A 127,709-nucleotide genomic window follows, 5' to 3' on the forward strand; every position below is an offset into this window, starting at 1 on the left:
AATCAGTATAGGAGGTCATGCGGGACTTGAAGATGCACGCCAGGTAACTGCACAGATCACCCAATTGATTAATCTAAGAGCTTTAGCTATGGGTCGTATCGATGTACGTATAATCCCACCACAAAGCACGGAATATGTACTAAATGGACCATGTCGCTAATTTGACAACAAATCCTAATCGAATTCCTTAACAGTCAGCTGATAAAAAGCCATCAGTAGGGCCATATATATGAATAAAGGGAGGCAGTTACTAAGTAGGTAGTTGTGATGTGAGCGTCCAACGCTCTGCCCGGCCTGCGGGATAGTTTCTTCATGGACCAACGGAATACAAGGTCTAAATAAGCTTAAGTGCCCGGAAACTTTCTAGGCACATTATCCAGGTAGAGCTTTGGGTCAGGCCACTCGGATTACCTTAACGGGCTGTGGACCCTGTCGAGAATTATACTCTCGGATTATTCTAAAGATAAGAGCGATGAACAACCCCGACTCCTGCTCCGCATCATCCATCGGCTATCTGCAGCACAATGATGGAATCCATGTGTGAATCACATGCTCGTGCACGATATATCATCCATTGACTCGTCTGGAGCTCGACACTTTATCCATGAAAAGTTGAGAAGCTACATAATATAGAAGCTAAATTGCCAGGAAACACCTGACCCAAGCTGCCATCCGGACGTCTTTGGTTTACTGTCGAATCGGTATACCCCACGTTTCGTCGTCTTCTATATGTATCCCGTCGTTTAATTCCCTACGAGCCTTCGTCAGTGGGCCCCAATGGATACGAGGTCCCCATTCACAACGCTAAACGTCTAGCCTCCCTCCACTTTATCGCTTTGACATGCTCATCAACCACTCGGGACCTTTTCCAAATTCCGTTCAAGAGGTTTTCTTGGCGTCCAATCCTTATACTTCAATTGACAGTTTAAACAATCTTCTATATGACGTATGTCTCAGAATGCGCGATATAGTTTGAAGTCGAGAAAATTGTTGTGCAGTATGAAGGATGGGGGGCCTTCTTCCTCAGGGCGAGTGGGATCTGCGCAGGGAAGCTGGTCCCGGTGTAGCGGTGCTGTCGTAAGCCAAAAATAGAGCGTGGGATGGCCAATGCCCTTACGTGATGTGATAGGACATTTTGATACCACTAGTAACTCTGATGCCGCAATTTATTCGAACCTTGGATCGCATAGTGGCCGCGCGTGGGTGAGCCAACTTTGTGTGACCCTGCACGGAAATGCAGTTTAGATAGGTGGTGGATTGTCGGCATTTTGGTGCCCAAATGAAATTTGCCTCAAATACGAGGGCGAAGTATGCAGAGAAAATAACATCCAGGAAACCTCTGGGATATGAAAATTCTCATTCTATAAATCTTCAGGTATCAAAACCCGAGATTGACTTTTGTGAATCGGACTTTGGTGGCGAGCGTTGACGCCTGGTGGGTCCACGTTTGTTGGGAACGGGAAGATATCGGGAGATAGTGCTATCGTATTGGCGCTGTGCTATTTTCGGTCAGCGCAAAACTTCTCGCGACACCAGATACTCTTTCTGGTTGCCATTTTGCCAGCTTGCGTTCGGAGAATTGAAGAGTCCTTCAAAGTCGTACAGAATTATTGCAGATCGAGCGAGAATGCCTTTTTTTCTGAAAAGTAAGGGATCCTGCAGAAACGAGAGAATTCTATGTCCTTCGGGACCAAAACTTGATATTGGCTGTAAATGACGCAGCTGAAGGAGAAATACTGTTGGATATTTTGAACGAAGTGTGTTGACCCCCGCGGGATATATCAACAGCTATAGCTACCATATGATACTTACTTCCTACTTGGGAGTTATCGATATTCTGGATTGAAATAGGTAGGGCTGATATGAACGCAATCGGCAAGATGGCGAATGATGAAGAGGAAAAGCGATCAAGATGACAAACCATCCGCACTGAAGTGATGTAGAAAAGAAGTGAAAATGAACACCAAGTTTCCAAATATCCGCACCATCCCACACCCCGGGACTGGGTGGCTACCACGATCTAGATCATCATCGATTATGGCACTTGCCGATGACTTAAAGGACGCAATTTCCAAGATCCTAGCTCACTTTCAAAGAAAATACGAGGATTCTTGCTAGGCTGAGCCGCATGTTGCATACGAGCTGTAAGATAGAATCTCATTTTCTCAAGGACAGCGCGCTCAGAGTCCCAAGCCAAGGGGGCATGAATCAGTGCACCGAGGCTTTTTAGAACCCCGCATATATATAGATTGCATTCAAGCTCGTCTAGGCACCACGGGCCCATGACACTTATGTAAGTATTATTTTGTATATCTCGCATGCGCAAGAGTCTTCGAGCCAGCAACACGGGACTCGGCAAGCCGGGACGCCTTCCGGCTAATATGGCTGATATCGATGACCCAGACACCACGGAATCAGTCGAAATGTGCGTATAACTCCAAGCGCTTGCGGCTTCATCGATGTTTCCTCGATAGCTAGTCAAGCATGCGCGATCCAGCGGGCAATAAATTGACATTGTTCTTACTGGATGGGTCTTCAGCTCCGGAGCTCGTAATCTTGCACGGAGGACCTCAGGGCATAAGAGTTCCTTTTTTTTTTTGGCGAACGTGGGAGTTCAGAGCAAGGTTTCTAAAAAGGCTCGAGGTAAGGGTGTCTACAGAATGCGGGGTCGGCATAGCGCAGCTGAGGGATTTAACCTCCGCTGATGTGGGCGCAATTGACTGCAACAAAGCAATAGGATGCAGGATGAAGGGGGGTCAGCAAAGCAGTATGGGGCTCTTCAAATGGGGTCACGAACTCCTCCGCAGCGTAATGCGAAAGTTGTAGATTAATCCTATAACAAGAATCGGCTAGGCAGGCATAGAAGGGCCGGGCTGAAGAGCAAGCAAAGCTTGGATGGTCGTGCGTCGGGGTATCCCACGAGGAGATCTTATATGCATGTGGATAAAATTATGATACTTAGAGTACAATCGGTGAGGGTATAATACGCAAATGAGAAAAGAGACCACGTCGATCAATATAATCAGGTTTGTGCACCCGGTTCCTGTCTGAAAAGAATTATTTCAGATTGTTTGAAGTATCGACGGGCATCTGCGAGCGATTTGCACATGTCAGCATCTGTAAGTCTCGAGGGAAACGAGGGCCGATGGGGATCACGGGAAGCCCAAACACCCATGGGGGTGTTAATTGCCAGTGGGTACCAAGGAAGCGTAAAAGAAGGTGAAACAAACAGGTTGGCAATGCGGAGTGGCCAATGTAAAATAGCTTACCTTCGTCGATGAGAACCAAGCTAAGGTAGTATCTTGTGGAATATTTTTTGTTAACCTCCCGGAATGTGGGGGTTAAATCAAAGCCACCTAAGAACAACCTTATCGGTATCGTCTCGCCTGTGTCAATATTAGTATATGGGTCCGTTTTAGCCAAGTATGTGGGTCTCAATAGAGTCGCGAGGAGACTACGATCCCCATGCTGAAGAGGGCTTCAGGTGACTGTTCTTACCTCGAGATGGTGAGCCGTCCATGATCTAAGCGGAACCCGCGGGTCAGTTATTTTCCCCCAACTGGTGCACACGGAATTACAACTTTATGCACTACATACCTCGAATCTGACCAATGTTTCGCTTTCGTTATATTGGTTTGGAGGCGTTCCGGTTGTCTCCCGTCGAATTATGGAGAGCTCCATATGCTTGATCTTCAACCTAACCAGGAGGAAGTATATTCTTCCGACAATGACATCTTTCAAGTGGTATTTGTTTTTCGAATATTCAAATTCAATATGCAAGCAATCCTCTATGCCGACGTCCATTTTGATAGAACTGTTGATATCCGGGGGTTGTCTGTATGAATAAACCCAGATGTCTTTTTCTCGAATGACGTCTGCCAGCCGTCTGGAAACCGTAACCCGGATGAAATAGCGTAGCTTGACATTTATGCCGTTGTAAGATTCATATTGTTTCTCAACATTCTTGAATTCAAAGTCATATGTTTGGGGGTGCTGAAGATCCCCGGGAGCCGCAAGCTCCTGACCTAGGGAGAGGAACTCATAATGGTTACCTCGATCGAAGAACATCTCTGGGAGGAAACGAGTCAGTATGGATCGAACGGAAAGGTCTACCGTCACATACCAATCGTCCCAATGAACTGAACCTTGATGCCCGTGTGCTCGAGCCTCTTTCCGTCCTTCGGCCTGATCGTGACCGCTCCCTTTACAGACTCTCCATCTTTGTACAGGGGACATTTCTCGCGGCGAGTTTTGTCAAGTTTGACATCGACCATTTGCCTGTCATCTTCAGAGTCCTCCAGGCGGATATCGATATCGAGAGGGGTTGAGAAAAAGTAGGACATGGTTGTGCGATGGAGCTGTGGTAACTCAGTTGGCTAGATTGTTACTGAGGATATCGGACCGCAAGCTGTCTCGGGAGCTTCGGACCCACCGGATAGATAGCAACTAGGTGGATGCGATCGTAAATCCGCGATGCCGATGAATGTTTTCGAGAAGAAAGGGTAAGGTTTGTAGCTGCTATGTTGGGGGTGTCGTGGTGGATTGCGTAGCTTCCAAGGGGAAGACTGCCTAATGCGGAGGGGGGCGTTGTGGCTGGTGTGTGGTGGATATATCACGTGACAGATAGACGACACGAGCAACGCGACAACACATATGTCATCAGCCACAGCGCACCTACCATCCAGAGGGCCTACGATGTATAGAATCGAATCGATTCTACCTCCCCAACCCCGTCTCCGTTCTCCGCGACCAGTCTTCCCAGAACCGGCCAAAGATAGCAGGTCGACGATGGCGGAATGCTGGCACTTTCCCCGCATTTTCCAGGCAGCTGGTAATGCCGGCACTTCATCGGCCTATTATTACCGTCTGAACTATAGCGGTTGAAAACTGCTGGCCGGGTACTTCGTCAGTGTACATGTACATGTCCACGTTCCATTGCAGCACAGCTACCGTCCACTCCTTGCCCGGTTCTCCCATGCGCACAAGCCTGTATGCGTCGTGTGACACAGTCGGTACTGCTGAAGATGTCGGATATTCGTATCTTCCGTACAGGGTGTCTGTACACCGGTACCTGGTGAAGTACTTACATGCAAGCAGGCTCAAGCAGGCTCAAGCAGTTTGCTCAAAGGCCCAACGCGCAACGACACTTCGCATACATCACGATTGCTCATTGCATTTGCATCGTTGACATCATCTTTCGGGGGTGGTGGTATTCCCAAGCAGTCCTCCGTTTTCATCAGAAGATATCATGACGACACGTCGAGTTCGTTAATGTTCCGGATCTTGTTCCAGCCCTCCAAGGGGTGAGTCGTTAGTCGATATTTTGGGTCGAGCTTTCGTGGGTTTTCCACCCCTCCGAGCCTTAGGATTTATCATGCTTCTTCCCCCGTCCAATCAAGAAAGAGACTAACGTAACCATCAAGCCTCCAAAATCCTTAGTGTCTTCGGATGATCCGCATCTACGGCTCGCAAACGGAAACCATGATCATCCTGGCAGCTGGCTTCCTTTGGAGGCGGGGTGCAGATTGGATGCTGTAAGACGGTCTGCACCATCGTGGTCAGTCACGAGGAAGTTTCGTACTTCTCCTCGGATCCACACTAAAGTGAGTTTTGTTGTTGCAGGTTCAACTCCAGACTTGGCCCGTTGCAGTTTTATTACCCCGGATTTTGCTAATGCTCTTCCCCCCAGCCGCTCTGTACAAGGTTGTTCGCTGATGAGTTGTCAGACTCCTGCTCTGCCATCTTGATTAATCCTCGAAACCACAGAAGATTTTACGAATCATAATATGCATCTTGCATTTCGAACACGAATGGGATTCCAAGAAGTCTTTCTCAAAAATCCCTCGTAAGAAAAACGAAGTCAGGCGATCTAGCCTTTACATCTGCGTGCATTGATTGTGCAGCAAACGAGGTGCAAGATGTTGTCTACCAAAAATGTTACCATGACTGCATACATTTTTTTACTACAATACCAGCAAGCGCTCGGAGAAGGCCAGAGAAGATTATCTTGGCTCCGCCTGTGGTGTCCTTTTTCCCTCGCTCCCTGGCTTCGCATGCTGCTTTGACCCAGGTCTTTTTGCAGCCCAAGAATAGGATACTTCGCGGGGTACATATTGTGGAGGAAGCAAGGTTCAACGACATAGTATTTTGGCCCTAAATCCCTCATAAGATCGATCAGGGCTTGCTCTGCTCGTTCCTGCTGCAGGCCGGAGCCCGCCCGTGCTGCCGTGGCACGATGGTCTATTGATGGGGGGAGGGGATGGGGGGGAATTTCTAGGACGATTGATAGGCACGGTCAAGAATCAACAATAAAGACGATATGATGTCTGAACCTGAGCTTCGTGGTGTTGCACGGGCGATCCCCAAAATTTCTAATTTCTTGATCGGCGAGCCAGCGAGATTTGCTGGGTGGGAGAAGCGAAGGGAGTTCGCCACAACTTGCTTAGCTCCCCCGTTTCGCATTACCAACCAAACTAACGAGAAAATAGGCTGCGGGTGGGGGTTTCCAGCAATTGCCAGCTGAATCATGGGACCAGGGAGGATACGCTAATGAAAGCGTGGGGAAACGAGTAATTCTTTTTTTTAAAAGTTTTTTACTTTTTCTAGACATGCAGGCCAATGCATGCATAGAGCAGCAGAGGGAGTGCGCTCATCAGGTCTAAAAAAAAAAAAAACGAGTAGAAGGATGACGGCGGCTTTGGTAAATCTCCCAAGAGATCACCAAAATTATTATAAGAAGCCAGCTTACCCCAATCCTTCAACAGGTATAAAAAGACCTCCTCCCCTCTAGTTTCAGACTTTTGTTTCACTAGTCATCATCGTCAACCACCATCGACAGATATATCGACACTGACAAACTCACCCGCATCCGCCACCTTTGTGCTGCACATTGTGACAGAGTTCCCACCCATTACAGCTTACTTTTTCTATACCACACGAGTTTCTTCCCTTTAGTTCTCAACATGCACCGATATACTCTAAGATCCTCCGTTCAGGTCCCGCTCCCAAAGCCGGATACCTTGAGCTTGGACCTTGATGCGGCACTTGCTCGCCGCACCTCCATTCCAAAGCCAGTTGCTAAGCAAACTGAACATCTCCGCCACATTTGGGTCGTCACCGGCCCCGCTGGTTGCGGAAAGAGCTCTGTTGCTGCCTTTTTAGCCCAAGCCCTCGAACTTCCATACATCGAAGGAGATGATTACCATCCACCAGAGAACGTCAAGAAGATGTCAGATGGAGTCCCACTCACCGACGAAGATCGTTGGGGATGGCTCGATACCCTCCGACACAAGGCTAGCGAGGAACTGGAATCCGGAGCCATGGGGTGTGTAGTTACATGCTCAGCTCTCAAGCGCCGATACCGAGATTTTATTCGCCAAGTTGGTCAGGCCGAAGTCGGAATCGTCGTCCGCTTCGTGTATCTCCGCGCCGACGTCGAACTCCTTATCCAAAGGGTCAAAGCTCGCAAGAACCATTTTATGAAGGATGATATGGTTCGAAGCCAATTCATCGCATTGGAAGAGCCAGATTCCAGCGAGCCAGATGTTATCTCCGTTGACGTCTCCGGATCACTCGCCGAAGTTCAACAAGACGCTCTTCGAGAGGTCGAGGCCAGGATGTTCGAATAGGTCTACGAATGAACACTTGCCCTACACTACACCTCGATATGACACTTCTTTCCTCGACGAAGACAACAAAAGCATTGACATCGGCGTTTCATTGATTCGAAGCATTGGGATAATCACTTCTTCTTCTTCTTTTTTCCCTCTTTTCTTTCCTTATGGAGCTCAACTTAGCGATGGAGTTCCAAAATACCACATGGGCATTGTTTGGGGTTAGGTTTTCTGAGAGTTATTTCTCCTTTTTTTCATTGTTCAGGAAGCATTTCTGGGGTGTTCTTTCTTTATTATTCTTGTATTCAAGAGAATCCAAGGTCAACCTGTAAATTAGCCACTATTCGACCTCCCTGATTCTTCTATGGATGATAACAGTCTTTAATGGAATTTTCCACACTCATTTCTTTACAATTTCCACCTGAAGAAAAGTGATCCGTAAAATCAAAAGTTCATACTTTCGTACTATGTATTATCATACATATACGAAGGAATTTCTAGACGCACGTGCCCCAAAACTTGACTAACATATTCCATAGCTCTGGTACTTTTACTTCTGGTACTTTCATGCGCGGTCGGAGACATTCCTGACGGGGACAAAAAGGAAAGACTTTACAAAATTCCCGTGCATGCGCCGTTGCAGTTGGTACCCTCGTGACATGTTCTTTTTTCGTGGCCTCGAATTCCGCCAGTTACCGGCAGCTTGGTTCCAAGGCATATGTCCTCGGTTCTTCATGCCTAATGACGTGATGTACCAAACCGCGGGCCAGTGAAGCTATGAGGTACATGTCCACGTCCATACTTATGTCCCTCTGATTTTTTTATTTTTTTTATTTTTATTTTATTTCTTCGATTCTGTTCTGTTCTGTGCTGGTCTATCCAATAGGAATGAATAAGCTGCTGCAGGTGAGAAGATGACCAGACGCCGGACTGGCCCCCCTCGGCATCGCCATTGCATCGCTCTTCGCTCGATGTTTGCAGCGATGAGTCTTCCTTCCTTCAACCAATTGCGGAGACCTCTCCTTTCCTCCACGGTTTCAGTTCTCGTACATCCTACATACAAGTATCTTTTTTGCAAGTTGCATCCCACTTGATTGCTTTTTCTCTCTTTTCTTTTCTTTTCTTTTCTTTGCACACCCAAAGAAAGAAAGAAAAAACGTGGAGGTTTGTGCTAACTAATAGTTAGCAGCCTGGTTTGCTTTTCTTTCCGAGATTTCGTTCACGTAACAAATGGGCCTCAGCCTTTTTTCCGCACACGAACGCCTATTGTCCCACGCTGAAGGAGTAAGCCGAAGACGAACTACGCTGATTGGACAATTGCCTAAAGCTTTAACCCTTGAGAGCGAGAGAGAAAAAAAGGGAGGTTTTCGTTCAAGGGCCAAAAGAAAGGAACAAAAGAAAAAAGAAACGAAGAACGTGGGAGACAGCCACATTTTCCCTCCCATCGATCGAATCGATGGATCCAGGTCGTTGGAACCCCTTCCTATTGGCTGGTGGAATAAACTGCAACTAAAACAACAGCTCTAAATTTCGAAGAAGATGATTCGAAAAGATGGCTCGTCCGTCAAATATCCCCTTTTTTCGAAGACGCTTTGGCAAATCTCCTTCCTAATCTAACTTCTTAGACGTTAGCCATCAGAGCGTTTGGCTCCTTCGAGAATACTGGACCTTCAGAAACATAAAACATAGGCTTTCTTGAAGCTAATTTAGCACCGTCTACCCGAGACCCGCGAAATATGGAAAACCATCCCCCCTTCCAGGCAGGAAAGTCTGAGCCATCTTGTTAGTGTGGGGGATACCAGGCGGTCTAGAGGCGAATTCCAGATAATCGAGTAAGAGGAATAATACAACCCCGAAGCGTTTAGCGGTCACTAAAAATTCTCCTTTGTTGGGTCGCAAGCCTTGTCAATCCGCAGCCTTGTCGGATTGATTTTTGATCTCGTGGACCTTGTCTTTCGCATACACTTTGCTAGGAAAGTCTCGACTAACTACCTAGCTGGGGGGCTAATGCATTTCTGCAGACAGACGAAAACCCCCAACTATTACTTTATTGTTTTGGAACAAAAAAGTTTGAACCTGCAAGGGGTAATTAGAAGGTCGAGATTAGGGATTAGATGTCCTCGTTATTCTGTTTTGCTATCACTGTTTTTTTCGCTCGCTCGCTTGGGTCAATTGCGAAAACCAGAAGTTGGGGATGTGTCAAAGGATGGCTGTTTCGTCGGAAATAGATACGGGTTTTTCCAAGGAGGCAATCGATTAAACGTAATCTTCACCCCAGTCTTTGTACATAATCTTAACCAGAACGATGTCTCGACCCACCTCGACTGCGATCCCCAATATTAACCCAACATGGCTGACTGTGTACACGACTACTACGTACTGAACAGTATACTGCTACGTACAATGTACAAAAGGGCTCCACAGTGCGAACCTGTCGGCGACATTGTGGTCCCTTGCTCCACCAACATCAGAAAGAAGAAAAAGTCAAACCACCATCAGCAGCCTACACAATATCCGATCGCTCAATTGCCGATGTGTACCAAATAGGAATTATTATTTGGGATTGGAAGCTTTTGGGTGAAATTTGTGGGGTGTGTGTGGGACTGTTTAGTAACAGAACCCGGAGAAGCATGGAAGGTTGTTGCATTGGCGGTACCAGCTTTTGGCAAGGGGGCCCACTTTCCGATATTTGGGATTACCATATCTGTTGCAAATCTGGACCAAGTTCTGAAAAAACTCTGAGTCCGACGTGCTTTTTTTTCCTTTTCGTGGGGAAAAAAGCGTGATCAGATACCTTAAAAGGTTTTTTTTTTCTCTTCCCCAGGAATGGTGGTTTTTTTACATATCTCGTATAAAACATACAGGCAGCTATTCCCTTCAAGACGATTACCATGCATGTTTCTTCTATAGCTATATCAGAATGCTACCATATGTAATATAGTCCTACGCCATACGAGATGAAGAAAGTAATATCGGATTCCCCCTTGCATAATGTCAACGGTAAGTATTCCGTCGCTGTTATAACTAGCGTACGGTCATGTGAGTATGTAAAAGATACATACTATGTAGTGGAATGTTGTACAGAAAAAGTACAAGTCTGGCTAAAGTACAAAGAATGTAAAAAAACTACAGATGGCCACTAAACAAAAACGTGACCTATCTGAGTTTGGATATCAAAACTTCAGGCTCCTCGCAATAACGCTTGACGAGGCTTGCCATTCGTGCCATCGTGCTACCATCTACAACGCGATGGTCCGCAGACTATCCGAAATCACACCCGTTAGTATCACAAGTTGCACGACGGGGACGAAAGAGAGGGGAATTGCCACGAGTCAGTGAGGGGGGGGAAGTGCATGCAAAAAAACTTACCCATGAAAAGTTGACAACAGTCTTCGGGACAACGGCCCCATTCTCGTCAAAAGCTGGTACGACCTTGGTTCTGCCGATACCCATAATCGCCACCTCACTCGTGACAACCACGGGAGCAACATATGTGCCGCCAACATTCCCAATGTTACTCAACGTGATGGTACCACCTTTGAGGTCGGCTGAGGTGAGCTTTCCCGCGCTCCCCGCCGCTTGGAGCCGGGCCAACTCCGAAGCGATCTCAAGAATACTAAGCTGCTGAACGTTTTTGATGTTTGGAACCAAAAGACCCGTTGGTGTATCCATTGCAACACCAATGTTGTGCTGTGGGCGCATGACAAGCTTTGGTTTGGCCTCGTCGGCAAGATCGACCCTGCAATTGATCAAAGGGTACTCTTCGAGCGCAGCTGAGACAGCCTTGAGGAAGAAAGGCATGTATGAGATTTTTTTGAGGGACGGGTCGCCGGACCTGGCCAGATTCTTATTGATGGTATGACGCAAGGCGACCAATCGGTCAATGTAAGCCTCGTCGGCGTACAAAAAGTGGGGTATCGAGAGTGATCGGGTCATTGTCTTGAACATTGTGCTCTGGATTGGCGTCAAGGGAACCGTCTGTTCTTCTAGAGACACTGTCTGTGCTATTTTCGGACGGGCAGATGGTGATGTTGATGTTGATGTTGATGATGATGATGATGACGATGATTCTGTGGGCTCCTCGACATATCTCTCGACATCCTCCTTCAGAACACGGCCGTCCTTGCCGGTGCCGTTAATCATCGTGATATCCAGTCCACGTTCCTTTATGATTCTGCGGACAGCAGGTGTGGCTAGTGTCCTATACTTGCCGCTGTTGCTTCCGTTGATCTTGGCAACGGCTTCTTGGGCATTCTCAACAGGCAACCTGGTTGTTGGTGAGGAAGCAGCGGCTGGTGCTTCAGCCGCTGAAGATTTGTCTGTAGCGGCTGCAGCATTTGAAGTGGCTGGTTCGGACGCATCCTCTGGTAGATCAGTCATATCTATATCAACCAGAGGCTTTCCAACAATAGCCATATCGCCCGCTTCATAGTACAGCTTCTTGATAACCCCATCATATCTCGACGATATCTATTCATCCCAAGCCCATCCATGAGATCAGTATATCTTCCTATCGATGTCGAGCTCCACGGCCAGACCCCATCTCTTTTAGAAGGGGGAAAGCGAAGGGGAGGAAGGAGGAAAGGTGGTACTCACCTCTACCGAAGCCTTATCCGATTGGACTTCACAGATGTTATCGAACTGTTCGACCTTGGCTCCGGGTTGCACGAACCACTGTATGATTTCGCACTCCCGTATTCCCTCGCCGATGTCCGCTAACAGGAAAGGCTTCACGACGAATGCCGGCCGTGAATAGTGGAGATGCGCCCGTTGAGGTTCCGTCCGCCATGCCATCCGGCTGGTACTCCCCACCCGGCTCAGTAACGACCGACGCCACATCCTTTCGTTTCTTTTCCGTGGGAGATGCTAGAAGAGAGGATGGGGGAGGAGAGTTGAGATGTGTCGAGCTTGTGTCGATTTAATCGATTTCAGGTTCAGCTGTAACTATAACAATAGCGGCCAGCACAAACAGAACAGCAAACGGAACCAGCGGATGGGTGAGCAGAGGGAGCGGAAGATAATTGACAATTACAACGACAGAAAAGGGAATCGGCAAGAAAGAAATTAAAAACTCCAAAGATAGCCGGCAATGGGCTCGGAGAAGTGATGTGGGAGCTCGCAGCTTGGTGTTTTTCCGGGGAAGCCTGGGAATCCGCTTAACATCGGCATTGTAGTGTCGAGATGCTGTTTTTTGGAGCTCTAGCCATGGTTCATCCCGCCCAGCCGCCAGGGGTCCGCATGCTGACCCAACGCACCGCTCTGTTGCATTTTGTTACTCTATTTGATTTTAACTATTTTGATAGTTTGATATTTTGGTATTGATGCTCAGGCTACGTTTGAATGCGAACAGTTTAATTGTTATATCAAGGGTATATATCCATCTTTGAGGTGGGAAGTTTGTCTGGGTCGATAAAGGGAAACCGTTCCGGGTTATCCGCTCTACAATATACCTACTCAAGTAATTAAGTAGGGAACGCCGGTCAACGATCCCATAAACTAGTCTGAGAGGGATAGTTTCATGGACGGAAATAATGTGAATACGAATGATGAATTTAAATGATAAATGATGAATATAAATGATAATATGAAGCTACAACATGCTGCAGGATTGCGAAATAGTCTTTGAAGAAGAGGAAGAAGAAGAAAAAAGCCTGGAAAGAAAAACGCCCCGAGCACCGATTGATCCGCCAAATAAAAAGACTGGGAAAAGAGAAAAGAACGCCTAGTGATAAACAAGCCGGCACCCGTGATCATACACATCCCCGCGATTCAGCCCGAATCTACCGACATCAATATCCCCCCGCATATCGTCCGGCAGTCCTCCACCCCTTAAGCCATCTTCCCCCCCCGTCTCATCTTTGGCCACCTAGACGAAACCAACCTACCTCAGCCACATAGCTACAACCCTAACGGCCGATCAGAAGTGAGAAGAAGAGAGGGGGTTATACCTCAACCATTTTCCCATCCTCAACTTTGACGGTCTTATCTCTCAACTTGCGCATCAAAGCTACGAACTGGCTTTCCTGGAACTTACGACTGGTGTCTTGGCTTAGAGTATCGACCAGTTGTCCAGCTGTTCTGGCGAGCTCATCTGCATCAGCACGAGATTGATCCTGTTCTTCCTTTACATCCTCCTTGACATCTTCTGATTGTAAGATGGGATTTGTGTTTTGTAGAAGAAGAGGATTTGGGGCTTCTCTCTGGGGGAAATCAACGACATCGGAATGTAATGTTGCAGCTTCTTCGAACATCTGATCGAATTCGGCATCGGTGTAGGATGTTTTGGTGTCAACATGGTTGGATTGTAGAGGTTCATAAGAAGATGTCGCCATGGGTAAGTAGCTGGCGTTTATGCCGTTCATAGGCATGAAGCCACTACCGGCAACCGGTGCATTTTGTTGAGAGATGGACTGCTGAGCAGGTGGAGTGCTTAGTTGGGACAGGAATTCGGCTCCCCATCCCGTGACAGCTGGTTTGTTGTGAATCTGTAAGGATGGAGGGGGTGTGGAAAGTTGAAGTCGCTGAAAGTCAGCGGCCCATGCCGGTTGATGGAGGGCAGCAGGAGATGGAGGAGCAATAGAGAAGTTCTGAAGAGAAGGACGGGATCGAAGGGCTGTCTGAGAAGGACCAGCCGGGGAGGAACTGAGAAACTGTTCAAACTCATCGTGATGTTGTTGGTGTGGGTTTAGATGGGACTGCTGTCGGAACTGGTTGGATGCTGGTGAAGCAGAGCGGAAGCGGTCCTGTTGGAGGGAGCGGTCGGAGGCGGCATGGTTTTTGAGGGACTGCAGCGGGTTTGAGGGACCGCACATGGATGAAGAGGCCATCTTTGATCTAGTATTTTCCTCCAGAGATACCTAAATACTGGGGGGGCTGACGGGGGGGAAGATAGTGGTGAAGGGAGGATGTCGAAAGAAGGTTTCAAGAAGATCTAGATTCGATTGTCATTGCATTATAATGCAAGGTCGATGTCCTCGGCTTCGGCTTTCATGTGAAGTTAGCCGAGGGACCAGCCATTTGTGGAAATCACGTGACCACATACTCTGTCTCTCAGAGATATGCGGTGTGATGTCGTTACGGGAGAGGATGGAGACTAAAAAGAAATCGCGCAGATTGATTGGAACAAGCCAAAAGTGCGGATGTGGAATGGGGAACTGGGGAAACAGATTGGCCAATCAGTTGCGTGGTCGAGAGAATGAGTCACTCGGTTGTTCTGTCAGAAAAGTGTAAGAGTCATCCATCTGCACCTCTGTTGCGATGTAACAACACAATATCAAACAGCCTCAACACATTCGACACAATCCTACTCTTCGCGCAGGACTGACTTGTCGCACTTGCTAGTGGTTACTTGAGTATATTCGATAATGTAATATACAGAGTACTCAAGTCCTCTTGTAATAAATAAAAATAAAATAAAATAAAATAAACTAGAATAAAACAAAAAAAATATATATATATAGTTCGAATGATAAAGAAATGAGGCTGTGTTATGTACTAGTATGTACATAAAGTACTAGGCTGGTCTGGGGGGGCTTGTCAAACAGCCGGCAGGACAGCCTTACCACCTACAACCACACGCTAAATAAGGTAATTATACAGTACGGTAATGGAATAGGGAAAAAAAGTATAAGAACCCGTGAGTCACCCTCTGTTTTTCTGGCCTTTCTTCTTCTTCTTCTTCTTCTCCTCCATCATCACCGCGAGAGTAATTATATTATAAAGTATCAAAAAGAATTCTGCCAAAATGGCCGCTTGAATCGCCACCCCCGCTCTCGCTCCCACCTCATCTCCAAATCCCCTTTGCCCCCCTTTTACAAACAAAATAGCTTCCTCTTCTTTTTTTCAAAATCAGGCCCCGTCTTTTAAAGACTCGCCTGATTTCACTACCGCCAAAATAACTTCGCTTAGCGAGTTACCACCCCCCCAAACCGTCAAAATTTCACCCTCAACGGACGCTCTGCGTTACGCACAAGCCCAAGATCCGCCAGGATGGCCCAATTCACTACCCCAAACATCGCCTCTAAGGCAAAATCCCAATCAAGATCTTCCCATCAATTTCACAGCAGACTTCGAGCTCTTCGGTCCAGCAGATCCTTCTCCCAATCCAATCAACAGGAGGACGCAAGAACCCCTCAACTCGACTTCTCGTGCGATCCCTGATTTGACTTCTTCAACCTCAGCTTCAGCTGTTGGAAACGTCAACGACGCTGTCTTCAATCTCGGTTACACCACTTCCCTGCCAACCAACCGCTCGTCCTTTGTCCCTGTCCAACGCTCTCCATTCGTCAACCCCGCTTCGGACTTCAATCCCGCTCTCATAGAGACTCTCTCCGACAACCACCGATCACATCTTATTCGAGGTAATTCTTCCCCCATTAATATTCCCATTATTCCCATTATTCCCGTTCCCATCTCCACTCTCACACTTCCCCCAATCAACTCCATCTTCGACTCTGTCGATATGGAAATGACGGAAACCGAAATGGAAACAGAAACGGACACTTTAGCCATGTATCTAGACTATTCCTCCTGTTCTTCCTCTCCTTCTTCTTCTTCTGAATCCCCGCTAAACATCAATATTAACAAATCTTCAGAGTTCAACAAGCGACAGAGAAACATGGAAGAAGAGCTGTTGTCCCTGGCAGCCCTCGAGGCTTCGCCATTCCACGCCAACGACATGACCTTCTCCCCCAACGGGCCCCTCTTCCACGACTTCTCCCCGTTCATCGGTACTCTCCACACCGGAAGGACCAATGACACTCTCGACGACTCCTCTCCAATGGACACTCCTCTCTTTGGTCTTGACGATGGAATTCCCGAGGAATGGCCCACCCTCTTCCCCACCGAGGATGCCATCAACCCTTCTTCCTCCACAGACATCCTCGTCAATCCCGCCGCTCTGATGATCGGTGGAGACTCCTCTTCTACCCCCCCGCTCACTGCCATCATCCCATCCAGGCAGTTTTCTAACGACTCTAACAACTCTCTCACCCCACCATCGCCTTCTATGAAGTCAAGGTCGGCTTCCAACGCCCAGAAGAGATCTTCTCTGACCGGTATCAGCCGGAGGAAAGCCGCGGCCGATCTGCCTCCTGTGCAGTTCGACCCTTCCAACCCAGTAGATATCAAGCGAGCGAGAAACACAATGGCTGCTCGTAAATCCCGAGCAAGACGAGTCGAGAAGATGGAGGAATTGGCAGAGGCCGTCGAGAAGCTGCAGGCTGAGGCCCAGCAGCTCAAGGAGGAGAAGGAGTTCTACAAGAACCTAGCTCGACAGCACGGTGCCCTAGTTGATTGACTTAGGCAAATGCTCGAGCGAAAGTTGGAAGGTTCATCGTCATCATTATCATCATTGTCACCGTCACTATCACTTGGGAATTCTTCTAAATCTAATAATCTTGGGAATAATATTGGTTTTGGCCATCCTGGTGGAGTTTCTTTGGGCTTGTAAGGCGTTTAAAACAACCCCTTCTAGTTCATTGCTGGAGGACTCTTTCTTTATCTCTTTCTTGTTCATCCTTCTGTTTTTCATTCTTTTTTTCTTCTTCTCAACTTTCTTCAACTTTCATGATTAACGATGAATAGTCTGTCTTCGTGGTTTTTTTGATCGAGTCTTTCTTCTTTTCATTATATTTGAGCCTCGCTTCCTTGAGAGTTTGTATGCATGCTCGCGGAGGGTTTATTTTTATACCCTCGCTGCTGGGAACAAATTTGTTCTTTCTCCTAGGTTATTATTCGCTACCTATTGTGAGATTCATTTTCATAGCATATACAAGTCCAGAAATCACAAAAATATATATATACACTATTCGATCATTGTTCTAATAACTTCTTTCCTCTACCTTGCTAAATCACACAGCGTGATGTGACGATATGAACGAGTTTTTCTATCGAAATGTGTGGATCGTCTGAATGGGGACATTGCTCGTGATAGTGAAGACGAGCTGAGACTGGGGAAGCACATGCACATGCCTGCACCGTAGAAGTGTGGACAGATCCTTCACCCTTCTTCCTCCTCCTCCTCTTCTTCTTCTTTGTCTCCAGCCTGCAGATGGCTATTTTCGGCTTGCTAAGATCTTTGGTTTGTGCGAACAGGCAAACCCCGGCCGTCCATTTCTTTCATCTATGTTTGTAAGTACTTGAGTAAGTACTTACTTACTTACAGCAATCCCCGTCGTCACCCTCGCATGAGATCGTGCGTCTACATGTAGGCCGAAGTACAGTGTATGCTGACAGGAAAAGCAAAACATCCACAACTTACTGCAGAACTTTGTCCCGGCTTCCCTGTCCCCTGTCCCTTCTCTCTTCCTTTCCTTCTTTTTCTTCTTAAAAACTCAGCTGAGAAGTGCTAGTTCAATAGGAAAAGGGACTAGGAATACCACTTTTTGTTTTTCTGCTGTGGCAAATGTAAATACTAACAGGTACCTACCTACCTACTTAAGTACTTAAGTACCTACTCAGGTATGGGGTATGAGGTATGCAGATATGTGTACGTCAAGTAATCATTTTGATAGTCCTTGAGTTTCGATCTCATGCATGGAAAGGACCTTTTGAAGCAAAGCCAATCCATGGAGAGTTCTTCCCTCCTCCCTTAGTCGATTCCAAAATGTATATGCCAATTCGCCCGTCATCCGAGATCTCGAGAACATACCCATATACCCCGAATTATATGTACCAGTATTTTCACGTGGAGATAACAATAGATTGGTGTAATAACTATCTAGCAAAAATTCAAAGAAGGAAGAAAAAGGGATCCTGGCCCGGGCAAAACCATAGGCTTTCATGAAACTAATTCTAGGCATCGATCGATTTCGATACGTATAGATATAGTACATGTACCTAGGGTATCTACCTAAGTACTAGGTGCCTGCTGATAATTTACTATACTTACCGCGTACCGGACCTACTCATCTACACGACTTCTATCCTACGTTCATGCGCAATGATCATCCAGGGTCCTACAGTTTTTGGTGTTATTTGCACATTCCGTAATTTGATTTGTATTATATCGGAATGCCTGTACAATATTACTATCATCCCCTACTTACATAAGAAGTATTTATACAAAAGAGTCCTCAACGTGACGATGTGTCCGGTTATCAATTACATACTTTTTAGACACTCTTTCAAATCAATATTAGATCCGACGGATTCAAATTCACAAAGCTTCAAAAGTTGACCCTATATTAGACTTTTCTTCGAGACGGCCAATTTGTGGCATTGAAAGCACCCCGGGCCCCATGTATCTGGATGAATGAATGAAAAAAAATTACGGGAGGAACTAAAGAAAACCAGGAAGCTACGTAGAAATATTATACAAAAATATGGACAGTTGAGAGGTCTCCCCGTACTTAAGCAAACCGCACACGCCGAATTCGTGTATTGTTACAAAGAGGCTCTCCAGTCATTTCTGTGCCTTTTATCAGTAGGGGAGTGGCAACAAAAGCCCATTTGATGCTGAAAGGGGGAGAAAGGAGGGGAAGGGTCAATCGGGAGGGGGAAGAAAAGAAAGAAAGAGGGGGAAGAAGAACAAAAATCCTTCGAAAGGAGGTAATTAAGAATACGTATACAGAGTATATAAACCAGTGTGTGGGGCACGGGTTGTAAAAGGAAACGTGTGGTCGTTTCCTCGAAGTCGACATGTCTACCATTGCAACTGACGCCTGGGAATTCCATGTATGTATAAGAACAAAACAAAACAAAACGACATAAAGAGAGGAAAGGCCGGGGATTTATTATATAATAGGCGAAAGGAAAAAGTTTGGCATGGGGTATCTGGGGGAAAAAAATCGCTTTTGACATCATATATATAAAGTGTGGGTCGGATGGATGTGTAATGGCCGTGATGTGTCCAGAGAAACCCAGGTTGTCTCACCATTTTAGTTAGTTAGTATTAGTATTCGGGTTCGTGCTGGTCTAAAGAGAGCTCTATGAGCCAACCGGCGGATAAACCGCAGATATTACTGCTCAACCACGCAATCTGAGAGATTGATTAAGAGCTGGGCTAGACAGCGCTTTGTTGCTTGGTCATCGCGAAGAACTTGAGAGAACGTGGCATCTCGAAGTGGCTCTGGAAGGCATTGTCTCAATGCTTCACGGGCACGTGGATTATCGCTAAGCCTATAAGGAAAAGAAGGAGGAAATAATTTAGTAGAGTATCTTTCTAGCCCAAAGAGTAGAATCCAATACCTCAAGAAGCATCGGACAACGTGCTTGAGCAACCTGACCGTCTGCTGTTCAACAAGTTGGTTGACCATGTTGCTCAGAACGGTACCAACAGCGTAGAAGCGTTCGTATGTTTGGCAGATGTATTGGAGGCCAGTATCGTCAAGAAGAATTTTCTGAACGATGAATATAGCAACTGTCTTAGACAATTCCGAGCCGGTTTCCATAATTCGGAGGCAGAGAGGGATGATCTCCGTCGAAAGGAGAAAGTTGATGACTTCAGAGCTGTCATTCTTTACAAGTGCACCGATAACACCGAGGGAAGTAAGTCTGAGGTATTCGAAAGGCCTGGATTTTGAGGTGGTATTGAGGAATGGGTAAAGGAACAAGGGGATGTGAGCTAGATTGTATTAGCAAAGCAGGTTATCATCTGTATCTGGGGAGAATTCTGTACCGTTCAAGAAAAGGTTTCGGGTGTCGTTATGGGAAGCAACGCACTGAAGGAGTGCAAGGGCGTTGCAAACTCGATTTGAGGCGGCGGCAGTCAAGGAGGAGGGGTTGAGAAGTGGATATACTGATATGATTTCTTGGACCAGGACCGCCATAACACCTGGATATATTTGGAATGTTAGAAAATCGGGGACATTTTACTGAAGGAAAGCGGAAGCGTACCAAATGAGTGCCAGAGTAGAAGAGCAAGATCATCAACTTGTTCTCGTTTCTTGGAGAGTTCCAGGAGGGCCTGCTCGCGTGACCCTCCAGCAACAAGCTCCATAATCCAGCCGTAGACCTTCTGTTCTTCCTCGGAGGCTCGAATCTGCGCTGGAATCTGGTTCATCAAGGTGGCTGCCGCTCCAACATTGACAGCGGCCTGTTGTTGTGCTTGCTGAACATGCTGCTGCTGCTGCTGCTGTTGCTGCTGCTGTGACTGATTGGCACCGAGGAGGCCGCGTGTATTTAGGTTATAGAGGCCTGGCTGGGATGGTTGCGAATGAAGTTGAGTCTGCTGGTGCTGCAAGTGGTGGTGTTGTTGTTGCTGTTGCTGTTGCTGTTGCTGCTGCTGCTGAGTCTGCAGCCATCCCTGCTGGTCGTGAGAGAACGCCTGATGCGCGCTGGTGAACTGAAGAGAGCTTTGCATCATCTTGATGATGATGATTATGGTGGTAGATACTAATGTTGAATCTTTGAAGGCTGGTAAAGGGTCAGATGCAGTTGAAGAACAAGGGCAGGCGTGGGGTTTGATGTTGGCGAACTTTCAGACCCAGCAGAATGGAGCAGGGATGATGGAGGATTCCGGGAGTCGGCCGAGATGAGGGTTATCTACTACAAAAGAATGAAACAACAGGATCGAGCGAATTAATAGTACAAGGTGATGAGGTTGAAAAGAGTAGGTGATGATGGTAACGACGATGGTGGCGAGGATTGATGGAGGATTTGTTTGTTCGTAGGATGATTCCCTCCAGCGCCAAAAGCATAATTACTTACCCTTTACATGCTAAGTAATCTCACAACCATATATGATAATTGATAGCATTGTCACCTCCATCCTTTCATACGCCCCCGCTTCTCTTCTCTCCTCCCCTCTCCTCCTCTCTTCTGTTTTCATGTAGGAACCTGCAGTTGTACGACAATAGTTGTGCATCGTCGTACAAATCACCCTAAGAAAAAATACAAAAAAGGAAAGAAAACAAAAGAAAAAGAAAAAGAAACGAAGAAAGGAAGGCCATTACAACTAAAGGGTCGACTTCTCGCTCACGATGCATTATATTTTGGCGTGTGTATGACATTACATATAAGTGTCTCCGGAGTCAGTGTATGGTATATACTGAAATAAGTAAAAATAAATAATAGTAATAATAATAATAAAACCCTCTTTGTCGGGGCCCTCAGGGCAGACATCTTGTATGATGGCGAGGAGGAAGTAGTTCTGATAGCAGATGGAAAAGAACATACACAAACTGGCAAGCACCCTCCCTCCTCATCTGGCATTCGAAAAACAAGTCTATCGCACACATTAATACCACGCCGATCGTGGTCTCTCATCATTTACCTCTTCGCATCATATTACATTGAGGAGAAACGGGAACAAGAAAGTGATAATTACTTATGTATATCTTCGTGACCGGAAGCTGAAGCGTGAAAGCAAGCATTAAAAGAAAGGAGAACCGACAGACGGGAAAGAAAGAAGAAAGAAAGAAAAAAGAAAGAAAGGGAGAAAACGAAAGTATGGAGTTAGCTGCGTTTTCACACATTTCATGTGGTCTGTCTCATCATTTGCGGGACTGAAAGAACCTGGGCGGATAGAGTATCTTGACCAACTGATCGGACTGGCTGGCTGGCTGGAAAAACAATGAGGGAAATAAGAAGGAGAAGAAGAAGAAAGGCAAGTCATTAAATCTCGTAAACAAACTCCGGATATTGAACAGGTCATGGTCAGGTTGCTGTGTAGCCTGTAGGGTGCTGCTAAGAAAGATGCCAGGAGAAAGAACAATCAAGGCCTTTGACATCAATTCAAGGCATGCTGCTCATTGGCAGGAAGTTTGCTCTCTTATGGAGGCCTTTAGATCAATGTGGGGAGGTAGAACACCCTGGGTTGGTTTCTCGGCCATCATGCTTTTTCAAGCCTTGTAGAGTAGAGTGTTCGTTTCGACAGCTGCAATGAGATCATATCGAATATTGCTAGAAGCCATTCTATAGCCTCAGCTCTGAAATAATTTTCGTAATCATGTTCTTATAGGACCATGAATTTCCTGTAGGCAATACAAGTTAGTTTGATTGTTATTAGTCTGTAGCAATAGATGTCTAGACGTACCAGCTATCTTTTTTTGTTGGATACCATAGAGATTCATCAAGGGTACCTTGACGATATAGATCTCAAATTGTAATATCATACTCCCCCCGAGTTCGGATTGGATTTGGCTAGAAGGATCCGTCATACTCTCAGCTGATAGGTCGTTCGTGTTCTCGCCTCTCGTCCTACGTTTCATAGAAGCACTCATTGCGCTAGTCCCGCCAAACGACAACTTTCTACGATGTGACGAGGACGTGGTGGCAAGCATCTCTGGAGACTGAGGGACATTGTCTTGGACAGTTGCAAGATCGATGCTCGGTTTATGGGTGCATGAAAACCCTCCTTTGATTTCTCGAAATTCGACTCCCATTTCCCTGAGCACTCTCATGAGATCCGCACGGATCGCGGGTGGCGGTTTGCTAGTTGTTGTAGAGACGCTCAGTAGTCCCTTGAGGAAAATTGGTTTAACGTGGTCAATCGAGGGAGTGGCGCCGACTGCCTCTGTACTTCCTGCAGAAGCCATGTCTGCGTCTGTCTCCTCGGGAACGTCTATAGGTACAGTAGTAGGCTCTTCGCGCCGTACTCGCCTGAATGAGTAAGACTCTCTTCTAGCGTGCCCCGTCGAATTGGCCCTAGAAGCGGTCGCTTTTCCTGCGGAACCGGGGCGGCCACTTAAAGAAAGGGGTCTTTCGAAACCCTTAGAGGTAAGGTGAGGTGTTTGGGATTCACCTGCCTTAGGCGCAAGCCCGTTCTTCCGTCGATGGTCAGCCTCAGAGACACTAGTGGACCTACTTAGCTTCGCTGCTTTCTTCGACGAGCTCGAGCTGCTTGTGTCAAACTGAGCAGCCTCTGGACTTAGGAATTGCTGTTGGTTCGGCTGTGAGCCACCCATCTCAGCATCTCTCGCCCTTCGAACAGATAAACTTTTCCGCGGTACTGCAATATCTGAGGTTGCTGGGCTAGCGCCAGAGCTTTGAACAGTAACTACGGGAGTGGCCATAGCTTTGGAGTCGGGCTTGTGAGAGTGGCGGCGGGTACTAAATCGCCGTAACAAACTTGCCGCAGTACTCTCCTTTTTAATCGAATCAACCGTAGCCGTAGGTTGTATTGGTGCCGTAGTTGGATTGGAAACGCTCATTTGTTTCACCGAATCCACGAGATCCTCATCCCCGTGTGTTCTCGCCCGGGGCCGTGTCCGGGATGGTGAGGAAGACTCTCCTTTAGCATCATAACTCGTATCGCTAGTGTGAGCCATCTCAGGAAGAGGTATAACGGGGATTTGGGGTGCCCTTTCCGAGCTTTCGTAAGGTGTGATGCTATTTCCGGACACTGACAATGCCGTGCTAGCTTCAGCTGTACTGAGTTCTAATCTCCGTTCTCGTTCTTGCTTTTCTTTAACCAAATAATATACCGATAGTAGAGGGTGGAATGCGCTCAAAGGATCCGTGTAAGGATGCGAGAGGGCCTCTGCACTGGGGGCCGAGAGTGCATCTCTTGAACTGGTTGAGGATCGGCGCTTGTAGAAATCAAATTGGAATCCTTTTTTCTTTTCTTGAACACTGGGAGTGGCAGCGTTCTCCCTCAGGGCTGCCCTGGCGGCTTGCTGGTACTCGTCAGACTCGATAACCCGTGTCATGAGACTCTGGATGTTTTCAGGGCTGCCGAATTCGAATCCCGTCATCGCAAGTACGACATTGGGGTCAAGGGGAAGGGTGATTGGGTCCCGGTGGGGAAGATGATTTTTTGGGGGGCCCTCGTATCCTTTATTCATCCAGGGGTGATGCATTATCTCCATCAAAGTAGCACGTTGTCTGGGGTCAGTGACTAGCATTCTTGACAACAATCCCTTACAATCTATCATGAATAAAAGTAAAAATTAGCTAGCGCAATTACTTAAAATGGTAGGTTTAGATACAGACCTTGAGTTAGCCAAGCAGGGTAATCCACTACCCCGCGTTTGATCTTTGCGTGCAAAGCAGGCATGCTCTGGTCGTCGAAGGGCACTTTCCCGCACACAAGAACGTAGAGTACTATGCCGAAGCTCCAAACGTCTACCTCTGGGCCGAGGTACGGTTTGGCCTGGAGCAGTTCTGGGGCAGCAAAGTATAGTGACCCGCAGAATGTGCCAAGCAAGGATCGTGGGGAGTAAAGGTTTGACAACCCAAAATCGATGATTTTGATATCGCCTGTCTTGGAAATAAGGATGTTTTCGATTTTTAGATCGCGATGAACGATACTATTTCGGTGACAGTAGTCCAGAGCACTCGCAATCTGACGCCCAAACTTGCGAGCTTGCTTCTCCTTCAGTCGTCCGTGAGATATGATATAATCGAGCATTTGACCGCCATTGACGTATTCAAGCATCATATACCAATGGTTATTAGTTTTGACGACGTCACGCATCCCGCAGATGTAAGGATGTTCCAGTAGGGTCATGATAGCGGCTTCACGCGCAGTTCTAATCTCCTTTGATTCGTCCCTAGGAGCCCTGCTAGAGTGATCCTTTTCCGTACCTCCTCGAGGAACTATTTTCACGGCACACTGAAGATAGTTAGCCTAGGGGACCGTACGACCCTGCTCCTTCCTTGGAGACGGGCACGATGCAATGGTATCTGAAGCTTACCTGTTCGGATCCATCACTTTTTCTTGCGATCTTCACTTTCCCCATACTACCAGCCCCTATTGTCTTACCCAAAACCCAGGACCCTGTCACCCCTTGAAGGGTGAGCTTTCGGGACTTCTGGGGTGATCTTCCGGATTCGTCCAGAGAACCAGGGGTCCCCGCCATAGAGCTCTGAGCGTCAGACATATTGGAAGGTTGTCTGTTGTGATCGGGCCGTCTTTCGTAGGAAGCAGGTGGTGGTTGCATGCGAGTTGAGTGTTGATCGGGATCCCTTCGGGTGGAATGTTGGTAACCTTCAGATCTACCAGCTGATGTCTGAGTTCGGTTAATGGATGACTGTCTGACATGCGCCGTACGCGTGGACTGCGATCTTTGGACACTTCCTGGTGAGGCTGGAGTCTGTGGCTGCGAGGACATAGCCGACTGGTAGTGGTGAGGCTGGTGGTGATGGTGGTGATGGTGGTGAGGCTGCTGCTGCTGCTGCTGCACAGCAGACATCTCGGAACTCAGGTTGGGACGACAGGCGGCTGCGTTGTTTGTGTTGTCGGTGCGGCGCAGCTTCTCACAAAGCTGATGGATATCGCGACAAACCGTCCGATCAAGAAGAATAAGGAGGAAGAGGAGGGACCAGATGTATTTTAGCGCTCACAGTCGACGGTAGGGTCTGCTTCCAAAACGGTGTTCTCTGATAGTGCCGTATTAAAAGCAAGGTCCAGAGGATTGGCGGATTGGTTGATTGGTGGATCTCGAAGCCCCTCCGATAAAACTGGTATCCTCGAGAATGGCACACACTGCTGGTTCAGAGCCACGAGGGATAGTTAGAATGGAGTCAGGGATCGGTTTACTAGAGGCAGAAGAGTGACGATGCCCGTTTTTACACTTGCATGAGGAATGCTATGGGTAGACGTTGACCAGTAAGGAAGATTACGCTGGCTGTCGCTTTCCAAGAGTCAGGATGACCTCTGGAAGAACCCGGCGGCGGCGGCAGCAGCAGGAGGAGTGGTGAAGGGAGAAGGAAATAATCAAAAAGCAAGAAGGCCAGGTCGGGTCAGCCAGCCAACCAGCCAGCCAAAAGCAGGTGGTGGTGAATCTCAGCTAGCGCAAAGGTAGCGAGAACATGCCCCGGAAACGCAGGGCTAAAACAGTCGCTAGTCCAAACCTGATGACCAAAGGCGGCGACAGGATGAGGTTACGATGAGGGGACCTTGGCCTTGGAAAGGAGGCAATGCGATGGAAGGGAATAAGAAATGGAAGAGAAGAGAAGAGGGGAAGGAGAAGAGGGCTTAGAAGAGGGCTTCGAAGAGGAGGCCGTCGACCGGAACTAGAACCCACCACCTGGCAAAATAAAAGTATGGAAGTTCTGTGTGCGACTCGAGCGGGTTTTTCTTTCTTTCTTTCTTTTTTCGAGTTCCCTTTCTTCTCGAAGCCGTAGAGATTCTACCGGCTGCTTTTTGCGCCGAATAACGTTCAGGACAATGCGATGGTGGTGATGGTGAAATGCTCCGGTTCCAAGTGGCCTTTGCGCTCCCGCGATCAAATTGCGCTCGAATCACCGTTGAGGGGAAACGTTCGGCTGATGATGCATATATGCATATGGTGGGATGAAAACCAAGTACCTATTTAAGTATACAGCGGAAGAACATACTTACATGTATACTTAACATCCAATGTCAATGTTAATGCTGGTGTTAACGTGATAAAGGTATGTCGGTACTAAAGTAAGTAAGCAAGCAGGTCATTAATACTTGTAACCGTCGCTTTGATAATATTGATTCCTTCGAAAGGAGAATCGCTGAGGATGATAAAAACCAAAAATTGAACAATCGAAAATAAAGTAAAAGCGAAAGTGTAAGGGTTTCGGAAGAAAGGGAAAAATATGGCGAAGTGATATATACCTAAGTAAGTACTTAAGTACTCAAGTAAGAAGTAGGTACTTACTAAGTACCTGTCTTCAATTCAAATATAAAATAAAGATTTGTGTCCACGAAATTGTGATAGCATTCCGAATATGAGCAAAAGAGACCCACCTTCTACCGGGTGCCTTGCCTGGGTGTACTTAAGTACTGATCTATGTGTGTACCTACATGAGTAAGTATGTAAGTACTTAAGTAGGTAAGTAGGTACTGGGCAAGTAAATACATACTACTAAATCAATAACAATCGTGAAAATGGTTGTGATTGTTGTTCGAACCAACTTCTCTCTTGATTCCCCCAGTCCGTCACTCAAATGATGTCAAAGTGAAGTGATGGATAGATGAGGGATCCTGTGTCTGCGACTTGCTCCCTGATTTTGCCCCAATCCGGTGGAAATGTGGGTAAGGATTACCGCGGCTTTCAGATCCCGGAACCGGTATGTAGGCTTGATCGAGCGACCCTTTTTTTTTCCCTTCTTCTCACTCTCACTCTTACACACACTCTCTTTCTCACTCTCAAAAGTGTGGATGTGATAGGGTAGGATTGGAAAAGCTTTTTAAATTGGAAGAGTAGGTAAGTCAGTAAGTATGTGCCTAGGTAAGTAGATACTCAAGTAGTCAGTAAGGAAGTAAGTACTATGTATAGCCTAAGTAAGTAAGAGAGTAAGAGAGTACTTAGATGGGTAACGAAGTACCAGAATTTAAAGGAGAAAGGGCTAAAGATCTTAAATTATGTCCAAATGTTTACTTTTGCAAGAAGCAGCAGTAAGCACCTAAGTACCTAAATTTACTAGCCTCGAATCCAGGCGCTCTTGAGGCAGAGACATACGGTGTACATACATGTATCATTGGGGGGGACTAGAAATGTGTTGGATGTGAGGTTGGTGTTGGCGCCAGACAACACAGGCGCCCATCCAACCCAACCCAATCTCTATCTCCTAGGCAAGTTGGTCAGGACTGCCCCGTCGCGTAACCAACATCCACCCGCAATCTGCGACCTGCAACCTGCATCTGCATCCGCATCTGCACCCACTGGCGACAACAACAACAACAACAGCAGTAGCAGCAGCAGCAGCAACAGCAAACATCTCCAAAATATGCCATCTACACGCAGGAGCTACGGCTCCGGCCACAACCAGCCCTCCGGTCTACTCTCAGCTTCTACCCAGTCACAATCAGCTTATCTCTCCTCCTTCTCCACCACCTCCTCTTCTTCATCTTCATCTTCTCCCTCTTCTTCCTCCTCTAAACAAACCTCACAAAGGCCTTCAGCCAATCCCCTGCACCAACAATGGCAGTTCGCCGCTGTTTGGGAATTTTTATTCCAATTCCATAAGGGCCTCAAAAGTCCATATTACGAAGACATCGAAGTATTTCCCAGAATATCCCAACCTACCTAGCCTTGGCCAATTCCCTCCAATTCCTTCTAGTTTTCTGGGAACCTAGCTAATGAGCCTCCGTGGTTGTCTTCTAGGCTTTCGCCAGAGACATTAGTTCGCCGTCCGGCACACCCCTGCTTCATGACGTTCAAATCGGTCTTCTCAAGAATGTTTCCTCACAGCGAGGCCTGACGTATGTTTAATCTGATTCTTCCTCCTCTGCTACTACTACCACTACCACTACCCCTCCTCTAGAAATCTTATGATTGCCTACTTATTCGCTTCCCAGTATCGAGATGTTCGACGATTACACCAGACGACAATACATTCATAGACGAGTCCCAGTCAACCCCTTCGGAACAGATCCCATGCCAATTTCATTCTACAGCTTCAAACCAGAGCAAAGGGTGTGTGGTTTCCGTCATCAACGCTCGGTATTTTCTTTCGTCTTTCAAAACTAATAAGAAGGTATATTTGTTAGGTCCTGATTTTGCACCAACTTGCAATGTGGATCATCTCGAACACCGATTCCTTCAGGTCTAAAATAGACCCACATAAAGTCATGGACCACACTGATTGGGTACCTTTTTCTTTCTTTCTCTCACCCTTCCTCCCCCATTGAAAGGTTCTACATCTTCTAACATATCTGACTCTTAAAAGCGCATCGACCCCATTGGCTGGGACTCCAAAGGGAACACCTACTATCAATTTGATAACGGATATCTTTATTGCAGGGCCGAGCCTCTTCCACCCGTTTACCAGAAGTGGAAGAGCAGGAAAGGCACTGGTTCTAGGTCGAAGCGACGAAAGGTTTCTACGGAAGAGGAAAATGAATTTGGACAAATCGAGTTCCCTCCTGACGAAAACGACGTATTCGTTTCCCAGATAGAATGGAAATGTCTCTGTTCAACCCTCGAGGAATACAGAGCTTTAGTAGCGAGGTTTGAGAGGTCAAAAAATCTCGATGAGAAAGAGCTTCGGAAAGTTATTCTCGGAGACATAATTCCAGTACTCGAAAAAGAAGAGCAGGTAAAGAAGAATTTCTCGCGTGGGAAGTTGGTCCTAGCATTAGCTAACACTCCCGTAGAAGCGAACAAGGAAGCTACTCGAAGAAGAAAGGGAATTGGCTCGCCTCGAGTTACTTTCGCATAGAAAACGATCGGCTCGGGTTGATGAGAGAGTGGCTAAACGTCGCGAGGCAGAAGAACGAGAACAGGCACTTCGCCGTGATCATGAAGAGCAAGAACGGCAAGAGAAGGAGGATACAAAACGGCAAAGAGATGAACAAGTAAGCTACTATACCCAAAACCTTGAATCACACACCAAGCTAAACATAGCAAGGCACGAATCGCCAAACTAGAAGAGCGTGAGAGACGACTTCAGGAAAGAGAGCTTCGTGCCAAACAACGTGAGGAGGAGCGAGTAAAACTTCTTGACCCGGATGCAACCGAGTCAGAAGACAACGGTAAGGGAAGGAAGTCATCCCGCCAAAAGGAAAAACGCAAAGCAGAGTTAGATATAGAAGACAATAACTGGGTCTTCGATTGCATTTGTGGTGTCAATGGTGTCAACTATGTACGTTCCAACTTATCACCCAGATTTCCTTCCCCATTAACACTTATGATTTTTATTTTTTTTAGGACGACGGAACTTTGAGCATAGCATGCGATAGGTGCGGCGTCTGGCAGCACACCGCATGCTTAAACGTTCCCACATCTGTTGCTGAGGAAAGCGAGTTTGTATGTGATCGCTGTCAGGACAAGGAAAGAGCCGCGATGAGTCCCCCTATCAAGATCAAATTACGCCTTACAAGGCCTCTTTCATCCGATAGCGAAGTGGGAGACAATATCAACCCGCCTCGACTACCTCAAACAGAGCAAATCTCCGCCCCCGAGAGCGGTGACACCTTACACAACAGAGTTGAGGGCGAGCAAATCGTTCAGCCCAGGAAAACAACCTCCGCCCCCACTACAATTACAACCATTCAAAACATACAGACCGACAAACCTCACCTTCAATCCACACCACAAGTTATACCACTCGCCGACACAAATACGAAACCGAGCTCCTAGTTCCCGTAGCCTTCAACTTCGACGCCGCTGCCGAACCATACCAACAATCCTGCTACACAACCAATGTCTATATTTCGCTTGGTGTCTCTTCTTAGTATTGATTTTATTAGAACCTGCGGGGCGATTTAGCATGCCTCCCTTTTTAACCGAATCGCCGGATATCCTTCTTTGTTTATTTCTACTACTACTATTATTAAAAGCCTTGTTTCATAACACGCACTTTCTACGGGGTTTCAGGCCGGATCTTGGGTCACATGCACATGGACACAAGGGTGGATACATCGGGAAACAGATTTGAGGCACATCAACTAGGTGCTTATTTATGTACGTTAAATGATACTAGGAAGGGAAAGGGAAGGGAAAAAAAAAGAAGAACAATGCCATCGTGGTAGTGATAGAACGGACGTTCCAAACGTATGTTACGGTCTATCAAACTCTCTCCACAATGTTGCCTTATCCTCACATCCTTCTCCCCTCAACAAAAAATATATATACCTACTTATATATCCTTTGCGGAAGCTCTTATCCTGAGTCGGATATTGAGGGTCCTACTAAGTCTCACATCTTCTCAACACAGCATCCTGACAATAGAACATATTTGCCCACCATGTGGGTGTAGTGCAATACCCCCGTGCCACCAACTGCCAGTTTTCCCATTCCGTGCATAGGATAGACCTGCAATCTATGCCTAAGTACCTACTAAAAAATAAAAATGCCACAATACCACGCCTGTATACGTAGATGTAACCATAGGGCGACATATTAATGTAACATCTACGAGACGGCTGTCGGACACGGTGTAATGTGGTCCACACCGCCACCGAATCCATATCTTGAAATGTACATACAAGTAAGTATGTACGCGAAACATTTCACGGCAAGACTCGCGGATATGTATTGCTTTTTCCTTTGTCTCTACCTCCTTGTCCATGGCACTATTTTAGATTCCTTTCATTCATAGGGCTGAATCGAAACCCTTTCATCCCGTCCCACTAAAGCCTGCAGATGCAAGCAAACGCTGCAGCCCTATCAGGATAATAATCCCACAAAATCAACACTCCCGTTTCACCACTAGCCACTTCTTCTAGCTTCCTCCTCCTCTTCTTCTTCTTAGACCTTCTTTTTCGATGCATGCCGCGGCCCTTGGGATAGATTCCGATGCCGGTGCTCTGAAAAACACCACCTAGCTCGAACGATTTTTCGGCCCGATACCGTCGTTACGAAATTTCTCGAAACCGTCTCACCCGTCCGCGCGCTTCTTGCAAGAACCCGCGATGCTAAAATATGTTTCCCTGCAGGCGACCGTTGTTTCCCGAAACAGAACTAAAGTCAAAAAGCTAAAAGATTCCTAGTGTCGGGTTAACTCTCCCGGACCAGGATTCCGGGATCCTGACAGGCTATGCATTGCTTCGTTGTCCTTCGATGAGACAATGTTAGGCACAATTTCTCCATGATAATTACAGATAAATCCCGTCGTCGCTAATATGTATTTAGCTTTGACCCCAGAGGGTTGACTCAGCAGCTTTCTTCGAAGGAATCAACTGTCATGATAATATATATGTTTCGCAAGTTATATATGCTATGTAGAATCTTGATAATTAGCCTAGTAAGCGAACTAAACGATCCGGTTTCGATGTTTCTACTACCGAATATATACTTAGGTACCTAGCTTACCTAGGTACTTAGGTTGGTACGTTGGCGTCATAACACAACATAGCAAACAACTTTCTGTACAGAGTTAACCTATTCTGGTGACGGAAGAATGATCCCGATGGCCTACTTGCATGCTCAGCTTTGTCTAGCACGGAATAGATTCAGAAGTTGCCATAACACTTACATTTTATTTCGGAAGGAAGCAAGGGAGGAAGGGAGGGAGCAAGGAAGCACGTAAGAGACAACGGCGTAATGCAACATACAGATATCGATATCATAGATAGACTTATATATATCTTGCATCGGCCGTATGCCTGGGGTTGACCGTAAAGCTTCCCTCAGACATTTCTATTTTATTTTAGTGGTGTGAATGTCTAGGCAAACTAGATGAGAATCGGCCCGTTCGAATACCACTAATGTGGGCCCGAAATAAGTTCTTACAGAGATTGCATTGTTTCGAAGTCTTGGAATATTAATGAGAGGAAGAGGGGGGGAGGAGGTTATGGCACAGCCGATACAGCGGTCTGCGGAGCATATTCCCACCAGTACAACCATTATGCTCTGCCTTCCCTTTAACTTTTATCATGATATCAGCCTCGTCAGCATAGTTTACACACTAGCCTACTCCCAGATCTAAATCAGTTTCTGCATCTTCTATTTCTCTCCTCCCCTTCTGGATGCACAGCTGTACTAGTAAATTAGCTAGCTACAAGCCGACATTATACGACGACAAAGTATCAACAGTTCCAATCTATCACGACTTCGGGGACGAAACGAGCATATCGATATCGGCTTCCTACCTAAATAAACCATAGGAATACCTACGGGTCAAGGCAATCCCCAGATATCACATGCATGTTCATGTTCTGTCTGCAGCCTTTGTGCCACATATTCTGCAGCGACTGTCAGAGAGGCTTGCGCCTCGTATGAAATCGGGGTATCGTCTACGATAACTGTTCCGAATTGAAGTCCCAGACAACGTTCCGAACAAAGAACAAGATACCTCTTCAAAGCAAGCAACTCGGCACAAGAACTCCAAGGATTCTGCATACATCCCACCATCCCCAGCACGAAAATTAAATGGCAAAGAAGACCCTGCAGTTGCTATAGATTCTACCCGCGTAAAACAAATAAAAATAGATAACATTTTCACGAGGGTTGATGCTCTAGCAGACAGCTACTCCACAGGTGAGCTTTCGGCAGACCATCCCCCCCTCTTTCCCCCTTCTTTTGTTGGATATCCGCAGCAGTGGACCGTGTTACAACTAGTTCAGGGACGAAGTAACCGTCCTCAATACGCATGTGCCGAGCTGGAGTAGTATTACGCCGGACAGAGGCCTGCATATAGGTTTGATCCTGCATATTCATGAAACGAGAAACTGTCGTTACATTCAGCGGTTATAGCGATAGATCTCCCAAAATAACAGTGCAGAGCTAAGTTGCAGATGGCTTCACGGTATCCACACGACTGGAAGCTAGTCGATATATCAAGGGAAGCCTCGCGTCACCAACTGGACACCGACTACTAATAGCTGGGGGCTTGACAAATTTTGTACCTGCTAGTAGTCATGTCGTCTACGAAATTTTGGTCATGGGAAGCAGAACCTTTCTAGAAGCAATCTACGTATACCCCTCAGGCGGGAGGCCAAACGGCCATGCAGGCCAGGATCATCTCGATGGAACAGTTGGCTACTTTCTGACACCCAACTTATGGAGGGGTGGCTCTCTGTAAACCAGTGTATCGAAGCAATCGAACTGTCGCGCCACCAACTGTACACTTAGCCCTTCGGTGTGCCATGGCTGGCACGACTCAGTTCGGGGTCCACGTGCTACAAAGAAACATACACCGTCCTATCGAAGGGTTTGCGTTTCAATTCAATGACGGGGAAAAGCAAGATAACCATACCCTTGTCACATCTTGCATTAGACTTCTCTTCGAAAACGGCGTCTTCCCGTGCATCGCCAGGCTAAGGCGAATCTCTTTCTACCCTGCTACAGAGTCGATCTATGTTTCAATCCTCTAAATAGACTGGAAGGGTAGCCCCTTCTCTGTATTTTTGAGACTTCTCTCCTGCATACCTATTCTTTCTCCAGACCTTATACTATTGTATTTTGCCCCACCCCTCTCTTAATAATCTAAGCTTCCCAACATCCCAACATAGCTCCTTTATAGTTCACCGCCACTCCTCCACTGCCTTTTCGCATCTTGTGATAATTTGTGTGTTGGTTTTAGTAGTTCTTATTGACAGCTGTGGACAATTTACCACACTTCAACGCAGTTTTCTGACATTTCACCACCATTACAACGGCTTATAGTGACAGAAAAATCAATAGTTAACTTCCAATACAACTAAAACGTGAGCCAAACATGGCCCATTCACCTTCTTCGAACGAGTTCGAGGGGTCAATTGATTTCTTAGGCAGACCTTTGATGTCGAGGACTTCTTCTTCTATTGATTTTTACAATTCGATGCATATTCCAAACAATTTCTACTCTCCAGCTCCGACAACCTACTCGACGGATGAGTGTATGACCCCCGAGAATTGCTTATCAGAATGTGTAAGTCCCTCTTCGCTGAAAAATATACATCTATTCTTGGTGCCCAATTTTGAGACATCTGCTCACTCGTTTTCTCATGAAGGATCTCGAGTCATCTTATCAAACATCCTTCAGGTCTGGCTCTGCGCCCAAATCCCATGTAAGTTTTGTTCTATGAAATCAAGCAAAATCCCCCCAAAGTGTGGGCTAATCACCGGAGGCGTATAGTTCCCGCACCCGGATAATAGAAACGCGATCGCAAGGTTCGGGTTGGATAGATTGGGTCCTACTAGTGCGTATACAGGGAGTGAAGACGTGAGTTTAAGCAGATGAACCAACAATTTATCCGAAGATCAGAGACTAATTTTTTATTAGCACTCGCCCTCAAGATCGAACGTCGATGCCCCTCCAACTCCCGCTTCTTCGACGGAAGGCCAAGTTTGTCGAGATAACCCAGCTCCGTTCAACCATATTCAGCAGGTGAACATTGACGGTACCATACCGATATATTCAGATAAAGAAAAATCGAAGCCGGAGCCGACTACAAAATCATCTAAGAAGAAGCGCAAGCCATCAACTGCCCCCAAGGCTGAGAAACCAAAAGTACCAAAATTGGATAGACCGCTTAGCGAGCTTACAAAAAACTTTGAGGGGTTACCGATCCGGGATATGGAGAGGTGGGTCCATAGAAGCGTCGAGGAAAGGCGACGAGAGGTTGAAAAGAGAGACGGCCATGTAGCGCGCCCAATGAACTCGTTTATGCTTTATAGGTCTGCCTTTGCGGAAAGGACGAAGCAGTGGTGTTTGCAAAACAACCACCAGGTCGTTTCTTCTGTAAGCGGGGCAAGCTGGCCCCTCGAACCAACCTGGATACGAGAGAAATACAATGAACTGGCAAGGATCGAAAGGATCAACCACCAAGCAGCCCATCCTGGGTACAAGTTTTCGCCAAGCAAGAACCAGCTGCCACCGCCTCGACGACGAAAGACCCCGTCAGACGGAGAAGATGAAGGGGAAACATATTTAAGTGAGGTGGAGGTATACCAAGATCTCGAACCAGAACCCATACAAATACCACAAATGATGGCGAGAAAAAGGAAACAACGACCCAAGCCGGCTGATACTAAGAGGACCAACCATTTATCGGATGACGCGGTCATGATAGATCCACCCACATTTATACAGCGCGGAGAGGCCATGGAAATGAACGTCCTAAGGCTTCAAACTGGTGCGCAAAAATCTTCGTACGAGACTGTGAATCCAGGAAGACCCGCCCCTGTAAGCATGACGAACAGCGACATTGACGGCACATACTATCAAATGAGTGTTAGGCCAATGGCCTCAACGAACCCCGGAAGCTCGGTAATTGAAGATGTAACTATTCGAAGAACAGCAGCTCCTACTACTGCAGTGGGTATTCTACACCGAGAACTTGAAGAAGCGTGGAAGAGTGAAACCGGGGGGTTTCATTACCAACATCACCAAAATCAACAACAAAGACACCAATGTCTTCCCCAGGAGCCTCCGGTTCCGGCCAAACAGGAAACCTCCACAGTAGAACAAGATTTCTCCATATGTTCACACGACGCTCCTCCAGAAGTGGATTTCGAGCAATACCGTAAGCTTCTCGAGCAGCAAGTTATGCAAAACGTAGCTGCACAGCAAGCTTACCTACTAGACCGCGGAGAACTCATTGCACCTTATCAATTTGTATCTCCAGGCCTTCTATATATCAACACATCCGGTGGGTGCGAATTCGGGGACAAAGGTGTGGCCGGGATCATAGGTTATGGGGATGCAGGAGGCTCTTTGTGGCATGGTATGGGGGGTGGTAGTATTCTACATACGGATTCCACAAATTGTTTTCAATATGACGAATGGTTGGCAGAATAGCTAGTTTCGTCACGTATGTGGATAAGACCTCGCGGGGGAGGGGGGGGTTGGATAGCTACACACGAGAAGGCATGTTGGCGGCAGAAGATTGGAAACAGAATATGAAATCCAAAGACTCCGTTTACAGGGGCGGCGCAAGTTTTAAAGGGCTATGTAATATTAATATGATGATACTGGCTGGAGTATTTGCATATTTCGGGAAGACCAAGGGAAAATGCATATAGGAGTTACTGTGAAAGTTTTACTCTGCTACTATACCTTCGCGTTTCAGTTCTCAGAAGTACTCACCTCCCAAGGTTGACGAGGACTTCCTATCTGTACTTTATTTTATTTTATTTTATTATTCTATTTTATTTTTATATCGCTGTTAGGCGCTTACTTCTTAAATACTTTTTATCGAATAGGAAATTTGTATTTATAGCTGAGTCGAATTATATTTTGTAGACAGATTCATATCTCATAGCGTACGCTCAGATCACGAGGGGTCGAAGCTACTTAAATTTTGTGTTGCTTGTGGTATTGCCAACGAAAACCGGCCTTGCAATACTGCCCTCGAGCTTTCCTCCTACCTGTTGGTACCTAAGTAGCTTTGTCCGCTCCCATTCTTAAGATCATTCTGCGATCCCGGCAAGGAATAACGCTATGTACGGAGAATTGGGCTATAAGCTAGTCAGTCTCAACTTAGAAACCCAGATATCGAACGACCGCCTTTACCGTGGTTGCTAACACGCGGATTCCATGATGGCAGGTCGTTCACGCGAAGCGTACACAGGCGCTCAACCAACTGCCACCATATCAAACAGACATTGTTCATGCTGTTACCCGAGAAGTTCGTGATTTGCACGGGGACATCGACGAGATTACGAAATCTTACGACGGAGACTTCAATCCTTCAGAAGACCCTGCCAGAGCATGTGCGCTTCTGGTGCACCATCTATGCATCAGGAGGAATAAAAGATGTTTGCTAGCCTACCACCGGGTCAGGGCAGAAAAGATCGAGCAGATGTGTTGGAATGGAATGGATGTTGCGGAACAAGCTCAAGCTGCTCGGGTCACCGAGGGGGACGACGATGTCGCTGGAACATCATCCCATGCATTGAGCCCCGAGGAGGATGAGTATGCACGACAATATGGAGATATGTTGGCTGCGTATAAGGGCCAATGGACGGATATAGATCTGACGGGGAGCCTTGAGCCTCCAAAGGACCTGTTTATTGATGTGAGAGTACTAAAAGATGCAGGCGAGATTCAAACGGAATATGGGTAAAAGGCGATCGGAATAATCCTCAGTTGACTGACATTACTGACTTTGAGACATAGGGCAATCACGCTATCGAAGAATAGCCAGTTCTTTGTACGGCAGGGTGATGTGGAACGATTGATCAAACAAGGATTTCTCCAGAAACTAAGCTAGTTTGGGTTCATCGATTCGTTTCCGAGCTATCTCGTCACCAGCCCGTGATCTGGTGTATGTATGTTATGACATGTAAGTATAACGAATATACTCTCTTATTTTCATGACTTCCGGAGGAGGGCTGCAAGTGTGCAGCCATGGATTACACCTACATATGTAGAACGATGAAATTTTTTTTAAAATTTTTTTTTTTTAAATTTCCCCTGGGTTCCTCTCACCCACTTATCTTCATGTGGGTAGAGGCACATGTATGGTTATTAATATGCAAGTAGCACAAGGCCGCGGGGGATGCCCACCAATCAACGGTGCATGCGGTTGAAGCAGATCTAACGGCTGTCGGTGCGGGCTAGAAACCTGCAAGACAAACAGCCCAGGATCCACCCTTGCATCATCGAACTTTGGCTCTAACAGGCCGGACTGAGCGTACAATATTTAAATGTATGCACCGTATGTGTGTATGTATGTATGATTTTATGTCAATGCATACTTGAAAAACGTTGATATGTTCTTGCATACATCTAGGAAGGCTTCGTGGACCCCTGAAATCGCCGTGTGAGCCAAGCTAAGGTTCATATGGCGGGATTTTATATATGTACTTTGGTTCCGGAGAGCTGAGAAGGAGGGGGGAATAATCAAAAAAAAAAAAGCCTTCCATTTGCCTTCGAAGCTTGGGAAAAAGGCCCCGACCAGCGAGCTAGCACTTGCGGACACGAAAACTAGCCGTCGATAGCATGTATGCGAAGGGAGAAATTGCAATTGATTACGCCACTCTATTTGTCCTTGAGGAAGAGATTTCTACCTACACAATCCAGTACTAGATTCGAGGCTACGTGTAAGCAAGCAAGTAATTATCTAGGTAAGTAAGTAAGTGCTTAAGTCAAGGACTGTATATTACATATTGGTGTGGGCCAACGGTTGAATGGCGCTGATTTCTTTAAAACCTCGTGCATTCTTCTTACGTACGAGAATCCAAAACACGTCTCCCAACCAGTACTCATCACCCATCATTTATCACCTATCGAATGCCATTGCATCTAAAATACTTCGTCCTGTGTATATAGCGAAAGGCATCGCCGCCGCGAGAGAGAAAAAAAAAGAAAGGAAAGAAAAAAAAGGTCTGTGAGCTAGGCTGGTCATTGTCATTGACAGAAGGTCAATTGCAATCGAATCTCCCATTGTTTAGTAAGTCCTCAAAAGTGATATACCGCCCGAATTGAATCACAAGGTTGGAGATAGAAATTGAAATGGAAACATCACCATTTCTATCTTCCTCTCTCCCTTCCTCCCCTTCCTCGCCGTCATCCGCCGTTGCATTGGAACATCCATTCGTCGTCGGAACCAACCGCAGCCGGCCGTTTGGGTGCTCACACGCCCAGTTTCCGCTTTTATCAGCCTTTCTGCACCAGAAACAACACAAAAGTAGTACTTGTGCAACCGTGTAACGGCTGTATCATATGTGTGCTCATTCAGAGTTCTGAGAGCTCGAGTCCACTCTGTCCGGTCCCGCACTCAAAGCATTTCGCTGTGCTCCGAAGAACTTATCACGATGCCCAGTTGTTTATACCTTTTACTTACTTATTTATTCAACCCTCCTCCCTACTTGCGGCTATCACGCAATCTGCGGCTTTTGTTTTCTAATACCTAAACCTCAGTTGCGTAACGGATATACCGGATTGCTGTCATATGCCATGGTTTTTCACATACAAGCCATATCGTACATCATATACAAAGCTAATCGTGAGCCTGATGCAACATCGCCCTATTCTTTAGTGCTATGATATAACTCTGAATTCTACAAATGTCCCGGCCGGATCCCTACTCTGTAGATGCTGGCCAAGAGACTCGATCCCACAGTCCACTATCCCGATCGATTGGGCATACCCGTGGCAGGGCTCTCAATGTCCCCAGTGAAAACCGTCCCCAAAGCTATACCTCCCCGCACCGTATAAAGGACTATGAACGCCCTTCCGTGCGGTCGTACTTCCATGGGTCATGGTACCCTCATCAGCGTATGTTCTTCTCCTTCCATGCTTTCGTGGGACCTACCAACTTGAAAGTTTCCCCCGATTAGCCAATACTATCCTATATATATTCACAATGTTGACGAATTACTTATTTGTTGCAGCTAGCCCGGATCAACAAACCTGGACTGCCTATGGGTCCGAAAGAATCCGAGCACAGACAGCTGAGCTAGCATCTCTTGCAATATCAACCACACCCTCGCATGAAATTGGAGCCGATTATCGTGAAGGTAACAATACTCTGCGGTCAGGAGGTGGCTTTCCATCAATTGACCGAGTATCATCAACAGATAGCCCCATTCTGGTGAAATCACACCTTCCTCGCGCTTCAAATACTCGGCAGGAGCCATTTGTAGAAGATGGTGGCCTGTGTCCACCAGAGGACTATTCCAGATCATCGGGCCCGTCCCATCTCACCCGCCTTTTGCGGAATCCGCCTCCAGCAGAGACCCCGGTCAGCAGTATGAATGGTATGGAACGGAACAATGATCTAAGACAGGACGAAATAGCTACGGAAAGAGATAGCTTGCTACAAACCAAAATATTAGATCATATTCCGCCGTCATACAATTCATCTTCACCGAATGAAGTCGAAGCTCAAACATCTTCGGCGGCTGGAGGGAAGATCGGATCCCTACGAAATCCGAATATATGTTCCCTAGCGATAAAACTTTCGTCGGCAAAACATTGGAACCGACGGGTGATTTGGACTAATGCAGTTGTCGCACCGATTAGTGCCTTTCCTGCTGTTGCCTTGGCACTTCTCCTAAATCTCCTCGACGGCCTCTCATATGGGATAATTCTTTTCCCGTTAGGCGAAGCAATATTTAGCGACCTCGCACCTGACGGCCTCTCAATATTCTTCGTTAGCACGATTGTCTCCCAACTAGTATATTCTTGCGGGCTTAGCAGGTTCAATGCTGTAGGTTCCGAGATGATCGAGGTGGTACCGTTCTTCCACAAAATGGCTTTCACGATTTTATCACAAGTCGGACAAGACAAAAGGGCTGTCATTTCGACAACTATATTTTGCATGGCGCTCAGCTCCGTTCTAACGGGTGTCGTCTTTTTTCTGCTTGGCTATCTTAAATTGGGATCTTTGATTGGATTTGTCCCTCGTCATATCCTTGTGGGGTGCATTGGAGGCGTGGGCGCTTTTTTGGTTCTAACTGGGATAGAAACCGCAGCAAGGCTGGAAGGGTCACTTGAATACACCTTTGATACACTGAAGGTGCTATTTTCATTGCCCACATTCTTCATGTGGATGCTCCCTTTGGCAATCTCCGTTTTTCTCTTGGTTTTATTGCAATTCCTCAAACACCCTTTTACGGTCCCAGCATTCTTTCTCTCAATTTTAGCATCTTTTTATCTCCTTATCGCAGCTATTCCGGCACTAACCATCGAAGGCTTGCGGGATGGCGGCTGGGTTTTCAACGCTCCAAAGTCCAATGTGCCGTTTTGGCACTTTTACACGCTGTATGGTGAGGAAACAACACCAAAATATCCAACAATACCTCGACTTAACTAACATGATTTTTCTACTTCTTAGATTTCAGGGCCATTCATTGGGAGGTCGTTCTGGAAAATATCCCCACGATGATGGCGCTGACGTTTTTTGGGATATTGCATGTTCCGATCAACGTCCCGAGTTTGGGAATGACCCTTGGCCTCGAAAATGTGGATGTTGACCGAGAACTCATTGCCCATGGTGTCTCCAACTGTCTGTCCGGTCTTGTGGGGAGCATACAAAACTACTTGGTTTATGCCAATAGCGTGCTTTTCATCCGTAGTGGTGGCGATAGCAGGCTTGCTGGTATTATGCTGGCACTAGCAACTACAGCGATTTGGATGGCTGGACCTGGGATCATCGGGTAACTGCGACACAACTATAACAAACACCCTAATGATTGATAGGTGGCCGCTAATGGTTTCTAATAGATACATCCCCGTCTTTGTTGTTGCTAGCTTGATATTTTTATTGGGGATTGAACTGCTCAGAGAAAGTTTATATGATACCTGGAGAAAGCTGCATAAGTTTGAGTATCTTACGTACGTGATCTATCTACACACGAGCTGGGACCCGCATCTACTAACCGACTTTAAAAGAGTTTTTATCACTGCGGTGACGATGGGGTTATACGATTTCGTCGTGGGGATTCTAGTTGGAATAATTTTAACTAGCCTCGCCTTCGTCATCCAAGCTAGTCAGAAACCAGCTATTCGTGCTGCATATTCGGGCGCCAGGTCGACTGTTCGACGCCATCCTTTCCAACAACGATTCTTGAACCAGGTTGGACCTCAGATCTACTTGTACAAGCTTGGAGGGTTTATATTTTTTGGGACAATATCCTCGGTGGAGAATAGTATCCTTGACCTCCTTGACGAGCGAAATTTTAACGAACGACCTATCCGGTTTCTTGTTCTCGACCTGACTGGGGTTAATGGGATTGATTTTTCTGCCGCTGAAGCTTTCATGAGGATACGAAGGATGTTGGAGAAGCGGGATATATTCTTAGTTCTGACCGGACCGAATGGGGATGTTAATGCTGCCTTGGAGGGCGTGGGGATATGGGATGGTGATGAAGACGGGGTAAAGTTGTTTTCCGACTTGAACGATGGGCTGCAGTGGTCAGAGAATTTTCTCCTCGAGGCCTACTATGCATCGAAGGATCAAGTATCGTCACGCACTACACATTTAGGTCAGCCGAAACGGAGCTTCGTTGTTTTTGTGTCGCCACTGACGTTTCTACAGAGGTACCAAGCCGGCCGAGGGCAGAAGTTGAGAACGTCATGAACAACTCGCCGAGAATCAGCCAACTGAGAGCAGCTGCAAAGATGAGAGAACGAGAGGAGTCGGTATCGAAGTGGTCAAGCTTTAAACAACCGCTGCCGTTGATACTTCAGACATTTCAAGAAAGAACGGCGGAGAACGAAGACTTTTGGTTTCGAATTATCGATTTCTTCGAGAGGAAGGAGTTCCTGAAGGGTGCAGTTCTATTCAGCCAAGGAGTCAGTATTCCCTAGATACCTCGTATACTTACCTGTGAAATGTGCGGCTGACGGGATTTTAAAGGAGGCAGCATCTGAATTTTACCTCATCCAAGAAGGATTGCTCAAGGCATCCTATAACCATCAAACGGGAAGATACTGTAATACTAAGAATCCCCGAGTTTGTGTATTCGCTACTATCGCTGACGTTGGAAATAGATGAGAGCATTACGGCTGGGACAACATGCGGAGAGCTTCCATTTTTCTCAGAGACACCCAGAACCGCCACTGTTGTCGCTGAACGAGATTGCGTGACCTGGGCAATGAACCGGGAACAATGGGCTCAGTTGCAGGAACAATATCCGGATGTTGGGAGAGAATTGTACCGGTTGGCGTTAAAGCTAACTACGGAGAGAATGGAATCCATAACAACTTATATACTTACGAGGAGCAGTTGAAGCAATTGTTTTTATTTTTCATATTTTTAATTTATATTTTTAATTTTTTTCCAAATTTTTTTTTTTTTAAGCCCGAAATGAGGGTGAGCATGTCTTATCACCTTTCCCGCCTTGCATACAGCAGGCATCAGCCTTACGAATTATAACGGCGGCTGCCGATGCCCCACCGTTTGGATAATGCCCACGTGCGCTTCCTTCTTCTATGTATTCTTTCCGACGGTGGTGTCCATATTGTTTTGATTAATTAGGTTTATTCTGGGAGTGAATGATTATTTCAGAGCTCTTGCCGTTCTCTTCTAGCCCATGCAAGAATTCCTAGCAAAAGATATCGTATCATATATACTCAGTGTCTCTGTATCGACGGTTGGAGGGTGGGGAAAAACTGTAATGGTGGGCTGGGACGTCATCTCGACATGGCTAGCTCTCATGCGGAGTTGCTCGAGTAGCTGCATGAGAGCTGCAGGAGCTTCGCGGTGAGCTGAGCCCATGCTCTCCATTCTGCGTACATGTACCGGCTTTGCTTTTTGAGGCATGCATGGCACGGTTCGTTGACCTGTAGACGATTGGTTGAAACCAGGTGGGGAAGCTATGTAGCTAAGGGTTATCCTTGCAGGCAAGGCCTAGGTACTGTGTACTCCGTGTCTACGCATAAAATACGTCTCGAATGCAAGCCAAAGAACAAAATGGCGAGCTTATGACCGACCATGGGCCATCGTAGATGTCAGAGAAAAGCAAAGTGACAAAAGGCGTGTGACCATCTGTCGTTTGGTTCCGAAGAAGCTGGTTTTTTTCCCATGTAAGAGGATCCCGTGGCTAGCCACCAAGGCTGGCTCGGCTTCGGCTAAGTAAAAGGTACATACATTAAGTATCTACTGACTTAAGTACCCAAGTAGGTATATATGTGGTTTTCCTTTGCAAGTTTTGGTTTTCTGAGGTTTGTAGTCTCGACGTATCGATGGTCAGCATCGCCGTACTGTTATCTGTTATCTGTTGTCTCTGTCTTTCTTCTTTCAGTTTAATTTAATTTAATTTAATTTAATTTCTCTGGTGTAGCTACTATGCAAGTATGGGATACTGTCGAATGGCACATGTACAAAGTATAAAGTACAGACATACTCCGTACATATGTAATGTAAGAGAACGCCGAGGCAGAAGGTCATAGGACATTCTATTTCATAGGTTTCAGGTTGGCGCTAATACCGGCCAGAAATCGAGAAAGCATATGGAGGCATGGAAAGATGAGATGAATAGGGCTATTCGAGCCTGGGCGATGTGGGGTCCTCCTATCCGTGCTGGAGAGCCCTCGGCAGACCAGAAATTCAGCGGATTATCGTCGGATTAGTTGTTTCGGTTGTGATGCCCCGTGATTAAGTAATTTTTGGGAGAGGGGGGGTTGGGATTTGGGGATGGAAATCTAGAGATAACAGAGCGAGGTTTGTGGTTTTAAAGGGGGTACATATCATATAATTGTGATTAGAGTGGGTGAAATATGAAACGTCCATGCTCACTGCAAACCACTCAACGAAAAATTGAAGCCGACTATCCCTGGAAAGCAATATCGTGGACAAGCATATGGAAGAAGCTTTCTGGATCGCTCTCAGGGGGAAATTGATGGCTTTGGAAGAAGAGAGGAATATCGACAGTGCAAATGCTGATGTTTCTGGTATGTGTATGTAATTATTTGCTAGGAAGACCTGACTAATCGTAGAGACTTTCGCAAGGAAAATTTTCTTGATGGCAGGTTCCATTCCCCGTTTTATCTCACCGCACATGGGTTCGGTTTCTTTTATGCCTGTGGTAGTTTAGCCAAGCTAACGAGCGAGGTGTGGATACCTGCGAATGCGAGGAGCGGAAAAAGCAAGGAACTCAGGAAATTAGGGTCTTGTCGTGAAAGCATGCGCTCAGATGATAACATACTTCCCGAAAAAAAAAAAAAAAAAAAAAAAAAAAAAAGACTCGAAATGTCGACAGATAGACCGATATTGAGCTATCAGGAATATCAGGCGATATGGTGTCAGAGGCGAGGATGTTACCTCTCCCTCTCCCTCTCTCCCTCTCTTCTTTCCCCCCTCTCTCCCTCTCCCTCTCCCTCTCTGATAGGCGTCATAATCCTCCGAGTTCTGGATGGGACTGTATTTTATCGATGATAGCTTGCGAAATGGATTCGAACTATCTTCATTGTCAAAGAAGCTTGCTTGCTATTAGCCCATGATTATTTCACCATGGAAACAAGTCTACCTCCACCTTAGCGCCCTTTCCAAACTTGTCAAACAGGTTCAATAGCTCGCTATGTCGGATGAACCCTGTTGTTTCTTTTTCCTTTTTTTTTTTTGGATCTTCTTGAGCTGTTGAGAGAAGGGGAGGGGTGGCAGGCCAAGGGGTCCCCGAGCATCTATGTGTGTGTGTGTGGAAAGGATACCACAGTTTTGCATGTTTGCTTCTTCGGAATATAGTTTTTGGCCTGCAGAAGGAAGGAAGGCTTTTTATTGAATGATCATGATCAAAGGCTGTGGCAAGGCAAGACAAGGCTTCTTTCTTCGATTCGACGATGTGGATGTTAGCATTGTGATAGGATTGTATGAATTGTATGTATGTGCTATGTATGTAAGCTAAGGATATAACGTACCATCCAAAAGAGATTGAACCTGAAATCGAATCCAGTGGCCTTGCCATGCCCGGGGTCGTGTCACCCAGTACCAATCCGAATCCGAATCCCATATCAAAGCAGTGGTAAGAATATGGAGTATGTAGTGGTAGTATGTAGTAGTGGTAGAGTAAGTAATAGTACGGAGTAGTGTCGTGGAGTCGGGTCGAGTGTCGCAGCTATCAAATATTAATTTCCTTGCATCGAGTCAGAAGTAATAAATTTTGTTATATAATGAGAAGTCCCAAAGAGGCCCTTTCCCGTAGCACACCAGGATCAGGTTCAGATTCGAAGCCTTCAAGAATTAATCTTTTTCTTTCTTTTTTTTCTTCTTCTTCTTCTTCTTCTTCTTCTTCTTCTTCTGCTCCTCCTGTTGCTGTTGCTGCTGTTGCTTCTGCTGTTGCTCCTGCTCCTGCTTCTTATTCTTATTCTTATCCTCCCCTTCCATCCTCCCATCCTTCCATCCTCCTTCTTACACACACTCCTACTCCTTCTTACACACACTCCTACTCCTACTTCTACTTCTGCTCTCACCTCTTACCTTTTACTTTTACTCTTCTCCTGCTACCAACTTCAAAATACATCAAAGTCGAGATAGTCTTGACGTGAACCATCAGTTTATATAGCGGTAAGTATCCAAGCCCAAGCAGCTAATCGCACACGTACTACACTCTCAAACTCCCCTCTCCATCTCCATCTCCATCTCCGTCTCCCTCTTCCTTGGTTATTTCTATGACCAAACTCTCAAATACGCCGATAGTATGGCGTAAGAGTAGGCTCTTGGTGCACGCACGGTCCACCGATCTCTGCACCGTGTGTGTGTGTTCCTTGCGAACACACAGGAGACGGGAGACAGGAGAGGAGACACATGCGCTTCACTCTAACCGCAGACCAACGGGCCATTTTCAATCCCAAAGAGCTCGTAGGGAATTCTCTCTCTCTCTCTCTCTCCCTCTCTCTGGTCCAGTGTCTATATTATATTTCTTTCCCCTCTTCCATCCTTCTCCCCTTTCTTTTCCCTTCATTTCCTCTTCCTCTTTTCCTTTCCTTTCCTTGTTTCATTCCATTCCTCATAGTTTGTCGTCTATCCATCCCACAAACCGCTTAAAACCCCACCCTCCCCTGTCCCTCCAAGTATACATACACCTAGCCTGACTCCAATCCTTATTGGATTACTTAACACACGTTTCTCGTTACTAACGTACCCTGCAGTTTCCTTTTATCTTTTTATTTTAGATACCACCATGTCGGACATCAAAGCTACAACCGAGGCGCCATCGGCCGCTGCCCCAACAGTCGAGCCAACCGTAGAAGCAACCCCTGAAATTAAGCAAGAAACTGCCGAACCAACACCTGTTGATAAAACTGAGGACCCCGCTCAGACAGAGGCCACAGAACCTGCTGCTGAGAATGCTGAGACACCAGCCGAGGCTCCAAAGGAGATCGAGCCGATCTCAGAGGGTGTTTTGGAAACAAAATTCCTCTCTGTTATCCCGTAAGTAATTGACTGTCCTTCATTGGAAAGGGGATGGTGAAGCACTATTATCCTGTAGCTAATGAAATGAATGGCGTCTGGTAGAATCTTCTTGAAGAAACACACATTTTACTTTTCTGAAGAAGCTATCCCCGAGGAGAATCTTGGCGAATACCTAAAGAAGGAAAAGACCAAGGCTGGTCATGCCACATACGCGCATGCCACACAGACTGGAAAGGGTCTCCTATTCTACACCAAGGCCGACAAGACCAAGCCAAGTGGAATTGTCAGATTGGTAAGACCCGGTTTTATATCCCCTTGCAAGTTTGAGAATCAACTCCCATGCTCATGCTAAATCTGCAAACAGGATGGCGCGGATATCACCACCCAAGGTGACAAGAAGTTCACAATTAAGAGCGCAGGACACGAACTTCAATTGGAGGCAAATACCGCTGCTCTCCGTGAAAGATGGGTCCACACCCTAAAGATCAAGGTCGCTGAATCCGAAGGCATTCATGCTACCACATCCGAGACCGATGGATTCAAAGCTGCCCTCGAGAAGCTCACTAGTAAGTGTTCAGTTGGCCCCGCCGTAATATTGGATAGTGCATCCTAACGGTCTACGCGCAGAGCCAGCCCCTGTCGTCGCAGCCAAGAAGGAGGAGCCAGTCGATGCTAAGAAGGAAGGCGAAGAGGCTGAGGAGACCCCTGCTGAGGTTACTGCCCCAGTTGTCGAGGAAGAAGCTGCTGAATCTTCTGCTCTTAAGCCGGAAGAAGAAAAGAAGGATGAGAAGAAGAGATCGTCCTCGAGAAATCGCTTGAACAGATTCTCCTTCTTCGGCAAGAAGGAAGAAAAGAAGGACGAAGTCAAGGAGGAACAACCACCAGTCGGTAAGTCAACACGATCGTGTCTACTTTTAGATAGGTAGGTGGAAGGACTTGAACTTATTCAGTATTGCAAACTAGCCGAGGTAAAAGAAGAAACCGCTCCAGCAACAGCTGAGGCGCCTGTGGTTCCACTCCAAGAAACCGCTCCAGTGATCGAAGAGCCAGCACCAGTTGCCCCTCAAGCCGAAGCCACTCCTACCGAGGAGCCAAAGGCTGAAACATCCCCTGTCACTTCGCCGAAGGCCTCCAATCGCAAGTCCTTCTTGGGAGGTCTCTTTGCGAAGAAAAAGGAAGAAAAGAAAGATTCTCCAGCTGTCGAAGAAGAGGGCGAGGCCAAATCGCCAGAGGCTGTCCCTGAAACCGAAGCTCAAATTGCCCCTGCTACCCATGAGCCCCTCCCGGATGCCGGTGAACAGCCAGTTGCTGTCGAGACCCAGGAGCCCGTCAAGAGCGACACCGAGGCCGAATCCCCGCGTGAGCGCAAGCCTAGCGGTATCTTTGGGAGCTTAAGGCGGGACAAGTCTACCGACGGAGAAGATAAACCACGCCGAAGTCTCAGCTTCTGGAAGAAGGATAAGGAGAAGAAGGGTAAGGAGGAAGCCCAGCCCACCGCCATCACCGAGTCCGAACCTCAGGCAGAGGCTACAACCGAAGAGCCGGTAAAGACAGAGCCGCTAAGCATCGCACCCGTTCTTCCCGACGTTCCTGCCACCGAGAGTGAGAAGAAGATTACCGATCTTCCTACTGCACCTGCTGTCACCGTTGGAGACGGATCTAAGGCTTAGTTGCACGGCAAAGCGGCCGTCAGCTAGAGGCATTCACGAATAGGGCATGAACGCATATACACACCTTTAATGTCACTTTCCTTCAGGCAATACTTTTTTTTTTATTGGTAGGATCTCCATTACCTTACGACCGGCGATTGATCTGTGTCATGTAATTCCTCCTGCACCCCCCTACAAACCATTAATAATTCCTGGAAAATGGACCGCCTTTGATATTTTCTTCTGTGTTCAAAGTTCACGAATCCAAGGATGGTTCGACATTAATCCGCAAGATATCCCCACAAAGCATTTCGATTTGTAGTCACGGCCAAAACGCACGCGCAGCCTTTCTTCCTTCCTTTTTTCTATTCAGTTATTGTAATTGCTCTACAAACTTTGATTCTCTTGTTCCTTATCACTTTGCCCATAGCATTTCGTTCTGTTCTACGTTCCGTTCCGGCACTTCCCTGGCTCGCTTCAAGGTCCTTGACTCTCTTACAATAATTATAATTTGTATGTAATAGATAAGCTTTTTTCTTTGTTACCAAGTCCTTTGGTCTATAGTTCCGTTAATTTTCCTCTTCCAAAACCCTTATTACTCACCCTCCTAGCTGTGACGTAATATACTGTTTACTTGACCACTTCCTGAGCTAGCCATATATACGTAAATGCCCGTCCCCGAAGTATTAAACGAATTTTTGATCGATGTATCCAGATGCCATACAGAGTATATACCATATGCACGTGCGCATGCGCATAGGTGGTTGTGTTGGGTTTTGCCGTCTCCATCACATACCTGGGAAGTGTATATGGCGGACCAGGTTAGCCAAGCCCTGGTCGTGGCTTGACACACTACCGGTACCACTAACCCAGCTTCGAGACTCAACTTCTTTACTTTAATCACTATCGATCCCCTTCCATTCTTTCCAACTTTCCGTACTACAAAAGAATAACAGCTGTCACATGGCGAAATATCGGTCCCGGTCCCGGTCCCCGGGCACATCAAGCAAGAGATATCGTGAGGATGACCGATACGACAGGAATCGAAGCAGGAGCAGAGAGGTTAGTTCCTTCCAGCACCTAATTGGCATATCATGTTGTTAATACCTGGACCCAGAGATACTACGACCGTGAACGCGACCGTTACCGTGAGGATAGGCACCGAGGCGGTAGGGATAGACGAGACCGCTCCAGGGATAGATTTCGTGATCGTGACCATCGACATAGGATAAGATCCCCCGACCGAGCCCGCGATTCCCGAGACCGATCGCGATCCAGATCCCCTTCCCACCGCGCGAGATATAGCGACAGACGAGACCGCGATCGGGGAGAAGACTCTAAGCGCAATAGTCGTCATGAGGTTGGTCGACTGAATGCATGTCCTGGCAAAATCTTCATACTAACTTGTGCTCAGTCACCAGCTACGCCTGCACCATCCGCTCCACAAACTGAAGAGGACAAAAAACGCGAGAGATTAGAGCGACTGGAGGCCTGGAAGAAGAAAAAGGCCGAAGCAGATCAAGCAAAGGCCAACGCCTCAATTTCCCTTAGAGCAGACCAATCCATCCTCTCGCCGACAACAAATACGGCCCCGCTTGCCCCAGCTAAAGATGAAGATTCAACTAGTCTAAAAGCGTCCACCCCCATTTCTGAGAAACAAAAGGATTCCAACGCTGACAGATTACCTCCAGCTTCGAGAAAGCCAACTTTAGGCAAGTCTGATCGTACCGGTTTCTTTTTAAGATAAAAAAAAATAAAAACACAAATTGTTGGTACTAATACTGTTCCTAGTTGAAATATCGAAGGCCGCAATCCCGGTGCTTGGGTTGTCGGGATTCGGGTTCAAAGGTAGCTCCAAGAAGCCAGGAACAGAGTCAAAAGGGAAACGTGCTCTTGATTTTGGTGATGAGGACGTTGCTAGGAAGAAGCTCGAAAGACTTCCTTCTCCAAAACCGGATGATATCAACACCGCTACCGGCGAGCCGCCAGTTGATGAAGGGGATGATGATGTTGATATGCAAGACGACCTCGAGGCTTTACGTGCTGCGGCTGTTGAGCGTGGCGAAAGAATGCAGATTGACGAAACTGTCCCAGAGACTCAAAGTCAGATGAACACGGAAAAGGAAGAAGATATCGATCCTCTAGACGCCTTCATGTCGAACATTGCATCAACGGCCACAGGGGTCCCCAAACCTCAAAAAGGACCCGCTCTCGCCGAGGCCATGTTTGGAGACGACGACGATAATCTCACGGCTATTGTAAACGACCCGGACGATATCCTAGCGATGGCATCCAAGATGAAGAAAAAGAAAGAACTACCAACAGTTGATCATTCTAAAGTTCAGTATGAGCCTTTCCGCAAGAGTTTTTACGTTGAACCTGCCGAGCTCGCAGATATGTCAACTCAGGAAGTCAATGATCTCAGGTTGGTGTTAGATGGCATCAAAGTCAGAGTGAGTACCGCTTTATCTTAATAGCTTTTTTGATGCCCTATTAATCCCAGGGGAGGAAAGGGTGCAAACTGCCCAAAGCCTGTCCAAAAATGGAGTTTGCTTGGGCTGCCCTCTGCTACCTTAGATGTAATCAACAAATTGGAGTACGAGAAACCCACCTCAATCCAGGCACAAGCTATCCCCGCAATCATGTCCGGGCGCAACGTGATTGGTGTTGCGAAAACTGGATCAGGGAAAACAATGGCCTTTTTGCTCCCTATGTTCCGCCATATCAAAGACCAAAGGCCCCTCGAGAATCTGGAGGGCCCTATTGCTCTTGTCATGACTCCCACTCGAGAACTCGCCACCCAAATCTTCAAAGAAAGCAAGCCTTTCCTAAAAGCTCTAAATTTAAGGGTAAAACTCACTACTTAGTTTACGATGGTTTATTTAACTAATTTTTCTTCTTCTATTTTTTCCCCCACAGGGAGTTTGCGCATACGGCGGGTCACCTATCAAAGATCAAATCGCGGAGCTGAAAAGAGGAGCTGAGTTTATTGTATGCACCCCGGGACGAATGATCGACCTCCTTGCGGCAAACTCTGGCAGGGTAACGAATTTGAAAAGAGTCACGTATGTTGTACTCGATGAAGCAGATCGAATGTTTGATATGGGGTTTGAACCCCAAGTTATGAGAATCATTGGGAACATTCGACCGGACAGACAAACGGTCTTGTTTTCGGCTACCTTCCCCTCGCAGGTGAGTACCTTTCTTACAACGGTTTATTTGTTTAATATGATATTACACTACTAACAAGGCTCTAGATGGAAGCGCTTGCACGCAAGGTATTAATCAAACCAGTTGAGATAGTCGTCGGAGCGCGAAGTGTAGTAGCCGCGGAAGTAAGCCAGATTGTTGAAGTAAGGACGGAAACTACTAAATTCGCCAGGCTGCTCGAAATTCTAGGCGAGCTCTACGATAAGGAGGATGATGCCCGGTCACTTGTGTTTGTTGACAGACAAGAGTCAGCTGATTCTTTACTCAGTGATCTCATGAAACGGGGCTATGCGACAATGTCCCTCCACGGAGGTAAAGACCAAATTGACAGAGACTCGACGATTTCCGATTTCAAAGCCGGGGTAAGCCAAGTACTAGTTGCAACATCCGTAGCAGCACGCGGTTTGGACGTCAAGCAGCTTAAGCTAGTCGTCAACTACGACTGCCCCAACCACATGGAAGACTATGTACACCGAGTTGGTAGGACTGGCCGTGCGGGCAACAAGGGAACCGCAGTGACATTCATCACACCCGATCAGGAAAGGTATGCCCATGATATTGCAAAAGCACTGAAGCTAAGTGGGCAAGACGTCCCAGAAGAGGTCCAGAAACTTGTCAGCTGTAAGTCTAGCGAATCCTTATATTTCAGGTTGGGTTACGCTAACCGCAGAATGTAAAGCCTTTACGGAGAAAGTCAAAGCCGGTAAAGAAAAGGCCAGCAGCTCAGGGTTCGGAGGTAAAGGTCTCGATCGACTTGATCAAGAGCGTGAGACGGCAAGAAAAAGGGAACGAAAAGCCTACGGTGAAGAAGGAAACGAAGGAGAAGAGCCAGACGCCGAGGGCGAGGAAGTCAAAACTAAAACGGCCATTGCCGCAACCACTACTGGGTCTAAAGGCCCTAATCTCGATGATGCCATTGTCGTCCATAAACGTGACCCCGCGGCGTTGGCAGCGTTGGCAGCGGCGGCGGCGGCGGCGGCAGGCAGTCCCTCAGGAGCTTCAAACGCAGCTGCGGCGAATTCAGTGCTTGACAAGGTTCTTGCTGCTACATCTGACATCCAAAAGCGCCTCACCAAAGCAAATGTGCTACGATCGGGTGCCCCTATCGACAACAAAGGGCCTGACGCTGGGGCATATCATGCGACTCTGGAGATCAATGATTTCCCTCAGAAGGCAAGATGGGCTGTCACAAACCGTACCAACATTGCCAAAGTTTTGGAGGCAACGGGTACCTCTATTACAACGAAAGGTTCATACTACGCGGCAGGAAAAGCACCAGCGGCCGGACAAGACCCCAAATTATACATCCTTGTTGAAGGAGATACAGAACTCGTCGTTACTAATGCTATGAGGGAGTTGAAGAGACTTTTGGCTGAAGGTACCGCAGCGGCGGTGGATAGCGAGAATAGGGCAGTGACGACCGGAAGGTACAATGTCCTTTAAGGCCTGTTCTCTCATATGGAGTGTGAAGATGCGTACCGTGTTTCCGAGATGGCACCGATTCATCCATCGACCCATCCGTCCAATTTAAACCGTAGCTCACTAACGCACAACATAGTGTCGCCGCCGAACACTCTTGCTTGCTTTCGTTTCCTTTCGTAGTCCCCATAGTCCTGCGCAGCGTTCCAAGTACTTTAATAAGTAGTAGCAGTAGCAGTAGCAGCAGCAGCGGGCCTAGGCTGTTTTAAGAATGCATGTACTCTTAAGAATACCAACGTTACTTAATCCCGATCGGATATCGGACCTTTTGAATTCCAGCCGGCAGAGCAAGCCGAAAATTGGGTCGCCACGCCGTGCCACGCCGCGCCAGCGCCAACCAGTTTGCGCGTTGACCTGCCGGAATTACTATGTAGGAACACCCTCACACATAACAAGCCATCGCCCCCATCTCATCCCAATCATACCTCACAGCGCCTGGTAGAATCCAAGGGACACCATCACAGTCCTCCACTTGCAGGACCCTCTAACCAGCCAACCGATCAACCACTTGCCTACCAACCAAAGCTAGTCAATAAAAATGGGCTGCGGCGGCAGCAAGGAAGATTATGAGGCTTCTGCAGAACCAGCCCGAACGGCGAGGCCAAATTACAAGACTTCTGGGCCGGGACATACTTTAGGGGGCAGCAGTAATGGGAACGAGACATCTGGTGGCGGTGGTGGTGGCGGTGGTGGAGCGACAAGTTCCATGCCCTCAACCGCAGGAAATGCTGCGGCAGCCGCGGCAGCTGTAAGAACCATCTCCTACAAAGCATCTTCTTTCATCGCATCTAGCTAACGTTGGATCCAAACTGCAGCGACGGGAAGAAGCACAGCGGGCAGCAGAATCTCGTGCAAAGGCCAAGCTGAAACCGCAACCAAATCCAGAACCAGCTAGTGGAGGAAAGGTCACAAATTCGGATACCCTTGCTTGGAATTAGCTAGTGTCACTGTCAGGCCTCGAGACTCGAAGTAGCCTAGTCGGCGGGTATACCAGCATAGTGCTGGCGTCTTTGCTTTGATCATGTGGGCGTATACCCTATATACCCCAGACCTATGCTGCTTTTCACGGTAAACGTCAAAGACAACCACAACCGGTCGTATGTATGGAGGTATGAATTTATAGATGTGTGCTACTGTACATGTACATACTGTAAGGCTATCACTGTTCATATTTTAGTATTATCTAGAGTTTCGGACACATCATCCAAAACATCTTCGACCCGTACTTTTGGCCTAGACCGACCCCTGCCCCCTCTCCCACCTCCGTTGCTCTGACCATTTCTAGAGGATCTGGGGGCCGACTTTCCCTTCCCGGTCTTTGGCCATTCCTTTATGACACCCTCATCCCTCGTCCACAGTTCACCTCCTCCCGCCCTACCACCTACGTCTTCAACCCGTAGAACATAATCCATCGGTAGACAATCCTCCTCTTCCCTCCCTGTTGTTAATATGACACCATTGTCGCTCCTCCAAAACTTCAGCCCATCTTGCACGCCCTTAAGAATATCAATGTAAAATAATACTTCGGCATCAAATCTCATGCCACTAAGAACTGCCGGAATCTCCTCCCCAGTTTCCGGGTGAACGGATGCTTTTGGTAAACCCGCAGCGCAATGAATATGCGTGCGGGTCATCTTCTTGAGCCCTCCGCTTTGGAGAATCAGTGTTAGAGCCGAGTAGTATGTTCCATGTACACATATATCTGGGACGTTCTGTTCATCAATCGGCTGCAATAACAAGTCATCCTGAATAGAAATCGAGTGACCCTGGTTTGCACGGATGAAGTAGTGACTCGGGTCGGGATTAGGATCATTATCAAAGTCTGGTAGAAAGTCTTCGACACCGGATACCTTAACTTTTGGATCCGTTGAAACCGACGGCTCTGTCGAAGTGGCCGCACTGACGCTACTAAGAAGCGGAGGTGTCGATGCTGAGTCGGAAACCTCACGTATGATCTTAAACCGTTTCTTCGAGTTCTCTTGGACCACTTGACACAGTGTCGGGAAGTCGAGCTGGAGATCTTTGTATTTCCTCGAATTTAGCTAGAATGCGAGAGCTTGTCAGTTTTGTACCTAAAAAATAAACATCCAAATAAAATAAAATACACTTTTGTACACAGAGGGATGAAGAAAGAAGAAAGGAGTACGTACAAGTTCTTCAACATTGACATATCCATCCTCCCTTATATTTAATTTTTCTTCATGCGCACTATGCCGCAGCGTTCTCGACAACGCCCTCGAGACCTGTTCGATTCTGTCCATCCCACCTCGGCGCCCGCCTCTCGAAGAGCGGCTACCTCTTGTCATCATGAAGTTATGATGATGGTACGAGCGAGAAGTCGAATACAGAGGGTATTGTAGTGTAATTGGATACAATCTACCGCGTAAGAAAAATTGCGAAGTTGTCGTTACTGGAAAACGTAAGAAAAGATCGCATCGCATGGTTTTCTGTTCTTTCTTTCTTTATATTGTGGCTAAGGAGCAATTGAGTCACAATGCACAGCCGGCTCCAGTCGAGTGAGTTGCCAGGTCACACAGAAGTTACCTATCCAGAAAAACCACAACAACGCAAAACCATACTCCAAGCATAAAAACACTACAAGTAAATATCATCATGTATCTAACATTATACTTCTGTCTACAATGATTCACTGGTATTCACATCTAAATTGCTTATGTGTTTATTGGCAGCGGGTTATATATTATTTTAAGACTTCATTCTCCAAACTTAATCTACATCGCCCCTATCGAAGAAACTTTAAAAATAGTAATACAAATGAAAGAAAAAATGCATTTTACATGATTCGCTGAACCCATTCATTCAAAGGACGTAAAGGAAAATTGATTGTTTACGCAGCAATGAAGAGAGCGGCAAGACCAGCAACGGCAGCAACGCCAAAGGAAACGAAGTTGGTGGAGGCAGCACCAGTGTAGCTTGGTGGTGGAGTGTAGGTTGGGGTCTCAGTCTCGTTCTTTGGTGGGGTTGGTGGGCAGTAGTCACCACCTGGGCAGTTGGGGGTAGGTGGGGTATAGGTGGGGGTGTCAACTGGTGGCTTGGTGTAGCTTGGGACCTCAACTGGCTTGGTATAGCTTGGAACCTCAACTGGCTTGGTGTAGCTTGGGACTTCAGTTGGCTTTCCAGGGCAGTAGGTGGAGGTGACGGTGGTAGCATAGCAGTAGTCCTTTCCAGGGCAGACGGTGGTGTAGTAGGTGTGGGTGTAGACATCAGTAGTGGATGGGTTCTCGTAGACTGGGACAGAGGTTGGGTACTCTGGGGTCTCGGTCTCGTAGGTTGGTGGTGGGACTTCGTAGGTGGCGGTGTTGTTGCTTGGGACTTCGTATCCACCGGTTGGGACTGGGGTATCAGTGCAGGTGCTTACGGAGTAGACTGGAGAGGTGTAAGTGGCAGCTGGGCAGTCGGTGACATATCCGGCACAAGAAGTGACGGTGATGACATCGTAGCTGGTGTAGGTGACCTCGGAGGGACCGTATCCAGTGGGCTCTGGGTTGTAGACTGGAGCCTCAGTGGTTGGCTCCTCACCACCGTAGACTGGCTCGCTGGTTGGGACGTAGACAGAGTCGGTGGTTGGGGCGACTGGCTTGTCAGTGCAGGTCTTGATGGAGGTGTAGACCTGCTCGGCGGAGGTGTAGTAGACTGGCTCTTCCTGGTAGACACCGGCAAGGGCACCACCGACGGCGGCGGAGGTAGCGAGGATGGTAGTGAAATGCATTGTGATTGATTGGGATTGGATTATATTACTATTTTAAAAGTACGTCCGTTTAGGAGTATTAAGAATGTAAGTTGAAAAAGGACTAATTAGATTAGGCAATAAGCACAAAAAGAGTGTATGGGTTAAAAAGAGTGACTGTGGTTAGAAAACCGAAGGCAGTAGTGAAGACCTGGAAGGAATTGACTGTGGTGGAGAAGGAAGGGAAGAAAAGTCTGGATTGCTTGGGGACTCGACGGCTCCTTATACTCGTCCATTGACGCCGCCTCTGGACTTATCTCCGCCGCAAACTTTCAAAGTCTTCCCCCTTATTTTCCCACCTATTGCCCATTATTGCCCACTGGGACTAGGACTCGGCGTTGCCTTTTTTTTCTTTCTTTTTTTTTCTTCTTCTTTTCTTTCTTTTCTTTTTTTCCCCCCTTCTCCCTTCCACTGCATACATAGTATTGTGTATGTGTGTAGGTACGGAGTAACAGCAGATGCAATGCCCAATTTGGGAGAATGGGAATAGGGGTGGGAAAAAACAGACCTTCATGGATTGGGGCTGTCTTCCATGCGAGGACCCATGCCCAATGCGCATGGCAGCATTTTGACCGACCAACAAATGAGGTGAGGGTGTGAGTGGATTTGCAGGCACCCCAGTGTAGCCTTACCAGACTACTCTCTCCCTCCCTCCGTGTGTGGGTGTAATTTCGTTCGTTCGTTAGGGCCCTGGTCGTTGACAAAGGGCAAAAAGGCACACAACCATAACAGGGGCGGCAACTTTAAGATTAGAAGGGGGTTACCTCCATCAGGGGAGCCGATAAGTCAACCTGCAAGTACCTGCTACTACATCTCCGTACTAGCACACAGTAGTATGTACTGGCAGTGCCTGAGGCACACCAGTCGGCTGCATGCAAACATAAACATGCATGGCCCGGGTCCACCATTGTCGCCTGTTCATTGGCAAACCGCTCTTCTTATCCAATCCTGTCCGGTGCTGCTGTCAAAGGACGGTGCATCAGCCATGCATGGAAGGCCATGGTGGGAATCTTTGTGAACCAACTGGAAGGCAGCATATGGGCTACATACACACATACATACTATGTTCGGACAAAGCATGTATGTATGTATGTACACATGTACAGGTGTGTACTGTGTGTGCAATGAGTCTCAGCTCGACCAAGCCGAAATTAAACAGACGGCAATCGGGAAAAACATTTCTCATTAGAACAGAACAGATCTGACTGGCCTCGCTTGGGATTCCGGATGATTGGCTCAGAGCTTCAACGAACGATTAGTTAGCCGCCAAGAAACTCAATTTTAAATAATCGCGCTGGTCTTGCCGTACCCAATATGTGCTGTGAAGCCCATCGAAGGGAGAATTTGAAGGGGAAATCACCCGAATGTAACCCTCGGGCCTTCGATTCGTGCGGGTCAATTAAACGAGTGGTTCGTTGGCACAAACCAACGTTACTGAACCGTTGGTAGTCAGTCATCAACTAAAAATTACTCCGTAAACTGTTGGCGGTTGAAGACATTTGAATTAATTGCATTGGGATATTTGGGTACGTAGATGCACGTAGTACTCATTTGGGTCTGTTCTGATCCGATCCGATCTGATGTGTAAGGTGTCATTGAAGATTGAGGTATCTCGAGAGTTGTTTTGTTTGAGAAACCCTTTTCGGCCATGACCGCCATGCCAGACCTGTCCATGTAGTAAGTACTTAGTACCTGGAGAATATGACATCCCATGTTTGATGCATCCTGCAGGAACCCATCTTACATTGTCGCCTCTCGTAGTAATCGTATCAAGGACTTTGTTCTTCCCCCCCTTTTTTTGGTCTTTCTTTCTTTCCCTTTTCTCCTGGTTAATTCTCACGCACCAATGAAATCATCTGCCAGCCACACCTAAGCTGCCCAAATTAATTCCTCGGGATCAATCCCAAAGACCCCGACAGCTCAATTCATCCTCCTAATCAGTACAACGAGAATCTTCTTTTTGCCATCCGACTTATAAGCTTGGCAAAATCAGGAGAGATTGGATCTGTCTCGCTCAAATATGCCTTCCCCACACCTCGCATCTACTGTGGTAGTAGTAGCTAAGTGGGTACCCGGGGGGTGATGGCAGATGTCAGATTTGTATTGGAATGTTTCTGCTTGGCTAAAGCTTCTGTTCTGGTCCAAATCGTGACTTCATCCAATCGGCTGTTATCTTTTTAGGCATGTCTGCAACATCCAAGTTTCCATCGGCGTTATGCATACCAAATTACATCCTCTAAGCTAGCCGACAGCTTCAGGTGCACTTCGGTACTGTATCTAAATAATAAGCATTCATTTGCTCGGACTTTCCAAATATATTGCCACCCGCGTTCAAAAAAAAAAAAATGAAGATAATAAGAATAATTACAAAGTCAGCTCCTGTTGGTTGGCATGTACATACCATATACATTTACATATATAAGTACTTAGTATCTACTTAGTACTTACTTATGTAATGGACGTAGATAAAGTTACTAAGTAATTACAGCTTCTAAACAAACGTTCCCGCTAGAACTAAGCTTTCCCAGGTCTTCTTCTGTTGCTCACCAGCAACCTTTAGTCTAGCTTTATGCGCATCCACCTGCCCCCTCAGGATCCAAGGCACATCAAACTTGTCCACATAGATTTCGCAGAGCTGTTTCAAAAAAAAAAAAAAAAGAAGTTAGCATTTCGGGCAGGTTCCAAATATAGATAGCCTGGCTATGGTTGATTGATCGCCATACCTGTATACAATCATTGCTGATGAATTCGCTGTCGCCCATAATCTCCTCAAGCTCTTCGACCGTGCGAGCCTCCACGCTTCGACTCTTGAAACCTTTCTGTCGCCCACCGAAGAAATCCAACATTTTCATATGATCCCATGATGTACAAATATCATTATACTGTTGTTCTGGCCCATGTATTTCCCTCTCAATGGTGTATCCGTCGTTGTTGATCAGGAAAATAGTTGGAGTAAATCCGTTTCTGATGTACGACGAGATCTCTTGTACGGACATTTGAAGGCTCCCATCACCAACAACAAGAATGACCCTTCCTTTGTGGCCGTTCTCTCTTGCAGCAACAAGTGCACCAAGTGTTGCCCCTACTGTATAACCGATAGAGCTCCAATAGATCTGGGTTTCGTATTGAACGTTCGCAGCGAGTGTTGCATCAGGCATTCCGAATTGCGAGGTCCCAACTTCAACGAATACGATATCATCTGGTTTCGTGAAACGTCCGATACGTTGCCAGATATACGACTGTTTCAAAGGCCCAGATGTGCTATCGTCTAGTATCGGGTTCTACGGATTCTATATTAGAACGTAGTCCTGATATACATTCCCACCATCATACGACCAGTCCTATGTCTTCTTACCTGGAACCTAGTAACAGTGTTGCCCTTCCTAAATTTCTGGGCATCCTTCTCAAATGCCTGAAGGACGGCGCCCAGAACTGGAATGAAGTGTATTCCTTCGAAGCGCTCCCCGAATACTGAGCAGTAGTGGGGATGGAGGACGATTAGTTTGTTTTCGGGTATCTGCCGAGTAAATGCACCAGTGTTGGAAGATGTAAGATGAGGGCCGATATTGAGAATCAGGTCGGCATCGTTTTCAACGGCTTCTTTGATACCTGGGAAAGACACTATAGTAAAATTTTGCTTAGCACATGATTCAGTCGCCTCCTTGACATCGTGCAGCGAAGCGCCACCGACTACATAAGTGTCGCATTTCAGGAATGATATTCATACTTGAACCATTGTACATCCCACCGAACAGAGGGGACGTCTCATCGACCAAGCCCTTCCCTAGAATCGTAGAGAAAGCCTTTCGGGTTATTATTAGCTTTAGGTCAAATGCAATAGCTCCTCTCGAAGATGGTATCTACCGGGTATCCAGCGAGTTCAATCAATCTTCTGGTTTGCTTCGTAGCTGCATGGCGCTTTGCCAGAACATCAGCTAGAATGCATGGCTTCCTAGACTTCTCAATCGCTTCGAGTATCTTGTTCACGATTAAGCCCTCCGTCTCGGGCCTAGTGCTAAGATTGAGGTCAAGCGGTGTCTCTAGACGAGCCGCATTGAGTGGAGTGTCCACCACATCCGTAGGCACGAATAGATAAACCGGCAGTCTCGTTTTAATGGCAGTAAAAAGGACACGGTCAATCTCAGAGGCCATTGTTGCTTCATCATCCAAGAAAGCGCTTGTAGACCGAATTGGCCCCGACATTCCCCTGTAAACACCATGGTCCGGGTTCGCTTCCAAGGTATGATGTATCATGATCTTGTTCTGTTGCAATTGGCGGGAAGTATTGCCAACGATATGGATAAACCCAGCATGCTATACGAATCCAGTAAGTCAAACTAAACAGAGCCCGTGAAGGTGAAGCCATATCTCACCTCGGCATAAGCTCCTGCTACTCCATTCATGGCACTGAGTTCCCCAACACCATATGTGGTCACGAGGACCCCGGGAAGATCCCGAACTCGAGCATATCCATCGGCGGCGTATGCTCCATTCCTATGATCAAAACGTAGTCAGTAGGATTACTGCAAAAAAAACTACAAGTTACACTATGAAAGATGTATCAGAGTAAACTCACAATTCGTTACAGCACCCAATCCAACTAAGGCCGTCAACATTATATATATGATCGAGCAGTGTTACTAAGGAATGTTGTAGTTTTAGCGAAAACGAACCAATTATAGCACCTTGGGCTGCGGACACATACAATTGAAATCGCCGGGACATCCCAAAATGTGTGAAATACCCAATGACTTGATTCTTCGGAAAAGATACTCGCCCAAGGGAATAGGTTTATAATTGCTCATTATTGCCGTAAGATTTGACTGGTGTGGATAGAACAACGACTGAAGCTTGGTACACTAGAACCACAGGAACAGGTACGAAAATAAATAGTCAATTCGGGTCTATTTCTCAAGAAGAAACAGGGGCATATAGGATACATCTAGTACTCACCTAGATTGTATACAAATTAATGTGGATGAAGTTCAATAGAAAGTTGTGGGGAAGGAGTAGAGTTCGAGAGCTCGAGCTCTCTCCATGCGACCTTTTAAACCGAGCCAGGATTGCCATGCGTCTCGCTACCGATTTTGGTTGCAAATGTTGCCTTTGTGCCGATGCTACCCATCGCTTTATCCGAGGATCGATTCGATTCCATCAGCTATCAGCTGGAACGTATACTTACATAACTTGGGGAAATATGCATACAGTGGTGCATGCTATACGCCACACAAGATAAATTTAAACTAATCGAAATGTGTAGATGTGGCTACATAAAGCTTGTAAAGCCACATTGCATCGCAGATCCGTTTTAGGAAAGGAAGAGGAGCCAATATTATATTGATACGTCTAAGGCACCTGAATTATTCGAATTCAAAGTATAGTAGCTAGTAGCTAGTACAAACTAATAATGATTAGTACGGCATACCAGACCTAACTCCAGCCGAAGGGGAATATCTGGCCAGACCTGGGTATCGATATGTATCTGATGGCTAATATATACATGGAAAGAATGAAAACACAGCAAAGAGGAAAAGATAAAGATCAATATAAAACCAATGGGCAGACACGCGCGGAACTAGCCGTCACTCCACTCGTCATCCAGCTGGTCTATAAGCCTATTTTCGTCTTCGCCGTCCGCCCATTCATCAGCTCTAGCTCCGAAACTAGCCCTCCCAAACCCCCCGCCTTCGCCAGAAGCGGGGGCATACCCACCGAACCTGCCTGTGCGTCCGCGGCCCCCCGCGCGGCCGCACAAGGTTGTCACTGAGAATATACATATCCGGATGGCATCCTACGGTATGGAAACCACGAATATTAGCTTCCGTAAACGGATAAATCTGGCTGTGCATTCAAAGAGAAAAGGGGAAGTGTTTTAATTGCGGTGCGAAAAAGAACGGTGTGATAAACAGTATGTGCTATATACGGACATCGGTGCACTTCATACATAAATGTGCTTTTAGGACAGGTTGGGAGGAAGACGATAGGGTCCAAAAGGGAAATCGAATTTCCCACCGGGCTGAGAATCATGGAGGAAGATCGAAGGCAGGAGAAACAACGAATGCAGCGGGAATTTAGCCCGGGCGACGGAACGAAAACCATCTGGCAGGAAAAAGTAATCTCCTTACCCATATGAAGTTGAGGGCTCCGAGCCAGGTTTGCCAATGAGGTACCTGCCGCCAACCGCGAGCATGCAGGACTGTCCTTTGATAAAAACAACCGCCGATAAAATATACTAGCAATGCGACGAGGAATCTAGAGGATCAAGTGTGTCAGGTAACGATACGGCGAACCAAGGTTTATGAGTGTGAGTATGACGGGGGGTGGGACTAACATAATGCCAAAGATGGCTACGGGGCCCAAAGGTTGCTGTTTAACGGTAGCGCATGCACTTGAAGTTCTTACGTCGAACCAATAGCTGCATTCATTCTGCTGGCCCACGAAGCTGACCCTTGCCGGCCCGATCAACTCCCTGTCGCAAGTGAAGGACAACAAAGCGCCTTTTCTATAGCCATCTTCGTTATCCTTTCCATCCACGGGGGCGCCGTTAGAATCAAGCTTAGGGCAGAGACTTCCTCCGGTGTATTCCAGAATCAGTTTCCTGCCTCGGAACTTCGGGGTTGAGGAAGCCCGTCCTAAGGAATATGTTATTCCACCTTTTTGGTAGAATGCAGAGATGTTGTGGGCATCGGAGAGAGCGTGAAAATCGAGGTTGTCGGATGATAGAACCGGTGCGCAAATATTGAGGGTAAAATTGGAGTTATAGTCGTAGCCCGAAACAAGATAATTGCTAGGAGGGTAGTAATGATGAAAATTATAATTAGTTGACAATACCCTGATATCAAGCAGTTATGAAGTATGAACGTACTCGTCATGACCTTTTCGAATCAGAGAATGCAAATCAACAAATGTGCCGGTTCTGTTTGAGGTGGCAGAGCACGGCGGGTCGGGAAGTTCGGAGAGCACGGCGAGGGGGTTGGCCTGCGACAGGCCGATGAGGAGGGCGGCGGCGACAATGGTGGAAGCGGAGGCGAGGAAATTAGAAGTTCGCGAGCCTCCTGGGCGCCACATTCTGATAGCTCGAGATTTAAATTTGAAGCTATATACATAAATATATACCTATGTATTAGGTATTATAGCTTAAGGTCCGGCCCGGGAGACGGGTACTTGAGGATGCTTAATGGGTGCTTTGAAAGCCTAAGCACGGTACTTGAGTGAGTGGGTGGCCCGGGAATTAGAGGAAGGAAGAAAGAAAGAAAGCACCTACATAAGTACGTGTACCTGCTTACTTATTATGAACCGGACCCGGCGGATTCCTTAGATTTCCTGGCGTGGAGATTGATTTTGATTGATGATAACCCACCCGTCTTTGAAGTTTTGGCGATGTTTGCTAATTTAAGTATTTACCAAGAACTCACCTAGTACCTACTTACTACTTAAGTACTTACTTACATACTAAGTACCTTATACGTATACGTATACGTGTATACCTCGACTTCGATTCCAACTATTCTACTATTCCCAACCGAGCCAACATGCCCCTTGAGTACCTCCTTAGGTTAGGTACTTACTGACCGGCCGACTCAAGAAGTGCTTATTATAAATTAAATTCTTTAAAATGCGAGTCGAGGGGATTGGACAGCTCCGGTACATGCCTGGGCCGGTCTTAGGTATCCGGCTTAAAGTCCACCGAAACGCCGGCCACCATTTGCTTTGCGATCGTGTGCGAAAAACTACTTAAAGTACTTGCACTACACCAAATATCAAATATCGAATACCAAATATCAGAATCGACTACCAATCCATCAATCCATCCATCCATCCATCCATCCCTCCACCTATTCATCCATCCTCATTAACGTTCTTTTGGAATAATTGGAGCCAATCATACCGCTTAGGATTTACGGAGTTGATGAACCATGGCTGCTGCCAAGGGTGCCGTCGACAAACAGGCTCGTAGCCATGGCTATGACTTTGCTGGCCCGTGAGTTATTCATATATAGTACTACCATATAAGGTACATAACATACATTGTCAAATACCAGATGGCTAATGACACTATGATTCCCTCAGTTTTGGTGTCGGTGCCATTTCTATCGTCGCACCATCCGTCTCATTCCTCCTCTACTTCGGCTGCAATGAGCATGGTTGCCCTCCAACACGCCTCAACTGGACACAATATGTCGAGCAGGTTCTTCCTACAAGAGAACAGTTCTTCTCTCTCGAAGTTCTTGGCTACTTTGTCGCCTATGTTCTCGGACTCGCCCTCTTGAACGTTACAATCCCCGTACGGGATCGAATAGGCACCCCTCTGAAGACTGGAGAGCGTCTCATCTATAACCTCAATGCCCTCGAAACATTTATCCCCATGATGGGGGCTTTGGCTTTTGGTACATATCTCAACGGGTGGGAATGGTCTTTCTGGACTTGGGTCTGGGACCACTATCTGCATTTGCTTACGGCTGCCAATCTGTTCTCCTTTGTCTTGGCCTGTGGCATTTACCTCGCCTCCTTCAGGCCCTCAAAACCACTTCTTGCAGCTGGAGGGAACACTGGAAATCACCTTTATGATGTGAGTACTCTTGCTATTTTACCCTACCCTACCCTACCCTATTCCATCCCCTTTCCTTTTCCTTCTTCCCTTTCTCTTTCCCATTCCCTCTTTTTCTCCCACCATTCCCGATAAGATATATAAGAATATGAGAAAGAGACTAATACACAAAGTAGTGGTTTATTGGTCGAGAACTCAATCCTAGAATCGGAAAACTGGATATCAAACTCTTTTGCGAGCTCCACCCTGGAATGATGGGCTGGGCTATACTAAATCTCGCATTTGCTGCTCGCCAATTCCAAACAATCGGTCGTGTCACCGATTCGATGGTCCTCGTCAACGTATTTCAGTTTTGGTACATTTTTGACGCTTTCTGGAACGAACCCTCAATTCTCACAACCATGGATATTACTTCTGATGGCTTCGGATATATGTTGAGTTTCGGGGATCTTGCCTGGGTCCCATTTACCTATTCTCTTCAGGGAAGATACTTGGCCATATATCCACTAGACCTCGGGATCACCGGTGTCGTTGGTGTTCTACTCGTCAAGGGCATAGGATATTACATCTTCCGTGGTGCGAACGCTCAGAAGAACGCATTCAGAACGAACCCAGAAGACCCTAGCCTCAAGCATTTGAAATATATTGAGACCAAGACCGGGAGAAAACTGCTGATTTCCGGGTGGTGGGGTATGTCTCGCCATATAAATTATCTGGGAGACTGGGTCATGGGATGGGCGTGGTGTCTCCCCACAGGCTTCGGCACCTGGGTGACTTATTTCTATGTCGGATACTTTGCTGTTCTCTTGATCAATCGGGAACGGAGGGACGATAGCCACTGCCGGACTAAATACGGCGAAGACTGGAAGAGATACACCAGCATTGTAAAGAGCAGGATAGTACCCGGAATCTATTAGACTTACCCACTTGACTTAAGGAGTACATGCACTTACTATTAATATTGCTAGCTGCGTCTGTAAATACTTAAATACTTAGGACTTACCTTATGGCTTATTAATTATAATTATTTCGTGGATGTCACGTGTGTATGATTTCCAACAAGCTCGAGCGTGCGCCACCATCGGCTAGTAATTTAGGTTTTTAGTTGTGGCGGGTGCTTCGTGCTTAAATGCACATATACGTCACTTTATTTCATTCCTTCGTTCTTTCATGTGTCCTTTTCCTACCCATCTCCATCTTCATCTCCATCTCCATCTTCATCTCCATCTCGATTCTCATGAAACATTAACCGGAACCTCTTTCTGTCAAACCCATCGATCCTCCTCCTCCACGAAGCAGTTACAAAACCCCTCCAAACCGTGCGACCCTCCATGTTCGATTTTCCTGATCAACTTCGTTCGGCTGCCTTTCGGACAACCTCGAGATAACGTTTCGTCACCCGAAAAAAAAAAAAAAAAAAAAAAAAAAAAAAAAAAAAAAACCTCTACATTCTGGCCTTCACCCACCCGAGAAGATGTCTTCTGACAAAGACCGGGATTCGTCTTCCTCTGGTCCCGAAATAGCGACTCCGACAACCTCGGGTCCCCCATCCCCCCAACTGTCTGCATCGCAACAGTATCCCACTTCACCTCCTTCCGGTGAAAGCCACCACCATATCCTCATCCTTATCTCCTTGATTTACCCGGCTACCATCGTTCTAGGGTCTCTCTTCTCCATAATATCGCCTATTGGACAGTCGGCGTCATACTTTTCCAGGAAAAACAATATTTTTAATGTACTATTTGTTAAAATAGGCTGGTTTTGGACCACCGTCGCATTCCTCGTTCACATCACTAATCTTCGCCACCCAAATGGTACGCATGCGCGCTCGAAGGCTTTAATACGGTGGGGCCTTGCGACACTTGCTTGGATTCTCGTTACCCAATGGTTCTTCGGACCTCCTTTGATGGATCGGACTTTCACCGTTACAGGCGGCTCGTGCCGTCCCAACTATGACACGCAACCGTTTACACTGGCTTCCAAATCCGAGCAAGCATTTACGTCAGCAGCGTGTAAAGGTGCAGGGGGCAAGTGGGATGGCGGTCATGATCTATCAGGACATGCATTCATGCTCACCCATGCTAGCTTATTTCTATGGGCAGAAGCTTTGCCGCGGTTAGTGGATAGCATGTGGAGGGGTACCGTTGGCCCCAGGAACTTAACGCCATTGATGGCTGAGTGGTTTGGCGTGCATTGGTTTGTTTGGGGTATACTAGGGCTTTGGTGGTGGATGCTGTTGATGACTAGTGTTTACTTTCACACATGGTCTGAGAAGGTACTGATTCCCTATTTTTGTCCCATGATGCAGCATAAATCAAAACTAATACGATAGGCGTGTAGGTTTCTGGCTGGTTCGTTGCACTATTTGAATGGGGTATCTTATATGCATATATGATTCCGTTGAATCCACAGGCTAGACGGTTATTTGGAACGCCAACAGTGTGAATATTTGATCAGACTTTTTTTTAACCCTCTAATATTATACATGCCTTTGCCTTATCTAGTAAGCCCCATTCTTCTTCTTCTCCTCCCCCCAGGAACTGTAAACATCAAAGTAGGTAACTGAAAGATAAGTCCCTTATCGAAGTCCACTTTGTTCACCCAGGATATCCTTTAAATTAACCTCACCACTACCCCTCTTTAGTGGCTGTTGCTGCCCTGTTCCTTCCTTCCATCCGATCATGTATATAATCCTGAAGGTTGCTGGGATTCCCGTTCCGACACCAGAACCCCCATCTTCTGCTCTCCCGTGTAGCTCTTTGTATATCCCTTCGAGCCCGATTAAAACATCCCTACTTAGTCCCGCCAGGCCCTTTCTTCTGCCCAAAACAGCGTTTGCTTCCCCCATTGCTTGTAAATCCTTGACGAGAGCAAAAACATTTTCGTAGTCGACGATGATATCGTCAATATCGATTGTTATCAACTTATAACCTGCTCTTTGAAGCAACCCTCCCATATCTCGAACGTCTGCCAGAGGTGACACATGAGGTGACACACCGCCCAACCTATCCATACCTGCCAACTGAAGGGAAGTACGGAGCTCATAAAGAGTATCACCTCCGAACATTGCACAAAGAAACGGGCTGTCTGGTTTCAGAACTCGATTTATACTAGATAGAACTGATGGGAGGTCGTTTATCCAATGTAAAGACCCGCACGATATCACAGCATCGAAGGTGTTAGATTCGAACAAGCCGCCTTGAGAGGGCGGTGCCAGCAAGACCGTCTCTTCATCCCGTGCTAATCGAGTTAATTTCATCAGAGATTCCGGTAGTATGGTATCAGAGTCCGGATCTCTGTCAAGAAGTTCCGACGAAAGCTCTGTTGAGGTGAGGTGTTTGATACGGCTTGCAAAAGGCTTAAGTCCAACATGAGGTTTGTGAAGGGCCCGTGCAAGATGACAGGCCCCGGCCCCAAGATCTAGGACATGCTCATATGATCTATTGATGTCCTGATGGTCGGAAGGAAGAGAAACTTATTATTTACTGGGTTTCATATAACTTGTTCGTTCGGGCATGGACTCACGTATAGTCGTTCTACAAGTCTATTTGCCACCTCGTCACGTAAATAATCAACCTTCCTAGACTCCTCAGCATTTTTCGCCGCCCTATCGCGTTGAAGCCTTTTCACACTTCTGTCGAATATTTGGAAGCCGCCTGCACTTCCTGTGCGGGCGTTAGACAACCTGCTGTTTCCTAGTCCGGTGTTCGTGGCGATGGCAAAGTTGCCTCGATGTAGAAGACAATTAAGTTTCCCAAGAGTGAGTTGCTGTTGGGCCCTGTGCACTGGGCGGTGCCGAGCTTGGAAGTGAATGCCGGATCTCAACATTGTGCCTTCGTGGTGTTCTCTTCCATGCCTTTTGCCTATCGGGGCTGTTTCCTTTCCCTCGAGACTTCGCTGCCGGGTCGCGATCGTATGTATGCGCCTAAGTATTTATGTATGTATGTACATGCACATGCACATACACATACTCAGCACATCAACCATTACAGTCGTCCCTTGTTGGAAAAAAGGTGTTGCGTTAAACAAATTTCTGCCTTTCAATCCGCCATGTGCAAGTATTTAAGTTAATTATAAGGGGATGTATAACACCGAACTGGCTGCTATGGCGAGGGCCCTGGATATATTTTGTCGGTAACATATATGTATACCTACAAATTGTTTATCAATGAAAGACGGGGTAAAAGCGCCTCACACACGCTTACTGTCTAATATTTCAAAGAGGTATGTACAGAGAATACTAATGTACAGCAGCGTTTAGATCATGTCTATTTCTATATTACAGTCAAATTACCTTTCCAGGATGATATTCCTATGCATGCGAAGCCAATGCGATAAGAGCGGAGTCTATTCATTACTCGGAAGATTGGTGTTCTAGTGTTAATCCACCATTGCAGTTATTATTGGTAATGCTCAGCCGTTTTAAGCTTTCCCGCCTCGTCTCTTGGGATTAGCACGTCCAGGTTGTTTCTTTGAACCAGGTGTTTTCTTCGTATCCGTGCCTTCGATATACCGCATCAAGTCATCGATGCTACGTGAATCAATTCCCTCTCTGGAAATTGGATCATCGGGCTTCATCGAATCGGCTGCCGAAAGCCCTAAACCAGGTTGCGGCTTCGTTCCCAGCGTTACCCTTGGTGTCATCGCTACTCGTCTGAGACGGCGATTCTGCAAGTCTTTTGCCTGCTTTGCAATGCTCACGGCATTTTGTGTCAATTGTTCAAGCCAGTTTTCGGCCTCTTTTGTATTCCTATCATCTGCACCAAATTCTTGAAGGAAAACGTTATAAGCATCTCGCATCCGAGACACTGCTCCCTTAGATTCATTGTCAAGAGCAAGGGCCTGTGCAAGTTGGAATGACAGAGTTGCAGTATTTGGTGACGATGCGCCGAAGATGGATTCGCATAATTTTAGCGAAGCCTCAAACCAGAGCCTCGAGTCATGGTAATGCTTCAAAGCCTGTAGCATGACGGCAGTATTGTTCATGGTGGTAACCGAGTCTGGGTGGCCTTCTCCATAAACAATCTTCCACATTTTTAGGGCGTGGCGAATCAAGGCTAAGGCGGCATTTGTGTTCCCACTGGCATGTTCAAACAATGCCAAGTTGAGATATGATAGAATAGTCTCCGCACTATCCACGCCCAATATCCGTTCTGCTACGAGAACCGCTTTCCTAGATAGTTCGACGGCGGCTGGCTTCTCGTCCAATTGATAATAAATCATAGCTAGCGCATTATACACCCTGGCTACTTCTGGATGGAGAATGCCGTATATCTGTTCGTGCAAGGACAATGATTCGAGTAGGAGCTCTTGACCCAACTCTCTTTGGTCCTGCAGGATGGATATGCGTCCTGCTTCCAGAGCTTCTTCTGCAAGTTGACTCTGAGCGTTTGCGTCACGTTAGGAATAGCGTATATTGATAGGAAGTAGTGAGAACTAACCTTGGGTGAGGCTTCCTTAACGATAGCAACAATATTAACAATGTCTTCTTGAGTAAAGGTTAATTGTTGTTGAGCGGTAGGAGCTGTCGTGGTGTTTAGTTGTGCTTGACCGCCCTTTTTCTTTGAGCTTTGCTTGGATTGGCCGTTGGTAGTAGGTTGGGTGGATGGTGTGGTGGTAGGTGGAGGAGGGGGGGTAAGTGCAGCCGTCTTGTCGAAAGCATACTCCTTTGCGCATAGTTGGAGCCCCATTTTCAACGAAATTTCTCGTAGAATTTGTTTGTGCTTGATGCTCGTCCACCATGCCTCCGCAAGTTTGAACCTATATCTGCGGAAAACTTGGTCCTCAATAGCTTTCTGAACCGCCGCCGGGGTCAGGGCCTCAAACTCAAAGCTTCCCTTCGAATAAACCGCCCATAGAAGATCATCCTTTTCGGCCTTAGGATCAGAGTTAAGACCGGTACCCAACAAACAATTAAGATAGTGGGCTACACAATACGTAACAAGGGGGCTTGGGAGATCTCTGAGTAGAGAATTGAGATGGTGTTTGCATGCTCTGGCAACCATTTCCTGTTCTGCCAATACTTTCACAGCGAGTAATTTCTGTCCTTCCGACGCCGCAAGGTTGGCGATGTTTCCAAGATATCGAATGTTGATACCTCGCTTATGCATCAGCCTAGACAGAGAGTACCCATCCATGGGCGACCCCACATCGCCTTTTTTCAGGTCGTCGATCTAGTCAAAGTTGAATCGGTTAGGCAGTGGTTCTTAAACAAAGGGGAGGTTCAACTTACAAGTCCTGGAATAACTTTATCTATTAGGTATTGACAGGCCTGTCGAACATCTTCCTCATCCTTCGCGAACTGGTCCTTTTCTTCATCGGTATGTGGCTTCTGCCCGCTAAAAACGTCAGGGTTAAGAGAAAACGTGAGCCCCGATAGGTCAATAGCCTCCTGTTCTTCTTTTTTGTCCTTGTTGCTGTCTGTTGAGACGCCTGTTTCAGCTTCTTTTTTCTTTTTTTCGAGATCGTTATTGACATATTGTCTCATTTTAACCTTCCACATGCTGTCGATAAGCTCAGAGCGTAAGACAGCCATTCTATGAGGATACCGTGTGTTTGCCTCCTCATTTTCCCAATGCTGTTCTAAGAAGAGGATATCTAACGGGGTGGTGCGATACAAATCGAGCACATATTTCCGTCCGTCGGTACCTAGCAGACCTTTGGTCTCGACACTTGCGACAAGATCATGTCGGGAGCCCTCCTTATCCCAGACGGGATGAGGCTTAACCCGCATCGCTTTGCTCAGTTGCTCGAAAGCGGGGACGAAAATTTCATTAGAAGCTATAACATCCTTTCCTTCGACACCGCCGTAATCAATCTGAGTTTCACCGGGTTCCCTTTGTTTAAAGATACCAGGGACTATACTCTGGCCGACGATCCTTCGGCCGAGATAGTCCACAACCACCGTCCCGGGTGTCGAGAGCCCCGTAATATCCAGGTTATTCACCATCCTCACCCCCAAGATATCCTTCCCTGTGGCAACTCTAGCAGCCTCGTCACCCCCTTCAGCGGCAAAAGTGCCAACGCCGTCTGCGCCATAGGAAAAGAAAATGTTATTGTAAACAAAGATCTGGGCGTCTCTCCCTTCGGTCGGGTTGAGAGGGGCAACTTCTCCTCTAGCAATGAGCACAGCTCCTCTAACGGCAGCATCCGTGAAATCGGCGAATAGTTTGGAAAGAAGACGCTCTCGGAAAACACGCTCTTGGACTGTCTCTTTCGGCAGCTCTCGAGTTGATTGGAACTCCTCGTTGAAGTCTCTCAGAGTATCGTTCGATTCGGTTCCAGCAATCAAAAAAGTTTCCTGGGACCGAGATATGTCCGCTGAATGGGAGAAATAAGGAGAGGATTGGGCAGGAACAAGCCAGGGAGATGCCGGAATAGCGTTGGTTGGTTGGAATGTGATAAGTGGGTCTTTTTTGGATTGGAACTCATGTAATTTTTTGAATTCCGTGCGAAATTCAGAGGAAAGCTGGGAAATTAGCTCGAGCAGGGAGTGGGCGGAGTACCCACGGGGGGAGGTTTTAGGTAACGGGTCGAACTTGTTGCTGCTCGAACGGTTGACATAGAAGCCTGAAACGTGGGAGGTAACGTGGAACTGCTCTCCTTCTAAGGTAGTCACTTGTATATATAATAGATGCCCCCGCTGCCGTAGGCTATGTGGAGGAGGGTTCCATGGCGACAATGAGAGGGTTTTGATGGTCTTTGGAGGCGACTGAGGGATAGCTGGGAGCATATCGAGGAGCGAAGCTGGTGCTTCGAACTCATAGTCTACCATTGAATGCGCACGGCTAGCCTCGGTAGTCTCAAGCTCATCAAAGATGTTGTAGAAAAGAGTCTGGCCGGCATTGACGCCAGCCATTAGATCAATCCTACTGCTAGCAGCACCGATGAGTTCTCTAACCCGTAGTAGGTGAATCCTTGCCTCCTTTTCGGTGTATGGATCCTCGACAAGGACGAGCTCTGAGTCCGGTGTGATACCAGGGACGTCGGAAAGCTCGACGAAGTCATTGATTCTTTCTCCGTTGTGCTCGAGGTGAAAGCAAGAGTATTGGAAAGTATCTGGGAGTTCTATGATGGATTGACGAATATCCTGTACTTGCTCTTGCGTAGAGACCTAGGGCGATGAGCGTTAGATTGTTCGCACCAAACCAAAAGAGGTGATTTGCATATTCTTGGTACACACCATTACATGGATTTTGAATGGGTGATGAGGTAACTTCACGACAAGTTGGAACACTATTTAACCAATTCATTAATATTAAATGAGCCTTGAGATGTACATGGGCAAGGGGTCATACTCTGGTCGGCATGAGGGCTGTCGATATCCCCGTGACCATTGATATCGGTTCCAATGCTACCGGTTGCTAGAGCGGCTTCTGTTTCTGAAGAACTGGCTTTAGCGGCATGGGTTCCTTGAGCTTCGGTGGACTCGTTTGTAACGCTATTGTCAGCGTTTGGACGGTCAGCTGCATCTACAGAGAGCATTGCACAGGTGTTAGATTCATCCAGTGAGAAACCCGATTGGTTAGATCAAAGATTTGGAAGGATGGAAGTGGTAGGATTGCAATGGTTATGCTGTCTAGCAGGTCTTGTGGTCTTGAGAGAGGATCCACCGCGAGGGGATGGGGTGTTATTGAGGCGGAAACACGGGAAAGCACAATTACAGTGACTCGATGTTATCGGGAATAAGACCACGAGAGCTGTATAGCATTCTAGGAAAAACGGATGCAGCTGGATGGAGAGAAAAGGAAGCCTGGCGAGCTTGGATGGTTGATGAAGACGGGTAATTCAATTGGGCACTTATTGAACACTTACCAAGCCCCGCTGGTTGTGCCATTTTGACGTATGCCAGCAGCTTTTGTTCAGGCACCGCTAGAAACTGCGATACCAATATCGTGGTTAAATGATTGAAGAATGAGTGAGAAGGTTGGGATTTTGTTCTTGAAAAAAAAAAGAAAGAAAGAAAGAAAGAGGAATGAGAATGAATGATTGAATGAATGTGTTGTAGTGTGGTTGCTGAACACCAAAATTTTTTTCCCTTCTGACGCAGAATTTGCAGCCGAAACCTACTAGCTACTTGCTGTGAACGGCATGGCATCTCACAAGACATGCCATGCCTGTCTTTCCGTATGTAAGTCAGTACCGGACCTTATAGAGGCATGTAAGTACTATGTGCCATTCGGCCGACGGGCCCGGGTGGACACACGACCCGCCCTGCTTATTCTGCTTAGCTTGATTGGCCGGAAATTTGCAAGCTCAAGTACATGTATTTGGGAATGCAATAGATCTAGATTTAGTGGGCGCAATGCTAGATGTTACGTAGCTTAGGTACCCGGGGCAGTAGTTGCACTTGCGGTTGAATTTGGAGCTGTAATTGTCATTGCGGGGTACCGTACGCATACTGTACATACCTCGTACTAAGTACTTAGGTAAGTAAGAGATAAGTAAGTACTTAAGTAAGTACTTAGGTATTATAAACATTATTTCTTATCACTGGAATCTTCATCCCCGTCTGGCTTCTCGGCAGGTGTCGCAGTAAATGTAATGACCTTGTCCGTGTACCCCTTCGCATTCCGCATTGTGAACTCGTACTTCCCCGACTCCCACAAATCCTTATCGTTGGTTGACAATCAGCCTTCGGGTTCTCCGGGGAGCTTTACTATCGACTATGAGGTAATCAAAGGAATCACATACCTTGAGGGTAATCTCTCGAGTACGGCCCAAGCTCTCGACATCGCCGATTCGTTCTAAGGAATCTTCCAAAAGTTGATCAAACCTAGGGTCCTTGCAAACCTTTCGCATTGCCAGTGCCATGGGGACGGAATCCGCCCTAACGTTAGCTTTGCTATCTATGGTGAACAAATTCAGATGCTACAGTGTAGATAGGTATCAGCGGTGCAGCCAGGTAAAAGTGGGAGGGCGTTATATTGGACACACATCGTATCGGTGTATGAAATCCGCTCTGGTCATGATTTCCCTGGCGATGTGTAGTGGGACCTGGGGTAACTTCCACCCTCTATCTTCGTTATAAGTTCCACCTTCAACCTTATCCTCCATAGCCACCAGGGCTCTGCACAAAACCATGGCGGCGGATGCAAACTTAGAGTACCTGGGGAAATAAATTATCAGTCGGACTTGAATGCAACGTTTCGACTCAGTAATCAATCATCTTACTCATTCACGTCGTCATCCTGACCTTCTCCAAGAAGACCACAATTTGTTAGGAGCCATCGCTCTTCGTTCTCAATAATTTCATTCGCTTTGGCTTCCATATTCGAAGCTTGGGCAACACGGCTAAGGTACGAAAGGCGACCCCCAACTAACTGATAGATCCTTTCTAAATCGCCTTCTGTGTCCTGGTTAGCGTGGTGTTTTGCTCGATACCGTCGCAATGCAGATATAGCCATGTCTTTAGGTAGATCTTGGACGGTGATAAGTTCCATTCTTGATGCATAGTGTTTCAGCTTTTCGTAGACTATGTAGTCATCCGAACAAAACAATACGGTGCAAAGCCCAGTGGCTGCCCACGCTTCGGCCCTTTGCTGGAGCAATTCGATAAGGTCAAGACCATCTTCATCGTCTCTAAGAAGATGCATAGAGTTAAAAATCAGTACAAGCGGTTGACCGGTGCGCCTTTTCCGCTTCAAGGCGACTTTTTCTAATTTGTTGAAGGCACGTTCTATATCAAGAAGAGCGGTAGTGTCCCTTGGCCCTCTGATGGAGAAAAGTGAACCAATATAGTCTGCGGTTCACTCCGTTAGGACCGTCATGCCAAGAATTTCCGTGCGTGCGGCTTCAATAGACCGTTTTGGACATACCCTCATGGAATTCAAAATCTAAAGCTTTTCCGAGGCGGATCCGGAAAATCTCAAGATCTAGAGGTTTCTTTTCATTAGCATGTCAGCGATATCAACAACAAAACGTTGTCGCTGACCTGCGTGGCACTCCATCATCGCAATCCCCAGACCGTCAACTTTCTGCATAGCATCTAGTATCATAGATGTTTTCCCGCACCCTTTTTCCCCCAAGAGGAGATAATAGTGGCCATTGGTCTCCCCGGCGACGACCTTGTCTATCTTATCTTGTTCAGGCCGAACGATCCTGTCGACTGTCAGGTTGAGGAAGTGTTGGGGTTTGTCGGGTCGACGGACACAGATACTCACCATTCTTTCTCGGTACCGCCGGGCACGACAGACGTGGATCCCCTACCGGCAGCAGCTAACTCAAGAACAGGGTCACCAGGCTCAAAGGCATTGTTTATCTTCTGAAGAACCACGTTCTTATAGTATCTAAGAGCTAGTCAATGTCTCCCGAGGGAAACCATAGGGTCAGAAATGAACTCTGTGCGATGGAATCGGTGAATGCGACGGGTGGGGCGGGCGGGCAAGTATCGGAAGATGAAAGAAGCCTCGAGGTAGACCAACTTATGATATCCAAAACCTGCAAGACTATATAAAGAACAGTTAGCTACCGAAGTATCAGACAGGCTTTGGTGTGGATGAAGGAAGTGAGAGTTCATCAGTTACCCTAAGATAGCGAGAGATGCGCCAGTAGTTGCAGCGCTTTCTAACATGCGATAAGCAGTCTGTCGCCAGTCATGTCTCTGCTTATTGTGACTACGGAAGTCTTCTTCGTGTTGCCCAGATTCACCCCAGGACTGGGTATTCGGCTGGGGCTGGACTTCCTGGCCTGGCAGGCGAAGTTTAGAGAAGCGTCGATTTTCATAAGATTGACTCGGCTGACATGCACACGGTCATGACGGACGAACAAGAGTGATATCCGGCTTACTCGGGCCCAATTGATAGTCGTTCCCCCCACCTGTACCTCCCGGGGTGCCGTGACCGGACTGGAATCGACGATGGACAAAAGGAACAGTTGTCCCCTTTATCGGATGGGACAGTCCTTGCTTCGTCGAATGTGCGGCTGGCCATGGCGGGGGACAGAAGACACGGCAGAGACGTAGGGAAGGTGTTCTGGATGCCCTCGCCGCCATCGGTGATTATTGGAAATATAAGTAAATACGGTGAGATCACACAAGCGTCTAGCGGTGAGAAACAAGGAGATTTTGTGGAGAGGGCGAAATGGTACGAGATTGATCAATCGATATCAATCCTGTTAACGTTCGTTCGAGTCCGTCTGAACAAATAAGTAAGTATGTAAGTATGTAAGTAAGAAGTGCTTAAGTACTTATATAAGACCGATTATGCAGGGAGCTGGATGTGGTAAGCGTGTTTGAAACATTAACGCGTATGTTATATTTATAATTACAGTGCTTGTTTAGGGCATCTGATTGAAATCCCCTCCCTCTTTCTCCCTCTCAACAATTAAACATCCGTCATCGTCATCACCACCATCACCATCACCATCACCATCACCATCACCATCACCATCACCATCGCCATCGCCACCGTCTGATAGATAGTATAGACACCTACCCAAACCCTGTTCTCGACGCTTAAGCTCCGCCCTTCGAATTCACGCCTACATTTCCTTCCTCTATTGATATTTATACATCAACACCCACACCCACACCAACATCAACATTAACATCAACATTAACATCAACATTAACATCAACATTAACATCAACATCTACCTCTGCATCTACATCCACATCTACATCAACAGGCTGTCTACTCGGATGAATGGCATCCCGTCTTGTCCTATTACAGTTGCATACATATATAGATTCGAATTCTTTATGTCCTAGCTGAATTCGCGGTTGAGAAACAGAAATGAAATAACAAAACCCCTCTATACATACGTCCTTCGATTGATCCAAAAAGAAAGAAAAAGAACAGAAGGAAGAAAGAAACAACCTTTATTACTTACTTTTTACCATATTTTTATTTCATATATATTTTTTTAATATTTTGTATTTTTATATTTTTTTTTAATCTTTTCTTTTAATTTTTTACTTACTCATTATTTTGAAAGAAGGAAGAAACGGGAGAAGGAGAGAGAGAGAGAGAGGGAGAGAGAGAGAGAGAAAGGTTTGGCTGTCCCCTCGCCACGAGACTAGCCATCTCCCTGTCACAACTTCGACGCGATTCGCAACACCAACGTCGAGATCGTCTAATCGGAATCCTCAAAAAAAATCCACCCCTCCCGATATCGCCTCCTAGGCCCAAGTCCGGTTGGAATACCGCCTCTAACCTCTTGCTCTTAAGCTCTTATCGCCGAAATCGTCTCCATATAACCATCATCCCGCTATTTTTGTAATGCAGAGCCCAAGACATCGTCGCACTAGAAGCCGTGGTGAAGGCGGGCTCCTTTCCTCGCCTGAGGTGCCCAACAAACGCAGAAAGGTTAGCCTTACCGATTCGCCGCCTCCTAACACTCGTGAAATCCCCAGTCAGTTCATTCCGCTCACCTCAACACAGGTTGACTCGTTCTCGAACTCTGTTCAACTGTCCGAATATCAGGTCAACCATATCATATCAGGCCTTGGTGCCCCTTCCAATGAAGTGGTCGCCGCCCATGATCATGCGAACGATAAGAACGCTCGTGATCACCGGGACGGCGTCACCGCCTACGCAAAAATTTGTGGTAGAGACTGGACATATTATGTCAAAGATCTCAAGATCTCCATAGGCCGGCCGCCAGACTCACGCCCACCACTTCCTGCCCCGGCCGAGAAAGAAGTTGACATTGACCTCGGCCCGAGCAAATTGGTTTCTCGAGAGCATGCCGTGATCCAGTACGACACGGTGGAATATAGGTGCTGGATCTTGGAAGTTCTAGGGAGGAATGGTGTTAAAGTCGACGATGAGCAGCACAAACGAGGGACCACGGTTCCGCTCCGTAGCGGGAGCATGTTCGAAATCGCCGGTGTGCAGATGTTGTTTGTCCTGCCCGACCAAGCTCCAGCTGTTGTCGACAGTGTGCTCCGTCGCGCCCAAGAAATCCAAGCTGAATATTTGCCAGAGCACGACTCCCAGGAAAATCATTTAGAATCGACACAGCTATCATCTGAATCTGGTTTTCTTAAATCAAAGAGGAAACCGACCAACTTGAAGAGGAAATCCGAAATACAGTCTTTAGGCGGTCAGCCCCCCAGTAGTTCAGGTAGTCAGGCAGCCAATATATCCCAGTCAACTGCCGCAAGCGCGGCTACGCTGAACAAGGAGCTCCATACTAGCCCTAGCTACCATCGAGGCTTAATGCTTGAATCCACAGAGGATATCGATTACTCTCTAGAGTCATCAAAGGAAATTAAGCCTCCGTTGAGTTATGCTATATTGATTGCGCAAGCAATTCTATCAAGTTCGGACCAAAAATTGACATTGGCGAACATATACGCTTGGATCCAAGAGAACTATGCCTTCTATCGATTTGCAGCCTCTGGGTGGCAAGTGAGTTTACCTTCAACGATTTTTCAGGGCAGGCAGGCCTAACAAACAATTTAGAACTCCATCCGCCATAACCTATCCCTCAACCAAGCCTTCCAAAAGGTCCCACGGAGGACAGACGAGCCCGGGAAAGGCATGAAGTGGCAGATAGCCCCGGACTATCTAGAGGAATACACGAAAAAGATACAAAAGGGCACCGTTAGCAAAGCAAACAAGGTCCTCTCTCCGAATCTTAAGTCACCCACGAACAATAACACGAAGGGTTCCTTCCCGACCAGCTCGTCCTCTCGCCCTGGAACCTCCACAAGTCAGAAGACAAACAATGGCTCTATCCCTCGCTCGGTCACCCCCCCTCCTCCACACTCAGCATTGGGGCCTACCCCGGCGGCGCCGAAGGAAGCATTTACCCCTGATCGCAGCTCGCGCCCGACAAGTAAAAATAAGGTACACTGTTCCCTTACCCAATGCTTCCCGAGAATTTGTTTAACAGTATAAATATATAAAGACACAGTCACAGAGTATCCAAAAAGAGACTATAGGCGATGCATCAATCGGCGATCTACCGGTATCACCTTCGGAGGACAGGCCTAACCGAATGGCTAGCTCTCCTTTCGTTGATAACTTTAATTCCACCGGTGCAGCCATCACCCCGGCACCCCAAAAACAAAACCCGCATCTGGCTCCACCATCCATTAATCAATTGCCATCTTCGTATCTACCGACATCATCTCCAGCCCCCTTTTGGAAATATCTCAACTTCCTAACCCCCGGGCGACCAGATCACAGCTCACCTATTAAAAGCCCACATCTCCGAAGTAGTAGCCCACCAGAGCCGCTTCCTCCAATCGCAAGTAAACTTAGGGAGGCTGGAAGTCCAGTGAAAGATAAAGATAATATTTTTCGGGGTAAACACAGTCCGGTCAAATCCGAGCTGCCCAACCCACCGACCAACGCCGACGGCGATACAGACACGGCGGATACTGATGATTTTGCTGGTATCGATCTTTCAAGGTATGGTACTACCCTAGACCCCCGTTTTGTACTCATGCCAAATATCTAAATTACCTAATCCAGGGGATTTCAAAAAATCGGTAAATTCCACTCTCGATCCGGATTGACCCAGTCGACACGTCCTTGATTATCGAACATAGAGTACTCAGTCGGTTCAACTCGAGTTCGAGGCCGTCTTGTTAACATCCAAATATATGACTGGCTAGCATTGCGAATCATTTAGTGGGGCGGCTTTATGGTGATATGATCCCTCTTTAAAATAGAAACCGATTGGTCGATTGCAAATCTGATTATTGAAATACCATTCTGTTAAGTTCGTGATAGTGTTGCTCTCTCTAGCTCTGTCCGTATTCATCTCGCCTTTTCCTTTTCCTTTTCCAAAGTTTTTTTTTTTTTTTTTCCTTTAAAAAAAAAATAAAAAAAACTTCCAGGACTGTTACACATACAAATAACCCCAACTAGTACATATCTAGGTAATTACCAGGTGGTCAAAACGAGTTGATTTTAAGTTTCAGTTCCTAATACCAGTGTCTTGTAATGGGATGTACATGTACACAAATCTCCGCTATCCAGACGCAATGTGGGGATCTCCTAAGGGGCCTAACCCTGGATTTCTTAGACCCTGATTTTAATATCCCAAGCTCTTCTAGGCCTGCGGGTTGGTGCCAGGCGGTGATTAGAGCACCCCACTTAGTTCATGGCGCTGGGTCTGCTGGGATAACAATCTCAAAAAACGCCGCTGACATAGTTCTGTATCATATGTACATACATATTCAAGCCAGTATTATACCGCCTCAAGCACGCCTACTTATGTACTATGTAGCTCATCTGTTGTATGTATGTACATGATTGTTGAACCGGCCTCAGCGCCATACCTTACCTATTTCTCTTGTAGCGGTTTCTTTTCTAACACACCTCCCGACCTTCTCTCATGCGCTCGCCACGCATATATGCACATGAAGCCAGCCCTCTTGTGTGGGATTGGATGTTAAATCACATGTGGAGAAAACAAGGAAAGGGGGTGCATGCATTGTTAACGTGGTGCATGTTTGAGAAATGCTAGGAGAAGTGCTTATATCGGCGCAATATGAAGTGTGCTTAAGCAAGTCCTTCCTTCAGAAGCGCTTTGATTCGAGAATATGCCGCACCGGGGTAAAAAAAAAAAAAAAAAAAACGAGCTACCCCGCCTCGGGAGCAAAATTTTCATCCAAAATTTTTGTGAGGCCACCGTGACTGGAATTAAGGTACTCCGTACATCCCCGAGGATCGGAATGCCTCATTCGCCATTATCATGTCATCAAGGGCTGAGGATTGGACCCCAAATACAAGAGTGTGAAATCTCGAACGTGGAGGAGTTGGTTTCACATAAACTACACTGTCGACGGCCAGGTAGATGTATAAATATATATCCTACCTCTTACAGATATAGGTACTTAAGTACTTACTTAGATATATACGTATCCACTCGAATGTACAACCAACCATCCCCCTTTCCTCGAGGCATATGCCGACATTTATCTAGTGTATGCGCATTCATTATATCAGGGCTTTCTGTGCTTGGATTTTTGGACATCAATGGTGAAAATGAAAACAACCGGTGCGAAATCGACCTATCCGTCGATGTACGTGAGTTCTGACTTGCAAGACGTACATAAATGTACTTATGTATGCACACAAATACTGGAAATGCTTTGAATCCTAGTGTATTTATTACCAAATACGAAAGAGTATCTATGTCATGAATTTATGCTGGAAGTGGCCATTGCATTGCATCCAACCAACCCTTGCACGTATAGTATAGTCCACAAATCAAATTGAGTAATCGTATACACAGCACGTCGGGAAAGGAACTGTGGTTTATGATCCTCCTCTGTTGTTGAATTGCGATCTTAACGTTGACGTTGACTTGCCATGGCCATACAATTTAGTTGCTACGTGCCTTTAAGGGTCTTCATGATTCATTCCATCTTGGCATGTCTTCGTGGGCCCCTAATTGCATGTGCACTGTGATTCGATTCTTTTGGGTTGAAAGGGGATTTTCCAAAATACAACAGACAGACACCTACTTAGGTACTTAGTACTTAGTACTTAGAGTAAGTATCATCTCTTTCTCTTCCTCTCCCTCTGTTTACCAAACACCAGGGAGACTTCTCGAAACTAGACTGTTCATACGCCAAAAGGCCCAGGGTCTATTCAATCCAAAGGTACGGTGTTCTGCTCTGCTCTGAAGTATATGGTAGCCCGCTTCCGTTGCTTACTCAACCTATTTAGGTGCACAATTTTGTGAGGTGGGTAAAAAGGCTTACCCAAACCGCAGCGCCGTTCTCCGAAGGCTGCAGAAAGCAACCGCAACCAATTAGAAAAGCCCTGGTTCCACACCGACGTAGAGCTACGTAGGTGGCTTGCCAAGGAGTGCTCGTGGTTACCCGGCAGCCCACGTTTTCAGTGCCCGGTGCGCTTCGCCTGCATGGCCCCAAGACAAGCTCACGACCATGTCCGTTCTATAGGTGGAGAAAGCCGCGTCACTACCCCTCAACCCTGACATGCAATGCTGCTTTTGGGCAGTAGATTGGGAAAGCACGATTTGGGGGGGATACAATAATGAAAATGAAAATGAAAAGTACATGGCTTGTGCCTCATCGTGTGAGCAATTGTTTCGTTTCGAAGAAATGTTTCCCCAGATCGTATCCGATTTCACATCCCCATTTTGTTGTGATAGTAGACACGGTAGAGGCTTCAAAGCTTTCCTGGCTGATAAGTCGCGGGTAAGAGCCCAATGCAGAACAGCACTGGTAAGCGTTTGGGGTCAGCGGTTAACGGCTGCTTTGTCGGAGCAGCAATGGCTTCCTCCGTATCATCTGTCCTTTTGCTGGTGGCGTCTATGTATAAAGCTATATATGTAGGAGGCACTTATGTACTTACAGACTATTGTACATAGGAGGGTATCCGGGACATACATAAATGCAGATTGCGAGCATGGATACCTATAACTCATGCACCAGGCCCCAAAGTTAACTCGATCGAATCGACTTCAAAGCTTCCCGAAGTAAGGGCTAGAGGAGAAACTGCACCGCTCCAATGAGCATGAGGAAGAGCATGTTCGGGTTCGGGTTCAGGCATACTTAACTGCTCTCCCTTGAAATTAGCCGTGGAGAGATGACTTTTTGGCCTCGCTCGTTCCGTTGTCGCCTTTCCACTTTCTCTCTTTTCGCTTTTTTGTTTTTTTCGTACGATTCTTGAGGGAGTTAAGGACTTAAGCTAAAAATGCTTAAGTAATGAAATACCTGCTTGTCGTTTGGGTTCGTTCTTATATTCACACCACGGCGGTCAATTCTTCTTTTGTCGAGTTGCTTCTTTCCCGTCGCACCTATTTGCTCTCGCCCACATCAGGAAGAGTTATAAATATAAATTTCCCGGGAGAGTCGGCTTGCGAGGAACATTCAGGGCATCATCATCGTTCATCAGCAAGATCAGATCAGGAGAAAAGCCGAATACGGTTCCCTTCTTTCGGCTCCAGCGCCCCACTCGTCGCCTCAGCTAGCCCGGTGTCGTGCTCAGCCCCCACGACCAGGCCACTCCTTTCTACAGACGAGAGGATCTGCTCTACTGAAGACCTGTTATTGCAGACCAATACCGCATCTCAGTTCAACATCCTTCTAATTTTTTTCTCTTGGTGTTGTTGAACTTTGGAGTGGATGACAAGGTGACCAACAACAACAAATCCCAAAACAAAGTAACTTTTCTGCCAAGCCACTTCAAAATTACAACAGTCTCAACACTTTTTTCTTTCTGTCACCACATCCTCTCACTTCCTTCCTCACTCCCTCCTTTCTAGGTCTTTCACCTTTTAACTTCTCTATAAAAAAAATATAAAAAAAGAGTGGACTCTTTCTTTCTATTCTATTCTTTTCTTTTCTTGTCTTCTTTTTCTAAAAAATATAAATATAAAATTTATATACTGATACAAAGAACATAGAAGAAAGAAAGAAAGAAAGAAAGAAAGAAAGAAAGAAAAAAAAAAAAAAAAAAAAAAAAGAATTGAACGCCTACAAGAAGGATCCTTCTACCAAGCAAAGCCGCAAAGGTGGTGGCCGATGGTGTATGCATGCAATCCTGCCTTATATATCTTTAATAGTATTATCATCAATATTGATTCGGTTCTAGGTGATGGCAGATCGTGATGGCGACCGAGAATCCTCAGATGGCTCCTCTCTCGAGAACGACCCCGTCGGGGAAAGCTGGGACGAGGCCAGCGCAGGTCCTGGTACTACTCCAAAGGTTCCTACTTCTTCATCATCCTCCAATCCTATAAAACCAGTTCCGCTGCAAAAGAGAAGGCGCGTCACCCGTGCTTGTGACTGTTGCCGGCGGAAGAAGATCAAGTGTGATGGGCTTCAGCCCTGCACCCATTGCTCGGTCTACAGCTATGGTAAGACAACTTTCCAAAAATTAATAGCAAAATTCTGTTACCTGAATTAGGCTTCACACAGAGCTAATTGATCGCCTTGGACCGCTGGCCCTATCTAGAATGCACATACGATCAACCCTCGAACAGACGTAGAAACCCGACACCGCAATACATTGAAGCTTTAGAAGGCCGTCTACAACGGCTTGACTCTTTCTTCAAATCTGTATTGCCGGATATGGATGTAGACCACCCTACTTTCGAGGCAGAAACACTCCCACAGGTCCAGGAAGCAGTCAAGACCGCTATGAACAAATCATTTCCATCTGTGGCCACTCCGGATAATCCGCATGATCAGGAAGCTTTACTCGAAACGATGGTTGAAGCTACAGGGAGGCTTGATCTAGATGAATCCGGGAGACTTGATTTCCACGGACACTCTTCTGGATTCACCTATCTAAACAAACTTCGGGAGCAATTTGGGGACCTCCTGGGCCCCGAGGTCGGGACCACCACACTTTTGAGGCTGCGGCCCTTTCGCCCCCTTTCCGAACCGACACGTTCAAATACTGGGTCTCCGGGTAGTAGCTACTTACTGGACACAGTGCCTCTACCTCCGAGAGAGACAGCCCAAGAGCTTGCCAACAGTTGCCTCGGCGAAGCACTGCTCTTGTTCCGATTCATTCACCGCCCAACTTTTGACAGTCTTGCCGACCGGTTATATTCTCGTGATTTCGAAGAATATGGCAATGAGGAGCATTCATTCCTACCGGTGTTCTATCTTGTACTTGCAATTGGATGCGTCTTCACAAGAAAGTCTGATAAGCTTGGTATTTCCAATGTTCTTGATGAAGGGTAAGTTAATTCGAGTTACTAAAGTACTGAAGGACCCGTTCGTATCCAAAATATTCGAGGCGGCTAATATGTTATAGGGCGAAATATTTTGCCGCCGGGAGGAAGTTGACGGATATCACGGACTGCAGAGACGTTACATCCCTCCAGGGTGTTCTATTGATGATTATCTTTCTCCAGTCCTCGGCAAAGCTAGCAACATGCTATTCCTATATCGGTATTGCCGTTAGTGCTTCATTCAGGCTCGGTCTTCATCGCAAGATACCCTTTCCTGATCCGATAGAGGCTGAAATTAGGAAAAGAATATTCTGCACGATTCAGAAAATGGACATTTCTATTAGTGCCCTAATTGGGTTGCCGAGAATGGTGCATGATGAAGACATAGATCAAGAATACCCCACAGAAGTTGATGACCAACACATAACAAAAGATGGAATAACGCCTGGGGCTTTGGGGGAACCTAATAGTACCTCAGCAGCGAACGCCCACACCAGGCTTGTTCAGATCCTTGGGAAGGTTATCAAAAAAATATATCCAATAAAAGGTCTCCAACCTAGCACATATGGTAAACGGGCCGGATACATGATAAGTTATGCTGTTGTACGTGGAATAGAGCAAGATTTGGCGAAATGGCAGGAGGAACTACCGCCGTATCTACGTAGAGGAGACGACTCGCCTCCTCGGTTTTTAAGGTGTGTATTACTGATAGCACTTCTTTATGAATCTCACTCATTCCCCCAAGGTCCCAATACCTTCTTCAGATTTCCCTTGCGCATGTGAGAATGATGCTCTACAGACCATTCATACATTATGTCGCCCAGCCACGAGACGGTCGGGTCCGCGACGAGAGACCGTTCGCAAGCGCCGCCGCTTGTATTAATACATGCCGAGAAATAGTCCATCTATGCCAACAAATGAGGGAAAACGATATCTTAAGTGGAGCATATTGGTTTTTGATTTATACGACATTTTTCTCGGTACTATCGCTTCTATATTTCGTACTCGAAAACATCACACACCCAGATGCCCCCGCTGTTTTACGGGATGCAACGATCGGTAAGGATTGTATACTGTCTCTCAAAGATTCGAGTATGGCGGGAGAGCGATGTTCCCTTGCACTTAAGGTAGGTTCCTTGGGAAAACCTTGCTGCCCCCGTTTCCAGCTGCGCAAAGAATAGTTTTATGAAATATGCTAACTGACACAGCCCTTGTTTGAGCAATTGCCTAATCGCCTTCGTGAAGGATTTGGGAAAGCACAGACCAAGAAACGTGGTAGAGCGGCCTCCCCGGCGCCTTCACTCTCCGTTGCGGATCAGCCGCTGGCAACTAGAGGCTTTAGTACTCAAGCAGATCAGTCGTCAATCAGGTCCAATACATTCCCTATCACTACCTCACGCCAAGGCTCTAGGGTAGCAGTAGTGAGAACACCTGGAAACCCGCTGGACCCGGGGGCGAGACGAAGTTCGGACGACAATTTGACGCTTGGGCAGGCTACATTATCCCCCACAGCCATGACAGAAGACTCTAGGAGTTCGCTACAACAGCACCTCGGTGGATTTACTGGAATGCCTGACCTGAACGCCCTAATGTTTCCTGCCTCAAATGCGTTTGCGTACGGCAATCAGGCAATGATGTTTGATGTTCCATTGGGCAGCGAAAGCCCAGGCGAGCATGCATTTAACCGGGATGCTAGGCTAGCGCCTGGGCCATCCCGACAAAGCTTTGGTGGAGGAAGTCCTTCGTTTGATAACGTGGAAGTTCAGCTTTATGGGCCCCTTCCACCTTATGTTTATTCAATTGAGAACCCCAATAATCCTGGGTTTGAAAACACAGGACCGGCCTTTCCGAGCTTATCGGCTCCCGTGGCCGGGACCCCAAGCACAGACCAAGACCACATGGCATTTGAGGCTTTCAGCCATACCGGACAGAGTACAGACCGAGGGCAAATGAAGCCAAATAGCCAGTACCCAACGAATTTAGACGATTTTCTGAAGATGGGAATGAATGATGAGGATTGGGAACCTATTTTCGGACACCAACGAATGCTCTGAGTCGTCAAACCCAAAGTGTATTTAGATTCCCAAAGTATGATTATACTTGAAAATGTATTAATAGAATATAATCTCGGCGTTTTCTTGATACTGGCCTTCACTAATTTTGTTTCGAGATTTCACGGAGGGCTGCACTTGATTTAGTGTGTAGAGAGGATTTCGTACCGAGATATATCTCCTAAATTGTAAGTTGTGGTCTCTGGGTTGAACACCCTGAAACCAGTTTCCGAGTAAAACAAAATGACACAGCCAGCAACACTTTAATGTGTCTGGGTACGAGACCAACACAGCCCAGGAAATTGGTCAAAAATTGGACACCAGTCCAGTGTGTATAAGCCAACCCTACTCACAAACAAGCCTAATCAGACATGACAGAGCCGAACCAATCGAGGTCCCGTAATCAACAAGCGCTATCCGCTGTGCATATCAATGGTGTAAATGCAGGTGCTAGAACAAATTCCTCAAATAACCGGCTTCCAATAACGAAAGGCTCTCCCCATGCACGCACGCCAATCACATACGAATAACTACGGCATCTTACCTTTGAGAAGGGCTCTATAATATATATAAATAAACCAAGCACGCAATGGATTAATCTTTCCAGTCCCAGACCTGGGCCAAAAATTTATGCATGTTGACCTTCTTTTTTTGCATGTCAACAATCCAAGGATGTTCTAGCATCCTCCATGGACTAGCTCTCCTGGCTGTATCCTTTTCGAGACTTTCAATTTCAACGGGTTAGAACAACTCTACCTGAGACTGAAATCGGGGGTACGCACCAGCATTGAATAAAATATTTGAAGGCGTCGCTCCACTTCACTCCTTTGTCGGGTTCATCCTTAAGGACGGGTATTGGCTGGCGTACAATGTATGTGAGGAGATCTATCAGACCAGCTTGGGGCTGTCGATCACCACTCCCATCTGCCGGGAATGGAAATCTGTGCTGTGCAACCTCAAGCAGTGTGACTCCCAGAGACCAGACGTCAGAAGTGATTGTATATGACATCCCTTGGATACGCTCCGGCTAAACATAAGATTATGAGTATAAGGTCTAGGAATAGGACGTAGTTTGTTCATACCGCCATATAATAAGACGTTCCAATGAAAGTATCTGCATCCCCTTTGGAACCTAGAAGTTCACCAGAAACTCCGAAGTCGCATAATTTGACAAGGCCATTTCTCGAAACAAGGATATTCGAGGGTTTGATATCTGTAAGTTGAAGTGATAGTTAACATATGCAAGAGTGTTACTAGGGTTATATATTATTACCTCTATGAATGATTTTTTTGGAATGGAGGTATGTTAAGCCTTCCAAAACACCCTCGGCGATTTTCCCTAGAACTTTTTCTCCGGTCCTACCCCCGAGACGCTTTATTTCTCGATAGATCGCATCTAGCGACCCACCCTCACAGAATTCCATAGCGATAGAAATGGTGGCAGATGTTTCGTCAAAGAAAGCCCCGTAATATTGGCAAATATATTGCGAACTACAGCCTCGGTTAAATTCTAGTTCTCTCAATATTTGCCGTTTTATCGCTGGGTTTGGATCTGTTGTTATTATCTAGAGTTTAAGATCAGATTGCAGCCTATTGAGAAGAAAACGTAGCAGTAAGTGTGACTCCCATACCTTAAGAGCAAACATTGTTTTCCCTCCTTTGAGCTTGCATTTCGTGACAGCGCCCCCAGCGCCTTCGCCCAGACTACTTAACTCTTGAATCCTCCCATCTCGGCTAGCGAATCTCCAGCCTTCATCGTCTAGTTCTTCTACGTCCATCGTTGCCCTTTTCGCATCTTCCTCCTCCTTAGAATGGGAAGTATTTGCCGAAACACCATCAGGGGAACCATTCGTAAAACCGTAGAGGCTACCTCCTGGCGACCTTTCATGCGTGATATAACTATTGGCTGTCAAAGAAGATGATCCACTGCGGCTTCCACCAAGGTCAGATGAACTGCCTGGGACAGGCTTCAACGGCGGGAGACGAGGTCTGCGGTTAGAGGCCTGCGAGGAAGGGGCGCTAGATGTGCCTTCTGGAGTCGCGATCTGGAGCTTTGGCATCTCCGGTTTGGGTGTCGTGGTTAGTCTTAGTTTTGGAGGACCCCTAGGTGGAGTGGGTAAAATTTGGGGAACTGGGGAGGCCGATGGAGGAGCCGTTGACTGTGGAATTGATAATGAAAGCATGGGAGACCGAGCCCCAGAATTCGGACGGCTTGCGAGTGTAGGGGCTGTGATGGGCGGCCGCAGAAGGGGGGCTGAGGTTGCCGACATTGCGGGGGGCCTTGTCGGCGGATAAGCAGGGTATTGCTGTTCTGGGGGGTTGCGGTCCGACACTTTGGCTAATATTCCAATCGCTCGTTATGCAGGTGGTGAGTACCTGCGATAAAGAGCCGGTTGCTGGTTGCTGGTTGATTTCTGTCTTGACTGGATGAAAGCTGGCTGAAGGAGAAGTGTATAGTCGAGATGAGATAAATGGATTAGATGAGGCCGGACTTCGAATCAGCCAGGGTTCGAATTGGTAGTGGAGACTTGAGTAACCGTTTTGGAAATCGGTAGCGATATACTGAGGGCGGGGTTTACTAGGGTGTTGACGCGTTTATCGATAGTGAAGATATACTTCTTATATAAAGGACTCTACAGAGTATTTCATAAGTATCGGTAACTAGGGTCGGTTTGAAAAGATGAAGAAGCAAGATAGGATAAATGGTAATGGCTGATGATGATGATGATGATGATGATGATGATGATGATGATGATGATGATGATGATGATGATGATGATGTGGTGGTGGTAGTGGTGGTGGTGGTGATATTGATGATGACGAGGAGGGAGGAGGGGGGAAGGGAGAGGGAGAAGGAGAAGGAGAGGAGGTTGCAGTTGTGGGTGCGGTTACGGGTGCGGGTTGTGTTGTGATGATGTTGACCTAGCCAGTCTGGCCAGCCAGCCAGCCAGCCTGGAACCATGACAACTTGTTACTGTTCCCCTCTTGCGGACGGGGTATTACATTACAACACCATTTTGCGTCTAATTACTCCGACACCACAGCTACACCGCAACTACACCACAACTACACCACAACTACACCACAACTACACCACAACTTCACCATGTACAGTACACTGCACCCCAATATCTACACCCCACTATATGACCTACCTCTTACTAAGTAAGTAGCTTACCGAGTCCTCAAGTAGGTACGGTAGCTGTTACTTACTTCTTAAGTATTTGCATAAATTCGACACAATGCAACTCCAAGCACAGGAGTACCTAGGGAATTTAAATACTCAAGTACTTAAGTGCTTGCTTAACTGATTATTCATGGCGGGTGGTGGTCTGGGCAGAAGGTAATAATATAATATGTCAGTGATATCTGAGATGTGGAAAGATACTTCTTCTACTAGAGAGTATACTACATTACATGTATGTACTAATTAAGTACACATCAGATCGAATCCATATCTTATCATGCTAGACCGTGGCCAAGAGGCCGAGCATGGCCTGCCTGCACATTAGCCACCCACGGTGTCTCAACCAAAGGAATGCAGGGTCTCTCCGGTCTGGATCCCCGCTAAGTTGGCACGTTGGGTTCCGCCTAGCACCCCCAAAGTCTCCAGCCCTGTCTTCGCTGTGGAACTTAAAAATATACTTCTTGTTACTAAAATGATTTTATTCCCCTTTACCCTTCGAAACTTTCGCTTTGGATTTTTAGAGTTCGATATTTGATTCTTCAGGACGACTTCGGAAGCCGAGTGACTATAACCTGGTGACTGGTAGGTCTCGAGGACGCCAAATCCAAATCCAGAGTTATTAAAACATGATGCTCTGCCCCCGCCATAATGTCACCTGTCCGCTGACCGGTCCTAGTTCTAATTTTGAGCTCGACTTCGATGTCTCTACGAAGCGGCAACTTTTGCCCCTATAATATATATAGACACGCATAACTACACCTACAAATCCACGCACGCACGCACGCACGCACGCATACACACATACTCACGCCTTCTAATCACATATTATTTATGAAGTCTCTATAGTTTTACCAGGCCCAACCTGTAAGGTATAGACGGTTGATCTTCTTAAGTAAAGTGCCCGGTCTGCTTCAACCTCTATATTATGATCTATATACATTTCCCTGGATAGAGCGCATTTTATTCTCATTCAAGGAGCAACTTTGTCTACCCTGCTGAGCAAGATGGGCGACGCCAGTAGCACACCTCGCTTGCGCACTCGAATATCTACTTGCGCGAGGTTTACTCTCACCCGCATCCTGAGAGACCCGCCTCCAAAACGTAACGATACACCTTTGAACTTTACCGAAAATATCCCCAATGCCGTATCAGTAGACGGGACTGGTCCGTACCTTAGAGTTAGTAACAACGTTCAAGAACAATCGCGGAGACTATGGATAGTGCAGAACCGCCGTGACGGATCCAGAACAACATCAAGCATCCGAACGTGGTTATTGAAATTTCGCATTGGTGGCAATGAAGGCCAGACAAAATCCGTAACTGGGCCCCATGGTGGTTTCTCGAGTATACCGGGGCAGGGAAGTCATGCTCAAGGCAAAGAAAGGGCTCATGGGTCATCGGCTGGCAATCATCGAAAGGCTCTCGGCCACCTGATACCGAGCGGATTTGGTACGATGCTATACGGCGGTGGAGGAAGTAGACACAATGGCGTTGTTGGCACCGGCACCGGTAAGAAAATAATAATAATAGAGCTTATCTATCGCATTATAATGGAGGAGGGATGATATTAATTTCTCAGATATCATGACGGTGTTTCCAACGGAAATTATCGCACAGATCTTATCGTACCTCGATCACAAATCACTTCTGTCTTGCGAACTAGTATCGCGTTATTGGTATTCAGCAGCACTCTCTTCTCATGTATGGAGAAATACCTTTGAAGCAGAGTACGGTAAATTGAAACCCAGCAGACTATATGGTAGAGATTGGAAGTCGATGTTTGAAGTCAAGAGGAGCCTTAACAGACGATGGCTGAAAGGTCAAGTCAACCCGACCTACCTCAGGGGCCATTCAGACTCTGTATATTGCGTTCAATTCGACCAGTAAGTACCTTTTGGTTGATGGCCCTCGGCCCGGTCAAGAATACTTCCAATTGACGAATTCCCCCCTCCCCCTTTTTTTGGGGGGTTTTTTTTTTCAATTTAGGGAAAAGATAATCACTGGCTCGCGGGACCGCACCGTCCGGGTGTGGGATATCGCCACTGGCCAATGCCTTAGGGTTATAGGGGCATCTCATGATCCTAGACCCGGCTCAAGCACCATCGGGTATCATAAAGGGTCGGTTTTATGTTTGCAGTTTGACGACCGGATTCTCGTGACTGGGTCGAGCGATCACACATGCATTATCTACTCGCTCCCGGACTTCGAACCATTTCTAACACTACAGGGCCATAGAATGGGCGTCCTCGACGTTTGTTTCGACGAGTCGCATATTGTTTCATGTTCCAAAGATACATCAATCTGTGTTTGGGAGCGATCCACAGGGCTTTTGTTGAACCGACTGCGAGGGCATGAAGGACCGGTCAATGCTGTTCAACTGCGGGGCAATGTTGTGGCGAGCGCGTCGGGGGATGCTAATATCAAAATATGGGATATTGAGAACGGAAATTGCATGAGAACACTCAGCGGGCATACACGAGGTCTGGCGTGTATCCAGTTGTCAGAGGATCGTCAGACAGTTGTCTCTGGGGGCAATGACCAATCTATCCGGGTGTGGGATGTTGACAGTGGTCATCTTCGGTATGAGATCCGGGATGCGCACAAATCGTTGGTGCGTAGTTTATACCTCGATAGCCAGAACGAGAGAATAATCAGCGGCAGCTATGATCAGGTATGTTGCAGCGGGTGCTTCTTCTTTAAACGAACTATCTAACAGGAGGAATGTGTATTAAGAGCGTTCGAGTGTGGGATCTTAAAGAAGGAAAGTCGCTGTTGAATTTCCCACGATGGCACGGGAGCTGGATACTGGCAGCTCGAGCAGATGATAGACGGATTGTGAGCACGAGTCAGGACTCGCAGGTGCTGGTATTGGATTTCTCAAGCGGGATCCGGGGACTGGAGAACATGTTCCCAGTTCCATCAAAAATCATCTAGGTACTTGCCTACTTGTATATACTTGCTACTTACCGACTTACCGGCCTAACTACCTAAGTAGGTAAGTAGGTACCTAGGTAGTTTCATGATGTCGCTGCTTAAGTACTTAGCCAACACGGTAGTTTGTTCCATGTCGTAATCGATCTTGATTAATATGAACCAGTCAGCGCCAAGAGTCAAAACTGGCTCGGCAAATATTGGCGCCAAGCGCTATGAATACTTGGCGACTGGCAGCAAAATGTGTTGTTGCCGCCAAGCTCGAGGTTCTCAAGGTCCTCGATGGCATCTTGGAGCCTCAAAAAAGTGGTGATGGTATATAATGAACCTACTCCGACGATGCCAACGTCGACGCCCGCCATCAGACAACATTTTGGGGGGTTTTGGCTGGTAGAATCGCTAGTTCGGGAGCCAGAAAGCTGGAAGAAGGGGGGGGGGGGGGTTTGCGGGCAAGTGTGCAGCCTGCCACAGTTCCAGTACTTAAACCGGGGAAATTCCACTTTTGCCCTTGTTGGTTTTCCCTTTCTCTCCTTCTCCTTCTCCTTCTCCTTCTCTTTCTCTTTCTCTTTCTTCATCGTCTTCATTTTCATCTTCATCTTGTATTGTATTGCATCCTTGTATCGTCTAGTACCGTATCGACCCAAAGCTCGGTGAGTGGGACATTTTACATTCTCTTTTATATCAAGTGTTTTTTCTGTGTGTCGAATCTCCGCCCGGCCCCCTTTGCTTTGTCTGTGTCTCTCTCCCAATTCATCGCGAGAAATACCCGCCCAATCCCCCGATCGTGCCTTGACTTCCCAGGCTCATTCCCCAGCTTTTTTTTTGGTTTTCACCACCATTAGACTCTTTGCACTGTCTTCGGTCTTTTGTTTCCATCTTGATATCATCTTCTTGTATGAGATATCTTTCTTGTGGTATTTTCTGCTGAGGGTCTTGGAAACCAAGAGTCTTGGCTTGGCTCTCTCTCTCGCTCTCTTCTCGCTCTCTCCTCCCTCTCCTCCCTCCTCCTCCAACTTTCTCATCCTCATCGTATATACCTATATAACATCACTATTTATCCTTGAGATCTGTTTATTCAAGTCAAACCAACCCATTTTTTGGTTTTGTTTTTCATTTGATTGATTCGTTTATTTACTTTCAACCCGGTTTCATTTCCTATCTCAAAGGAACCTTTTTTTTTTTTTAATAACTTGACACAAATTCAAGAGGAATAAGAAGATCTTTGGCCCACTAACATCAACTATGCCCTCCCCAGAATTCTTCAGTTCCGGCTCCTTCCTTCAAAATGGATAACACGGAACCACGTTCCACCTCTTCCCAGGCTGTGCAAACCGAGGCCAGCTCCCCAGTTATTGCAACTGCTGCCTCTGTTGTAGCTGCTACTGCTGTGTCTGTCACCCCCGCTGGTGCTCAGAACCAGGTCTCATCGTCTGCCGCTCAGACTTCGACTGCTACTCAGACTCCAGCTACCTCTTCTTCGGCTCCTGTAGTCGCCCAGTCTGCCATAGCTGGCACTTCATCTAACGATAATCAGCATGGTAATCTCATCTGCCAGTGGGGTTCCTGTCGAGAAATTTTCGAGAACCCCGATGAGCTCTATGTAAGACCTACCCACTATTCTCGAGAACACGAACGGTACTTTGAAGAATTCTAATGCCCCCTTTTTCTTCTATTTTGCAGACTCATCTGTGTGATGTCCATGTGGGGAGAAAATCAACCAACAATCTTTGCTTGCAGTGCCACTGGGGTACCTGTCGGACCACTACCGTCAAAAGAGATCATATTACTTCCCATATCAGGGTCCACGTCCCTCTCAAACCCCACAAGTGTGAAATCTGCAGCAAATCGTTCAAGAGACCACAGGACCTCAAAAAGCATATCAAAACCCATGCCGACGACTCTGTTTTGATCCGGAGCCCAGAACCAGATCCCACCCGTCGTCCCCCCGGTGGCCGGGGCCTTCAGCAAGCTCCACACTACGCCGCTGTTCCCCAGCAGTACGTTCAGACGTCCGTCGCACCAGCGTACGGCCTAAACGGCTACTATCCCCAACCAACGGCTTATGCGGCACCAGCTAGCGCTGGATTCTACGGCGGCGGTGGCCACACCCATGACCCCCTCCAAGGTTTGCCCCGTAAGAGGGCTGCCTTCGACGCTGAGATGTCACAGTTCGTAGACGACGTGAAACGCCAAAAGTATGGTCCTGGCTATACCCCCGAGGTTGCCCACCGCCTTGCTAGTCTTCACAGTTTGGCGAGTAGCGTGGCTATTGAGTCTGCAGCTGCCTCGGCCCACCACCACCTGGACTATCACCCCGCTCCGCTTGCCACCGTCTCCGCAACTCACGGGCCACATTTCCATTATCAGCTACCCACACCTGGGCCTATGGTACATACTATGCACAAGAAGGCTGACCTGCTCGAGGCGGACAACTTCCTCACCCAGCTATCCAGTAGTCTCTATGAAAGCCCGGCGGCAGCGGCAGCGTCAGGGATTTCTCAACCCGGTGTCCATTACACCACCACCGGCGTCTCTCCCTATAACAGAACACCATCTTTACCCCCACCAAGCCCACACACTTCCTCAGGACACCCGACGCCTTCTGTTCACCAAAACAGCCCCACACCCGTTCTCACTCCTCCAACTTCTTATACTTCTCACTCCCCAGCTTCCACCCATATGTCAAGTATATCCACTGGTGTAAGCTATCCGAATCTTCCTGCCCACACGACAACCGGGGACACGCTCCCTAGCGTCACGGCCTCCACGCTAGCTGCGTCTTTCGATGCCGATCAGAGACGCCGGTATAGTGTCGGAGTTCTTCAGAAGGCTCCCCCGCCGCAAGATGCAATGGAAATCGATTCTGAAGAGCAAATTACACTGGAAGGATCCGAAGGGACCAGCGGTCGCAACAGTGCCAGATCTAGCATTGATGTTTCTATGATTGATCCAAGCCTGGAAGACCATACACCATCGGCGACACCTCAGAATAAGAAACACTCGGGGCCGGAGGATATCCTTTCGCGAGTCGAGGCTTTCAGCGTCATCAAAAAATTACGCGAAGAAATCCAGGCTGCATTGCAAAAAATAAAAGATAGTTCCGAAGATGTAGAGCTGAGGGACGAACCCGATAGTGAATCTCCTGTTTCATATCCTGAGCTGCCAACTCAGATGTCGTCTGTCGAAGCCTCTGCGTGATCTTTTTTATCTAACATGATTACCTTAGTCCTGTTTTTTCTCTTCCTCGTTACCGTTTTCCTGCGTGCTTCCAAAGAGCTTTGTCGAGATTCCGTTGTTTTCTTTCTATAATATCGCGTTTGTTAATATCTTCATCCTTTTGTCTTTCCATCCTTTCTTCCCTCTTTTTTTCTTTTGCTTCCCCGCCTCCCTTCCCCGTTCTCTCCCCCTTTCCCTTTCCCTTTCCCCGTCCGCTCTTCTTTTCTCCTTCGCTTTTATGAAGTTTAGCTTTCAGGTCTCTTTGGCCAAAAAAAAAAAGAATGACGCAAATCAAAGGCAGCGACCAAACAGGAGGACTGAATAAAATTCCAGCTGTACCTTTGTTTGTTTATTACCAGCCTCGATTATGCTTATGTGTCTTAAACTGTTACTGCTCAAGATGCCATCCTTCTTTTTTTCTTGTCTGTATATTTTCCCCTTTCTTCCTTTTCCTTGTACTTGATTTTGAAACGACACGGGTAATAGACCCCGAGGAACACTTCTCCTTTCCGCTTCTCATCACCCTAGAAAAGTCAGCCATTAAGCTAGCTATTGCCAATCAATTTCCCCATGGATACTTATGTATGCCCTGTGAAAAAAATATCGCGAGATTGTACAATGTTAAGCACATTAAGCAGTGACATGTTACAGAAGTTGAGTGGTTGCAATCAAACGTGCCAACCGCCAAGTATCCGACCTCCCCCAAAGCTCCACCACAAAACAAAAAAAACTCCCACCTCCCTAAGCTAACCAAGCTCTCCCTTCCTCCCATCATCCCTCATCTTCATCCATAGGTGCATACTACTGTTTATCTACTCAAGCACCTCTTAATTTATTTCCTTATTTAGCTACCGCGACCTCTACCGACGCCATACCCAACGAGACCCTCCGATTACCTCCCTCAGTGCAGGTGGAGGTAGCGAGCCCCCAAGTTTTCGAATCCGTAGCTGCCACCGCGAGCCCTGTCAACAAAGGCGCCCCACTCAAGACCCGATCTCGACCTAATCCTCCTTCTCCTCGTCCTTCCTCACGACGCCACAAGAACATAGACGCGCTCTCATCGTGGGCCTTCTACATATCAACTTTTAAATACCTCGGTTTACGATCCCTTATTCTCGTTCGCAATGGGAGAGTCAAGGTACCTTTTTATCCACACGCTACACCCGAGTGTAAGGTCAAGGCTAACACCCCTTCCCTCCCTAGACAAGAACTTATAAACTGGCTAAACGCCTTGCTGCAACTCAACTTAACAAAGGTTGAACAATGTGGAACTGGGTATGATATTCCTTTGATGTTATTTTTAAGACTCCAGACGTTGACATGTCCACAACAGTGCTGCCTTCTGCCAGATCATGGACTCCATCTCCGGTTCGTCTACCAACCCGCCCAAAGCAACAGCAAAATCAATAAAACAAAAGAAAACTAATGAATGAATGAACGACCCTTAGGAAATATCCCCATGGCAAGGGTCAAGTTCAATGTCAATACAGAATATGCGTATCTCCAGAATTTTAAAATTCTAACGAGTATGTTTCGAGTTCTAGTATACACGCCGCATCAATCAAGCTTCTAGTATAACTAATAGGCCGGTCGTCATAATATGCAGATGCCTTCTCCTCCCAAGGAATCGACCGCCCGGTTCCTGTCCAGAGTCTAGTCAAATGCAAAATGCAGGATAACCTAGAGTTTCTACAATGGATGAAGAGGTACTGGGATGCCAACTTCCCTGGTGGAGAATATGACGCTGTGGCACGACGGAAGGGCCAGGGCGTGGCTACTGCCCCAGTTTCCGCCCCACGTTCCACAGCGGCACCGAAAGCGCGGGGTACAACCCCTCAGGTCACCGGGCAGAGGACCAGAACACCCTTAGGCGGTGCATCTACAAGCGCTCTTCAAGCTGAGATATCAACGTTGAAGGAAAGCGTTGCCGGACTCGAGCGTGAGCGTGATTTTTACTTTAGCAAATTGCGTGACATAGAACTTTTGTTGCAAGAATCCCAGGAAGACCCAGCCGAAGACAAGGGTGGTGTCATAAAGAGGGTCCATGAGATCCTATACTCAACAGAGGTAAGTACCTTTGAAAACTGTCTAGAATATGAAATAATGACATAATCTAATCGCTGCCTTATCAGGATGGTTTCGAAATACCCGAGGAAGAACAAGGCGGCCACGACGATGAAACTTTTTAATTCCATCCCGGATGAAGATTCTATTCCGTGCTCAAGAGAATTCCCTCAACGCTATAAACCGTAGAATAAAATCATTTGACTCCACTCCCCACCCCACCCCATTCTTTATGACTCTGGAAAAGAGAATGTCCCAAAGTCCATTTCCCTGAGAATGTGCTGTTCTTACAAGTTATATCCTGGCCTGCAGCGCACGTTCCAGCCGCGTGGCAGACAGATGTACCTCTACAGTAGCCTGTTGCCATTCACCAATTAACCTAATAGCACTATCACACTCATGGAATTAATTGTATTAAAGATCCAATAGTAAGCCGATGGTAATGCGAACCAACCCCTCAAAAATCAAAGCCGCCATTAGAAAAGCGACCTCCATGGGAATGTCCGCCACCCCCAAACCCGCCAAAGGGGCTTGCCCCACCTCCTCCAAAGTGGAAACCTCCGCCACCCCCTCCTTTAAGTCAGAGTTGCAGTTAGATTGATGGGATTCAGGTCTTCTCGGTTATAAAGGGATGGTTCAAATAGCTTACCCATAGCAGCGAATAACACGCTAGGATCGATCCCCCCGCCCATTCCACCGCCAAACATCTCGTTAGGATCCTGCTCAATATCAAGGCCTCGGTCGTAACGATCACGTTTGTGCATGTCTGATAGCGTCTCATATGCCTCACCGATGTCTTTGAATTTAGCATCAGCATTCGGGTTGTCCGGGTTCTTGTCCGGGTGCCATTTGATTGCCATCTGCCGGTAGGCTTTCTTAATCTGCTGCTCGTTTGCGTCTTTCTCGATACCTAGGATTTTATAGTAGTCCTTTCGCAGCGACTTCTTTAACTCGAGCTCCGCTTGTCGGATCTCCTTCGGAAGTGTACCATCTTGTGGGTTCGAGTCGTAAAGTGCCTTAAGCTCCCGGACAGCCTCCTCCCATTTACCAGCTTGGCCGAGAACCTTGGCTCGCGTCCTCTTTGCTTTGATGTAAGTAGGGTCGAGTTTCAGTGCGGCATCACAATCCGATATAGCATCATCGTAACATTTAAGCTATGAAGGATTTAAATATTAGTATCTTAGGCAATGGATTCCTGAGTAGTGAGAAAGAGAGAGAGAGAGAGGGGGGGGGAGAGAATATATATACTTTCGCAAGAGTCATCGCTCGATTTTGGTAGATCTTTGCATTCGTGCCTTTGTTCTCAGGGTCGACACTCAGAGCTTCGGAATACAATATCCTTGCGTTTTCAAAGTCGCCTTTTTTGAATGATTCATTACCCATCTCTTTCTTTTTATCGAGCTCTTTCGCCCGCTTCAAATATACCCTTGCATCCTTAAAGTCGGGATCACACCGCAACGCTTCCTGGAAGTGCTGCGCCGCTTTGGCGTTCTCGCCTTGTGCATATAGAATTCTACCACGCATGACCAATGCATCTGGGTCTTTTGAATTTTGCCTTAACAGGGACATCACAACATTTTGCGCCTCCCCGAGACTGTTTGCATTCCCGATTTTAAGGTTTCCTTCCGCACGCATTAGGCGCCACTTTTTTGGAACTTCGGCACCGTTCCCTAGCATCCGTTCAGCACGGTCTAGAGCATACAATGTCATCGAGCGGCTTCCGCTTAATAGTGATGATTCAGCGCTCTGGATATGCGACAGCATCTGCTGAGGAAGGCTCCTATCCGAAGTTGATATTCCTTTGGGTGCCTGCCCATTCCGAGACAACGAGTACGTATCCAAGAGTTCGAGTGCTTCCTTCGGCCGACCCATCGAGGTCAGGATTCTCGACATCCGGAGTACAGTTTTGTCGACACCCGGCTGTAAACGATCTGCCTCCTTGCAGTCTTCCAACGCCATTCGATAGTCACCATTGGACATAAAAGCAGCTGCCCGATTGTTGAAGTATGTTGCATTTAACGGGTCCGCAGTGATTGCTTTTGTGTATTCCGCTATCGCGGAAATATAGTTTTTCTTTTTGAAAAAATCGTTTCCAAGATCCTTACAAACCTCAGGATCGAGGGTTCCTACGGATCCGGTTTGACTATCACTAGAAGAAACCCCATTATCAACATCCATCGGTGTAGGATGGTCAACAGGCGATTTTTCCATGATTTTTCGCGGAAAGGGTGGAAGTAATTCGAGAACGAGCTCGATACAATCCTTCACGCGGCTGTCGATATGAAGCGGGCCTTAATAGAGTCGAATTAAAGTGGCGAGATAGTGTGGAAATAGAGACAAGCGATATACCACGGAGATATAAAATTGGCGGCTCGATCTGAAACCGGCTAGTCGTAGTTACTTCCAGTGTTTGGCTGCTATCTTTGTCCGTCACGCTTTTGTTGCAATCTCGTTGGTAGAATAGGTTGCTCCGTTTGTAGGAAACCGTTGAATCCTTTCGCAGGATGCGGGATGGAGAATATCGATCGTGTAAGTTGATAACCGTTTTAGATAGCTAGCGAACAAAAAGAAAGAAAGAAAGCAAGGAAGGAAGGAAGGAAGGAAGGAAGGAAGGAAGGAAGGAAGGAAGGAAGGAAGGGTTCACGATCGGTGGAGGATATTGTACTCTTAGCCGGCCGTATGGATGCTGAGGGTTAGAGTCTGTGCTTTCTAGCAGGAGGAAAACTAGGTTGGAAAAAAATAAGGTGTTCTCCATACAAGGGCGCGGTTGTGTGGGTTTGGACAGACGAAGTTCGAGAAGCTTCCACCGATCAAAACCTCTCAGCAGTTAGGTACCTACTAAGTAAATACTCAAGCTTAGTAGGTACCTATAGACCATTCTAATTATGGCGAGCAACAGCACAAACACCATTCAGGAACTAGGTAGTAGTTACAGTGCTTAATCGGGTACATGCATCTACATATCTACTTAGTATTTACCTTGTAAGCAAGGGATGTTATGTTAACTGGATAACTGTGCGGTAAGTTGAGGAAGTATTCAAGTTCTAACTTAGGCAGGCGACCATATATATATACATGTAAGTAGTAAGTACAAAGGAACATCCCGAAATCCCAAAAACAATCCCGAACGGAGAATAAAAAGTAAAACACAAATGAAACCCGTAAAATAAAATAAAAATTAGAATCCTTTATAATGCTGTGCTTTTTTTGAGGCTTCTCCTGCATGCGCCGATAAATGGTAATAGAAACATCAAGACTTGGATAAAAAACAAAACTGCATTCGACAACAGCGACAACAACGACAAAATATAACGACGACGAAACCGCCAACCTGGAAAGTTCACTTGCTGCGGTCGTTCAAAAACGCAATGTGATTAGAGTCTATAACCCGGACGTATTTATATATAGAGAGAGAGTGTGTGGGAAAAAAGTAAAGAAAAAAAAAAAAGAAGAAGTAAAAAGTAAAAAGTAAAAAAGTAAAGGGAAAAAAAGTAAACCGTAAAATTTGACAAATGTGAAACGCCGATGTAATGCTGATTTTGAGGAACTCGGTGGTCAAAGATGATGATTAAATGTCGCATACCCATCCGGGTTCAGTTATTATTATTAGGTGCTATCCGAAGATCTAGCAGTTCCGGGGCGGGAGTCTCTTATTCGGCGCTTTGGAGTACCCTTGATCTTAGGAGCTTGGTGGACATGGCATTTGTAAGCGTGTCTAAACCAGGTCGTTCCCTTCTTCTTATTGCTTACGAGACTTATCCATTCGTGACAAGAATGGCAAAGGCCTTCCCATACATCTGGATTACCATCCACGCGACGGACATCCTGTGGCTCCATGAACGCCTGGCCGGTAGCGGCACTGATGCCATGGGTAAAAGACTTGTCATACCAGAAGGCAGAATTCTTCAAGACGAGCCACCTTCCAGGCTTGCAAATGCCGCACCACCCTTCCCTTTTATTCCCATGATTACGAACCCACTTTGGGGTATACAAATCACCCTCGAATCGAAGCTCCTGTTCATGCGGCTTCATGTCGGGGTCTTCGGGATTCATGTCTTCCTCTGGCGGGTCCAACTGTTCCTCAGATAAAGCGGCGTAGAGATCTGGGGGGCTGCACATGTCGCCATAGTGATAGTGTGGATCATTGTTTGACTGGAGCATGCGTAGGTATGCCTGTTGTCCGGTAGGGAAAGGGTGGTCAACCTGTGACTCTAGAAGCGGCCGAGCCGGTAAGAAGGTTGGCGGTACACGGTTGGCATGGAACACGGCGTGATTGTATTGTGGGTAAAGAAATGCATCGGATTCACAATGACCTGGTGAGCACTCATTCAGGGTATGCAAGATTCCCGCTTCTGACATGTTAGGTCCATTTGCTAGCTCAAGTGTCGAGGCTATCGAGGTTACAAGGTTTCCGTATCCACCAAACGGACTGCTACCCGGGAGGTTCATGCCCGTAGACCATCTTTTGTTCCGGCCTTCCATGGAATACGGCGTGAGTCGAGAATTTTGTCTTGGAGATGGTGATGCCTTTCCCCTACTCGGCACCCGAACAAGATCGGACATATTTCGAGGGGATGGGAGAGGGGATGGGTTGGTAGTTGAGGCACAGGAATGAGCTGAGGCCCCACGGCCACCGAATTGGTCATTGAAGGAGAGAGTTGAAGCATTATTGTTTTCTTGCGAGGACAAAATGTTATCGTAGGGGATAAGGTCCGCTGAGATGGAGGTCGATGCGTCCGAGAGCCTTCTCGACAGGGAAGCGGTAAGGCTACTACCATCACAATCGGATACCGGTTGTGGATAGGAGAATTTTGGGTGAAGATATACACTTTGCGTATCAAGATCCTCACTCGCAGGGAAGTCGGTGATCAATGGTTCTGGGTCCACACCGCGAACAATTATCCCATCTTGCGACACCGGCCAAAAGGCAACTAGAAACTGTTAATACCTTAACGATATGTTTTAGCGTAGTTGGGAGAGCCTACCATCGTAAGACTGGACCGTTGGTTGGCTTGGGATAGATGGGTTTGCATCAGTCCGAGTTTGATAGCAACCAGCCGACCAGAGCTGGCTAGGGCCACCATACGAGGGCCCACTTCCCTGAAGGCTGAGAATGGAAGACTTACTCAACCTTTCGTGGGAGTTCCGTGGGGCCTGGGTTTGCCAGTGAGCTTCTTCGTTTATTTGTTGGCCCGACTCGAAATATGATTTGTTTGGGAGACCTCGTAGGGTGGCGTTAGCGTCGAATGGGCTATTGGAAGAAGTCCTGTCGTATACACTGTTGGAGGAAGAAGTGCAGTCGCTGGAGAGTGTAAGAGTTTGATTGATTAGTAAAAAAAAATAATAAAAATAATAAAAATAATAATAATAATATCATGATGATGATGATGATGATGATGATGATGATGATGATGATAATAATAATTTTAAATTAGAATAGTTAGGTGACTAGGACGGAATACTTACGAGTATGCGGAGTCGTCCATCTCAAATGGGGAGTACATGGCTTTCCCAGTTGCTTATTATATATAAGTGTATATATATATTATAATGATATATAATATAATATTTGGGTGATAGGATTGATATGTAAGTGTGGATAGATAGCTCGAGTGGATGTATTTGATTTTAGAAATTCCAATGGTCGTCAAAATATATATAATCGTCTGTTTACGTTGAGGGAGGTGTTAAGAGAAAGGATTAAGTAGTAGTATATAGTCGATGCCGAGCGAAAGCAGATCGTACGCGATAACGAATGTAATAGCGGACCCGAATGTTCGAATGTGAGGTGATTTAAAGCTGAACTGAAGAATGAAAGAACGAAAGAAGGAAGAAAGGAAGGAAGGAAGGAAAGAGAGAAAAAAGGATATATAGAATTAAAGCAATCAGAAGCACCTAGTTTGAAAGGGAATCGTTGAACATCAAGATAATATAATATATGGTAGGAAGTAGTAAATAAGAGTAGAGTAGTAAATAAGAGATATAAACCTATCTACTTAAGTAAGTACTTACTGATCGATAGCGGTCTATTCAGGCGAGTGGCTTTCTATATATATACCACCGGTACATGTGCATGTACAGGGCCCTACTTATATATCGTCGAGATCTCGCAGACCAGACCAGACCGGACCAGCGCCAACGAAACGGCCCCTGTAACAGGCGTACATACATACATGTGTGTGTGCCCCCCAGGAAAGGAAAAAAAAAAGAATAGAGAATCTAATAAAACATATTCAGACCGACTTACCCTTCCTGGAGATGGTCCAATAGGAAAAGCATACATAGTATAACCCAGCCTAACCCAGGATGGCGAGAGTAAGGAGACCAATTGTAATTTTTTTTTTTTTTTTTTTTTTTTTTTTCGTACACTTTGCTTCTTTCTGACCACCCCATCTTCCTTGGTCTCATCGTGTGCCTCCGGAAATCTGTCGAGCTTGTCCCCGTTTACATATTCGAGCCTTTCGAATTCGTTTGAGCTGCAAGGGACAATCACAAGTAGTACCTACTTACTTACATACATACATACATACATACATACATAAGTACCTACATACACAGTAATTATAATTAAGTATATAACCCTCCAACTGTGCCGAAGAGAAGAACATACATGGTAGTGCTGTGAATGTGCGCGCATGCAAACATCCTTTCTCCCAAGGATGGATTGGGGGGGTTCGATGAGGTTTGAGGTCTGGTGAGGATTGGTAAAAATAGCTTTCGCCAAACTAGCTAGCCGACGACTTTGTTTCATGATGCCCGAACAAGCCAGCAACCAGGCCTCGCGTGGGCGCTATCCTGGTAATGTTCCTGATTGGGGCACACACAAGTTTCCTGATTAGACCGCCTGCATGATGTATAACCTACCTGCACTGGTCCTTGCTGATGGAGGTTGAATTTGAATGAAAATAACTACCTAGGTACCTACATAAGTACTTAAGTAGGTACTTATATATATAATAAAATTTTAAATAGGAAGAGGAAAATAAGAGAAAGAAAGGAAGAAAGAAAGAGAAAGAGAAATGAAGATAAAACAAAATATAATAAAAATAAAATATTATATTATATTATATAGGTAATATAATAGAATAGAATAGAATAGAATAGAATAGAATAGGATGTAGTAGAATAGAATATTCTTTTTTAGGAAACTGTCAACCTAAAACACCATCGGTCTCGACGGGATGGGATGGGATGGGATGGGATAGGGTGGGATGGGATGGATGAACGGGTACAGATAAGACGTAAGTCAATTACCTCCCTGTTATTGTTCAATGTCCGGCCTGGCGAAAACGCCAAGACATGTCAAAAACATATATACACTTGTATCATATCATATCATATCATATAACGTCGTCACATCCCATCGGTGCCAGTTTTAAGTTTCCAATCCTGGCGTAGGCGCTTCCCCAAGTGGTTCGTTATCAAAATGTCAAATGCCAATTTCCCCAGGTTTGCCCAAGATAACACTCCTTCTAAATTTAACTAAAATTGAATCCGGGAATGTATCCTCACGCGCTTCCATTCCGGGGGGGGGGGCATGTGCCAACGCAAGCGACTTTTAAACGCTTCCGGCACACCCTATACAGTATATAAGTAAGTACTTTACTTATATACGAAGAAGTATGTATGACATACATACATACATACATACATACATACATACATACGTACGTACGTACATACATGATTTCTTCGTATATAAGTAAGTAGGTACTAAGTAAGTAAGTAAGTACTTGAAAAGTACTCAAGTAAGTAATTATAGCTGTAACAACACTTGAGGCGCCTACTGCAGTCCCCTTGTAAATTTCCAGTATACGTAGGGATTTCCGTCATACATACAGTACCTACTTAAGTAAGTACCTATTACCTCTTTTGACGATCGTTGCAACCACTTCGTGTAATGTGCATATATAACCTTGTCCTGCCAAACGTGCAAACTTTCTTCTCGCATCTGTCGCATATCTAACACTCACTTCTTGATTACTTTGTCCGGTGTTGCTTGGCATACCGGTCTGGTTGAGCCTTTTCCAGTCCGTTGTGGCAGCCTGGGGTTCTCTCTCCAAGTGCCCGATATCGATCTTCCTACGGTCGTAATCGTATCAGGTATATACTTAAGTACTTACTCAAGTACCTACTTAAGCACTTACCTACTACCTCTTACCTATATACGCTTTGTCGACTATTCTCTTTAGGTTTTCTTAATTGGTTCGTGATCAAGGCTACAGGAATCTCAACACCTCCCTTGTTTGGCTGCATTGCACTAGCTTAGGTACTTGGGTGCTTGGGTACTACCTAGTACTTATATTACAACAAACCCCCTTCATCTTACAACTGTGATCTGTTTTGTACAACGAAACTCCAGACGTCGGCCAAAGCACAACATTACAACGCTCCAATGCATATGCCTCAAATGTTCGACGCCGCTTTTCGAATTATGAAACAGTTTTGAGTTGATAAAACCATTGGGTTATAGAGTGATAAATTATCTTTTATTAGCCACTGTTGTTTTCATTCGCTCGGTCAACAGCAACCCGAGCGTCGCAGCTGCGGCAATAAGCCTCGATAGATACCGACTTATCGTTCTGGGTCCGATCCCCAGAGATGGTTGAGTTCCGAAGAGCTGTTCTTGCCTGGCGGCATCTCGATCGCTCTCTCCATACCCAGAGTTCCCATTCGCTCATAAGAACCGATTTCTCAAGGCTATTTATCAAGGATAATGTTACGAGTATATCATGTCTATACATACCGAGCTTTCTCCTTGCCAATTCGAGCTTACTCGAGAATGCAACATGATTCTGGGAGCCTGTTTCGATATCATCTGCAAATGCATGAGCATTGAGGAATTTTTGGAAACTGGGTTGTAGAGTGTGTTAGCTCCGGTAGCTGCGTTATTATAGACCGGGAAAATAGTAGCCTTATCTTACCACTGTCCGTTTTTCGCATGAAAGCGTGGTGCATTGAATTGTGTGGCTAGTTCTAATTCCTGGAGTGTGATGGACCGTTTCATGGTACTGGAAGGAACAACTCCAATGTTCTCAACGTATGAGAGGGCTGCTCTGCTGTGCCAGAATTCCTTCGCGGTACTGACTGATACAACGAGGTTCAAAAGGACAGAAATTCCCAACACACCCAACAGAATCAGGTTGAGTTTCAAGGATCTGAAGACTCCAGTAAATGCGATTGAAAGCCCGTGGAGAATGGTGCCGGTAAAATTGTATACCCGTGCTGTTAAATAACGAACAAAAAACTCTTTGTAGGTTGTTTCCAGCATTGCCGATGAGGGTGGGATATATAAGACGGATTCAGGAGCCGCAAAATTCATTGAATCCCCATTAATAGTGGCTTGTCCGTACTGGCTAATGATTTTAAATAATTTCGCCCCAGCCCCAAGAATGTGGACTTCATTAGAAATGATAGAAGCCAGATCTTGTGCATCTTCCTGCAGAATTTGCCACGCTAGGTTGCCAACGGCATCTATAACCGAATCAGACCAAAGGTGTCGATCAGCTAGGATGTTTTCAATTTTACATACCTCTCCACATGAGCGGCTCTTTTAGCCACTTAATGTTTATCCACAACGAGATGTTCGAGCTTGATTTCGATACCTGGGTTATGACAATAGTTGTTACTAATGTAAGGGCCTTTGCGGATGGGATCATCCAAGGGTATTTTTCATCAAAAACGGTGTAATATCTGTTTTCTTCCAAAGCATGTATGGTTTGGAAGTCGGTCAAACTAGATCCTTTTTTTTAAATTAGCAAGCGTAGTACTGATCAATGTTTCAAGATGTAAGAGGAACCAACCGTGTTTATTCGTATAGTAGAGCGTTCTTTTGCCCCTGTTATCCCCGGATACCACCCAAGGACTAAGCAATATTTCTAAGGCCAAAGTGTTAAAATTAGTCGGTGTGCTGGCCCAAGCAGTTCCACGAATTGGTGACTTTACCGGAGGACCGTCGTTTTGAATACAGAAGGTTGAAAACTTTTGATCTGTCGCCAAACAACAAGCAGAATAAGGATTTCGCCGAAATAGGGAATGTTTGGCTAAAGACATTGACAGTATTTGCGGGCGGAACGAATGTATATGGCGAAGTTGTTAAGACTTGTGTTTGGCCGCTTCCAGCTTGAATCCCAGTCACCTGCTCTACGATTTGACTAGGAATCGCTGTTAGAATTACTCAAAACGCTGGGTATAGAGGGTAAGATGGGCTTACCGCATCGATCGATTTCCATGTGATGTCGGATTCGATTTTGAGGATACATCTTCCAAGCCCTCGCCTAAGCTAATCTCCTCCCAGCTATCACTGGTTGGACTTTGTTGAGGGTCATTGTCCATATGGGTAAGATTATCCACAATTTCATACAAAGATGTCTGTTTTTCGATAGCCGTAAGATTTACAAGGTATCGAAGCCGCCTTTGGAGGACCCAGATAGGCTCCAGGAATGTAGTCACAGAGATATCTTCACCTGAAAGAGGTCCCAGTTCTTCTACTTCTCTGAGATGGAGGCGGATTAGGTCGCTAGTATTTCCTGGGGTGACTTGAACCTCTGTTATAAATTGAAGTCTAATCTGGTTGACGAGAACAAGACCTAGATAATGTGAGTAGAAGTACATTGCCGTAGATGTGACAAATGCCCTTCCAGGGAATTCCTGGGCATCGTTTGGCTTCCACGTGGCGCGGAACACCAATAAAACGATTTCATCCCGTGGAACCTCGGAAAATAGTATTCTGAACTGTGCATCGTGCTGCCGAAGCTCATCTGGATAGTTTGTTGGATAGTAGTTATGCTTGGAAGGATGTTGGGCTTGTGGTATTGACGAAGCTTGTGAGTCTAGATCTAGTGAGACGGCTTTACGATGGCTATGGGCAGTCCCACTCGTGTCAGATGTCGATAGTATAGAAGGAGCTAGGTTGACCTTTTCTCTGCTTTGATCTGGCTGCCTATTGATCGCTTCATCGTATCTGCCAGAGAGACCCCAATTCTGCACCCGTTAGGTTTAAAATCCATTGGTTATCAAATTGACTAGCAAAAGGAGGGCAAAAGAGTCTTACTGATGTACCCCAGGAGTTTGCCATAAGCCCGCCAGGCACAGTTACAGTGTGATCAGAGGTTGTAGAAGCCGCGAGGGCTTGCTTAGAAAGGTTAGTTGACATTGGCAGGTTTACAAGGGTTTTAGGCGCTAGAGATAACGACGTGCGTCCGTCGGGGATGTTGGACCCTTTGGATACTAAGCCAGGGGCCGATGTAATCGTATAATTTGAGGTGGGCTGTAATACAGTGTTGAGAGGCAAAACTCCGTGACTTGCTGATATAAGTGCTTGTATACCACCGCCAGGCATTGACTTCCGGTCATTACCTATCTGGCTAGGGTTTAAGCCTGTGTTCTTTCGGGATGGTATTTCAAGTATTTGCCCTAATCTCGAGGTCTGGGAGCCCGAAGTCATGTCATCAATAGCAACAGGAGTTCGTTTCCCCATATCGGCACTGACACGGGACACTTGCTCGGAATTCGAAATACCGAGACTGATAGGCTTTTCTGTTTCATCTTGCCGTAACATTTGTGCCGAAGCAAATTCTGCACGAGGGGGGGATATAGAAAAAGCTGATACAGCTGCTGCGGCTCCCGATGAGGTGAGGACCGCAGCCTGTTTGGCAGCTTCAAAAACATTTAGCCAGGTGCTCAGCTCCTGTTGTGTTTCTGCTTGCAGCAGGATGCTGTTACTAAATTTGAGAATGGCTGCAAATTAGTAAAATATGTTGCTGATGAGGTTATTACTTGCAGAGGAGGTATACTCTTTGGTTTTGATCTCGAAACAAAACCTACGATCTTCTTGGAAAGCCGGTTTGACATTACACAAAAGAAGTCCAATCTATGAACCAACAATAATGTCAATAACTGGGTGCCCAATACACCGACCGGGCGTGTAGACCAACCTTTTCAGTTTCTTCAACCCCGCTGCCTTTTGTACCTTGCCCCTGGAGTACGAGAGACCCGAATATCCCGTCTTTAACGAAGCACCAGCGCCGAACCCAAATGCTCCGGGTGCCTTGTTTGCCCGTCGCGGATCTAATAAAAAGCCAACCCTGTTTCTCGATAGCTTCGCTGCCTCTAGATGTGGGGGCGGCAGACTCTTTCCCCCTTGTTGTCAAAAATGGCACGGTGCTACTCGAGTAGTCGTCGAGTTCCCTAGAAGGCTTTGTTATGTGCCTTGCTTGTTCTTCCATGTCTTTACGAGCTAGTGCAAGCTCTTGTTTGAATATTTTGGCTGAAGATTCCATGGAGTCACTCCAGCATCTGATCCTATCCATGGTTGATTCATACCGATCCACACCTAATGTAAATCCTTTTCTATATCGGACCTGCTCTCTCCATAGGTCTGTAGTTACGCGTGTAATAATTCTATCAAGTCCTGCGCGTAATTCTGGGGCTTTGACGCAAAAGTCAAATGATGCACGGATATATGTTTTGCGGCTTTCGTGTAGCTGAAAGGCATCTTCTCGAAGCGCAGAGGCCTCCTTGCCTTTAGATTGTCCCGCATATCTTTGGAGAAGCACATCATACCGCTGTTGGGATGCTTCGAAAACGCGTTTGCACTCCTTGAACTGCCGGATGTCATTTCTTAAAAATTCAGATAAAGGCTCTATCATCTGGGGTTGCATTCGTTTTGAGTAAGCAATTGCGATACTCCAAAAATCCCTCCCTGCTTCGGCCAAGAGTTCAATTGCAAGAAGCGAGTAGTCATGGTCAAGGATTGATTCGGAAATTGAAGATGGTATCGATTGGGAAAACGTTGCTGCGAGAGCTTCTTCTAGACCTACGCCGAAAGTATGCCGTTAGATTTTTGGATAGCCCATATATAGAAAACCAAGGCTTCCAGCTGAACCGAAAACTTCCCTCAGTGCGCTTACCTCCTAGTTCCTGGACAACTTTCAATATGCTACGAATGTATCCCTCAAGCCACTTCTCCACAATATCAACTTGTTCACAAAAATGTATGATATTTGCCCGAAAGGTCGGAGAATCAAGAGCCGATTCTTTGAGATTTACTGGGCTATTGTTGATGGGATAAAGAGTAGCGAAGGTTAGGTAAGAGGCAGCTTTGTGGGCGATTGAGACAGGGCCGGTGGGACATACATTAGTGAAAGTGGTATCGCCATATCGTCATCGGGGTTTGCTTCCAACCGATATGAAGTATTCTCAGATTTCCGCTGCCGGCGTATAGAATAAAATCAAGTGGTGTACCTACTCCCCTGTTCTTGAAAAAGTACAGAGGGGCAAGAATAGAGGAGAACTTCTGATTTCGAGTGGTTCGAGGTATGGATAGGAGGTCGAGCAGATTCGATTAATGTATCCGGAATGGGATGTCGGTTTGGGGATGCATGTTGTTAGGCGAGATATCCCTGTCCATGCCATTGCTATTTACGTGGATAGTAGCACTTGGCCAAGGCTGGTCCAAAGCCGAGGTGAGAGGTTCATTATTAGGGACCCACTTCGTCAACCTTTCTGTCCATGTGCTCACATACTTGAGTAAGCCATCGCCATTCACTGCGGGACCGCACTTGAACACACACCCGCCAATCTGTTTATCAATCCGCACTGTAGCAATTATGTATAAGCCAGAGCTTTCGATTGCTTCCTATGGGACTGAAGCTCTCCCAAAACCGCATACGATTTACAACGTCAGCATTAGACTACCCCTACGTTCTTTTTCACTCAAGAAAAGATACTCGGATTTCGATGAGCTTCACAAGGCCCTAATTTCTTCAGAGGGCATACCACCCCCGATACCCCTCCCCCCAAAATCCTACCTGAAATCCACGGTATCAAACAACGAGTTCGCCGAGGAGAGACGCCGGGGCCTCGAGGAATATATACATGCAATACAGAACAATAGGGATTCAAGATGGAGGGAATCGCCCCCTTGGAGACAGTTCTTGAACTTACCTTCATCCACATCCAACTACGAATCATCAACAACCAGCATAACGTCTCACCTGAGCTCGATCTCCAACCACACGCTGACTGACCCCGTACTATGGTTAGATGCACATCGAGAAATGAAAGCGCTCCTACAAGATGCGAGATCAGAGATTTCGAGAAGGGACCAGGCCACATCAGTTGCAGATCAACACGATGCATCAGCGGCTGCCAAAAAGATCCTCGTTAAAGTATCTAGCTTGTTGGACAATTTGGAAAGAGGACTGACGTTGCAAGATAGGGTGACGGGAACTAAAATACTAGGAGATGGCGAAATTAGACGACGCAAGGATCTGTTAGCGTCAGGCATAAAGGAGCGCAATTCCCTTGAAGCCCTTGCAAATAGTCTCTCAGCGAACAAACTTCAGGGTAGTATCAAAAACTCATCGGAAGTGACAGTTACAAAAGAGGCGCTGGCAGCAGCAGTAGGAAATATACGCGGAAGATCCGCGGGAAGGGTTCTAGGAGCCCCCGTTTCCGAGACCGATAGAACTAGGCAGTTGGACAATTCTGGTGTTTTACAATTACAACAAGATATCATGAAGTCCCAGGACGGAGACCTTGAGGCCTTGCTTAAGGCAGTTGGCCGTCAAAAACAAGTCGGAGTGGAAATCGGGCGGGAGCTCGATGAGCAAAATCAACTCCTTGATTCACTTGGTGTCGATGTAGAAAGGTACCACCCGTCCTCTCTCTTATACAATATCATGCATAACTAATTAAACAACAACGTAGGGTCAACGATAAAATTAGGGTTGTTAAGAAACGAGTTAAAAATATCAGTTAAGGGGGTTACGAGGAATGTAGCCTTAGGTTTTTGTCCAGCACAGAGGTGAAAGGTGCGAAGACTAGTCTTTGAGTCGCAGCAGCGTTGGCTAACGGGCACTTTTAATAGTTGTACAAATGATTGATTTACAGTAAAACCATGAACCCTGACCACGGGCCTTTTTTTCCGTTCTTCAAATATCGGTGCAACGAGGCCAGTCAACGTTATATGAAGAGCAGACCCTCCCTTTACAACCTTAAATGAAAAGATAATTAATGTTCACAAGTTTACCTTCCTATTTTACGCTTCTTCCTTCCGATTTTTTGGCTTGACTCCCTTTTCGAATTCGGATTATCACGGCAAAGGGGACAATACCATTTCACCGTTTTAGGAGGCTCTGCTGCTAGCTGGACGCACTCCATATGAAACCACTCCTTAGGGCACTGCTAGCGAGTTAGCGATGTTTTTATTCTGTAAAGTAGCCATTTTAAAGAACGCATACGTCATCATTATCGCACCCCACCATAGTACCAAAGCTGATTCTGTTACAAAGGCAATATGTCGGCTCATTGGGGTCAATCGGCATATCATCACCATCGTCACCTATTTCATGTCAGCATTTAGAGTAGCTCTCAGAATACAGGACACATACCATATTCCCCGTTCTGGTTCGAGATATCGTTTTCCTCCGACTTTCGGAGTTTCCGGACGCTATGGGGCTGGCCTCGGTCGGGCTTCGCTCCCGGTTGGTTGGAATCGGTCAGAGTCGCATGTCGTTTAGGGTTGGTGTCGGTTTTTATTTTGTGGGGAGGTACGGAACCTGGGCCAATTGGTTCAGTCCGTGGGTCGTTGCCATTTTGGGCAGAAACCCGTCTTATACTCGACCTCTGCCGAGAGACTCCCTCGGCTTCACACGCCCCGGTCAACTCAAATGGATGTTGCAAGCTGTCGAGATCTTGAGCTGCGGCTGCAGCGGCAGCCTCCGCCTTTTCCCTCTCTCGTTTTGCACGTTTCATCACATTCAATCTCATCCCTTTGTTATCTTGACTTCTTTTAAGCGCTCCGATCGCAATGCCACTAGTCAAACCCTCCCCCCCTTCTAGTACTTTTTCAATGTCTGCTCTGTTTTGGCCAGTTCTTCGAGCCCATTTTCGGAAACCCCTCACTCCACGCCCCAGCATTTCGAGCTGCTTAAGCATCATAGCGTCAGATGGCTGCCAAGATGAATTCTTCTTCATTCGCTTCCTCAGGACTGCGAGCTCCAAGGGCTGGAGCTCAAACCAGGGGAGCCGGCGGCCATCTTCACTGGAACAGTGTGTAAGAGAAGACTTCCGATCTGCTTCGGAGATCACTGCTCGCGGGTTTGGTGGATCATCCCAATCAGATTCGCTGCTAGACTCAAGTACCATCTGTTGGGAGCTGTTGCTGTAAGTCAAAGCTGCTTTAGAGCTACTAGATTTGCGAGTTATGGCCTTCTCGTCAACCAGACGAGTTGCAGACTTCTTTCTAGACGCTGTAGAATTCCTCACCGAGACACTCGACATACGGGGGGTTTGGTGGCGGGATAATGATGGCAATGATGCTCGACGCTGACCATCGAGCCTCAGCGTGATACGCATTTGCGCATCGCTTTGGTTGGAAGGTCCCCTGTCCCTGCTAAGCTCTGGCACCAAACTTTGCCTCGGCACGACGTTTATTTTTTGAAGGCGGCGTATGATATCGGATAGTCGATTGAAGTGTCTGTCGACCTAGGGTACCGGCCGAGGTCAGTGAAGATAATATTTACTAGTAATATGAAGGAAAAGGAGACAGGGGTCACACGGTTTCATAAAGCCTGACTGCCTCCGCGACGCTTTCTTCTCGGTCGGTAAGCCCAGAGTTTAAAGGATTAGCAATCCCCTTTCGAATATCCCCCAGTCGTCCTGTTAGAGCAGTTTCTGTGTTTAGTAGAGGTTGGTCACCCCCTTCTGCAAGGGCGCAGTATTCGGTAGCGACCTCATGGACTGCAGCGGCGCAGACCCCATAATCGTAGTCGAGCTTGTGAATGAGACTAAGGGATCGTGCGATATCGCAGTGGAGATATTCTGTGTCTAGGCGATACATTTGTGTAAGAGATGTACAGATACGCTCGGCCTCCAAATAGCACTGTTCGGAAATTCTCACAATCGATATATTCCGAAACTATGGAATGGGCATCGGGATTGCTCCCAGATGATGTTAATGTTGGCGAGAACCTGGTGTCCATTGGCTCTGATGGTGATGGTGATGGTGATGGTGATGGTGATTGTGATGACGACAACGACGCCAGTCACTTTCAGGAGCTTTCCGCCGAAGGATTGTTGTTAAGGAGGAGGTAGTATACACTTGAGCTAGTTGGTAATGGTCCTTTGGAGATGGCGACGCATCTTGATTTTGTGTTGGTTTGACGCGCTCTGCCCAGCAGCAAGCGCGTTTATTGCCAACAACTTGCTGGGACCGGTACCCACCTATCTAAATACTTATTAAATAGGCACTTTAAGAGCTAAATAGGACCGAATGTGAATACCTCTAACCAGAACTCCCTTGGTTCTAGTTCCAGAAGTTCTGTCGGTCCTTACCTTCTTTGAATATGAAAAGGTTAGAATTGTTCGTGAGCCTGGAAGGATTGCAGGCAGTTTTTGTTTGCTCATGATCTTATCATCAGGCACAAGTAGTAGGTACTACTTAAGCACGGGTGTAATTCCAACCTCTCACAGCTCTACAACCCAACTAACTACCTTCCCACCCACCACTATTATATCCATGCCCGAAATCAGATAACCTTCAAGACTCCCTCTACAACATTGTCATCATGAGCACACCCATTACTCCGCAGTATTGCCTCCTAAAGACCGTTAGACGGTGGCCCTATACAAAAACATCCAAAATCAACCAGGTGGTCTTGAAGAGGTTCTTCGATAAGGAGCCTTTTTTCGATCGCATATGGGATCTGTAAGCTGAAGCCCATTTCATCGTGGCAGACACCCACCCGCTCACCCTCTCAACTCTGAACTTACAGTGCCATTTCTCCTGCTTAGCTACATTGTGGAATATTCTTCCAACGGAAACGACATAGGCGGGATAGTGGTTCCTTTGGAACAAGTAAAAACCTTCTTCAGACAAACCGAGGCAGAAACAGCTGTAGCTCTTCTTAGAAGCGATAGAGAGCTAGCTTTAGACCTTGGCCCCCCAACAAACCATGCTATCCGGCTCGTTGGTAGATCGTCAAGCTGGGACGATTATGAGGGACTTTTTGCAGCATCTTCATCGCCCCCTTCTTTCCCAACCCGTGAACACACCAGTACCAGTACCAATCCCCCCATCAAAGGTCCTAGACAAAATAGGACCGCAAAATCAGACAAAAAAAGACAGACGCAAATCGAAAATAGGCGCAACATGCTGAGATCAGCTGTTGAGATCTTCAACGGAGAAGGGGATTGCGCCTTCTTCTCGATAGACATCGAAAGCTGGGAGAGGAACCACGATATTGTAACAGAGGTTGGGCTAACAAAATATACCCCTAGTACAAAAGTTGACCAAGGTGAAAGAATTGGCGAAAAAATCAGCGATCACATCATTATCAAAGAACATCGCCGTTACAAGAACGGCAATTATGTTGCGGATGCATCTGGCAACTTCGAATTCGGGAACTCTAGACTGGTTCCTCTCGCAGAGATCAAAGAAACTATTGTGGCTTTTATGTGCGCACCAGAAAAATATCAGCGAATCCTTATCGGCCACGATATCAATGCTGATATTGAATACCTACGGAAACTCGGATATGATGACGAACTGAAGGATTTCTCGATGATATTTGATACCGTCGAGATATGGAAAGCATTTGCTGATACATTTGACGGGATCGGTTTAAGCAGGCTATGTAGCGAGCTGGATATCTCAGCATGGAATCTCCACAATGCCGGTAAGGGTCTCCAACTCCAGGCTCAGCTTCCAAAAATACCTATGTAATATTCGAATATTATATACAACATAAGGTATGTACATGGTTATAGGGGCTAAATATTCTGTCAATTTAGGGAATGACGCCAGGTATACAATGGAGGCGTTTGTGAAGATGATTTCAAGAACTGCCAATGGAGAGGGCCGCTTTTCCAGGTAGTTTGGCCGATTGCATGTGGGGAAGTCAGCACCTCGCTAGCAAATGTATTTTATTTAAATGGTTCCTGTCTACCTAAGTACTTAGGTGCCTACCTGCCTACCTGCTCCCTAAACACCCAGTAGCCAAATACGTAATCAAAATCTAAAATTGCAAGAACACCGAAGGATATCATATCGGATCAAGATGTGTTGCGTGTGGTGTTTGTGTGGTACAATGTATGCTTCCAAATACGGCTAGAGACAGATCGACAGCTACCGAAACAGGCAATTCTGGCCTAATCTGTCCAAAAGCACAAAAAAAAATACGTTTTCTTTCTTCCAATCATCGAAAAAACTCATTCATCCACCTCCACATCATCATCCACCATCCGCCATCCACCATCCTCTACCTCTCCACCACCACCACCATCATCGCCGACTTCTCTCTTCCGCCTCTCAAACACCCTCTCCCCTCCGATCTCCTCCAACACTCACACATTCTACCCCGTCCCCACATCCCCATCTTCATCGTTCTCTCCGGGTGCGTCCTTCATACCGAAGCCCGTGAGACCTCACTCTCGACCACATACCCTTAGGTCCACTTATAGAAAGTATGTAAAGCCTGCTCCCCCCGCCTGCGAGCCCTCGTCGCCACTAAATCTGAAATATTTGTGCTGCATAGCAGTGGGCAGAAGAGAAGAGATACTTAATCCACAGCTACTCTTGCTCTGAAATTGCTCAGGCCGGAGCAGTGCCATAGTATTGAGCCCACCCTTCGTGAGAATTCTTCTCCAAGGTCCGACTGCATATCCTCCCAAGCTCCAACATCACCAAACTATTCCGAGTTAACATTACTTCCTTCTTCACAGCTTTAGAACCTACTCTACAAACATACACTGTATCTTTTTGCCCCCCCGATCATAATACTGCCTCCAACAAAGCGGTAGCCGTCAAAAGCATCGGGCCACCTTACTGAAACTCACCCGCTAAGGTAAGCCACAAGCCAAGCATCTTCATCTTCCCCTAATTAATGCTAGTAAACGCGCGACAAATTGAATGAGGTTACAAATACAATACCCAATCTGCCAACTGAAAAAAACTCCCCTACCACATATCAATCGCACTAACAAACGGTCTCGCTTACAGAAACCTTAATCTTACTTCAACCGCTATCGAAATGTCAACTGAGGACAAAACCACCACCGCTGAAGTGTCAAGCATTTCAAACAAGCTTCAAACCCTGTCGGTCAACGACGGCCAAGACCGGGAAGGTGAAGCTGGAGAACCCGTACGAACCGACGAGGACTATGCCCAATCTCCCTTGACTCTTCGAGCTATCGTTTCCTCCAAGGAAGCTGGTGTCATTATCGGCAAAGCAGGAAAAAATGTCGCTGACCTTAGAGACGAAACTGGTGTCAAGGCAGGCGTCTCGAAGGTTGTTCCCGGTGTTCACGACCGAGTCTTAACTGTCACAGGCAATCTAGACGGGGTCGCGAAAGCCTATGCGATGGTTGCTCAGACTCTTGTTGATAGCCCACCAGGTGCCATCCCAACTACTCCAATGGGAACTCATCGTAAGTCAATACCAATCCCAAAAACACCTTGTTCCTCAGCTAGGGCCTAACATCTCACGAACTACTTAGCAGTCCGATTGCTCATATCCCATAACCAGATGGGTACAATCATCGGTCGCCAAGGATTGAAAATCAAACACATACAGGATGTTTCCGGCGTTCGGATGGTTGCTCAGAAGGAAATGCTACCACAATCTACCGAGCGTATCGTCGAGGTTCAGGGATCAGCCGATGGCATCCGACAAGCAATCTGGGAAATCGGCAAATGTCTCGTTGACGACTGGCAGCGGGGCACAGGTACCATACTTTACAATCCAGCCGTCCGATCAAATACCTCTCACGGCACAGGCTCCAGTCCATCGGTTATCTCCAACGGCGGTGCTGGGACCTCCGGGCCAACAGATAGGTTCACCAACGAACGCCCCAACCGTGGACCAGTACGTACCGGCAATGGTACCGACTTTTCGGAACCCTCTCCATCCTTCCCGAGACGAGGCCACTCCGATTCCACTTCCCGGGCCTCGGCACCTGCCCCAAATACCGAAAACGGGGAGGAGCTTCAAACCCAAAACATCAGCATCCCGGCAGATATGGTTGGCTGTATTATCGGGCGCGGTGGCAGCAAAATTTCAGAGATTCGTAAAAGCTCTGGGGCTAGGATCAGCATCGCAAAGGCTCCGCACGACGACACTGGTGAAAGAATGTTCACCATTGTCGGAAGCCCACAAAGCAACGAGAAGGCCTTGTACCTCCTCTACGAGAACCTTGAGGCAGAGAAAACGCGTCGATCGCAAGGCAGCGGCCAGGACTAGAGGATCCTGGATGTTCTTTCTTCCCGATTTCGCTGCCGTATCTTCGCTCCTGACTACCTCTCGAATCACTTCCATGAAACCCACAATAAATTTTAACCACCCTCCCCGCAGATTTTTAAAAGCAAAAAAATAAGGCCTTGGAAATGGAATCCAGCAACCAGCTTACCTTTTCACGCTGGTTTTTAGCCCTTTCAACCATTTTTCTATCCTAGTTGCCCACTCTCCCATTTTCCGTCTATCATCCATTTGTCTTCACTATACGCACACTATCTTGGATTGACAGACGAACTCCCTGTATGGTTGCCCTTTTGGTTGTGGGTACACACTCTGTTACTAAAGAAAGCGCTTCTGGGACGTGATCATATGCTTGTTCTACTCCTTAAGCTTTGATACCTGGTATCCAAAAATTCTTGTTCGAGGCTGATTCGCTTTCATGTGAAATACTTCTTTCATTCTTCGTGGGTCTTTGATAATCACTCACTCGGAATCTTACGATGGCTTAATTCAAAAGGTTATACGGGAAATAATATGGAGTTACTAAGGTTTTGCATGAATTTGGCTCGTTTTCTTTCATTGGTCCATTTATTCTTATTATTCTTATTTTATTATTATTACTCATTATTTCTTTCATTCCACTGCCTGGGTAGTTGGAAATAAAATAAATAAAATAAACAAAACACCAAAACTATCATCCAAGCTACCTGGCTGTGCGACACTCCCAAAATTTTGCAGAAAGACTAACTACCTCCCATAATACAATCTATTGCTCTCTTCGATGGTTGTCTTCGAACGAATATCTTCCGTAGGAAGCACCAGACCAAGTTTATCCTTCCTCACCCTAGACCAGAAATCTTTGCGGTCTGCTTCTGTAAATGATTTTAGCTCTCGTATAAATGAATCATAGAATTCAAATGCCTCCAAAGTTATACAATCTTCCCTCAGAGCTCTCAGGCATTCAATAGCTCGGCTATAGTGCAAGTCGGCAATGCTATACCGGATTATGTCCTTAATGATATCGCCCATCTGTTGTACTAAAAGCTGGATGTCCTCTCTTTGTTGTGCCGACGCAATCATCTGTCTGAATTCTGGGATAGGGTTGTTCTTATCGATTCGTTTGGATTTCGTACGTTCCTCTAAAAGCCTACCCACGTCGAGGCCTGATAGTGGCTTGTCCCTTCCGATCTTCTTCCCTTTGGCTTTTGCAGGAACCAAACAAACGTCGGCGGCCTGTTTTAGTCTATCAAGATCCTCCTCAGGATCTAGCCCCAGATGGATTGTAGAGTAGTTCAGAAGAATGGGGCTAACTTCAGGAATCCCATCACTATTAGGCGCAATGGCCCGAGCACGGATTACCTGTTGTATCCGATGTAGAAGCGGTGAAAAAATATCTTCTGGTTGGGCGAAAGGAAGCAATGGGTCATTTAAGCCTTCGAGATTCATTAGATCCATCGAATCAACGTAATCGTCCATCGCCTCTTGCAATTCTTGGGTCGGTATGAGCCTGTGTTTGTCGAGAACCTTTCCGGCTGTCGTCCTAACGGTATTGAGTGGTGCAAATTTGTATTGTCTCGCGTCCTCAGCAAAAGGCAGCTGGACTTCAACGAGACACTCAAAGCTAGGCTCGATGATCGGCGCCATAGCAATCATAACGGGGGGTTTATCATCCTTGGTTACCAGCCTCCCAATAACCAGGGAATCCAATTCATAAAGGGCGTGTATGAATGAAGATAGCGCCATGATCGCTTCATCGTTTGCTTTAGACGCAACGATAATATTGCTATTTGAAAGACATATAGGTCTTTCGAATCCAGATTTCGGTATGAATCCAACAATTTTGAGACTCGCCTCGGTATCGAATTTTACAATCTCCTGGTCTTCCACACTAATAGGCACGATTGTCCGTCCGTAGAGATAACCCTTGGCCATGTCCTCTTGTTCAATGTCAATGGCTTTCCCTGGTGCATCCTCGTCCCCTACTTGGAAAGTCCTTGTATTTCGAATTTTATGAAGATTGCCACCCACTGAATCCCGTTCAGAGGGTACTGCAAAACTAGAAGCTGTAGGAGGCTTTGCAACCATTGTGCGAGGAAAACGTTCCACGTCAATTAGAAGTGTCGATCTCGGGTTGGTGGACTCGTTTCCAATCGACAATTGACCCCGAAACGAATGAACGGGCCTAGTTTTCTTGGTCCTAGGGCGTTGGATCTCTTCTATAGCTTCTGCTATTGTGCCGTACATACCATCGCATTGATCACATAGCTCCCTAAGCGCCCTTTCGTTTTCTGCCTTGTCGAGACTTTTGTCCTTTTCCGCAACCCCGAATTCTAAGTCATCGAAATCGACTCCAAGAATAGTGAGGTTGATTTTCTGTTCTGTAATTTGCTCGATGATATCATTGATCCCATCAAAATCGAAATTTCCGGTGCCGTTAGTCAAAAAGACGATGTTGCGAATGTATTTCAGCTTTTTGCAATATTTTTCGATCATATCGAGGGCGACAACCAAGGCAGAAACACCGTCCCCTCGATCAGTTGCGCTCGGTTCCAGAAGTTTGTTGAGCTCACGTATCTGCGGCATAAGAAACTGACTCATGGGACTCAGGATACTGATGTTGGAGTAATTTTCATCGTTTTGGAAAAGGCTGTTATCGCTACCATCGGTTCGGAACCCAACGACTGCAATCGTGTCCGTCTTTCGACCATTCGAAACTGTTGTCGCGATACGATCCCATAGATATTTTAAAGCATATTCAAGATCCGTTTCCGTTCTCCCAGCATTGTGGGCGCCCATAGAAGCTCCGAGGTCCACGATATAAACTGTTGCTTGTTTGTCGGCCATAGTCCCGTGTGGTAGCTATTGCTTGGTTCTATAGGTCTATGTCTTCGTGCTTTTAAATACTACAAAGACAGCTTCGTGGCCGAAATCTTGGGGTTTTGGATGAATAGAAGTTCTGCTTTAGCAACGCGCAGCCTTTGACACCAGTTCACCTGATCAGATTTATTGCTACAACGCAAGGTGACCAGATGTAATCTCCAATCACGTGATATCAAGATCAGTTGGAGGATTAGCAAAAATAAGGCCAATATTAATTTAATAGGTTTAATACATAAGCATATATGCGAGGTATAGCTTCTGTTAGCAATCATGGTTCGGAAGTACTTAAAGAAATCAGTAACCAAAAAATACAACAAAAACAACACATCACAATAATAATAAAATTCAACAATCAAAAAATTATCAATTACTAATCAATTATTACAATTTTGGGATATAAAAATACGGTAAAACCATTTATATATATTCTATTTTTCAATTATTAATTTATATAATTATAAATTAATAAATTCTTTAATTATAAATCTTCTTTATTTTATTTTTTATCCATATATATGTCAGGGGATGTTTTCCTAGACCGTACAGTGTTAGGATTCCAAAATACCACATCTTAATCTACAGGCTTCTTAGAGAGGAAGACTTTGGTTTTAAGAATTGATAAATAAATAAGAAATTGTAAGGAATACACACCATATCCTTATAAATTTTATAGCCACCATATATATATTAGAAACCTTATTTAATATAATTATATTATATATCACTATAAGGTATAGCTTCGCCGAGCATAGCACAGGCACAGTTATGTAACCTAGCTCAGCTACTATAACCCTCAGAGCTTCCTAGTACCCTCTTTTAATAGATATTTATTTAAATATATCATATATTATATAAATAAGAACTTACAATTAATAACATTAAATTATATATACCAATTTTAAACTTTTTTAGACTAGATTATAAAGAAAATTTTTAATTTAAACTTTTATTTTTAATTTAAGTTTTAATTTAATATTTCTTTTATTTATATAACTTTTTTATTAAAAGTTAATATATTAAAATTTTATTAAATTTTATTTATACAAATTTAAGAAAATCAAAAATATATTATTAAAATAAGTTAAACATATTTTTATAATATTTATATTATTTTATAAAATATTTTACTATTTTTTAATGTTACACCTATCCCAGGATTCCTTGGCAAAGTTTCCTAAAACAGCTTAGCACTCTGCTATATTTCTTAACTCTATATATTCAGATCTTTTAAAAAGTAGTATAATATTCAAGATGAAAATATAAAGTTATATAAATAAAAAATATAACACAATAATTAATTGTAAGATTAAATACTATTTTAAATAAATTATAAATTAAATTAATAAATTAACTAATGGAGTTTTAAAATAAATTAAAAATTATTATTATTTAAAGATTTTTAAATATATAATAAAGTTTTTTATAAATAATTATAAATATAATATTTGTTAATAATTGTTAGTAATTATCAATTTAATAATTACTAATAATGTTTAATAATTATGGTTTTAATATTAAATATTATATAATGGATTAATATTAAAAATTTTTGTTTATTAGTTAAAATAAGGAATATATTGTTTTAGTGTGTTACCATAGAGCGGCTAATCCACAACCACTTTACTCCAAATTATAAAACAAAACAGTTTTTCAAGATTTTAAATAAACTTAAATTTATCAATGGAGTAATTTAAACTTAATTTTTAAAATTTTATAATTTAATAAAGCAAAGCAGTTTTATCATAAAAATAAACAATTTTTTTTTTTTTTTTTTAATAAACTATAAAATTTATAATAAACTTATAAATAATTTTTTAATAAACTTTTAATCTTATAGATAAATTTAAAATAATTATTTAATAAACTTTTAATCTTATAAATAAACTTAAATTTATTATTTTATAAACTTTTAATCTTATAAATAAATTTATAGCTTATAATATTTTAATTTTTTATTATTTAAGTTTAATTTATAATAATATAATTTTTTTATATAGTAATTTAATATGTTAATTTATTTTATATTTTAAATACTTTTAAACAATTTAAATATTCATTTTAAATATTCTAAATACAAAATACTTAAAAACCCTTTTTTCGTCTAAATTTAAATATTGTTCACTAAAAAAATAACTTTAAGAATACTCCTACTTCAAATTTATTAAAATAAAAAAAAAAACTTAAATTTTTAAATTAAAATTTATTAATAACTAAACCTATAATATTACCCCCAACTTTAATATAAACATATTATTATTATTATTTATCATACACGCGTACAACCTTTCGATTATGACAATTTGAAGAAACTATCTTAATACATGATTTTCGCATTTCATTTGATTTTTACATGTAAATATAAAATAGATAGTAAACTGAAAAATAAAATGAAATATAAAAAATACTTTTTGTTGTTATATTTTATTTTTTATTTTTATTTTTATTTTAAAATTTTCTTTTTATTTCTTATATCTTTTTTCTTTTTATAAAAAGAATAATATTATAAATTTATTATTTTTATTTATTTACTTTAATATAATATTTAAAATTTATTATTTATTTTTAAAATCTTATAATCTTATTTTAGATTTTTAAATTTTTTATTTTATAAATAAACTATCTTTTTAATTTTTATTACTTTTTTGTATAATATTTATTTTATTTAAAAATTTTTTAATAAAATTATATCATCTTTATTAAATAATAGATAATTATAATCAAATTATTTTTATTTTTATTTTAAATTTTTTTTTAACACTTTTTTTTTTTTTATAGAATTAGCAATTTATAATTAGATATTTTAGTGTTTATAGTGTGTTTTTGTATAAATAATTTTTATTTAAAATCTTAAAATTTGATATTTTAATTAAATAATTGTTGAAATAATTGTATTTAGTTTTTAATTATATTAAAGCTGAAACAAACTTATTACTAAATTTAATAAAATTTTTATTTCTTTTTAATTTAAGCTAATTATTGTAATTAATTTTTTTATATTTTTTTATATTTTTCTTCTTATTTTATTAAATCTTTTTCTTTTATTTTTCTTTTTAGAAATGCAAAAGATTTATAAAAACTTTTTATTTTTATTTTATAATTTCTTTTACTAAAAAGTCTGTTTTTTGTTTTTTTAATATTAAAATGACTTAGGATTTATTTTATAAATAAATTAATATTTTAAAAATTAATTTTTCTATTATCTCCTATATTTTTGATGTTATCTCTTGTTTTGTTTTAATTTTAAAAAT

General features: G+C 45.9%; 38 protein-coding genes across 38 annotated transcripts; 19 read left to right on the top strand and 19 right to left on the bottom strand.

Moving 5' to 3' along the window:
* Positions 1–3,022: 3,022 nt before the first annotated feature.
* AOL_s00076g674 (uncharacterized protein) lies at positions 3,023–4,343 on the bottom strand (the record flags this gene model as incomplete). The annotated part of the gene is made up of 5 exons (XM_011123226.1): positions 3,023–3,090; positions 3,270–3,386; positions 3,499–3,523; positions 3,598–4,070; positions 4,124–4,343. 5 exons carry the CDS (start codon positions 4,341–4,343, stop codon positions 3,023–3,025), a joined length of 903 nt encoding a protein of 300 aa, XP_011121528.1.
* Positions 4,344–6,962: 2,619 nt separating this feature from the next.
* Positions 6,963–7,628, top strand: AOL_s00076g675 (uncharacterized protein; the record flags this gene model as incomplete). Its single annotated transcript, XM_011123227.1, has 1 exon — positions 6,963–7,628. The coding sequence occupies one exon, from the start codon at positions 6,963–6,965 to the stop codon at positions 7,626–7,628; it is 666 nt and encodes a 221-aa protein (XP_011121529.1).
* A 3,141-nt stretch (positions 7,629–10,769) lies between these two features.
* On the bottom strand, positions 10,770–12,452 carry AOL_s00076g676 (uncharacterized protein; the record flags this gene model as incomplete). The annotated part of the gene is made up of 3 exons (XM_011123228.1): positions 10,770–10,874; positions 10,983–12,083; positions 12,210–12,452. 3 exons carry the CDS (start codon positions 12,450–12,452, stop codon positions 10,770–10,772), a joined length of 1,449 nt encoding a protein of 482 aa, XP_011121530.1.
* A 1,103-nt stretch (positions 12,453–13,555) lies between these two features.
* AOL_s00076g677 (uncharacterized protein) lies at positions 13,556–14,440 on the bottom strand (the record flags this gene model as incomplete). Its single annotated transcript, XM_011123229.1, has 1 exon — positions 13,556–14,440. One exon carries the CDS (start codon positions 14,438–14,440, stop codon positions 13,556–13,558), a length of 885 nt encoding a protein of 294 aa, XP_011121531.1.
* A 649-nt stretch (positions 14,441–15,089) lies between these two features.
* AOL_s00076g678 (uncharacterized protein) lies at positions 15,090–16,911 on the top strand (the record flags this gene model as incomplete). Its single annotated transcript, XM_011123230.1, has 2 exons — positions 15,090–15,110; positions 15,466–16,911. The coding sequence occupies 2 exons, from the start codon at positions 15,090–15,092 to the stop codon at positions 16,909–16,911; spliced, it is 1,467 nt and encodes a 488-aa protein (XP_011121532.1).
* A 2,662-nt stretch (positions 16,912–19,573) lies between these two features.
* On the bottom strand, positions 19,574–20,919 carry AOL_s00076g679 (uncharacterized protein; the record flags this gene model as incomplete). Its single annotated transcript, XM_011123231.1, has 4 exons — positions 19,574–19,733; positions 19,803–20,178; positions 20,233–20,388; positions 20,451–20,919. 4 exons carry the CDS (start codon positions 20,917–20,919, stop codon positions 19,574–19,576), a joined length of 1,161 nt encoding a protein of 386 aa, XP_011121533.1.
* Positions 20,920–22,469: 1,550 nt separating this feature from the next.
* AOL_s00076g680 (uncharacterized protein) lies at positions 22,470–25,690 on the bottom strand (the record flags this gene model as incomplete). Its single annotated transcript, XM_011123232.1, has 4 exons — positions 22,470–22,528; positions 22,591–24,423; positions 24,489–25,110; positions 25,193–25,690. The coding sequence occupies 4 exons, from the start codon at positions 25,688–25,690 to the stop codon at positions 22,470–22,472; spliced, it is 3,012 nt and encodes a 1,003-aa protein (XP_011121534.1).
* Positions 25,691–27,784: 2,094 nt separating this feature from the next.
* AOL_s00076g681 (uncharacterized protein) lies at positions 27,785–30,556 on the top strand (the record flags this gene model as incomplete). Its single annotated transcript, XM_011123233.1, has 9 exons — positions 27,785–27,870; positions 27,968–28,475; positions 28,580–28,677; positions 28,774–28,891; positions 28,966–29,064; positions 29,145–29,513; positions 29,572–29,772; positions 29,826–30,059; positions 30,125–30,556. The coding sequence occupies 9 exons, from the start codon at positions 27,785–27,787 to the stop codon at positions 30,554–30,556; spliced, it is 2,145 nt and encodes a 714-aa protein (XP_011121535.1).
* Positions 30,557–34,577: 4,021 nt separating this feature from the next.
* AOL_s00076g682 (uncharacterized protein) lies at positions 34,578–36,641 on the top strand (the record flags this gene model as incomplete). Its single annotated transcript, XM_011123234.1, has 4 exons — positions 34,578–34,769; positions 34,852–34,908; positions 34,977–35,063; positions 35,124–36,641. 4 exons carry the CDS (start codon positions 34,578–34,580, stop codon positions 36,639–36,641), a joined length of 1,854 nt encoding a protein of 617 aa, XP_011121536.1.
* A 642-nt stretch (positions 36,642–37,283) lies between these two features.
* Positions 37,284–38,055, top strand: AOL_s00076g683 (uncharacterized protein; the record flags this gene model as incomplete). Its single annotated transcript, XM_011123235.1, has 3 exons — positions 37,284–37,310; positions 37,390–37,904; positions 37,962–38,055. The coding sequence occupies 3 exons, from the start codon at positions 37,284–37,286 to the stop codon at positions 38,053–38,055; spliced, it is 636 nt and encodes a 211-aa protein (XP_011121537.1).
* A 2,097-nt stretch (positions 38,056–40,152) lies between these two features.
* Positions 40,153–43,522, top strand: AOL_s00076g684 (uncharacterized protein; the record flags this gene model as incomplete). Its single annotated transcript, XM_011123236.1, has 7 exons — positions 40,153–41,557; positions 41,626–41,947; positions 42,015–42,125; positions 42,183–42,775; positions 42,829–43,085; positions 43,150–43,225; positions 43,284–43,522. 7 exons carry the CDS (start codon positions 40,153–40,155, stop codon positions 43,520–43,522), a joined length of 3,003 nt encoding a protein of 1,000 aa, XP_011121538.1.
* A 3,888-nt stretch (positions 43,523–47,410) lies between these two features.
* Positions 47,411–49,313, top strand: AOL_s00076g685 (uncharacterized protein; the record flags this gene model as incomplete). The annotated part of the gene is made up of 5 exons (XM_011123237.1): positions 47,411–47,661; positions 47,746–47,935; positions 48,008–48,209; positions 48,271–48,531; positions 48,607–49,313. The coding sequence occupies 5 exons, from the start codon at positions 47,411–47,413 to the stop codon at positions 49,311–49,313; spliced, it is 1,611 nt and encodes a 536-aa protein (XP_011121539.1).
* Positions 49,314–50,255: 942 nt separating this feature from the next.
* AOL_s00076g686 (uncharacterized protein) lies at positions 50,256–53,945 on the top strand (the record flags this gene model as incomplete). The annotated part of the gene is made up of 8 exons (XM_011123238.1): positions 50,256–50,354; positions 50,410–50,652; positions 50,707–51,016; positions 51,084–51,745; positions 51,806–52,141; positions 52,212–52,484; positions 52,550–53,123; positions 53,182–53,945. 8 exons carry the CDS (start codon positions 50,256–50,258, stop codon positions 53,943–53,945), a joined length of 3,261 nt encoding a protein of 1,086 aa, XP_011121540.1.
* Positions 53,946–54,519: 574 nt separating this feature from the next.
* AOL_s00076g687 (uncharacterized protein) lies at positions 54,520–54,919 on the top strand (the record flags this gene model as incomplete). The annotated part of the gene is made up of 2 exons (XM_011123239.1): positions 54,520–54,729; positions 54,797–54,919. 2 exons carry the CDS (start codon positions 54,520–54,522, stop codon positions 54,917–54,919), a joined length of 333 nt encoding a protein of 110 aa, XP_011121541.1.
* Positions 54,920–55,147: 228 nt separating this feature from the next.
* On the bottom strand, positions 55,148–56,287 carry AOL_s00076g688 (uncharacterized protein; the record flags this gene model as incomplete). Its single annotated transcript, XM_011123240.1, has 2 exons — positions 55,148–56,023; positions 56,132–56,287. 2 exons carry the CDS (start codon positions 56,285–56,287, stop codon positions 55,148–55,150), a joined length of 1,032 nt encoding a protein of 343 aa, XP_011121542.1.
* Positions 56,288–56,829: 542 nt separating this feature from the next.
* Positions 56,830–57,711, bottom strand: AOL_s00076g689 (uncharacterized protein; the record flags this gene model as incomplete). The annotated part of the gene is made up of 1 exon (XM_011123241.1): positions 56,830–57,711. One exon carries the CDS (start codon positions 57,709–57,711, stop codon positions 56,830–56,832), a length of 882 nt encoding a protein of 293 aa, XP_011121543.1.
* A 2,509-nt stretch (positions 57,712–60,220) lies between these two features.
* Positions 60,221–62,534, bottom strand: AOL_s00076g690 (uncharacterized protein; the record flags this gene model as incomplete). Its single annotated transcript, XM_011123242.1, has 8 exons — positions 60,221–60,364; positions 60,453–61,010; positions 61,085–61,350; positions 61,457–61,532; positions 61,594–62,043; positions 62,103–62,223; positions 62,306–62,369; positions 62,435–62,534. 8 exons carry the CDS (start codon positions 62,532–62,534, stop codon positions 60,221–60,223), a joined length of 1,779 nt encoding a protein of 592 aa, XP_011121544.1.
* Positions 62,535–63,981: 1,447 nt separating this feature from the next.
* On the bottom strand, positions 63,982–64,797 carry AOL_s00076g691 (uncharacterized protein; the record flags this gene model as incomplete). Its single annotated transcript, XM_011123243.1, has 2 exons — positions 63,982–64,516; positions 64,595–64,797. The coding sequence occupies 2 exons, from the start codon at positions 64,795–64,797 to the stop codon at positions 63,982–63,984; spliced, it is 738 nt and encodes a 245-aa protein (XP_011121545.1).
* Positions 64,798–65,645: 848 nt separating this feature from the next.
* Positions 65,646–67,194, top strand: AOL_s00076g692 (uncharacterized protein; the record flags this gene model as incomplete). Its single annotated transcript, XM_011123244.1, has 3 exons — positions 65,646–65,710; positions 65,800–66,298; positions 66,454–67,194. 3 exons carry the CDS (start codon positions 65,646–65,648, stop codon positions 67,192–67,194), a joined length of 1,305 nt encoding a protein of 434 aa, XP_011121546.1.
* Positions 67,195–67,751: 557 nt separating this feature from the next.
* Positions 67,752–68,722, top strand: AOL_s00076g693 (uncharacterized protein; the record flags this gene model as incomplete). The annotated part of the gene is made up of 2 exons (XM_011123245.1): positions 67,752–68,552; positions 68,618–68,722. 2 exons carry the CDS (start codon positions 67,752–67,754, stop codon positions 68,720–68,722), a joined length of 906 nt encoding a protein of 301 aa, XP_011121547.1.
* A 133-nt stretch (positions 68,723–68,855) lies between these two features.
* On the bottom strand, positions 68,856–70,105 carry AOL_s00076g694 (uncharacterized protein; the record flags this gene model as incomplete). Its single annotated transcript, XM_011123246.1, has 2 exons — positions 68,856–69,728; positions 69,803–70,105. The coding sequence occupies 2 exons, from the start codon at positions 70,103–70,105 to the stop codon at positions 68,856–68,858; spliced, it is 1,176 nt and encodes a 391-aa protein (XP_011121548.1).
* A 594-nt stretch (positions 70,106–70,699) lies between these two features.
* AOL_s00076g695 (uncharacterized protein) lies at positions 70,700–75,113 on the bottom strand (the record flags this gene model as incomplete). Its single annotated transcript, XM_011123247.1, has 6 exons — positions 70,700–71,659; positions 71,719–72,450; positions 72,510–74,390; positions 74,460–74,512; positions 74,575–74,748; positions 75,092–75,113. 6 exons carry the CDS (start codon positions 75,111–75,113, stop codon positions 70,700–70,702), a joined length of 3,822 nt encoding a protein of 1,273 aa, XP_011121549.1.
* Positions 75,114–75,756: 643 nt separating this feature from the next.
* AOL_s00076g696 (uncharacterized protein) lies at positions 75,757–78,269 on the bottom strand (the record flags this gene model as incomplete). Its single annotated transcript, XM_011123248.1, has 10 exons — positions 75,757–75,888; positions 75,971–76,147; positions 76,214–76,385; positions 76,451–77,018; positions 77,095–77,151; positions 77,211–77,377; positions 77,440–77,565; positions 77,617–77,724; positions 77,803–77,965; positions 78,065–78,269. 10 exons carry the CDS (start codon positions 78,267–78,269, stop codon positions 75,757–75,759), a joined length of 1,875 nt encoding a protein of 624 aa, XP_011121550.1.
* Positions 78,270–79,497: 1,228 nt separating this feature from the next.
* Positions 79,498–81,688, top strand: AOL_s00076g697 (uncharacterized protein; the record flags this gene model as incomplete). Its single annotated transcript, XM_011123249.1, has 3 exons — positions 79,498–80,631; positions 80,686–81,072; positions 81,134–81,688. 3 exons carry the CDS (start codon positions 79,498–79,500, stop codon positions 81,686–81,688), a joined length of 2,076 nt encoding a protein of 691 aa, XP_011121551.1.
* A 4,118-nt stretch (positions 81,689–85,806) lies between these two features.
* On the top strand, positions 85,807–88,947 carry AOL_s00076g698 (uncharacterized protein; the record flags this gene model as incomplete). The annotated part of the gene is made up of 5 exons (XM_011123250.1): positions 85,807–86,068; positions 86,167–86,899; positions 86,977–87,588; positions 87,693–88,020; positions 88,102–88,947. 5 exons carry the CDS (start codon positions 85,807–85,809, stop codon positions 88,945–88,947), a joined length of 2,781 nt encoding a protein of 926 aa, XP_011121552.1.
* A 591-nt stretch (positions 88,948–89,538) lies between these two features.
* AOL_s00076g699 (uncharacterized protein) lies at positions 89,539–91,214 on the bottom strand (the record flags this gene model as incomplete). Its single annotated transcript, XM_011123251.1, has 5 exons — positions 89,539–89,668; positions 89,727–89,971; positions 90,027–90,157; positions 90,218–90,509; positions 90,576–91,214. The coding sequence occupies 5 exons, from the start codon at positions 91,212–91,214 to the stop codon at positions 89,539–89,541; spliced, it is 1,437 nt and encodes a 478-aa protein (XP_011121553.1).
* A 1,921-nt stretch (positions 91,215–93,135) lies between these two features.
* On the top strand, positions 93,136–95,065 carry AOL_s00076g700 (uncharacterized protein; the record flags this gene model as incomplete). Its single annotated transcript, XM_011123252.1, has 4 exons — positions 93,136–93,640; positions 93,711–94,014; positions 94,118–94,802; positions 94,865–95,065. 4 exons carry the CDS (start codon positions 93,136–93,138, stop codon positions 95,063–95,065), a joined length of 1,695 nt encoding a protein of 564 aa, XP_011121554.1.
* A 1,282-nt stretch (positions 95,066–96,347) lies between these two features.
* Positions 96,348–98,260, top strand: AOL_s00076g701 (uncharacterized protein; the record flags this gene model as incomplete). Its single annotated transcript, XM_011123253.1, has 2 exons — positions 96,348–96,662; positions 96,743–98,260. 2 exons carry the CDS (start codon positions 96,348–96,350, stop codon positions 98,258–98,260), a joined length of 1,833 nt encoding a protein of 610 aa, XP_011121555.1.
* A 1,142-nt stretch (positions 98,261–99,402) lies between these two features.
* AOL_s00076g702 (uncharacterized protein) lies at positions 99,403–100,467 on the top strand (the record flags this gene model as incomplete). Its single annotated transcript, XM_011123254.1, has 6 exons — positions 99,403–99,416; positions 99,482–99,553; positions 99,612–99,646; positions 99,727–99,804; positions 99,885–100,345; positions 100,411–100,467. The coding sequence occupies 6 exons, from the start codon at positions 99,403–99,405 to the stop codon at positions 100,465–100,467; spliced, it is 717 nt and encodes a 238-aa protein (XP_011121556.1).
* A 450-nt stretch (positions 100,468–100,917) lies between these two features.
* On the bottom strand, positions 100,918–102,553 carry AOL_s00076g703 (uncharacterized protein; the record flags this gene model as incomplete). Its single annotated transcript, XM_011123255.1, has 2 exons — positions 100,918–101,496; positions 101,591–102,553. 2 exons carry the CDS (start codon positions 102,551–102,553, stop codon positions 100,918–100,920), a joined length of 1,542 nt encoding a protein of 513 aa, XP_011121557.1.
* Positions 102,554–103,948: 1,395 nt separating this feature from the next.
* Positions 103,949–105,846, bottom strand: AOL_s00076g704 (uncharacterized protein; the record flags this gene model as incomplete). The annotated part of the gene is made up of 3 exons (XM_011123256.1): positions 103,949–105,273; positions 105,328–105,644; positions 105,809–105,846. 3 exons carry the CDS (start codon positions 105,844–105,846, stop codon positions 103,949–103,951), a joined length of 1,680 nt encoding a protein of 559 aa, XP_011121558.1.
* A 2,988-nt stretch (positions 105,847–108,834) lies between these two features.
* Positions 108,835–110,001, bottom strand: AOL_s00076g705 (uncharacterized protein; the record flags this gene model as incomplete). The annotated part of the gene is made up of 3 exons (XM_011123257.1): positions 108,835–109,195; positions 109,267–109,816; positions 109,875–110,001. 3 exons carry the CDS (start codon positions 109,999–110,001, stop codon positions 108,835–108,837), a joined length of 1,038 nt encoding a protein of 345 aa, XP_011121559.1.
* Positions 110,002–110,240: 239 nt separating this feature from the next.
* Positions 110,241–113,502, bottom strand: AOL_s00076g706 (uncharacterized protein; the record flags this gene model as incomplete). The annotated part of the gene is made up of 7 exons (XM_011123258.1): positions 110,241–110,496; positions 110,556–111,325; positions 111,396–112,065; positions 112,138–112,214; positions 112,279–113,159; positions 113,254–113,396; positions 113,480–113,502. 7 exons carry the CDS (start codon positions 113,500–113,502, stop codon positions 110,241–110,243), a joined length of 2,820 nt encoding a protein of 939 aa, XP_011121560.1.
* A 450-nt stretch (positions 113,503–113,952) lies between these two features.
* On the top strand, positions 113,953–115,106 carry AOL_s00076g707 (uncharacterized protein; the record flags this gene model as incomplete). The annotated part of the gene is made up of 2 exons (XM_011123259.1): positions 113,953–114,995; positions 115,055–115,106. 2 exons carry the CDS (start codon positions 113,953–113,955, stop codon positions 115,104–115,106), a joined length of 1,095 nt encoding a protein of 364 aa, XP_011121561.1.
* A 466-nt stretch (positions 115,107–115,572) lies between these two features.
* Positions 115,573–117,188, bottom strand: AOL_s00076g708 (uncharacterized protein; the record flags this gene model as incomplete). The annotated part of the gene is made up of 3 exons (XM_011123260.1): positions 115,573–115,688; positions 115,738–116,833; positions 116,907–117,188. 3 exons carry the CDS (start codon positions 117,186–117,188, stop codon positions 115,573–115,575), a joined length of 1,494 nt encoding a protein of 497 aa, XP_011121562.1.
* A 1,311-nt stretch (positions 117,189–118,499) lies between these two features.
* On the top strand, positions 118,500–119,223 carry AOL_s00076g709 (uncharacterized protein; the record flags this gene model as incomplete). Its single annotated transcript, XM_011123261.1, has 2 exons — positions 118,500–119,025; positions 119,141–119,223. 2 exons carry the CDS (start codon positions 118,500–118,502, stop codon positions 119,221–119,223), a joined length of 609 nt encoding a protein of 202 aa, XP_011121563.1.
* A 1,155-nt stretch (positions 119,224–120,378) lies between these two features.
* AOL_s00076g710 (uncharacterized protein) lies at positions 120,379–121,587 on the top strand (the record flags this gene model as incomplete). Its single annotated transcript, XM_011123262.1, has 2 exons — positions 120,379–120,775; positions 120,845–121,587. 2 exons carry the CDS (start codon positions 120,379–120,381, stop codon positions 121,585–121,587), a joined length of 1,140 nt encoding a protein of 379 aa, XP_011121564.1.
* Positions 121,588–122,328: 741 nt separating this feature from the next.
* Positions 122,329–124,425, bottom strand: AOL_s00076g711 (uncharacterized protein; the record flags this gene model as incomplete). The annotated part of the gene is made up of 1 exon (XM_011123263.1): positions 122,329–124,425. The coding sequence occupies one exon, from the start codon at positions 124,423–124,425 to the stop codon at positions 122,329–122,331; it is 2,097 nt and encodes a 698-aa protein (XP_011121565.1).
* Positions 124,426–127,709: the final 3,284 nt, after the last annotated feature.

Source organism: Orbilia oligospora (assembly GCF_000225545.1).
Source record: "Orbilia oligospora ATCC 24927 unplaced genomic scaffold scaffold00076, whole genome shotgun sequence".
NCBI lineage: Eukaryota > Fungi > Ascomycota > Orbiliomycetes > Orbiliales > Orbiliaceae > Orbilia > Orbilia oligospora.